We start from the raw sequence: 144,179 nt of genomic DNA, 5'->3' as shown, positions 1-144,179 counted from the left end.
TTCAAATGATTATTTTAAGAAGACAAGAAATAACAAGTGTTATGTGTAGAATATGGAGAAAAGATAACCATGGTGCACTGTTAGTGAGATTATAAACTGCTGCAGCCACTATGGAAAACAGTTTGGAGGTTCCCCCCAAAATTAAAAGTACAACCATATGATTCAGCAACTCCATTTCTGGGTATTTAAATAATCTATTGTAAAGCAATTGTGTAAATAAGTGAAGCATATAAACAGCCTAAGTATCCATCAACAGGTGAATGGATAAAGAAAATGCAAAGAAATATTATTTAACCATAATAAAGAAGGAAATTCTGCCATTTTTGATATAATAAATGGACCCTGAGGGCATTATGCTAAGTGAAATAAGTCAGACAAGAAAGCCAAATACTCTATGATCTCACTTACATGTGGATTTTAAAAATCAAACTGATAGATACAGAGAACAGGTTGGTGGTTGTCAGAGATTGGGGTTGAAGGGGTGAGGTGGTCAAAAGCTACAAATTTCCAATTACAAGAGAAATAAGTCCTGGGAATATAATATTTAAAAAATCAAGGGTGCCTGGGTGGCTTAGACTGTTAAGCATCCAACTCTTGATTTCAGCTCAGGTCATGATCTCAGGGATGTGAGATGGAGCCCCATGTTGGGATGTGAGATGGAGCCCCATATCAGGCTCTGTGCTCAGTGGGGAATCTGCTTGAGATTCTTTCCTTCTCCCTCTCCTTCTCCCCCTACCCCCATTCACGTGCTCTCTTTCTCTCTAAAATAAATAATAAATAAATAAATCTTTAAGAAAATTAAATAAAAAATGCAACAGAATATCCAAGGACTATGGGACAATTACAACAGATACAACATGCTTATAATGGGAATGCCAGAGAAGACAAAGAGAAAGGGGAATGGAGGAAATGCTTGAAGGAATAATGGTGGAGAATTTTCCAAAATTAATAACAGACATCAAACCACAGATCCAACTAGCTCAGAGAATACCAAACAAGTGAAATCTACAATCTAAGAATCTGCACATAGGATATTATATTCAAACTGCAGAAAATCAAAGAAAATAAAAGTCTTGAAAGAAAAATCTAGGATTCTATATCCAGCAAAACTATCCTTCAAAAATGATACAGGAAAAAAAAAAAAAAAAGACAAATAAAGATTGAGGAAATGTGTTGTCAGTAGACCTGTCCTGCAATAAATGTTAAAAGAAGCTTCAGAGAGAAAGTGATATAAGTCAGAAATAAGGATCTACATAATTAAAGAGATAACATTAAAGAAAGAATAAATAAAGGTTAAAATCCAATCTCTTATTTTTCTTAGGAATTGGTCTCACAGGGATGGAGGAGCAGGAAGATGAACAGGATGAGCACAGGGATTTTTAGGACAGTGACACTATTCTGTATGATACTGTAGTGGTGGATACATGACATGATGACAAAAACTGGAGAACTGTACAACACAAAAATGAACCCTAAATTAAACTATGGACTTTAGGTAATAATAATGTACCAATATTGGATCATTTATTGTAAAAAAATATGTAGCACACCAACGCAGTTTGTTAAGAATAGGGGAAACTGTGGTGAAGGGGAGAAGGAGTATATGGGAACTCTGCTTTTCAGTTCAGTTTTTCTGTAAACTACTTTTTAAAGGTTAACTAACCTACCAAAGTGTATCTAAGTAGTAAATAGCACAGCTGGAATGTAAACCTAGAAGATCTGACTCCCATGCTAATACTCTTAACTGCTATGGCATACTGTCTATCTATCTAAAGAGGGAGAAAGACATTGCAAAATAATGACAAGTGTGAGGAGTGCCATGAAAAATTGGGTGTTAATGAGAGTATGTAAGTGGGAAACCTAATTGAACCTGGGTTTCTCTAGCATATCAGAACCAGCTGAGAGACAGGTATGGCAGTCAGAGAAGTTTCAACATAACAGCTGTGTTGCCAGTTAAACTGGCTCAGAGAAAGTGGCTTAGACCCAATGACAAAATGGACTTCCAACTCCTACTGGTCACAAATTGCATTACCTCACTTAAGTCACAACAGAGATGCTAAATAATTAGTGCTGGGCTTGTTTTGCCTGAAGAAAATAGATAATGATAATAGGTATAGTCCATGAGTGGTCAGAAACATGAGATACAGCCAAAGAAATGGAGAGCTGCACCCTTTCCCTAAAGTTTCCAACCAGGTAAGTTACTCCTCCTGTGAAAGGAAGCAAGTAAGGAATATGGAAAACAATGTAAATGAAAAATATAATTCCCTCCTGGGAACGGAGAGCTCTACCCCACGTTAGAAATACAAGGCATGGAAACTAAGCATCCAGACGGAGGAGGCAACTTTTGTGAAGTGCTAGATGCCATCTCACCTCTTTAAAAAAAAGGTTGTCTATGAGTGAGCATGTCTGTCTTTAGAAAACCATTTCCACCCCCTGCTGTATGGTCATATGTGAATCAGTACACTCATACTTTAAACAAGCAAACAAAAGGGCCAAAAGAGTTTGACTAGCTGAGCTCTTGTCTACAGAGCACACTACAAACTGCAACTGGCTTTGTTCTTGATCGAATACTTTCCTGCTCTGAGTTGAGCATCATCTGTTTAGAAACCCAACGGGATGATTATTTTTGTTGTTATTTCTATTGCTTGTCCTGCTCCTGCTTACAACAGTCAACCCAATTTCTTAAACCTAATCTTTAGATGTTCATCTATTCAAAATATTCTTGGATTGTATGTCCCATGTGTATAAATTGAGGGAAAATGCATAAATATCAAGTGTGAAACTTTAGCCCCAATAAATACCTTATTGTTGAACTAATGAACTTGATCAGTGCTATTGAATCAATAGTATCAAGAGAAATTTGTCTCTCTCCCAAGATAATCTCTTTCTCTCTCATTAATAACAAAATAAACAGCATCCAGAAATTATAGAGGCTTTACCAAGACCCTGTTTGGTATCACTCTTTGAGTGATTTCTATGTCCAGAAATGACCTGTAAGAAGGCAAAAGAGAGAACATCTACTCAGGAGGATTTTAGGAATGTGAAAAATATTTGCTGCCTGTTGTAGCCAGCCTCCAAGATGACCCAGTGATCCCTGCCTTCTGATACCCAGACCCTTGAATAGCTTTCATCCACCTTATACTAGGGTTGATCAATGTGTCCAGTAGAATACTGTGAAGTAATGCTATGTCACTTCTGAAATTAAGTTATATATGACACCATGACTTCATCTAGATAGTGCTCTTTCTCTCTCATATCACTCACTATGGGAAAAATCAGAGAGCATGTCATGAGTAATCCTATGGAGATGCCCATGTGGAGGTTAACTAAGTTGTCCTGCCAACAGCCATGTGAGTTGAGCTTGGTAGTAGATGCTCCAGCCCTACCCAAACCCTCAGTTTACTGCAGCCCCAGCTGACATCTTGACTGCAAGTTCATGAGAGATGCTGAGCTAGACCCATCCAGCTAAGTCATTCCTGGATTCCTGACTCTCAGAAACTATAAGAGATAATAAATATCTGTTATTTTAAGCCTCTAAGTGTTGAGGTAATGAAGCAACAGATAATTAATACATACCTATGAATTAATTCATTTATTCAGTAGGTATCTGTAGACATCTACAGTCTTTCAGTTATTGTGATATACTTCAGAGACATAATAAAGCAAAGTATCTGCCCTCTAGGAGCTAATAGAACCATTTGAAATGTGGATATACAAATAGTTTTAGTTCAAGTTGATGAGTGCAATGAAAAAGTTACATGAAAGCACACACAAAAGGAGGGACATAATCTATCCAGGAGAGTTTGGCAAAGCTTCATAGAATTTTTATACTTAAATTATGTCTTAAGGAACGCATAGAAGTTAGCTAATAGGGAAAGAAAATACATTTTAAAGGAGCAGACATGAGCCAAAAGCAGAATTCATGAGAAAGAATGGTGTATTCAGGAATTTGGAATCTGTTTTATGCTGCTGGAATGAAACATTGGAAACAGAAAATGGCAAGACATGTATCCATGTATTTAAGTGAGGGAGGCTGACCCAAGATTTACAGAGGGTCCTGAATGCCATATTCAAAAATACAGAGTTTATTCTGTAGGTCTTGAGGGTCAATGAATATTTGTAAGCAAAAAAGGGTCATCATCAAATTAACATTGGTAATGGTATAGATGCAGAGGGTGGATTTGAGAGAAAAAGGACTGGGAGCAAATATACTACTTGGGAGGTTGATCTTGTAGTTGTCAGATAGGAGATGAGGGAGCCTGAATTTGGCATTGGTGGCAGGGATAGAGAGGAGGACGGGATAATTAGAGAAAAACAAAGGAGGAGACCTTCAAACTGGATGATGGGGTGAAATGTGATACCACTATGAGAGAAAGTGTTTGCAGGAGAAGGAGATTGTAGGGAACATTTGTGAATTCAGCTTGGGATATGCTAAGGCTGACACTGTTTCCCCTTTAACATAATCAGTATTAATACTTTTGTCTAAAATTAAAACCCCAGCATTCCTAATAGGGAAGCATGACATAACCAGTACACACCATGAGGCAGTGATGTGTAGAACACTGAAAATCAGGAAATATGCACACTTTTTAATTACAACCTTCCATTAATAAGAAGAAACTGGATGTCATGTAAATTTTGGTGGTCTTTTGGGTACTAGGCGGCAGGACAAGTGTTGAGGTGAGTTAGTGGGGAACTAGGGAATAAGGAGAAATGAGACCACATTCAGCAAGCCAAATCTCTGGTTTAAAATAAAACCTGCCTGAATCAAGTTTTTTTTTTTAAATGATATTATCAAGAGTAATTGGATTATTTCAAATGTTGTTTCTAGAGTTTCATTTTAAAATGAAATTATAGGGGCACCTGCGTGACTCAGTCGTTAAGCGTCTGCCTTCGACTCAGGGCATGATCCCAGAGTCCTGGGATCGAGCCCCACATCAGGCTCCCTGCTCTGCGGGAAGCCTGCTTCTCCCATTCCCACTCCCCCTGTTTGTTTTCCCTCCCTCACTGTCTCTCTCTCTCTGTCAAATAAATAAATAAAATCTTTAAAAAAAATGAAATTATATTGGCCAAAGCACAAATGGGATTGCCATTTGTTTCTTCCTCCAGTATTTTCTTGCCGTCTGGGTATTTGCCTTCTCTGAGAATGAAAGAGAAAGCAAATTGCTTGGGATTTGGGGAAGAACATGTGATGGGACTTATTAAAGATGACAGCATAACTCAGTTCTTCCTCTTCTCATTTGGGAAATCTGTTGCTGGAGGAGAAAGAAAATGTGAGAAAGAGAAAGAAGTTAGCATTTTTTAAGCGATTATCAGAGGCCAGGTTCTGCTAGGTGTTTTCTTTATATTGTCACTTAATCCTCACACACTTGTAAAGTGTGTGTTATTAATTCTCTTATAGAAATAAGGAAATAGAGTTTCAGAGAAGTTAATTTGCCCCAAACCTCAAAGAACACTGCTTTCAAAATCGTGTTTTTTCTTTAATGTGGTTCAACTGTTGACCCATAGCGTAATGTTAACTGCAAGGACAAAGTTATCCCTTCACTCAATAAAACACATTCTTGGATCATAATTGGAAGTAACTTTACTCCAACAAACCACATGGAAAGAGCCAAGAACACCTCACAAGGTAAATAAGAGGAAGGCTTTCTCCTACCCAGTCTCAATATATGAGTAACCCTTCCTTCTAGAATTGAAGTCATCACTATTCAACTTTTTAAAAATATTCTAAATGAAAATGTTCTCATTGCCCTTTGGAATTATAAGTGTAATAAGTGCTTATGTAGAGGAAGAGAAAGAGAAAGACAAAAAAGAGAAAGAAATGGATAAGGAGAAAGTATAGTACCTTAGAAGTATCATGCTGCTCAGAAATAATCACTGTTGAAAATTTGTACATATTTGTATGAACTTTTTTCTAGATAAGAGTGTGTATGTGTGTGTGTGTGTGTGTGTCTACATAGGTATATACACATACACACAAAATGTGAGATTTGTCTATAAGGACTTTGCCCAAAATCTGCTTTTCTCTTTCATTTAACAATATACCATGTAAATATACATGTTAGTATGCACATATCTTCACTGTCTTCTATTATTCAGAAATGGCTGCCAAATTTAAATAGCATTTCAAGAGCAAAAGGAAACTAATAAAAATTGCACTGTGCAAATCTGCAACTTCTTTCTAGCTAGTTGGCTCAAAAACAAGATACTTTCAGATGAAATTTTACTGTAGGAGAAAAAAATTAAAAACCTTAACTGGACTACAAATTACCAGAGTCAACTAGTACCTGAGGTGCTCCTCAACCTGGCTTTTGATGCTCCCTTTCATTGCAATGCCATCCTGATGGCCTGTGTATCTCATATTACCCTCCTCCTCAACTTCCCTTGTTGGGATGAAACCTTCCTAGACATGCCTACTAGCAAGGTCTTTCCCATTCCCATTGTCCCAGCTTCTCTGTCCTAGGGCTCATCCCCATGGTACTTAGTCCCCTTACACACTAGGAGCATCCTACAGAGAGATATCTACATAAGAAGCAACAGCCTGATTCTGATAAAAGTCTGGTTGGGGCTTATACTTGAAAAAAATGTTTATCTGTTCTCATTGTATAATACAGTCACTAGTTTAGAAAATGATCTCTTATTTTTCAACATGACTCTAAGCCACCAGAAAAGAATTTTTCACAAGTACAGAGCTGATTTTTACATCTGACCATTCTAAATAAATCTTCCACATTTGCTGAAAATTTCATCCAGCCATTTTCAAATTAAATGGTAATAAAAGCCGGGGATGGGGGGAGAGAAAAAAATAAAAATATATAGTTAAAATGGTGTTGTTCATATAGATCAGGAGTCTACCAACTAGGGACCATGGTTCAAATCCAGCCCACTGCCTGTGTATATAAATAAAGTTTTATTGGAACACAGCCACACACATTCACTGATGTATTATCTAGGACTGCCTTTCCTCTATGATAGCACAGGTGAATAGTTGTAGCTTAAAAGCCTAAAATATATTTACTATCTGGCCTCTACTACACAAAAAATTTGCCAATCCCTGATATACATCAAAATTCAATAACTTCTAATTATCTTATGTGTTGTCTCTCTTAGAATTCTAATATTTTTGGTAGAGACACAGTGCCTTAGTTTAATGAAATACTCCCAGTGGTAACAATTCTTAGGATAGCTGCTTAGTGAGACAGGTTTTTTCTCTTTGGGCACTGTGAAATATTTCCTTGTCCCCTCTAATGACATCACTCTGAGGGTTTCTCGAAGGCCTTACTACATTCATCCTTGGCACCACAGCTATGCTTGGAAAGAGCCATACCCTACTAGCAGCAAGTTTTCTCTCTGCTTACCAGAAAGGAAGAAAAAATATTAAAGAAGATGTGGGTGGAGGACAGATGACTTACTGGTATCCCCTCCACCCTTCCTGTCTCCTATCCCTACACTGATCACCAGTGAGAAGCCTGAGGTGTGGGAGGGGCCGAGGGCAAAAGCATGAGTGCCTGCAGATGTGGGTGTGTGCCTATGAGAGCAAGGCTGTTGGAGAAAGGCTGTGTGCTCAAAGGAAAGCAAACGTGTCTCCAGGGACAGAGAGCATCTGTAGGAAATTACAAACTTGAGATCATGTGTATTTAAGGGTGAGAAACTCAATGTGTAAGAGGCCTTGACAGAATGAGTGATCGGGATGTACATGTGCCCAGGACAGCGAGCGTGTGAGAGAGTGAATAAGGCAAGGATGAATATGTGTCACAGAAGCACCATATGTGTGACTAAGTGTCTGTGTGAAAGAACAGCGAAGGAAAATAAATGACAGAAATGAGAAGAGAGGAAAATACATGGATGAAACTGAGATTCTTTCCAGTAAGAGGGAATTTGTGTACATACCATGTCACTTTAGTATAGCTACATTGGATGTCAATTCAATGCCACTAACAAGAAATTCATTCTTAATCCAACATAACTCCTCTGGGCTGAAAAGGGTAATAGAACTGGATGACAAGAGAGTTAACTAAATCCCTGCATTTTAATAAGTTGATGTAATTTAAATAATGTAGACTGGGAAAGCATATTAATGACAGAAATAAGAACCACCTCACAAAGTATGTGGTCTTGCAATGTTTTGTTGAGATTTCTATTCCATTAATCATTGTACTGTATTGTAATTATCAGTTTCCCAGACCATAAGCTGGGTCTCCTATACAATGTCCTATACATAGTTATAATCATTAAGGCATATGCTGGATGAATTAATAAATAAGTGAAGTAGGTGAGTTCTAGACTGAAAATTGCAACTCTGGCCTCCAATCTGCAGATATAAAAAGATGGCTGCTCCTAGGTTCCTTTAGACTCTAGTACCTCCTCCAGTGATAAGGATACAATAGTAAGAATCATGGTTATTATCACAACAAATGAAAGATAATGACATATGCACAGTGTCTTCACTGCAATGGTTTTCAACATCACTCTCAGAATAGCAAAGTATTAGAACTGGCTTGCGGCTACCTGGATCCCAGGTTATAGGAATAAAACATTCTCTCTTGGGACCTGGCTATCAACCCATGTGGAAGAAGAATATGTCTGGAGTTGGGTTTTGCTTAGATAAGACATAAGAAAGCTGATTATTTCCCAGCAGCAGCCGTAGTCCAAGCATTTACATCTGCTGTATCTAAGTGACAGATGAACACTTCCATTAAGTTGAACTATTCTCCAAAGCAGAATGGACATATCCTGCCCAGAAGAAAGTTATAACATAAAGACCAGCCCAGCGATTAGATTTAGGTGCAGGCAGTGAACCTGAGAACCATATAGTTACAGAACTTCAAAACTCCTTAGAGAGGAATGAACATATCCTCTAGTTTCCCCAGGATAGCTCCAGTTCATTCCTAGGGCTGGTATAATTCACTGTAGAAAGTAAATTGTATGATCAACCTGCTCAGAAATTACCTAGTGTTCACTTTACAGATGAGAAACTTGCCTGGAGCAATGAAGTGACTAGCCCAAAGTCACAAAGCTAATATATTTAATGGCACTTTAACTGGAACTTCCTAAATGAGAAGAATGTTTTTCATTCCAAACTGTAGCCAAAAAGTTCCTTTCTGCAGGAAACTCAGGAGAAAGCTTTCACTTCTCTATTAGGCAATTCTTAAATTACTTAAGCAAAAACTGAAGGAAAACACTTCAAAAAGACTATTTTTTTCCCCAACGCTTGAGCTCTAGAAGCATTTCTTCATTCTAAAGGAAATGCATATATCTGGGAGGAAACACTGTGATTTGACCATGATATTGGCCTCATCTCAAGTAAAACTTGTAATCGTGGTCATCAAGAGGGTGATGAATTTCAGCTTGGTGTGCCAAGCAGGACTGAGACTGTTCCTGGCATGGGAGCCAGGATGGTATTCTGGCTACCAGGAATAACATTTACTGCATTTGTATTAGTGCACTGGATATTTATAGACATATTTTTTAAGGATTTGCTATAAAACATTATCCATTCCTTGCTACATAATACTTTGGACCCTAAACAACTTAGTACAGAGATCAAATTTTATTTTATTTTATTTTTTTTAAAGATTTTATTTATTTATTTGAGAGAGAGAGAGAATGAGAGACAGAGAGCATGAGAGGGAGGAGGGTCAGAGGGAGAAGCAGACTCCCTGCCAAGCAGGGAGCCCGATGCGGGACTCGATCCCGGGACTCCAGGATCATGACCTGAGCCAAAGGCAGTCGCTTAACCAACTGAGCCACCCAGGCGCCCCAGAGATCAAATTTTAGAGGTCAGGGAAAGTCTCCAGTAATCTTAAGCAATCCATTGAATCTTCACTGACAAAAAAAAAAAAAAGATTGGATCGTTTCATGAACCCAGAAAACATAGTGAAAATATGTGTGGCCCTTATGTCAGAGGACTAGTTTGTTATGCAGCGGACAAATTTTCTCAGTTCAAGCTTCTCACAAGAATATGGGCTAATCTTTCCAGTGGATGGTCCAGTTGACTACATTAATTCCCTAGTTTCAAACACAGAGAACTCATGGGCCTAAAGGAAATTTTAAAATATTAGTAGAATTTGATAAATTTAATAAAAAAGTGTCTTGCAAAGGCCCAAACACTGGGCCCCTTATTTCAAATGTCTTCACTCCTCTAATTTTGCTTGTAATGTTCACAACTCCAGAAATATCACTACTGTGATATTATACAGTAGTGTTCACAACTCCACAATTAGGTCTTTCCTTTCATTTAGTCTATTGCCTGAGCATACATAGCAGTCCCAAGATATTTTCTACCAACCTGAAAACTTGTCTTCTGAATCTCCCTAATGGCTCAGCTATAGAAGAATCTGCAGGGCAGACTGTTCCTATTCAGAGTTGATGAAAACTCATTGCCAAACCTGAAGGGTTCCAAACTCTCAATAACAGGATCTGTGTGCCCTTTTTCACAACTTCCAAAATCAAGATGTCGGCAGAGTTTATGCTTCCTCAGAAGCCTCTCAGGAAGGATCCTTCCTCATCTCTTCCAGAGTCTAGTGGTCCCAGGCAATCCTGGGCTTGAGGCACAAGAACTCCAATCTCTATCTTTACATAGCTGTATTCCCTGTGTCTATGTCTGTCTCCAAATTTCCTGTTTCTTATAAGGTTATCACTCATGTTGGATTAAGGGTCCATGCTCATGCCCTCATCTTAACTTGATTTCATCTGCAAAGGCCTCATTTCCAAATAAGATTAAATTCATAGGTCTCCAGTGTTAGGACTTCAAAATATCTTTTTTAGGGGGACACAATTCAATTCATAATAAGTATCATCATTGGTCAAAGATTTCTCCATCATGCCCCATCATCCTGTATTCTTTCTTGATTTATCTCTTTCTATATCCTTTCCCTTGGAATTTTGGTCCCCTCCCATAACTTCAAACTGAATCTTTATTCAGATGATCCCAGTGTGAATCCTCTGATCAACTTCCCTCCTGAGCACTTTGCAACTACCTGTAAGAGATATCACCTAGATGACTCACTGTTATTTCAAACCCATTGTTTCCAGAATATTATTATCCAATATTATTTTCTCATCTAATCTAATTTTCATTCTGATTTTCCAATTTCAATTAGTACTGCCTTAATAGACCCCCTTACTCTAGTCAGTAAACAGCCATTTTTGACTCCTGTGTTCCTCGTATTTTCAGTTGTAGTCTTCTTATCTCTTCCATGATGATCTACCTTTTAATTATCCAATTTGTCACTTCCTTTCTCTTCAGCCGCGTGATCCCACCCTTGTTCTGGCTTTATCACTTTTTGTATGATAATCATATAGTCCTCTCTTCTTCATTCCAGTCTGTCCTGGAGAGCACTACAGTCTATGCTTTGATTGGCTTATTAATTAGATAAAACACCTTTAATGATTCTCCATTGTCTATATGATGAAAATCAAAGAAATGAATACACGAATGGGTGAATTAATTCAAAAAGAATAAAACTCAGCCTGGTGCAATAAATTATGGCTGTTACTGTACTTGTTTGTCCAGAAAGTTTGCTTATTTCTCAAAGGATGACAGGGTGGGCTGTGACACAGTCCTGTTCAATCATAATGCTCATTCCCATTGTTATGTGATTGGACTAGGGAGATCATGTGACTGAAGCCAAGTAAATTAGAGCCCAGTCACTTGGTTTCCTGATTTAGAGGTGGAGAAGAGCAGCTTTGCATCTAATAGCATGATAATAGAGGAATGGGTAGTTGGGACTACAGGTGGCCATTGTTTTTAACTCTGTTCTGCAAAGCCTTGCATAACAGAAGAAAAAACAACTAAACAAAGGGAAGAAAATGAAACAAATGGATGGGGGATTTGGAGCTCTAGAGCTACTGCATGCCAGTTGTACTCCTTCTTCTGGTTCCTGTAATCTTCTCTTGATCCTTTGAAGTGCCGTAGGGTTTTTCCAACACCTTATTTTCCTGAAGCCTAGAGGTTTTTTGTTGTTGTCATTTGTTTGTTTTTTGTTTGTTTGTTTTCCTGAAGAGTTCTAAGTCATTAATTTATTCTGTCTTTAGTTACTTACAAACTAATGAATCCTGATACAACTGCCATTCTTGACCTTTCTAGTGATGACCCTTGTCCACTTTCCAAATATTCCTCCTATTCCTTCCCAATATAAAAGCTCTTCCCATAAACAGGTCTGCATGCGTCCCTGAGCCATCTCTGTAGTCTACCAGCTCTCTTTGTTCCTTGTTGATCTACCTTCTGGGAATTTTCTTCCACCATATTTCTTCTATTCCACTGACAAAAATCCTCCTCATACCTCAATTCTGAGTTCAAATTTCACCTCCTCTGAAGCCTTTTCAGCTCATTAGAGCCAGAAGTAATCACTCTGTTTAACTCCATAAGCTGTATCATCTCTGCTTTTGCTTACATTTTGGATAATTGTACACAACTGGACTCTTATTCATGCAGAGCTTTGTTGTATTGCTTTGCATTTCCCAGAATTCTTATCAGAGTCCTATTCACAGAGTATTCAATAAATGTTTGTTGAACAAATAGGCATAAGTGATTGGTTTTTCAGGAACCAAATGAATCTTTCCAACATGAACATATCTTATGAAAGATGACCATCTTCTAGAACTGAGAAAGGAAATCAATGAAATTTTTTGAATATTCAAGCATAAACACTACCTTTCTACCTCTCACGCACTCATGTGTGCATACACACATGTACATAAACACACAAACACACTTCTTTTCTGAAAATAATGATGTAGGTTGCTCACCTCATAAGGGGTACTTGTGGATTTAGGAAAACAGCATTATCTCCATGGAAAAATGTGGAAAGTTTTTAGATAGAAAATTGTACTTAAATATAGAGATGTATGTGATAGTACACATATAGTTTAGGGCATCTTACCAGACACCTAGAAACAACAAACCCATAAGTATGCAGCTGAGTTAGAGAAACTTTAACTTTGAAGGTGGACATACATGTTTGTAGGCTTTTCTTACTCCAGACACATCCATTTGGAAGTTTTTTAAATGTGCTTCCAAAAGTAATTCCTGGAATCCTTTGGGAATTGTTTTGGCTTTCCTGTTGTTCAAGTGCATCCACATGGTTCTAACACCTCAGGCAAAATATGAACTCTAACGCCATGCTGGCATGTCCACATGGCCATGAGTTTGGGAGCAGTTTTCTTGTTTTTATGGTGAAGATAAATTTAGGGAAACAGGCTGTGGGCAGAGAGAAGGAGAGTCTTTGGTAGGGGATTTGCCATGCTTGGTCAATTAAAAAGTACACGAGGATAAGACTGAAGATTAGCTGGCTCTCTGTCACTTAATGTGGTATATCTGGAAGGTGTGCCATCCAATTCTCTCTTTCCAAGTTAATGGGATGCTGACAATGTGTTGTCCCAGACCTGGTAAGGAAAAACCTCTGGCTTTACCCCAAACCCACTGCATACTTTGCATTTTTTAAAAAAGCAGCCAAACATTTTCCAGCAGGGACACTTCAAAGCAATTGCTGATTCATCAATCCATTCAGTCAGCAAGCATTTATTGAGCACCTATTATGTGCCAGACATCATGGTAGATGCTCAGGGAAATTAATAGAAATGAGATATGGCTTCTGCTCTCCAAACTTGCTCATAACCTGATAGGAGACAAACATAAATGAACAGTTAATCAGAGTACAAAAATAATATCAATAAGGTCAGTGGGTAACAATTATTAAAAATGTAAAACACGGGGCACCTGGGTGGCTCAGTCGGTTAAGCGGCTGCCTTCGGCTCAAATCATAATCCCAGGGGCCTGGGATTGAGCCCCGCATTGGACTCTCTGCTCAGCGGGAAGCCTGCCTCTCCCTTTCCCACTTCCCCTACTTGTGTTCCCTCTTTCACTGTCTCTCTCTGTCAAATAAATAAATAAATAAAATATTTTTAAAAAATGTATAACATATGCCAAGCATAATGCTAACCTTATTTATACATTATTTAATTCTTAGCACATGCTATGAGTTTGATTATTATTCCAAGTTTATGGATGTGGAAATTGAGGCTTGGAGAAGTTAAGTAACTTGCTGAAAATCACAGAGAATTTATTCTAGATCTAGGATTTGAACCCAAGTTGATCTGCATCTAGGGCTTATGAGCTTAACTATTAGGTCAAAAGAAAAGGGGCTATTGACCCTCCAGATCACAGAAATGAGAGGAAATTTGCTTGTAGAATCAGAAGAAGCGGGGGTGAGGAAAATGGTGTGAATCTCCTTCTGAGGAGTTGCCTGGGGTGGGCCTTGTGATAAACACCTGGTGTAGCTCAGGACACACCATCTCTCAGCAATGTAAATCCTTAGGCCAGAACAGGCAGGTCTCCACACTGTCAGTCTTCATTCTCTGTGAAAACATGGATCATGTTCTCAAAACCCCATGGGCCAGTGTATGAGCCACAGATCACTGCCTTCTAATCCTATTCTTCGGCCATGCTCAGATTTGGAGTATAAAATGGAGCAGGCAGCTTTTGAACTTAATACTTAGATAGGGGTCTGTAGAACACACACCAAGTCTTGGATTATCTCTACAACGAAAGTGACACAATAATTTTGGAAATACTCTCTTGGTATCTTGTACATAGACCCTTAATCCTCCCTATATCTTCTACTTTAGGTCCCCAAACTGGCTCCTTCTTTAGTTTTCAATCCCCTGTTAAAGCTCACTTCTTTTAAAAACTCTTTCATGGTACCAAACTAGGGAAACCCTTCCCAAAAGGATGGCTTTCACATCTGGAAAATTAAGGGAGAGATGAAGAAAGTAAAGAACAAATAATCTAGTTTTTTCCAGGTATTTTATTATAATACTTGTTAAACAAACAAACAAAAAACAAAAATACTTCCTGACAACCTGATTTCTATTTGTAGCTGCAAAGCCAGGGGACCTTAAACAAGTGATTTAATTTGTCTGAATGCCAATGGATATATCTGAAAATTTGCAATAAAACTCATCCTGTGTCTCTCTTACATTTCAAAATCAAGTCAAAAAATATATGTGAAGAGGGATGCCTGGGTGGCTCACTCAGTTAAGCCTCTGACTCTTGATTTTGGCTCCCAGGTCATGATATCAGGATTGTGAGATTGAGCCCCGTGTCAGGCTCTGTGCTCAGCGGGAAGTTTGCTTGAGATTCTCTCCCTCTCCCTCTGCCCCTCCTCCTGCTCACTTGTTCTTGTTCTCTCTCTCCAAATAAATAAATAATCTTTTAAAAAAATGTATGTGAAGTATTTTGAAAGCAAATGCATATAAATGCTAGGTGTATCCATTTTCTCCTGCTACATAAGTACCACAAACATAGAAGCTAAATACCCATAATATAAGCTCACCATTCTGTAGATCCAAAGTCTAGATGGGCTCATCTGGATATGATGTGCAGGACATCCCAAAGCCAAAATCAAGGTATTGGCTGGGTTGGGTTCTTATCTGGAGGGTCTAGGAAAAAAATCCATTACCAAACTCATACATACTTGGGCGGAATTCAGGTCCTTGCAACTTTCCCATCCTTAGTTCCTCTAAGCTGCGCACACTCCTCATCACATGGCCCTCCTCCATCTTCAAAGTCAGTCATGCAGTGTGGAGTCCTCACGCTTTGAATCTCTCTGATTCCTTCTTCTGCCTTCTTTTCCATTCTCCTCTTCTGCTGTCAGCCAGGGAAAGCTCTCCACTTGTAAAGGCTTATTTGCTTAGATCAGGCATTTCCATCTTAAGGTCAGCTGTGTTCTAGAGAACTGTATATATCATATTATAATCATGGGAATTGAAGTTACTCGTGTTCACAAGTTCCAGAGATTAGGGTGTGGAGTCTTGGGGGACCGTTTTTAGAATTCTGCCTAGCTCATTAAAGTATTAGACTTAGCCAAAGGAGAAAAAAGTATAGGATACCCAGTTAAACTGAATTTTAGGAAAACAACAAAATCTTTAATCTAAGTATATTTCATGCAATATTTGAGACATAATAAAACTTTTGTTGTTTATCTGAAATTCAAGTTTAACTGGGCATTCTGTATTCTACCTGGCAACATTAACAAATATAAACCACAATTATCATTCTTTCTTTGCCTTATTATACCAAAAAAGTAAGATTCCATATGTGTAGATAAATCATTTAATATATTATAACTCTTGGTTTGATGAGAAGTTATATTCTAATGAATCTACTCTCACACAGAAACTAGTTTATAGCTATTAACTCAAAATTATTATTATATTTAAATACAAAGGGAAAAAAAAACCGAACACTTTTGATGGGTATTATATACCAAGCACCAAACTAGGCATATAAATGGGGGAGAGAGAGAGAAGAACATAAAATTATAGAAATATATTCTGCTTTATGCCTCACAGCACAACTACTACAAAATAACTTTATTACTCAGATAGTCTATCCCCATTTCTCAATCTGTATTAATCATTAATCACATCTCTTTATCTTCTGTATTTTTGGTGCTTTGACATCTTGAGGGCTTGCCGCTGCCGGAGGGACTGACGTTCCCAGGATCAGCCAGTTCCTAGAGACGGCAAACGGTTCACCTTTGAGTATGTCTTTCACATGCAAATCAACAATCCAGAGCCCACATACCCAACCACTTCCTTCATGGGCTCTCACACTGTGGGCCACTATACACCTGCCCTAATCACCCCAGGGCCAGATACCAGACAACTAGGGACACCCCCTGGGCCCCAGGGCCCACTGAAATAATTCACGTAGCTAATTCTAAACTTACTTGGCTTATTTCACCCATTCCTTCCCATAGAATATCCAGTTAAGTTCTTCCCACCCTTTTTCTGCCTCCTGACTGAGCTTGGTGCTTCCCCATGTGGTCCTGCATGGCGTGCTGTGCTTCCTGCCTCTAGAAACTGTGAGTATAAAACACTTCTTTCTTCATGACCGCCATTTGTGGGTCTGCATGTCTGACCGTACCTGATCAGTATAATTCCCGGGTCCCCATAAAACACAAACATTTAGTGAAAAGCTGACTTCATGCATGTTACTTTGAGAGTCGCTGGGTCGTGGGAGGGATGGAGGACACAGGGAGGAGGAAGACTCCAGCTTGGCTCTCAGAGATGTTGGTGTTCAGGATGGAGGGTGCACTCCTGCCTACATAGAGTCCCAGAAAGTGAATGGTTTGCATGGGAAACAGAAGGGCTGAGGATGCACATTTCCTGCCTCAAGTTTCCAGATGGAAGCCTTGGTCTTGAAGCACTGCCTTGATATTGCCCTGTCGTCGCATTGCTAACTCCTCACCCAGATGCTGAGGACCGGACAGCAGCTCTGCTGCGACATGGTCAAGTCCTCCCTATCAGCCACTTTCAGGATGTTTTCAATAGAATTCATGGGAAGAAATATAGTTTTCTGAATCATATTTATAATACATAAACATAATTCACATAGCAACTGTGTATACATATATAAATACATAATCATATGCAAATCTGAAACAAAAGTTCACACAAGAAAATTTGTCCTTATTATGTGCACTTCGGAGTTTTCTCCTCATTTCTCTTTTCTTCTATTTCATCCCATCTCATTATTTTTAATCATATTGGTCACAAACCACTAACCTGATTTCATGATTCACTAATGAGTGAGGGCATAGAATTTAAAAATCACCGCTCTGAGTACAGTGGATGAGAAAAATATGGTGGCAGCAGTTTTCTCTGTAAGCGAACAAATAGGACAATGCTCACCAGGAAAACACAGTTTTCAGAGTCTGTGGCCCAGTTATAAATGTTTCTATCCTTCTTTCACTAAGTATCAAATAGAACTATAATTTGGGGGAAGACTTGCCCATTTTAAGGTGGAATAAAGGTAGCAGGATTTTAGATTGAAGGTCTAGAGGGAAAGAGAGGTTTAGGGGATTGTGTATAAAAACTTACAGTAGGCTGCAACAGTGCTTTGTAAGTTGTGAAGTCGTGTTGGGTTATAGGTACGTGCTTATTCACTTTATTATTCTCTATACTTTTTATATCACAGAATTGCTTTATAATAATAAAAAAATGGCAAAAATGGGAAATAAATATCAAACACATTCATATAATAAGAATGAGCTATGAAAGAGATGAGACCTCTGAAAAAGAATTTTAAATGTGACATAAACAGTTGGAAACTTAATACCCAAACAGCAGTTGCTTAATATAAGCTAAAAGCTTATTTCTCATCTATCTTCCCCGTGTGCATTTGCATCCTCCTCCAAGACTTATTAATATTAATCGTAACTGATTATATATTATATATAACTAATATTAATATTAATAATAGTTAATATTTATTGAGTACATATTATATATCATAGACTATACAACTGTGTTATCTGCATTTTCTTACTTAATCCTCACAAAAACCTTTAAGGGAAGACACTGCTACTAACACCTCTTCACCGGTAAGAAAAATAGATTAGGTAATCTGCACCAAGTTACAAAGCCATTAAAGAACAGACAGAGCTAGGATCAAATTCAAGTGTATTTCCTTAACCTCCAAAATCTACTGCCTCACAGGAGACAAGGACAAAGGAAGTGATGCGCTGTTTAACTTAATCCCTGATTAGCATAGATCACCTGTTCAGAGTGAGTACACTACCCTCTTAGAATGCCCAGACATTAAAGGGCAGAGCAGAGATGGCTGTGTTTATGGCTACTTGAGACGTGATGATGGAGAGTCCAGCCAGCAGAGTAGCTGGGGAAATCTGGCATCTTCTAGGCAACCGGCAAGGCAAAAAGAATTTATTAATAAGCCCCATGTGGCTACACTCACCACGTCCGTTAACCACACATGTAGCACAGGCTGCCGTAATAGGAACCATGGGGCCTGAGCTAGAGGATTCCAGCACCAGGTTTTACAAGGAGTTGGTGGAGACTTCATGCAACCACACAGTAGGAAGTTCTTTTCTTGGAACAGCCCCACCCTTTTGTGTTTTTGTCTTTTATTCAATCTCTATTGTGAAACAACCTAATTCTCTGCCTTTCCACCTGAATGAAATAAGAGCACTATTCAATCCAATATCCAAATACCAGAAACTATAAGAATTGTTCTTATCCATGAAGAAGCATTCAGACTTAGATGACATAAGGAAGAGGTGCTGAGGAACAGAGGAGGGTCAGATATATATGAACGTTGCGTTAGAATTTGGCAGAATTTGTTGTCACTTATCAGCTGTGAATTCAAGCAAACCAATTAATGACTGAGTTTTCCAGTTCTTTCTCTGATGAAAAATTTTGTCTAATTTAGTCCTTTAACATGCTTCCAAATTTTCCTCCCTGAAGGATAAAATACATATTTTTTTCAGCCAGATGCACCCAGTCTGGGCTGAATTGCATCCCTCCAAAATTCATATGTTCAAGTCCTAACCCCAAGTACCCCAGAATATAACAATATTTAATTTAGGATCTTTTAAGAGTTAAAGTTAAAATGAAGTCATTAGGGTGGGCCTGAATCCAGTCTTAACTGGCCTCCTTATATGAAGAGATTAGGACTCAGAGACACACAGAGAAAAAACCATTTGAAGACACAGGGAGAAGGCAGCCATTTCTAAGGCAAGGAGAAAGGCCTTATAGGGGAAACCAACCCTGCTGACACTTTCATCTTGGACTTCCAACCTCCAGAACTGTGAGAAAATCAAGTTCTGTTGGTTAGGCTACCCATTCTGTATACTTTGTTATAGTAACCTTAGCAACCTAATGTAACACTTAATACAAATTAGGAAGTTTGTGTTATAGTGGCCATGGGGACCTATTCAAAAGGGCATGGAGCCCAACTAAGAGTAGCAGAGCCCCTCTGTATGTTGCCATGTGCCCAGCACTGGTGTGAACACTTAGCAGGGATTAAATAATTTCACCCTCACAGTGAATCCTGCAGGTATTCCTATTACCCTTATTGTATAAAAGAGAAAGTGGGTAATTAAAGAGTTTGGGGCACTTGCTCAGAATTTTAAATAAATTCCAGTGGTATAGCTGGGATTTAAGTCCAGAGGCTATACTCCTAACCAATGAGAGGTTTTTTAGAACCTGCAAGAAAATAATGTAACCATTTCAAAAGGACAATCTGCTTCTACTGCCACTCTTCCTTCTTACTCCATTTCTTACCCATTCGACCTGCTTTTAGATCTTACTACTTTACTAAAACTGTTCTTCCAAGGCAGACCTTGGTAGAGGTAACCTCTTCATCCCAAAATGTTGGGTAAGTTAATTGGCATTTGGTATCCATTTCCACCCATCTACATTCCCCCGCTTAGCATCGAAAGGGAGGAAAGGATAAAACTACAATTTCCAGACTCCAGTACTGCTAGATTTCCAGGTACAATTAGGCTTAGCAATGAGAGGCATCCCTGTGAGGCTCAGAAGGCTGAGGTGGAGCAGATGTCCTCTTCCTGCTGACGTGGACAAGTGTGGTGCAAGCAGTTCTAGGGCCAGCTCCATGGATGGAGGGGTGTGGTGACAACAGCAGGAACAGGAGCGAAACTGTGCTGACCCCTGGATTTCCATGAGGATCATGTGAGGTTGAAACTAATCATCAGCCCCTGATTTTCACTATTCCTTACCTCTCAACAGCTTCATAAACACCTAATTCCATATAATAAACCCCTTCTGCTTGAAATAACCAATTTCTATTCCCTGCAATGAACTCTTACTCACATAGAATCCAGCAGATTCTTCTCTTTTTTTTCATTACACTTGATTTCTGTGGCATTTAAGACCATGACCCCCTCATCATCTTGGTTCTTATTCTTTACCAGTTTTGCAAGTATTTTATTTTGTTCCATTTTTTTCCTCACACAACATTCTCCCAGTCTCTTTCTCCACCTCTGATTTCTTTGTCTTTATCTCATTTGTCGGGTTCACTTCTTCCTTCCAACTGTTAAGTGTTATCACCCAGGACTCTGGCCTTGATTCTTTTCCTTTTCTCCACATATACTCTCCCTTGATCGCATCTTCTCCTATGGCTTTGTATACAGCTTTTAAGACAATAATTTTCAAGTGTCACCCAAACTCTAGAGTCAAATGTTTTGTAATTGCTGGAAACTCCTCATAGTATACCCGGTTGTCGCTTGAGACCCATTGAACTCAGCACCTAGATAGCTTTGTCTGCTATACCTCAACCTTTCTGCCAATCCTGCTCTTCCCACTTCCGGCCATGTCCAGTAATCCCATCACCGTTCATTTCAGTCATAGGGGCTCAAGGTGCTCTTTGGCCCCTTGTTTCTCTTATTTCTTCTATCCAAACCATGAGCTAGATCTCCTTTATTTCTCCTTTATTTCCACAATTCCATTCACATAGTTTGGGCCCTTATTAACTTATCCAGGAAACTAATGTGTTATCGTTTCCCTAGGATTTCTTTTTCATTCATTGCAAACTTTTATGGTGCACCCACCATAGGCAAAGCACTGGAAAGAGGCCAATTCATATTCAACTTGTGGTCAACCTCCTCTTTCACTTGGTGTTTTTCTTCTTTATTTGTGTTTAGCCTAATTATGTTGTTAGTCTTGTCAGTATTAATGACTATATAAGGTCATTGATTAAAAGAGTTCATAGTGCAGTATGGAAGACAGATACATACATCTATGTGTAATACCCTCATTTATGCGTATATACAACTGAAACATGAAGTAAATTAACATAATAGTGATGTGAGTACACTGCAATGGGACAGACCAACTCTATAGCAGTAACTAACTCAAACTTTGATGACAGAAAAGGATTAACAGAGGAAATGATACTTGAATGGGGCCTTGTTGAATGAGGAGGATTTAGGTGGAAAGTCTAGGAAGGAGAGAAAAAAATAAAAGACTAGGAAGGAGAGAATACTTAGGCTGAGGGAAGAGGCTGAGAAAAGGGCAAAAACTATGTGCATACCTGTTTGGGAGAAGGTCAAATTGTCTGGAAAAGCTGAAGGATAGGATGTGTGTGTGTGGTCAGGATATGTCAGGGAAAAGGACTGGAAAGTAAATTTGGTAATATTAAGAAGAACTGAGTATAATATTACAGAAATTCATACCTCAGCTTGTAGGCAATGAGAGATCCATTCAGTATTTTAAACCATAGCCATGACGTTTTCTTGAAATTTCCATCAGAGAGCACATTCTGGAGAATAGACTAGATCTATGGTTTTCTACCTGGATTCTACCAATCCTAAATAGGGTTATGGATGCCAACAATTAAATATGAATTTAAATTGTGTATGTGATTATATGCATTTTTCTAAAGAAAGTATCTATACTGAGACTGCCCAGTAAAATGTAATGTGAGCTACACATGCAATTTTAATTTTTTAGCTGTCACATAAAAAATAAAGGAACAGGTAAAATTAATTTTAAGAAAAAGTTTAATTTGCTTAACCAATATATCCAAAATATTATTGTTTCAACATATAATCAATAAATGTATTTTACATTCTTTTTTAATATAAAGCCTTTGAAATCAGGTATGTGTCTTACACTTACAGCACAACTCAATTTGGACCAGCCACTGTTCAAGTGCTCTATGGCCTCATGTGGCTAGTGGCTACGATATTGGACAGTGTAGGTCTGTACATTTTCATGGACTCTCAAAGGGATCCATGGCTTATCAGAAGATCAAGAACTAGTGAAATGGGGGAGAGGAGTGGCAGGAAAAAAAATGTCATTTCAAAAGTGCATGAAAGATATAAAGAGGATCTGAACTAGAGCAAGAAGATTCAAGATCACAGTAGGACTTAGTCATTAGCTATACAGGAAGCTTGGCTGAGGGAGAGGGAAAACAAAGATGACTGGAGGATTTCCAGTATTAGTAACTGGATGTTTGGAGATGCCATCTACATCTCTCCCTTTATACATCCTCTACAACTCTGTTAGAATTATCTTCCAAATATAGACTGTGATCTTGTCACACACATCCTTGCTCCATGGCCCTCAGCTCTCATTCACCCTTCCCTTGTCATTTCCTGAAACTAATTATTCCCTGCTTACTCCAGGTTTCTGTCCACACCAACATCTGCTCCTTCATCCTCCTGGTCCCCACTGAGGGGCTTTGCCAGGTTCCCTGGCTCTCCATGCACATGCTTCACTCTTTTGGCTGCTCCACATGCCACTCTGTTTGGTCAAGGTCCTATGAGCCTGCTTGAGCCACCTGTGCCTAAACTTACCCTAAGCCATATGAGCTTCACCCTGCATGATAAGAATAACTAGGACTTCACAGGTTCCTTCTGCCTTCATGGGATTTAGCCCTGGAAGGGAATTGGGATATCTCCTCAGAATCCCTTCCAAGGGACACTGAACAATTCCTAAGTCCATTGTACTTCCTCAGACTATTCTGTCTTTCACCAGCTCTGAGAATTTTTTCCTCCTCTTACATTTGCATGCATTATTCTAACTCTATCATCTGTGGTTGGAGTGACTGTGAGTCTCTCAATGTGTCTGGGAACAATCCAGACCTAACCTCTTGTCCCAGCATAATGAATGGTGTTTCCTTTCACAATCAAAATTGTCCTGGTTTGGAAGATGGGAGGTCTGTTTTGACACTCAAAAGCTGAGCATTGAATAAATTCTTTCTCTCTTCAACCTTATCCCAAAGCATGGATGAGCATAAGGAGTGCACACCAGCTACATTTTCAAAATATTCTCTTACTGCAGAAGAATGTTTCCCTATCACAATTAACAGGTATAAAATAACATATAATAACATGTAATATACATATAATAACAAATATAAGATTTATAAGAAATATTTACATGTGCCAATCGCCCACTTTACTTAATGGGGAAATAGTAGAACTTTCACTCAGGAGAAAAACAACCAAATCTGTTGATTAGTATCTATGTTACTGTGAAAATCCCCATAGCCAATAGGATCAGGCCATTATTTTATTAGTTAAGGGTTGACTGAAGCAGGGAAATGGGGAAATCATTTATATAAAATATAATCTATATATAAAACACATGTGATCTAACATACATACAAAAATCTAGTCTAATATAAATTAGAAGCGTTGGTTATTCACCAACAATGTCACCTCACACTAGGAATTGAAATACATTTCACCTAAATTAAGTTGAATTTACTTAATATTACTCAAAATTAACCTATATTAATAAATTACTCATTAAACTGTTAAGTTTTACAATTCAAATATAAATAAAAGAAAATATAGGCAAATTTGACTTCATCCTTGGATGAGAAATAGGTTTCAAATATTGCAAAATAATGAAAGAAATAACAAAGAAATATATTGATATATTAACATACACTTTAAAACTTGTATGCCATATTTCCACAGTAGCATGGATAAATTACAGGGAAACAATATACTGTGGAAATATTTATGATAAACCTGACAAAGGGTTAATACCATTACTATCTAAAGAGCTCCTGCATAGATTCAGAAAAATATATACTAAGATCTTAAAAGTTAAAGGTATAAAACACATACAAATAAACAGTTTACAGAATAGCAAATGCACATGGCTGCCATAAACACTGGATCCTACAATGCAGATGAAAAGATGAAAATAACACCTAACTTGGGCTGGCTTGCCCATGGTCTTCCCCTTGGTGAGGGTCTGCCAATGCATCTGACCCCAGGCTCACGCTTGGCCACCATGCTCTACCATCTCCTGGATGGCAAAATTTAATGGCAAGAGGCAACTGTGAGCAAATAAATTAGTTAACACACATTGATAATTTAAAACACACACACAAACATCTAATTGTCCTATCATTAAAAACAAGAAACAACAAACAACAAATCTCAACTTGGACAAATGAGAAAAAATGAATCACTGCTAATAAGAAACTAGAAATTCCATATATTATAGAATAGCAGATGTGGAAAGAAGTTATCAAGCAATTTTAGATATGTGTATGAGTAGCCTTTAATAGTATTATGTACTATAGAGATTCCTTGAATTTATCACGTTTCTAAAAACAGGGGAAAGAGGACCAGTGGAAAAATACGTTTTAAGGGCAGTTGTCTTCAAATTTTAACGTAGCTAAGATTATCCTGAGGACTTTATTAAAATTCCATTTCTACCCTTACTCCCGGTGGAAGCAGAGGAATTCACATTCTTGAAAAGTACCCCAGGTTATTCTGATGCAGACTATCCACAGGCCACATACTAATAAATCGTTCTAAGGGAAAGTTTCAATTATCAAATTGCTAAAATCATTCTAATATCCCTAATTTCACTTCACTTTTTAGGCACTATCTTTTAGAGGTATTTCCAACATTTCATATGTTTCTTAATTTTGTTTTCATTACTGAACACATAGCCAAATGACTAAAGGATGGTAAGGGTCAAATGAGAATAAAAATTTGCCACTTTGGCTATACATAATACCTTCCATTTTCTACCTCCTGTAATTTTATTAATTTTTATAAAATAAATAGGATAAATACTATAAAATATTAAAATGATTGACTAACACTTGGTGTCATAGAGACAAATGAAAGTTCACAGCGAAATGTACTGGAACCTGGAAAATATCTGGAATTTCTTTTCTGGGCAGAGAAGATGCAGGGTGGTGAACCATTCAGGATTAGAGGGGACCAGGTACTCAGAATTAGAATGTGATTTATATGAATTCTTTGAAGTTCACATTAATCTTGGCTCTGTCTCGAATCCTCTCTGAGGTATGTTGATCACCAAAAAATAAGTACACAAACAAATAAATATTACATTAAAGAAGATATTGCCAGAACTGAAGAGCTTGAAATATTTGTTAGCTGATGCACAGAATTCCAAATTTAGCATGTAATAGGTAGCTAAGGATGTCACCATGAGAAAAGTAGTGTTACTTAAAAGCTGAATGTACAAAATGTATGCCCAGAATGTACAGATACTTTTACATAATACATTTTTTTAAAGATTTTATTTATTTATTTGAGAGATAGAGAGAGAGAAAGAAAGAGAGCACAAGCAGGGGGAGGAGCAGAGGGAGAGGGAGAAGCAGACTCCCCACTGAGCAGGGACCCCCTACACGGAGCTCGATCTCAGGACCCCAGGATCATGACCTGAGCCAAAGGCAGCCACTTAACTGACTGAGTCACCCCAGGTGCCCTACATAATAAAATCTTTTTACAATTTATTTATAATAGTATATCTCTGAAAGTAATTTAAATGTCAATAAGAAGGGTTGGTTTAATGTATCTATAATCTAGAATATTATGTAATCACAAAATTATTTATAAATAATCTTGTTTCAGATTTGAAATGCCTAGATATAATATTAAATAGAAAAGCAATACGGAAGTTTAATATGTAGTATGATCTCAATTGGGCAAAAAATGAACAGTCGGAAAACAGAATACTAAAAAGTTTGTGGTAGAATTATGACTGATATGCTTTCCTTTAACTGTGCACTACTGTTCTATAAAGAGCTTTACAGTAAGAATGTATTACTTTTCTTCTGGGAAAATGTTTATTGCAAGACAGAAAGCATAAATTGTGGAGTATGGAGGATTCAAGTTTGTATTCTAGATCTTCAGTTTTCTAATTGAGGAAGCCTCTTGTTTCTTTACTTTTAAATGAGAAAAATGCTACCTAAATTAAAGTATTGTAGTTAAGTTTAAATGGTTAACCCGGGGCCCCTGGGTAGCTCAATAGGTTAAGTGCCCGACTCTCAGTTTTGGCTCAGTCATGATCTCAGGTCATGGGATCGAGCCCCGCATCCAGCTCCGCACTCAGTGAGGAGTCTGCTTGAGAGTCTCTCTCTCTCTCTCCCTCTCCCTCTGCCCCTCCCCCTGCTCTCTCTCTTTCTCTCTAAAATAAATAAATCTTAAAAAAACTAGTTAACCCATTGAAAGTGCATAAGGCTCAATAGACCCTTAAGAAATGTTAGTTCTTTCTCTTAATTTATCCCAATTCCAGTGAAGATGTGGTAAGGAGTTATTCAGTAGTGCAACCAACCATTCAAGAGGAAAGTAGAGGGCCGAAGTACTCAGGTTTGTAATGTGATATATATGAATCCCTTGGGGTCTCACACTAAGCTCAACCCTGTCTTGCATCCTGTCTATGGGTGACTGCCAATACACACATACATACATATGTGTATATACATACATACACACATACATAAATATTAAAGACTCTTCTTGATAATATGAAACCAAAGAATAGACTCTGACTTCAGACCTACTTGCAAGGACATGGGGTGTGTCTACTGGTTTTGATTTCTTTACCCACCCAAGGTCTAATTCTGTTGCCTGAGTCAGAGATCAATGTTACCAATCAATTTAGTTCACTTTATTAACTCCTAATATGCTGACACTTGGGTGCAGAAGTTTAATCGATATTTTCTTATGGTGACCACATGCATTTCTTCAATATTCATGAATTTCTGAATTGTCAAGACTAACAGAACATAATCCTATTGTTACCAAATCCCCATAGATCTGTGACTCCTCGACCCTGGCTCTGTAACCACTCTTGATGAGAAAGTCCCTACAAAGGCACCAGCTGGGGAGAAGCCTCTCACCCTTGCTTTTCTAACAGGACAGCCCAGCAGTCCTTATGGGGCCAAGCTCGTTCTGAGGCTGGCCAGCTGTCCCCCTGTCACTGATCCCACAGGGAGATATGTCACTTTCGGAAGTTCGTGCAGGGCAGCCTAAGATTCACATTAATATAAGACAGAGGTCAAATGCTGTTCCGTACTAACTTTTGTTCCCTTCCAAATATATCAGGAACGTTTGCTTCGGGTCCTTCCAGACAGCAGGAATGTGCGTGTGGGAGAACAGAAGAAGCAGTGAGGATTGTTTTATTTTAATTCTGGCTCTGGACTGGAGAGGGGAGACCTGATCAATCTACTTTGTAAATAACCCAGAGCAGAGGTTAAGAAATAATAGTATTGTATATTGCCACTCTTAACAGAAACAAATTAAAAATTAATACTTCCGACTATTATAAGCACAACTAGAGAAAATCCCTTCAGAGTATTTAAATTCTGCCTGTTCCTGCAGAAATTGCTCTGAGATGTAATCAATGGCTGTTATGCAGCAGTTAGGCAACATGTCTATTAAATAAAATACACTAGAAGATGGGGAGGAGTCGTATTTCTTACCACAGAGGCACAGGCAACCTTTTGTTCATTTAACAAAGGTTATTTGTATGTCTACTACCAAGAACTCTGCTGGATACATCCATGAGGAAGGGTTATTGATATCCCGCTTTCAAGATGAGGAAACTGAGTCAGAGAGAGGATGAGAGACACTGATGGAGCTAGGGCTTGAACCTGGGCTGTCTGAGGCCAGAATTCTTTCTCTTAATTGTGACATTAATCTGGGCGGTTTGCAGTAAAGTAGGGGACCCAAGGACCTTGCTGGTCTCCTGGAAGAAAACAAGAGCAGGTGGAGAATTGGGAGCCATGCATGGTGACTGTTGCTTTGTTTGGGAAGTACACATGTAACTTGTGACCAGAGTAAGCCAAATTGCCAAGCCTCAGTCAGAGGGGGAGCGGGCATATATAATCCTCTCTTAGGGATAAGTCCTGCAGGATGGAGAAAAAACTAATATTTTGAACAATAATACAACCAAACACTATTAACCACTTAATTCAAACAGTGTTTCTATTGGACAAAACAGATTGGAACCCCTTCTTTAGAATTACATTTCAAGCCAGTTTATAATCCATGTAAAGAAGTTATCTTTCCATTAACAAGCTAACTCATCAATCAGTTAATTTTCTCATAAAAGTATTTATAAAATAAGTCATTCAACTAACCTTTACTCAGTGCCAGTTATGTACCAGACACAGTGGTAGGTGCTGGATATAGAAAATCAAATGAGACATAGTCCCTACCCTTAAGGAGTGTAGAGAGACTCAAAATTACACTGCGTTAATCTGTTCTAAAATGGAAATAGGCAGCTTATTCTCTTCCCATAAGGCACAGCTCAGAATGACTTGGGATTATTTCTAAAAATCAGATCAGTAGACTATATTGTGGGTATTAAAGCCAATCCCAGAGAGGACACCGTCCCCCCAATTCATTTTGAATAGCATAGATTCTCCCCTCCACATTCAAACACTGATTAGTGAGTTTCAACAGCTCTTGCTAGCCACAGCATATGAAATGCCTGCTCTAGTGAGCTTGGATTCCTTATCTTATTAAGTATTTTCTCTGGACCAGGCACTATATAATCTTTCTGAAGCAAAATCTACTTTAATCTTCCTAGAATTCTACATTGTAGGTATTTTAACCTTATTTTATATATGCAAAAACCAAAACCCAAGAAGAAAAGCAGAAATCCCAAACAGCAAGTGATTCAGCATTCAAACCCTGTTTTGACATCAAAGTCCACACACCAAATGATAGTGCAAGAATTTCCATCATCTAAAACTAGCCCGAGGTTAATCTAACTTTTCACATTATGGGAGATGCCCCCATATTTCACTGGATTCTTTTCTTCTTGTAGTCTCCTTTCCAAGGAGGAGAAATTCACAAAATTTACCTCAAGCATCAAGAGATTTAGTATAAGAATGCACACAGAAACAAGGGAAATATAGGTAGAGCTCGTGGAAGCTAAGAAAGATTGAGCAACTGGACCTCCTCTTGTCTTGCATTCTTAGTGCTGCATTCCTAGTCAAAACTTCATAAAAGATCATTTTTAGCATAATCATACATGGTATATTCTCTTTTCTCTGATTTTCAGACTCTTTAAGATAATGTCATTGCTATCAACTGCCAACTATAGATGGATAGATTAGATAGATGATAGATGATAGATAGATAGATAGATAGATAGATAGATAGATGATAGATAGATAGACAGATAGATACGTAGATAGCCTTAGTTCAAGATCCTCAAAAGAGAAAATCTGATTGATAGCTAACCACCATTATCTCTGCATGGATGGCAGATTGCCCGCCTTTGAGCCTAGTCTAGTCTGATACCTGTAGCCAGAGGGACATGAATATGAGGCATCTGTACTCATGTATGAAACTATCTAGGAGTGCTTCCTTAGCTGGCTGTGAAGTTGGGGAAAGAGCTGTGAGGTGGCAGGCACCATAATTGAGACTGTCCTGGCCATTATCTCAACTACATTTGTCATTACTAAATCTTATTTTCGCTATCTCTTCTGTTTGCTATGTCATAAGCACATGGAGGTCAAAGGTGGTTCTATCTTCCCTTCACTCTAAGTCTGCCCTCTTCACCTCTTTCCATCCATATCTCAGAACTAAGAGTACAGTGCAGAGGCCTTGCTGACATCTAATAAGCATGAACTAATGAATCAAAAAAACCCACAGCCACCTGCTCCCTGGGTCTTAAGGGAAAATATAAGGCTTGAGCTGAATATGTGGTCATTCCCATTCCTGTTAATTTCCCAAGCTCCTCTGTGGGTTGTGTTCTCTGCTCCATTGGGGTGACACAAACATGACAGATGGCACTCTCATGCCCAAGGAGTTTATTCTGCAACCCAGGAAGGGCTATATTTTTTGCTATAAAACTCTTATAAATCTTATAAATCACTCATGCATTTAGGGCAGGAATATTGTGACACAAGAGAGATAAATGCTATTCCATACATGTAAACAGCAGAAATGTGTGGGTGGTTAAGAGATAGATGCATATATATCAGTGAATCCTAAATATTAATTCTTTTGGAGATTTTGATGTATGTATACAACATTAATAGAGTTTCTGCCTTTCTATAAAATGAAGATTTTAATCTGATGGAAGAATATATATTTAAATTGAAGAATTAAAAGTGTCATGTATTAAACTCATTTTAATTTTAAATTTAAACTGTCATGATAATCTAAGGAAGATGACTATAACTATAAAAGGACTAAACAAGCATTTGTAGATTTATCAATAAATTGACAGGTTAGAAGAAAGCTATCAAGATGAATATGAGATAACCAAGAAAAAAATAACAGCATTAAAAATGCATCTAACACAAGTTGGAAAGAAAATGATAAATAGGTATAGAAAACATCGAGAGTATGATGCTTATCTTATTAGAAATTCAGTCTTCAGTATACTAGCTATGTGTAAATCTCATATCTTTGAATAGTAGAGAAAAAATTGTAACCTCTTTTGTTCTCCTTTATGTTGTTTTTTAAAGTTTTTCCTATTACAAATGGTGCATATCCATCATATGTGTACAAGGTTAAAAGGCCATCTATAATCTTTAGTCCAGAAATATATTATAATCATAATCCTTTTAAACTTAATAACATGTCATGAAGATCATTCAGTGAAATTATAAGTTCTTTTACAATTTTTTAAAGGTCCATAACAAAACCAAAGATGTTGTCAAACTGAAATAAACCCTGGATCATCTAGGTTAGCCTTTTCAGCAATGCTTTAATAATCTCTTTAGATGACTGTGAGCCCTTTCTTGACCACTTCAGTCACTGGGAAATCATCAGTTTGCCAGGAAATCCTTACATTTGCTTGCGTGCTCTAATTATGAAAAGTCCTGCCCTATTCTGAATTTTGTTCACCTCCTTTAATTTCTCCCCAGAAGAGCACTGGGCTTGGAATACATTTCAGGTTTTCCCATCCTTTAGTGGCATACCCATAACTAAATCATGTTACTTTACTATACTTTCCTATACAGGCTTTATCTATAAAATCTGGCTAATATTTTTTGCCCCATATTCCTCATAGGGTTGTTAAAAGATTCAAGTAAGAAAATACTTGTGAAAATGACAATACATTTAAAGCAAATATGGATGATAAACATACTTCCTCTTTCACATATATTATTTGCAAATTATCATGTCTACCCCAAGTCCCTTCTCCAAGACAAACTGCCTAATTCTCTTCATCATCTCCTATAAATTATAATATCCAAAATCACTATCTTATGGACTCTTCTGGATACATGCTAATTTGCGAATGTCTCCTATAAAAGGTGCCACACTGAGCTAAACAGGATGATCCTGATGTGGCCGAATGAGTGGAAAATGAAATAGGCTTGTTCTGCCATTACTACATTTGGCAGTTTGCTGTGGTGCCTTCTGAGATGCAGAGTTTTTCTTATTACCACCACCTATGTCATTTATCAAGAGCTCATTTAATTGCAGCATTTGAGAAAATGTCTTTGAAAAAAATCTTTTAAAAGTCGCAAAATGATCAAAAGAGTAAAATGTAGAAAAACAAATAGTAATAATTTATTTTCTCTAAATCACATGACTGATTGGGTATAAGAGGTATATCTTTCCATTAATGAAAGAAAGAAGGCATTGAATTAGCACCTAAAATAAAGTTTAAGATTTATCTGTGACTTTAAGTTATCCATGATTTTATTTGTACTGTCTTTTCAGGAATAGAAAGAGCAATAATGGGCCCCCCAAATAACAAGCAGAAAATATAACAACCTGCTTGTTTTTATCAGTCACTTCTTTCTTTTTAGAAAGGCAACTCTAAGAAAGTACAAATTATTGGCAGCATATCAGAACATATCATGATCTGTCCCAGAATAATGTGTAAAGTAACTATTTACCAAGTTGGTCAGATGATTTCATGAATTGTTAGCTCGTCTAAGCAAAGGCACACAGGAATCCAAATCTGCTGTATTAACACTTCACTTTCCTTTGAGCTGAATACTTTGTATAGAATGGTAATCTCAAAAAGATAAGAAGGAAAGCAGTCATCCAATCTCCCAGCTCTGCTTGCTGTCTACCTTCATAACCGAAGCAAGTCACTTTATCATTCTCTGACTCTGTTTCTCCACCTGGAAAATCTGGAAAGTCTTACCTATGACTCCTTTCTTTCTATGACTGTTGAGAACTTTAGAGGAAATGCACTTCACACATTCAAAGATTTATGTCAGTGTTATTTTTTCTAACTGCTTACCTAAAGAAAGGGGATGGATTAGAGTTGAAAAAGTAATAAGGAGATGCCATTTGAAGTTGGATTGTTGTTGGCAGAAACCAATGTGGCCAAATGTGGTTTTCTTTTGTATTTCTTTTGCCAATTTCAGCTGGTTTGGGGTTGGCCCATTCTGAAAAATAAGGCTTCTTGGAACATGTCCAAGTAAGAAAAGCAAGCAGGTAGTTTAGTGATAATAAATTTCAAAAACTAATTTTTGTTTCCTGTGACTTTGCAACAAAATGTGTTTTGAGCTGGTCTGAAACCAGAACATCAAAAACCAAATAGTATACAAAAGGCATAACATTGGGGGAAAAATTTCAAGTCAAAAATCAAAATACAGCTCAGTGATTTCAGAAGCAAGATTTCTTGTCAAGAATAACTGCCATTAAAATGTTATTAGGCATAAGTGAAAATGATTTTAGGGGGGATGGAACCTAAGGGAGGGTCTGTTTTAGGAAACATAGTGAAATTTTATTTTATTCTCAATTTTCCTAGTCAGGTTTGTCAGATCTCAGAAAAAAATTAGGGGGCTCATTCTCTGCTGAGGGTTTATCACTATTGACATACAAAGATTGAAATTTTTAACTCAGAAAACTTTATCAGCAGAGTCTCTCCAGTTTTCTTTGGCCAGTGAATCACACTAAGAGTCTCTTGAGACCATCAGTGGAGACAAGACCAAAAAATTAAAAAAAAAAAAAAAAAAAAAAAGGAAACATGCAAGAGCATGCAGCCGTCACTGGAGCCTTCTGATATAACACACGGAGCCCACGCAGCACGAGAATTGGTCTGGCGTCATTGTTCCATGTTCACTGGATGCTGTAAAGTCTGATTTGCATTAGAAACCTCTGCATTCAATAAACAAAAATAGGGATAATGACCAAAGCGCTATTTGGAACAGAAAGCAAACTCAAGCAATGAGTGTTTTCCACTGAATTCATTCAAGATTTTATTAGTTGAGCTCTCACTTAGGTTATTAGGCTCAGCTTGCCTTTAATTTCATTGGCCTCAATTATTCAAAACAAAAGGAGCCCGGTGTGTGTGCGTGCGTGTGTGTGTGTGTGCGCGCGCGCACACACACACACACACACGGGGACGCATCACACACAGGCTTTGTACATTCTTCACATTGCAAACCCATCAACAAAAGGAGGAAGAAGATCTGAGGGGAATGAGTGGTTTTTGCGGGTTTAGGGATGGAGAATTTCTCTACATAAACAAGAAGGTTTGGATTGGAAGTCTGCTAAAAAAAATGTTACAGCTGACCACAGGGTTGTAAATCCAGACTGGAAGGAGAAGAAGAGAAACATTGCAAGCGAGTGAAGTGTGTGTGGCTGCAATGTTTGTGGGTTAGATGAGAAACAAGCGCTGAGTGAAACCGAGAAGGGGGGTGGCTGGTGTGATTTGTTTGGTGTGCGGAGCCAATAGAAATCCCAGACTGCGATAATATCCCGGTGCAGCGCCGCGCGGAGTCAGAGCCGAGTCTGGGGCCGGTGCACGCCTGCGAGCCGCGGCCCAGGGCGCACCGCGGAGCCGGCTCGCCGCCGCCCCCAGCCCGCGCGCCTCCGCATGGCCGCGGGCCCCCGAAGGCGGCCGAGGGAGAGCCGGCGCACAGTCCGCCGTGGACTCTATAGCTCAGAGGAGAGGGACCCGAGGAGGAGGCTTCCATCACGTCATTGCAGGTACGCAGCTTGTCACGACTAATGTGGCACAGACACGGTTTCTGATTTCTGCCTTCACAAGGCACTGAAAAGTAATTGACGTCGTTGGTTCCACTGTGGGTCGGAGTAGAAAGCACGGTCTATCTTGATTCACCCTCGATTATTAAAGCTGTTAACGTGTGTTTGGAGGCCACGGGGTTTATTCACCTATTGAATTCTCCGTGGGTGTAAAGCAAAGACCTTCAAACTTGACCGTCGTCTCTTTCTTTAAAATAACATCACTATCTGCCTGTTGTCACGCTGCCCACTTACAGATCTTGGTGACCTCCGTTATAGTGGTGACCTAATAGCAAGTCAAACACCATCTGATTATTAGAAAGCAGGCTTTGAGCATTCCCACCTACCTATCAGGTTAAGATCCTCCTCTAAGGAATAGGAACCAGAGCGGACTTGAGCATGGTTTTGATCTTTAAAGCGTATGGCCAACGTGGACTAAGCTCATGAGTGAAACAGCACTGGATCGCTTCGCTGTGGTTGAAGAAAGGGAGAGAAGGGAGAGCGAGACTTCTCAATGTGATGGTCAGTGACTCCTCTTCTGTACCTGATTTGTTTTTACATTGTCTTATGAGTTGAAAATGCATTTGTATTCTGCACCCGCAGGCAGGATGAGTTCCAAGACTTCATGTGTTACTACATTGAAAAGTCATGAATTGGAACTGTGTCATAAATGTGACACTTGTGAGGAAATGCCCATTTTTGGTTTGATTTTATTTGATACTAAAATCGGTAGACATGTGGCCACTTCTTTTCCTGTCTATTCATTTTATTTTGAGAAATGAATTTTGTAAAAAAAAAAAAAAATCTATTTCCGGGGATTTTACCATGTTTGCTTTCAAATTTTGAAGATGGTTATGTAACTTTTTTCTTCCTGTTGATTACTTGTGATTAAATTAACATTGCTTAATGAGTTCAGTCTTTGCCTTGGAAAAGCCAGTGGGGATCGAATGAAGGCTGAGTTAAAAGATTAGTCTTGCTTTGGGCGATCCTCAAATAACTGGGGTATAGCTGCTCTGAATCCCTGGATAAAGAGCTTTGCCTGCAGTGAAGAACATATACAGATTGGGACTCTAGTTCCACAAGAGAATGGCAGGTGCAGGACCAATGGAGGATGTTATCTTAATAGCACTCTTCTCAGTGGGTTCTTGGTAGAACATATTCAAACCCTCCGTTGCTAATTCACAATCAATTCCCCATTCTGTCATGCCTGCTTTTTAGGGCACGCCTTATCCAAGACATGTGCCTGCCCAAGGTAGATAAGGAAGATATAAGAAAGGTATTTGTTTTACATATCACAATGGAGAATTTACATTGACCTGTGGGGTTTTTTTTTAATCAAATTAATCTTTTGTCATTAAGGAAAGTGCATGCTTAGCTCTACCACGGAGTCTTGAAAACTGTTCATATTTTTGCCCAATGCCAAGTTTGAATGATTTCACGGGTATTTTTGAAATCATGTCAAAGAATAGACATGGCAAGTGAATATTTAGGAGAGAGCATTTTGATTTTAGAGATGAATATTTTTCTCTTTCTTATATCACAAAGGAAACTGATTGTCAAGAATTTACCTATTTAAATAAATACTAATTAATTGACCCAACTAAATTCTATTTGCAGCTAAAAGTGTAGTTTTGCATCACCATAAACATTTTTCAATCTATAAATATAATATCTGAAATAAATTGAGACCCATTTCCCTCTTGCCATTCAAACTTTAAAGCGATTTTGGGCATGTCGGTAGTGACAAAGTAAATGTGAGGCTGAACATATATATATATACACACTTTGTCTGGACTAAGAGACGCTGATGGCTTTTCAAAGATAAATGTCAACAATGCTTTGATTACTCGTTGTTTTGTGCTATCATTCTTCACTGAGAGAAGTAATCAAAAGTTCATTCCCTGTGCATTTTAGTATGGCCAGCTAGAGCTTTAGATACCCGCAAGTTATAAGTTTGGTAAAGTTTAAACAAGGCACATGCCTTTAACTCTCTTTAAAGTAAACACCTCTTCCTTAGTCCTCTTCTAAAGCAAAGGAATGGAATTAAGCTCCCAGTCTGGGCGCCGGTTCTTATTGATATGGAGAGGACTGGCCGGCCTAGGTCAAGGACAAGCACCGGGAGGCTGCAGAGGCGCAGGTTAGACCAGCCTCATTTGCACCTCAGCATTGCTAGAGCAGTCAGGCCGGGTTGCAAGCATTTTCTCAGTATCAGGACCCTTTAACTATTTAGGAGAAAGTGATGAATTATTGCAACCAAATGTGCCAAGTATTGGGCTTAAAACCAGTCACACAAAGAGCCAGCAAATAAGACAAATTGTTTTGAAGGGGAAAGTATACAGTTATAAACCTGGCCTCTGGTGCCATCTACGCCTGTGTTTGCTTGCCTAGCTGTTTCTCTTCCTACCACAGAGTTCTCTTTTATATAAATTGGACACACTGACCTAATAATGTATAGGATTAATTTTGATCCCAAGTCAGGCTAAAGTATGGTCCTCAAACCACTAATCTAAATAACAGATATTGCCTACGGCCACCACTTCTAGTTGGGAGTATGTCTTTGATTGGCCAGCTCATCCATAGGACCCAGCTCATGTGGATCACTGATTTGCAGAGCGGAGTCCCAGAGCCACATGGCAGTAAGAGAATGAATAGGGAGAGGGTCAAAGTACCACGGGTGTGAGGGGAGATGTTATAAAGATGGGCATCCTTAAATACGAATCCAAGAGTCAAAGGAATAATGAGTTTATTTCCTCAAATACGCTTCCAGTATAAACTTTCAGTGAGATTTCCTGAATATTTTAAACAAACTCTCATGTGTACACATGTACCTTGCACACAGGTATGGGATGAAAATAAAGACATTTGATGCGCTGTTAACACTCCCCTACACACAGGCCAGGAGAGGGCAGCACGCAAACTGTAAAAAGTGACGTCTCCTCTTGACCAAGGGGAGACTCCAATCTCCAAAATAGCTAAACCTGTCTCCCTAACTGTATGTGCCTTCTTCCCTTTGAAAAACTGAGTCTAGAGCCTTACTTGCTAAGGGATACACCATTCAGAAAGATTTGTTTCTACTTTTGCCTCCAGAGTTGGTGCCGCCCAGCAAAATAAAGAAAGCAACCTATTTAAGAGAGAACTCAACTTCTCTTTCTTTGAATTAGCTTCATTCTTTGAAGCTATCCAAGTGCTCTTTATCTTTACTCTGCCAGGAGATGGGTAGGAGAAAGGGAAATAGAATACAGAGAAAAAAGAAGAAGAGAGAGAATAGGGTTTCTTGAGTTTGTCCTCCAGGGGAAATGTTTATGAACTGCTTTTCTCCATACACCTAGCCTTTGTTTTAAGCATGTCTCAAAGGCAGGTTCAGGGCCACAAGAATACATTTTGTACACTGACAGTCAATAGTGTCTCTAGAATCCTAGTGAATTTGGTTTCAAAACAGAAGAGCTAGAATAGCTTTTTTTTTTTTTTTTTTTTTTTACTGGTTTCCAGAGTCTAAGACGTGCTAAAAAATAAGAATTATGCATCTACCTCTTAAAATGTCAGAGATTGGTCAAACCTAATCCCTACTACACCTAGTCCAGCCTTTTAGAAACTCATGGCTAATAAGCCTACACTGTTCTTACTTTCACGGATCAGCCATATTCTAGAGACAAACTGTAAATGTGCATAGAAGAGAGAAATAATCACTCTTAAAGTGGGCAACCTGTAGCTGGCAGTGATAATTCCTGCATGCTTCATCCTAATTTAGCTAGATTGGTGACTTTAGCTTCAGGAACACCCTTGTCACCTTGCCATCTTTGGTTCAAATGCCACACAACTTGCTGCTAAATATGAAGGCTGTAGAATGCAGCTTGGGGGGGGTGCTTTAAAACAAAGTCTGGGAGGCCCAGAAAAAAGCAGTCTTGGCAAAAAGCTGAGGTTTCTCCTGAGAGAAGAGGAGGCAGAAGGGACACTGGGCTGGGGATGGGCACACGAGGTGATCGAGAAGCCATGAAAGGGTAGTGCTGAGGCTTCTGGAGAGTGTGACTCCTGGGACCCTCAGGGTCTGCCCAGCAGGGCTCAGCCTTAGAAGCGCTTCTCTCTGGTGCCACTGTACTCTGCTAGGAGGTGTGGTGTCCTTGAATCAAAGCAAAAGGTTTTTTTCAAGGACGAAGTAAAGATTTCTTGGTGTCTGGGAAGAAAGGGAGGTCACTGTGTGTCTCCCCCATTCTCAGCCAGATTAGCCTCTGCAGCACTCCCATGTACTGTCTGGAATGACGCAGTTGCCCCAGGGCTTCTGTGGATGCTTGGGTGAAGGGGGTACATTCGTCCAGGGTCACTGTAGAACCAGGCACAATGCTGTAATCGTGGGGTGCCTGCAACAAGGGAGGGAGAGGTAAATCCTAGGAGCTGAGAAGCTCCACTGCTGTTTCTCAGTTTTTAATATAGTCCTTCCGAGCTCCTTGCAGTCAGAGAAACTCTGGGTTCCATCTCTTTTTTCTAGATTACTTTGCAATAAAGGAATCCCATGACTGAAGGGGAAATCTCTTTGAAGGCACTTCCCTGTTTGAGAGGCAAAGCAGGGTAAGTAAGATTACAGAATGCTGGCAGATACAGTAACCCTCAGGAGAAGACATACCCGATAGTTAGTTCTTAGTCACACTAAGAAAACCCTTCTGAATTGTGAATGCAAGGGAACTAGAGACAAAGGAACTACATGACTTAAGGAAAAAATTCTCCCAAAAGAGTTTTTGAAGGATATGATGCCACGAGCACAAATATTCACAAACATGACTTTCATGTTATGGATTAGTAGTCATTTCAAACTAAAATTCTCCACTCCTATAATTTATTTAAACAGCGAGAGAGGGGGAAAAAGAGAACACACAGAGCAGGGGAACACTTGACTAGCTCATGTGAAATGCTAAGCTGAGTTGACTTTGTCTAGTACAAATACCATCTGCATTAAAAATTATTCTGTTTCTACAGCTGTGACTCTAAAAGCTGGAGGAAGCTAATCTTATCACCTATGGGAAACTCGCCACCTCACTCTGCTTTTATGCAATTACAACACACACCCTGGATAATGCATTAAATTCTCTAATTGTAGTAGGAGTGTTGCAGGAAAGTTGATAGATGTGTGATATTGTACTTACAGTTAATAAAAACCCAGCAGCTCTATGAGATTTCATTGCCGACTGCTTTTTCTAATTTTTCAAATTTTCAAGCTATCTTTAATTTTCCCTTTTTGATCATTTTACAAATTAAGATTCATCTAACATTTGTTGAATGCATAACACATGCCAGGTTATACTAGACACATTCCTGCATAGTATGTAATTTAATCTTTACCACAACTCTGAGGATTTATCTTATGCAAGTTTTATTGATTGAGGCAATTGGTTATAACCAAGAATATAACCATTTATGCAAGCATTCATTCAACAGATAGCTATTGAGCTTCTTCTTTGTATAGCAGTAACAGCAACAGTAATAAAATAGTATGGTTATTGTCGCTAGCATGATCCTTTATATTATGTTTCCACATACATGGTTGCACTTAATTCCTGGATAAGCCAGTTACTCACACATGTAAAAACAACAAGCAAACATCTTTCTATACACCAACTCGTCACTAAGTGATTAAAATTATGTATATGGAAATAATCTTGATTGTTGCTTGATTTACGTCTATAGTCATAGGAGTGTCATTTGATAGAGTATAAACAGATGAAAAATATTCATCCTCAAGCCTACTACTGGAGAGAAAAAATAGATGTGTCCATTTTAACCCCTTGCTGAGGATGTGTTCATGTCTTGGGGCCACTTCCTGTAGCCTGCAGAGAGCACCCCTCATTGTTCCTCATTAAATCTTTGGAGCAATACCTAGACTTCATCTTGACAAATAATATGGAAAAAGTACTTAAGATATCTCACTTCTGTGAATTCAGAGAATGTAAACTTCGGAGAAGACAGACCATAGCATCACTGTGTTTCAGAGGGCCAAATGGCATTAAGACTCCTTTGACCTACTGGAGGGTTATCTGGTTATTATTGAAACTTATTAAGCTAGGAAACTCAGGAGACCGGGTCTGCGCCTGTTCCTGTTATTCACACTGGAAGTGTGGCCTTAGGGAGAACCTGCAATCTCTTGAGTTCACTCTTTAAAAAGAGAAAGCGGAAGTGGATCATCGTATTTCATGCCAGCCCTAAACATCAGTTCTACAAGCTTCCTTCTGTGACGATAGCTGACATTCCTTGAAGGATGACTATTTGTTAAGTATTTTATAGGTATCATCTAATCTTTATCAAAAGCCTAGTATTCTTTTTTTTTTTTCTAAAGCCTGGTATTCTTATTATCCCCACTTTACAGGTGAGATAACTAAGGCTTAGAGAGATTAAGAGCTTTCAAAAATTAACACAGACAAGCAAACTGCAGAACTGGGTTTCACACCCCCCTCCTCCACCTTTTGCATAGCATGTTGCACCTTCATTCACTTATTTATAGTATGTGTAGGGAAGATACTATGTGCAAGGTGCTGTGCAAGGTTATAGGGGATAATCGTGAAGAGCTCAAATAAGTGGGAAAGACAGAGAATACCCTAGTAATTATAATGGTGTTTCCTGAGTATGATAATACAGGATGTTTTGCAAATCTATGGTATTATTTTACCTTATTAACAAAACCATTGGACAATTTAAGTCTGCTGATTATAATAGCTCAACTCTTTTCTTTATATCATTTTGGATATTTCTCCCTCTCCAATATAGTGTGGCGTTAGTCTTCCTTGTGTAATTATTTTGGTCATATGTTTACATCTTTTACTAAATTTTAAATTTCCCTTGAGGACAGAAGCCATATCTTATTCAACTTTTGGTTTCTCAGCACAGAATCGATGCTTAATTAGTTGTACCTCCATTGAGCTCCAGCTACATCTAATTTACAGCTAGGATCAGAGACTCCTGCTTATCTGCTGAAAGGCGCAGTCTTCAAAAAGCTTTAAATACACACATTTAGCATAGGCTAAACAAATGACAAACTCAGTAATTCATCTTGGGGAAAAAACATTTTTTTTTCTTTTTGCTTTGTGTTACTGATCCCTTGTGTTACACATTTTTGTTTAATATGGTCATTTCAGTAAGAAAATCAAACTGTCATTAAAAGTCAATCCTCTTTTTAAACAACTTACTGCTTTGACTTTAAAATACTTTATCAACCATTTTGACACATTTTTCTCCCCAAGTGGGAGACAACTTCATCATTAAAGGGTGCCAAGGTGTTCCTGCAAGTTTATCCTTCATTCCTCTGGGGTTATGTGGGCTGGTCATAACATACTGGAATGCTTGCTAGCTTTCTGGGCTCTGTGCTTTAATTTGGAAATTAACAAAGTCTAGCTCATGCAGAGAAAGTGATAAGGTTACCAAAGATTCTGGAAACAGTGTCGGGTTTTGAATTGGAAGGCTTAATTTGGGAGAAGCAGGAGAGTTCAAGAGGACTGATTTGCCCTATGTGGTTGCAAAGAGCAGATTTTTAAAAATCTCTGTGAAAGAATTCTTTACCGTCGGGTAGTCTATGACAATTCAGGAGGGTCTATGAATTTGGGTGGTAAAGAAATTACATCTATGTTTCTACTGCCCTGAAACTGAAATATCCCACCCCCTTTAGTTATGAATGTGAGCAACATACCACACTAGCATTAGCAGAACTGTCGCCTTATCACCAAATAGAAATCAGAGCTATTTTCATATCACCTCACAGTTGATACAGATGTTTCAAAATATCACTTACACGTATCACTACTTCAAAATTATGGTAGTTATTATACCTATTTCTAGATCTTATTATTAACATGTAAAGAAGACCACATAAATCTATATCACACTTTTGTTTTTAAAATATGTTGGTATATATACATATTTGTGTATTTATACACATATATATGTGTATATATGTATATATGTGTGTGTGTGTGTATACACACATACATAGTTTCCTATTTAGAGTATGCATTTCTGGGAGCGCCTGGGTGGCTCAGTTGGTTAAGCATCTGACTCTTGATTTCAGCTCAGGTGATGATCTCAGGGTCATGAGAGCCAGCCCCGTGTTGGACTCTGAGCTGAGCGTGGAGCCTGCTTAAGATTCTCTTTCTCCTTCTCTCTCTGCCCCTCCCTATTCTCTCTCTCTTAAAAAAAAAAAAAGAGTATACATTTCTGAACTTAGAAACATTATCCTAAAAAGGAGCTTCAGTAGACCCAAAGGAGGTCCCTGGGGAAAAAATGTAAAACACCTCACTCTATAGGCTGGTAAATTTGGCTTATTAGGTGGCAAACTTTCTATCAACTGAAGTTGCCCCAGATGGAATAGGCCATCCTGTGAGCCAAAGAAGCTTGTGCTGGCAAGGGGCAGTGCGGAGGTGGGGTACTGGATGGATTTCAGTTGAGGGAAGTTATACATCAGACATGGAGTTGGGCATGATGCTGCCACCTAACACTGAGGCTACATGGTCAAGACCAAGAGACAAAGAAAAGTCCATTGCTTTCCTCAATTTCGATTTGCGAGGGTTTGAGCCAACCGGCTTCTGTAAGGAGAGAAGAGTCCTTCGGCGGTGTACATCACACCACCTATCCTTCTGTTTGTTTCTAGGCTAGTCTCAGACATCAGTAAGTACTTGTGAATTGGATGGCTGAGGGCCACAGTTACTGATCAGGTCTGGCTAGTGTCCTAAAGAGTCAGAGACCCACTGCATGGGGTTCCTAGGCATAGATAGCTCTAGGCTGCATTGTAATCGTCTTTTCATTTCTTCTCTCCCCTGCTGTACTGTGAGATACCTAAGGGGCCATGCATTTGCCTCTTGATGTCTCTAGTCCAAGATCCTTCATGTTTGGCAAACAAATTGATGAATGCCCCCTGTAGAGGTCACTGTTGTTGCAGAACCAGTGGCCCCATTTTTTAAAAATAAGGAAGAAAATGCGAGAAAGAATATTTCTGATTTTACTAAATGTAAGTATCATTGTGGGATGGGCTCATGGAGAACAGTTATGGGCCACTGAGTACCCAAATAAAAACCTCAGAGAAGAATCCTGTTCATGGTAAAATGAGCAACCTCTATTCAACTCAGTGGAAGTGTTGATAGCAAATACCTTTCAGGATGGCTGGGCCATGTGGGGTCTGATAACTTTTAGGGAGGTAAAAAAATTTTATTTGGGACTTAATTAAGCTGAGGAGGAGAGAAGTTCGCCTTCACAGAGGATGCCAAGGTGTCCCTGCAAATGTATAGCTCACTCTTCCATTGTTATGGACTCTGGGAAGGTAGTGCTTATGCTGGAAGGCAGAGTTGGGAGGGGACAAGAAAGGACTTATCGAGCACATACTATGCATTTTAGGTATTTGAACATACAAGATGTCATTGATTTTTATAAAAACTTCTTGCGGTAGGTGCTATTGTCCACATTTTACCAACAAAGAACTGAAGTATATTGAGCTTCAGTAAATTTCTTAACTTCACACGGCCACTAAGTGGCTAAGTAATCATTAATCTAAGAGCTTAAGAACCCCAAATAAAATTCGCTGCCTTTTCACTACAACAAAGCTCTAAAACACTGCCTTTTTCTTCCATAATTTTGGCTCTGTTGCCTCTCAGTGATGCAGGGTTCATCCTAGAGACTCACAGAGATAAGAGTCTAGGTGCGTTGTGTTGGGGGACACTACTACCTGAGGGACACTATTACTTAGAAGCAGTAATCTTCATCTAAAATTGCATAGTATTGTTTTAAGAATTATATAAAATAATGCTTTCATCCCAGGCACAAAAATGAAGTTCTTGTTATTATTTGTTTATTTATTTAGCAGGCTTTTGATATTGGTGGATTGGGGCAAAAAAGCAAAGGTCTTCAGAATGAGTATCTGTGAATGTTTTATAAAAGAACAGCGCATTACTATGAATACTTTAGAATTGGGAGTTCAAATCCAATTTTATGAACTGAGATAAATAAAGCATTTGAGTCTTAAGTTTATCTTTTAAATGTAATAATTATTTAGAAGAGTTAATTAAACACTCTCCCTAGAACCATTGATTCTTTTGACAAATATGTATGGATCCAGAGCTAGAAATGGCAGAATATCAAAAGACAGATCATATTTTCAAAGAACTTATAGCTAATGGGGAAGACAAGATGTACAGATCAATAATGAGGACACCAGGTAAAAACTGGATAAAACTGGTAAAGATGTGGACAAATAAGGTGACAAGGGCATTGGAGGACTGAGAAGTTACTTCCAATAAAGAATTTTTGATGCTCCAGTAAAGCCTGGGCAAATCACACCATGTGTTACTTTGCATTATTTCCTTTCTGTTTTCTCCATCCTATGACCTGTGTTATGTATTAATGTCTTCTAACTCATTGAGTTTTAGAGATACAAAGAAATGATTTACTTAATCTTCTAATTTTATATATAAGGAACTGATAGCCCGGAAAATTATGTGCCTTGTAAGACTGCTAAGTAGTTATTTTGTAGAACCAGAAATAGAACCCAGGTTCCCTGTCTCCCTGTCTGTTCCTCTTTCTACTACACCATATACCCCAGTGGACCTCCACCATTAAGCTAAGCCTAAATCAACAGTACATGAAGTGCTGTAGGAGATTTCACAAAGGTCCAAGGTGCAGCCTACGGGATGTGTGCCAAAGTGGGGGAGAAATCATTTTGCTTTGGGGACAGTAGAAAGATTTTGTATAAATGCAGTGTAGTCTGTTGTTGTTTAATTTGGATGAACTTTTCTCCTGCTCTCTGCAATACTAGATAATCCTAGAGCTTGAAATCCCCAAGGCTGAGGTCCATTGAGATAGTCCCAATCATTTTTAGAAGTCCAACAATGCCTTCAAATCAAGTGATGAACAAACAGAAAATGGAATGAAGTAGGCGGAGGAGTAAAGTAGCCTTGCATTCTCCTTCCTGGGTCGACAAGTGTCATAGTGCATTTTGGCTTATTAAAGTAATAGGAATGACTTTCCCTTCCCTCTGTTTGGACCGAGGATGGATCTTTGTGTGTGTGTGTGTGTGTGTGTGTGTGATATATGTAGTCAGGTTTTTCCACATGCCCAATCACTGGTGTCTTCTCTAGTTCAAATGCCCTAGTTAGACAGGTTTACTTGGTCATACTTAGAATTACTTTTACCAACAAATGCAGCCTCTGGACAGGATTTGCGAAAAGAAAAGAGTTGGTGTCACAGTCTAACCAGAATTTTCCTCCTCCTATTTGTCAGAGGAAGGTCACTCTCTGGAGGAAAACATTCTGCTCTTCCTCAGCCAGGTCATGTTGGCACAGTGCTTCTTATCCCTCCTTGTTCCTCTTATTCCTGGAACCAGACATGCACAAAACCAGACATGCACAGAACCAGACATCCACCTGGGACAGGCCGCCCAGTAAATAGTGGGCACTTCCCTCCTTTACTCTCCATTGAATGAATGACTGAGGTGCAGCGGTCCCTACCCGTGATGCCCCCAGATGACTCTGAGGGTCAGCAAGAGATAGATTTCTCTCTGTGGGAGAAGTACTATCCCTTATACAGTTAGGAAGATGTTTTACTCCAGGAGAGAAAGCAGCAGGAAGCAGGACATCGATCAAGCAGGGTATATTCAAGGCAGGAAAGCTGTACTCCATGGCTACTTGATTCCTGATTGCTACCTTACTCCAGTCGAGTTTATATGCCATTGACCTCAAGTAATTGGGCAGTGGAGGATGAAACAACTAACTGTTCATAAAACTTCTTTTTATCCAAATTTGGAGCAAAACTTGTGAACTCTATTCTTGGGGTTGAATGAGACAGCATTGCTGATGACTGATGTCTGAATAAGCACCATATGGATTTGTACAAAAGGAAGAAAATAATCCTCAGTTGTAAAAATATCTTTGGTCTTCATAAGGGTGATATGCACCCACATGTTTCTGTCAGGTAGTTTTGCTATAAACAATTATTCTTGGGCTAATAGGAAAATTTCCTTTTATAGTGATTGTACATTTTCCCAGATTATCAGTGTAGCATGCAAAATCCCACAACTTCAGAAACTCAAAAGATCAAAGGCAGAGGGACCAGTGGAGTCTTTAGACTCACCACACACCAGAACAATAGTTTGGCTACCAGAAAGCCCCTTTAATGACAACAAGAAAGTGCACTCTCATAATTACCAAACTGCGCTGTGAAAATTGATATGCATTCCTAATTCCTGCATTAGATATTCCTGTTGTTTCTTGATGGCGGTAAAATTCAGATTGTCTCCATATGATTAAAACATTGGCCAATGGAGGTTTGGAGCATTTAGTCAACATTAACTGCCGTGGTGTTGAATTGATTTTCTGTTTCAAGTGACAGCCAAGGCTATCAAATAAACCCAAGAATATCTGTTAGGGCGACTTCTGAATATATAGGCAGACTCAATATTGACACAGACTCAATAATCTCATTAAAGGAGGGGAAGAGATTTTCTCCATCTGTGTAGTAGCTGGCCTATGGGGTAGGTACATTGAAAATGTCTTTGGGGTGCATGAAAAAACAAATAACTTAGAGCATGTGGAATTTGAAAGTAAGGAACTGTAGTTGTTTAAATATAAAATAAGTCACAGATAATGTTAACAGATTGACCATCAGTTTAGAACGTTAGCCCTGTTTTGTCAGGGTTCTGATGGATACACAATCAGCAGACATTCCTGAGTGTTTACAGTGTGAGAGGCACTAGGAATATAAAAAGGACGAAGATAGGGTCCTGCCCTCCAGCAGCTCCCAGTCCATCAGGGGAGACAAGCACTAGACAGATAACAGCAACATTCAATAGGAGGGGCTACCTCTGAGCCAAGTGAAGTGGGAACAGGGCAAAAACGGCAATGTGGATCGCTAGTTTTGCTCTGTAGAGACTGTAAAGCCCACGTCCTACTGGAGGAAAACCATCTGCCTATGATGCTAAGGAGTTTACAGCTCCCATACATCATCTGTTCTGCACTTTCATTTTTTGGTTTTTTGGTTTTGTTGTTTTTTGTTTTTGTTTTTGTTTTTGTCCTTGTGACAGGACAATAGACCTGCTGTGCAACTTTCTCCTGGTCCCTTGGACTACTAGTGGAATGCAAATGGTTCGTGGCCTCTAAAGTGTCCTGCTGGTTCGCCTGCTTGTGGCTCAGGAGACTCTTTCGGCATCGCACTCTGAACATTCTGGCCTCTGGGTTTTGCTGCACACCAGGGACAGTGGTCTCATTCCTGGCTTTTTCCGAAAGGATCGTAACCACGATCATAAAAAAGGATTATTGGAATCCCAGCAAGTCACATTCAGGTGTAGCTCTTTGGAAAAAACATGATCTGAAGAAGGCGATGTGCCTCAGTAGAGTAGTAGTGCTCCTTGTTTCTGGTTTCATATCTGGCGTTGGCTGAATTTTAGTTCATGACGAAGAATGGCACAGTGGGCTTATAGTTTCCACCCTTTATTTACTTGTGCACTGGCCCGACACAGGATGGAGAAAGTGAATAGCAAAAGGTCAGATCCTTTTCTTTTTTCTTTTTCCCTCTCCCCCAAGTACGCACAAGGAGATAACCAAATGTTTGTTTTTCTGTCAGAACATAAGTTTGGGTACATCTACGTGACTAGAAGCAGCTGAACTAGAATCCTGTTTCATAACAGAGGCTTACCTGGAGTGCTCTAAACAGCTCTCCACAAGCCCAAATGGCATTAAACATAAATTCAGTCGCCTTGTTATATCGGGTGGCTGCACACAAATGACTGTGGTCAGTAGTAATGGGGGACAAAAAAGGTCAAGTGATTTCTCTGTAGTTTTGCATTTCCTTAGCTTCCCCCTGGAAAAATATAATGGATTTCAAACATTGACTAAGTTTCCCTTACGTAAGAAATATTATATAAAATGATTGATTAGATTTAAGATTCTACCTCATGTTTAAACAAGGAAGATATCCATCTCACAAAGGAATTCGGAAATGCCAATGATTCACTAATAATGACAAGAAAAATAATCTTTGTCATTCATTGAGCCCATCCACAGTAGAATAATCTAATTGTAACTGTGATTAGAGGAGGCCACACCTCATTTAGAACTTACTATATTCCAAAGACGGGAGTCAGTCTTTTCACATGCATTTAAGCCTTAATAACAGAGCTGAGAAAAGCACTGCTATCTCTGTTCGCCAGAAGTCTGAGAGTCAAGTTATTCCCCTTTGAGCAAAAGTTAGGCCCTCTGTCTATCTACCTCCAAAGCTCTAACTCATAACCCTCATGCAAGATTATGACCTACACACATTATTAGGTGTTTTACAAAGATAATCATATTAATTTTCAAAGCAACCTTAGAGTCAAGTCTTACTATTATTCCTTTCGTACACATGAAGACCCAAAGCCACACTGCCAATAGCAAGGAGCCAGAATTCAGACCCAACTCGGCCTGACTCCAAAGCCCTTGCTTTCCATCTACTCAATATGCTGCCTCCAGACATGTTCCAGGACGCTATCCTCATCCTCAGATTGCCTTTCTTCCCAGTGGGTTTTCTGGTGCCTGAAATTCCCTTAATAGGAAATAACACCTTCCATTCCATAATTTGGAAAATGGCTTGGAAAGAAAAACACTGCTGGGGTATTTGAAGATTGACCAAAGACTTCTGGGTTGCCAAGGCCAGCATACAGGTGCACAGGGGGAGGGGGACAACGGAGAGAGAGTACACAGGGAGGGTCTGAGGGCACAACACCGAGAGAACAAAATAAATTAAGGAAAGGAGCCTGAGGATTAATGAAGAAAGCAACTACTTCACCATTTTTCTAAGGGCTAGGTCAGTGAACCACACTGCCTAGTATTAAACAAACAAATAAACAGAAAACTCTGAACTAGGTTTTTTTTTATTTCACTGTCGCATTCCCTGAAAATATTATTCACAAGTAGATATGAGGCCAAAGAGCATATATACCCTTAATGTGGGTTTTTCTTGGGTCTTGCCTTTATATCTTGTTTTTATTATTAAATTCTCTAAAGTTCTACCCACATAGGGTTATCCCACCTCTAATCCTAAATGGCAGAAAGAATTTCTTGGGCCAATATTCCTATCTTCCTAGACTCATATCCAATATTCTACCCTGTTTTATTTCCTCCCAAAAAGGAAAATAATGACCCGATTTTCATCCCTTTATTCTTTTATCAGCTCTTTATTGAACATTTTCTCTGTATGAAGGAATTCAACCCCATACAACAACTGATTGACTGCTCCCCATAATGTCAAAAGTCGCATGTGGGGGCTCCTGGATGGCTCAGTCATTAAGTGTCTGCCTTTGGCTCAGGTCATGATCCCGGGGTCCTGGGATCGAGCTCCACATTGGGATCCCTGCGCAGCGGGAAGCCTGCTTCTCCCTCTTCCTCTCCCTCTGCCCCTGCTCCTGTACTCTCTCACTCTCTCTCTCACAAATAAATAAATAAAATCTTTTTTAAATAAAGTAGCATGTCACAGACATGTACCTCTGAAACAAATCATACATTATATGTTAAAAAAAGAGGAAGAAGAAGATAGTAGGAAGGGAAAAATGAAGGGGGGGAATCGGAGGGGGAGATGAACCATGAGAGACTATGGGCTCTGAGAAACAAACTGAGGGTTCTAGAGGGGAGGAGGTGGGGGGATGGGTTAGCCTGGTGATGGGTATTACAGAGGGCACGTACTGAATGGAGTACTGGGTGTTATATGCAAACAATGAATCATGGAACACTACATCAAAAACTAATGATGTAATGTATGGTGATTAACACAACATAATAAAATTTTAAAAAATGTAAAATAAAAAAAGTAGCATGTGTTTTGCACAGCAAGGAACTTAATTTCTGGGAATAAAACTGATGAGGCACCTCTCAAAACTAGGGTGACCATAAAATTTATTGTCTAAACCAGACACTTCTCAGGGGGTGCTATTAATAATTATGCTGGGACAAGAGGCAGAAGGCAGGCCACTGCAGGGCAAACAAGGGCAAGGAAGAAGAGTGGTCTGGCCGCTAGGGTAGTGTAAGCCCTTCACAGTCCTGGAAAATCACATATGACACTGAAAGCAATCACATATATTCATTGACAAGCACTAAGAACCTCGTGTGTACCAGGGCAGGGCTTGTCACTATTAAGGAGTCGCTGACGATGCTCACAATCTAGTGAAAAAAGACACATACTTGACTTAAGTTCGTAATAGTAACAGGGCTAACCGACACTCACTGAGAACTGTCCATGTGACATGTGGTTGATTTTTTGTTCGTTATCTCATGTAATCCTCACTCAATCCTATGAACTAAGTAGTGTATCTATGCTGGGTTTTCAAATCGGGATACTGAGACTCAGCAAGGAGGACATGTCCAAGGTCTGTCAACATACAACTAGTGGAAACAGGGCTCAGGCCTCTATGTGTGCAGGTTCCAGACCTGAGCTCATGGCCACCACGCTTTGCTGCTTCCCTGTGGAGGACACTAAGACACATGTCACAGTGGAGGTAGGAGCCGAGTGATGGTGGGGTGCAAAGAAACCTCCCACCATGTCCTGTGGTGCATGTGGAGCACTCGAGGAGGAGAAGGGTCACAGAGGAGGTAGCATTTGAGATGGGTCTTGATGAAAACCTAGAATTCCATCAGGAATCCAAGGAGTGGGATGGAGATATTCTAGGCGAAGGGCCAGGGGGAACAGATTTCTCCCCTATAGCACCAGGGTATAAAGGGGCAGGGAGAGGACCTGTGCCTTCAAAGTACTTGTCTCTGCAGTGGAAAGCAGGAGAGGGCCTAAAGGTGACAACAGTTTGAAGGCACATAAGCCTATGATGGTAGGCAGAGTTGTGCTTTAGGATCAAGCTCCCTGTTAGGGCCAGAACCTCGGTCCCCATTCTGCCCTGAGCTCTTCCTTTCATGTGACAAATTGACTCCAACTCTAATGCTGTTGCTAGAAAGTAGTTTCTGTGACATTTCAGAATTTTGATAGACTCCTTGTTAAGCATTGAATCAAGGAATAAATCAAGAATAGAAAGACTTCAAGAAACCCTATTTGTCAGATGGCGTCCAATGTTGGAGTTCCACCTATGGGAGTTTTGAAAATAATTAAAATGTACCATTTTAACTGCTATTTTTTTTTTTAGTTTAAATTTTTTTTTCTGATGGAAATATTTTTAAAAAATGGTGTTTATTTTCCTGCACTATTAAACATGATGTACTAAAGGTGATGAAACATCCTAGAGAACATCAGTTGTCCTCTAGGCCCTCATTTTTTTATTAAGATACACATTTATTTATATTAATTTAATAAGCAGCTATAGAGTGCTTGCTCTGTGCCATGTACTGTTCCAAATGCTTTATAATTAAGTCATGTCATCTTTATGAGGCTGAGATTTCTCATCTGCATGCTGTGTGCTGAATCACATAAGAACACTATGCTTTTTCCTCACTAAAGTGCTGTGGCTTCTTTTTTTTTTTAAGATTTATTTATTTATTTTAGAGAGAGAGTGCACAAGTGGGGAGAGGGGCAGAGGGAGAGAGAGAGGGGAAGCAGACTCCCCACTGGGCACAGAGCCCCACACAGGGCTCGATCCTAGGACGCTGAGATCATGACCCGAGCTGAAACCAAGAGTCAGACACTTAACCAACTGAGTCACCCAGACACCCCAATGCTGTGGTTTCTTATTCCTTACACTTAACCATGGTGAATTTGCCTTATTAGCAACAGTGAACCAAATAACAGAGCTTCTTAAAGTTAAATATGAAATAAAAGTACACAAGCTGGTGGGGAAGATGGTAGAGGTGGAGGTCAGTCTTCTAAAAATTATGGAAGATTTTGTGCATGAATTTTGTGCCATGTGTTTTTGTTATCCAGAGATCATTTTGACTTGGTTTCCAGCTCTTGACTGTGTTCAAAGATGTCAGATAAATGATATTTAGCTAGAGGAGAAGCCACTTTAATAGCACAGCTCTAGGAAATGCGAACTTTTAACTTCCATTTAGAACCATGGATGCTGACCTTCTGCATAACTCTGGACAATTCATATAGATATGTTCTTTGGCTTGTTCTAACATTGAAGTGGTGAGGATGAATTGTATTATGTTCGTGGAACTATGGCAAGAAATCATATGTTTGAAGAGAAAGAAGTTCCACATGATGAACAATGGTAGAGCTTCTTTCCAAATATCCAAAAGGCCACTATTATGGTGGTATCTCATTGTGTCCATTAGCACAGTCAAAATAATTTTAAAACTAATAATCTCTTTCCACATGAACTCAGTTTAAGAACAAACTGTGTCTTACAGTTCTGATTGCATTTCACTCTAGAAATCATAGAATTTGTTAATTAGTATTCTTTTACTCACCATCCAGGTGAAACTTAATTTTAGAAGTAGTCTCAAATCAGTCCTATCTACCTTTATACATTGATTCTTTAGTTCGATGCATCTTTTATTCCAAAGCCAGGAAGGAGTGTCTCTCAGCTGTAACCTCAGCCTTTATAATTCTTCCAGTTGTAGCCTGGAGTAGAGGCTCCAATCACAGATTTTTATATCCTTGAAACAAGACTGTAAAATTTTATAGCCAATTGTAGAACCATGGTCTGAAAAACCTATTCAGACATTTCAAATATGAACTTCATCTTGCGGTAGAATTAAGAGTCATTTATTTTCTATCAAAAGCATCATAAACAGCTCCATACCTCATAGTAAATCAGGAAACCAGATTGCCAGGGAAGGTACTGGACCTACTAGTTTGGCTGCTGGAGCTGTTTCAAAAGCTGCTGGATGACCTCCAAAGGCCCCTTCCACTTCAAAAAACTCCCTTTCTTTTCAGCAAGTCATGACTTATGACCAGGTCTTGGGCAACTCAATCCATGGCCATCTGCAAAAGAACAATCCATTTCCAGATCATTAGGAAAATTACCAAGCCTAGCACTTAGTTGAAATAATGGCCAGAAAATGTTGGAGGTGGGAAATGTGGGGAAGAAGGAACAAATGTATTGAAAGGAAATTCCACCTAGAAATGACGTATTGGCTAACATGAGTAAGGAGGGCCAAAGTTGTAAGATATTCTACACACTTGAACCAGAATGTTCCGGAGTCCTCGATACAAACCTCCATAATCTGAGGCTGAATATCTTATTTAGGTATATCTCTAAGCAATGTAATGTCTTTCCAGTTTTCTAACAATATTAATCCTACTTCGTTCAATTTATTCATTCAGCAATTTTTTTTTTAGCTTCTTGCATGTTTTAGTCACTCTGCCGAGCTCTAGGGGTACCCCGAAGACCATGACTGGATGATCCATGCCCTCATGAGCCACTTACAGTGGCAGAGAGTGAAAAATTAAACAAATAAATCATAAATAATTTTGTTAGCTTCTATGTAGAAAATCGCATGAATGTTGTTTTAGATTGGGTGGACAGGAGATTTTCTTTGAGAAATCTTCTTTCTTTTCTTTCTCTTTTTATTGTATCTACATGAGGTGATGGATGCTCACTAAAGTTATTGGGGTATCCACTTCACAATATACATAAGTCAAACCATTATCCTGGATGCCTTACATTTATACAATGATGTATGTCAGTTATGTCTCAATAAAGGTGGGGAGGGGGAGGAAGCCAGTTATGTGGAAGCTGGAAAATGAAGCAATGCAGAATCCCTGGGCCAGGGACAAACAGAAGCAGGTGTTTTCTAGGAACTTCTAGAAGCAAATGTGCTCAGAGCTTAGTGTGCAAATGTCAGTGGAACAATTTGAGGTGGAAAAGCAGGCAAAGGCCAGATACTATACAGTGTCAGAATCATGGTAAAGGACTCTGATATTATTCTATGTGAATTTTATTCTATAGTAAAAGAAGACTGAGTACAACACAATTAATCACGTCTAATAAAAAACTGTGTCTTCAGACAAATATCCTTGAAATATAGATTTAATTATGACACTTCCCTGCTCACAGATCTGTTGCTCACCAAATAAAACGGTAACTCCCAGGCATTGAAGGGAGAGGTCTTCGCCACATAATGTTAAACACATCTCTTCCATCTCTAACATTACCCCGTTACCCCACTCCACTCGACATTCTCTGAACCCGTATTGCATTTTTCTTTGCTCATGCTGCTCCTTTCCCCTCCCTACCCTGACATCCGCCTGTTGAAATCCTACCCATCCTTCCAGATCCAGCTTAAAGGCCACCTGTTCCATCAAGCCTTCCCCCCCCCCACTTCTGCCAGAATTTATCTTTCCTTCCTCTGTCCTCCCAGAGGACTTTCCACCTCTCTTAGAGTGCTTACCACACACTGCCTTGAACTATAACTATTTATGTACATCAGTCTCCCCCGTGAGTCCAACCTACTAAGGTTCAGCTAAATGGCACTTGTGAGTTTATGACCCCGTACAGTGCCTGGTAGAGACAGTTCACCCTCAGGTGACAAAGGAAGTGAAACCGGTACTATAGAAGTGACAGAAAGAGGATGAAAAATAGAGATTAGAGCCAGGAATGAAACATACTTAGTAAGCAAATAACTATGCTTTTAAAATACTCTGAATAGACCGTATTTCAAGGGTTAGGCTTCCTAAAAGTAATTCATATTTGTCCCAAGTCAACCTCACTTTTGACACATAACTGCTACTTAGTAAAGATACAATTTTCTAGAAAACAAACAAACAGATCTGGTACTGGCTCTTCTTCCAACTAGCTGCATGACCTTGTACAATATTTGCTTAACCTCAGAGCCTACAGTTTTTCCATATGACAAATAAATATGGTGTTAAGTGCTCTGCTTTTCTGTGAATGCACCAAATGTTATATTGATGTGAAGTAAGAAGAGTGTTCCTGTTTTCTGACTTGAAGAATTCCCATATTACCTCTGCAGCAACACAGAGGCCATGCTTTCAGAATTTCTGCTGGTGAAGAGACTGTAACAGGTGTCTCAGTTTGGGCAATCCCAGAAGCAGACACTGAGCCAAGGATTCAAGTGTAAGCAGTGTATTGGAAAGTGCAAGGAACACAGGAGAGTGATTGAAGTGACCAGGGAAGGCAAGGCAGTCAATAAAGCATGCATTTTAAACCAGCAACCACAGTGAGCAAATGGTTCTAAATCCAGTGGGACAACACCAAGAAAAACCAAAAACCAAAAAACAAACAGTACAAAACACAACCTCAGAATCATTGCCTTGAAGTGAAAGAGCTGAGATATTAATACCCCTACACCTGTCAATCATTGGTTGATACACAGTGCAACATAATGCAGTGAATAAGAATAATATATTAAAGCTTATTTACATGGAAAGATGCTCATGAAAGTGAAAATACAAGTTAAAAAATTTTTGAACATAAGCGTGTGTATATATAAGTATGCATAAAAGTCTGGAAGGAAATATTTATATAAAAAGTGTTCATTTTGGCAGAGGCTATCTTTGGGTGGGAGGTTTCTCAGTGATTTTATTTTCCACTTACCTCTACTTTCTCATTTTTCTTTAATTGACACGTATAGCTTAGAACAACTTAACTTCAGAATAGAAAAATATAATCAGACCCAAAAGTAGGATCAAATAATCAGACTAGAGAGTAAAATCAATGTAATCCAGAAATATCTATAATATATGTCACATATATTTCCAGAATTCTCCACTGATTGCTTTGGTAACGGATGTGTATTAAACCCTTCCCTCACTTTTCTGCAGTCTCTGATTTTTCCAGTTTAAATTCACTTTCAGTAGAAGAGTGGGCTGACTGGAACCTGGAAAGCATTTTCAAACATGTAGTTTCTTTGCCTGAGGCATCTTTAGAGGTTGAATAAAGCACTGAAATCAACCCTTTTGAACTTCCTTCTTTAAGAGCCATCTTATTTATTGTGAGATAAATGCTTTTTCAGCTCTCTTTGAAGGAAGCAACATATGAAGGTTGAAGGCTGATGGGCCCCAGTTCTATATTCTCTGGAAAATCACCATGAATGTGTGGGGTTTACTTTTTGTTTTCATTTGGGGTTGGGAGTCTGGTTCATAGGTCTCTCCTCAGCCCTTTCCCCCAGGCCCACCTCCTTTCTTACATTACAGCCATCAGGTACTGGGTATCTTTTCTGCTAATAATCATAGTCCTGGACAAGTTTCTGCACTTGGAGAACTCAGAACACAGAGAGTGTATGATAGAGGGAGAGAACTATGCTTTAAGATCTACTTGTTCTAAAGATCTGCTTGTTCTTTACAGAGAAGGGAGTCAGCATCCATTTCTGCTAAGCAGCAATCAGGAGAAAGTCAAATTAGATTAATTACCTAGAATAAAAATGGACTTGTACTTTTGCTAGTAATGGATTTCTAGTCCAGAGAACTTTGCAAGTATTAATAGCATGCTAGTTCTTGGCAGATGATAATCATTAGTGAGCAAGGAACTCTATCCTCCTGCAATGATTTAGCTTTGTCACTATGTAGTAATCTTTGTCTTAATGTTATGTTGAGGCAGGGAGAAATTTTCCTTCAATCTGCGTGAAGCATAACAGTTTCTAGTATAAGGCAGAAAGAGGGCTTCCTGCTCTAATTATGTGTGGGTTTTGCTTGTTTGTTTTTAATGTGGGTTCTGAATTAAATATAGTAAAATTCTTCTAAATTCTTTTCTTTGAGGACCCAAGTGGAAAGATTGTTCTGAGAAGGAGCTCAGTCGATGCAAATTCTTTTTAAATGAACAAGCTTCCTCCCTGCTGATACTCTTAAGTCAGTGTCCTTGAAACCCAGGACCAGCCTCATTCCTGGGTAGAGTAGGTCGCCATAAATCTATTGCAAAATTTTGAGGGGTCTTTCACCAGCTAGGAACTTTATTTCTTTTCCTTTAATCCCTAAACTTCTGTCTCTGTTAAAGTGCATCTCCCCTGGGAGAAAGAATAGTATTGAATCTACTTAATGTCAGTCATTCACTCTGATTTTAACCCTTTGGTCACAGCTGAGTTGCCTGTGACAACAGTTAAGGGTAGAAAATTGAAGGCAGCCTTCACACCCTGCGTTGGCACAACCCTGAGAGTGAGCGCCTCCTTAAACTTTGCATCTGGGCAACTCACTTGCTTCACCCTAGTCCTGGCCCTGACATGTAGGTTATGCTTAAAGAGCCTTTACCTAGATAGTCTAATTTGATTCTCACTACCATCTTATGAAATCATCAAATATAATGACCCCCAAATTGATAAGGAACCTAAATTTGCAGATAAAGGTCTTGCAGGTAATAGGTGGACTGGAGCCTACAGATTCATTTTAATGCCATGCTCTCTGTACTAAACCATGCTCTTTTTTCCAAATGGAGATGAGACTACAAAAATGGGAGGGTATGGAGAGACAGGATGGCAGTAATGAGAGACCTTGCAGGACTCATTGCTCACTCTTGTTCAGGCACCAGGAGGGGAAGGGAATAGTCATGTCTCTAGAGGATTCAGCTTCAGAACTAGATGTGATGCAGAATCAAATGGACATGAACAGGATGAAGGAAGAAAGCAGGAAGAGGGGGATGGAAGAAGGTGATTTAGAAATTTGAACTGATGTAGAGCATATTTGGCCATCAGAGCAAAATTATGGAAGGCAATTCAAGCCCTGCTATTTGAATGGAGTACTTGCCTCAAAACAAAAGGCATTGATCTCAGGTATATTTGGTGTCAACATAAGTGGGGAAAGCTCCTGGTAGCAATGTTCGCTGAAACAGGAAAATTGGCAATTTCTCATTACCTATTTGCCACATCTTTTTATTTTTCCTAAATAATGTCTGCGTTTTTTTGTGTGTGTGTTTGGATACTTCTGATGTTTACTCAGACTGCACATATTTTCATTCTCTTTTGCCCTTTTTTCTCCATGAGATTAATGCATACTATGCTGGATAAGCAATATTTTCTGCAATTAAGGATTATTTCCAAAGTGTCACATTCCAGAAATTGCTCTTTTAAATGGTGATTCAATGTAATTATAGATTACAAGACAATGTGCAGGTAGATACAAGGAAATATTTTTTTTAGGACTTACCCAGGCAAAACAAAATCCTAAAATCACATAATGGAAGATTGTCATCATCATTAAAATAAAGTATGGTGAGGAGGAGAAATAAAATACAAGAGGTCTTAATAGAACATATCTAAAGTGGGGGGAAAAAAAAGTCAGTCATGGGATCCAGGAATAGTTTTCTGAGAAATAGACTTTCCTGGATTTTATTTGCCTTTTGGAATTCAAGAACATAATATATAGAGAAGTTGAATCACTATGTTGTACACCTAAAACTAATGTAACATTGTGTGTCAACTATATTCAGAGAAAAAAATCTAAAAGGAAAAAAAAAGAAAGACAAAAGAAAAAACACACAAATATTTGATCCATGATTTGAAGAAGAGAGAAATATATAACAGATTTCTTAATAAATTTTATTCATATTAGACAAAAAGAATCAACATTTTAAATTCTCATAATGAATTATAGCAGTGATTTTCAAAGTGTGGCTCTTTGACGAGCATCATCAGCATCACCAGAAAACCTGTTAGAAAGACAAATTCTCACCCCATACCCAGACCTTCTGAATCAGAGATCTGGGGATGAAGCCCAGCAGTCTGTGCTTTAATGAGCCTTCTGGTGATTCTGAAGTGTGAGGACTTCTATGTTACAGAATCTCCTTGCAGGTTCCAAATAGATATCTATTGAAGAGTTTACATAAATTATTAATATAAATGCTTTACTTTGGAGAACCATCAAAATGAATTATATGTTCATATATTTTGTAATTACTATCTCTTTAAGACTTAAAGGCAGAAATCTTTGTGTTGAAAATTCAAAGTCAAAACCCTTATTCAGTAAACAGCTATTTATATATGTAAATTGACAGGCATGGGAAAGCTCAATTCCAAGTTTAATTCTTTATCTAAAGAATATTTCATGCCAAAAAATGCTTCCTGAATTCTAAAGAATACAATTGAGAAAAATAATTTATTTTAATAAGTTATAAATTATATTACATATTATTTTTATAATACTATTAATGTAATTATATAACTAATGTAATATTGGCATATATTTATATTGTTTATTTTTATGTTGTATTTATTATATATTTATTATAATATCACTATATCTATTCATACTATCTATATTGTATAATATAATTATATAAATTGTATATATTATATATGTTTTATTATGCTATTTATTATAAAATATATTACTTTTATTTTGTAAATAATAAAAATATAAATTAAGTCAAATTATTAGTTTTTATAACTTAATTTAAAAAGTTATTTGATTTAATATATTTTTATTAACATTGTTATGAGGCTATAAAACCCTCTTTAAACCTTTAGATAAGAGTCAATTTGATTTAAAATATTTGGACTTAATAATATTAGCCACAATCTATTCAGAATTTTCTACATATCAGGCCTTGCTAGTCTTTACAGCAGCTGTATAAGATGGGTACTATTAGCTGTACTTTGCATATGGTGACTGACACAGAGAGGTTGATAACTGGCTTGAGATCAGAAGACTACTGAATATCAGAGCTGGTTTACAAACTCAGGCTGTTTGACTCCAGAGTTCATTCTCTTAACTAGCAGGTTATTTCAGGTTTTTAAATGCAACTGTTTATATAATATAAACAATATCTTGAATATTTTACAACAATATTTTGCATAGAAGATGATGTATGTAGTAGTAATTAACAAGTTAAGATGAATGTCTCCATAAACCTTTTGTCAAAGGAGTTATTAATTATTTAGACAAGAACTTATATCTTGATTAAGCATGCCAACAAGTGAAAATATTAGTTGATCATTGGTATGAAGAGAAAGCTTGTGAAAATTTGAACAATTTTTATTTTAATAGGCTAAGAAGAGAAATTTAACAAAAGCCTACTGTATCTATTCATGCTCCATCCCTGTATACATATTACTATGAAATATTTTAGCATTGGCATGAACTTTTTTATATTGTTCTAAAGTTGCCCTGATAGCAGCATCTTGGAGAGAAATCTCCACTTTTAGAGGCACATGGGCTTTAGATTTCTTTGAGTCTCAAGAAGGGCAACAAGTATGTCTGGTTGACTCTAGCTACTCTACTTTTATAGCTGCTTACCGTGCTGCCACATGTAAGGGTATGGTCCCAAGATAGAGATGGACTTGGGGGCAAAGTGTATCATTTCCCAAGCACATCTTCCATTCTTTAAGGTCTACATTATTCTTCATGTCCTTCCCTTTCCCAGAAATGCCCGTCTACTTTGTCATTTGATATCTTAACCACACTTTGAAGCTCAAATGATATGCTATCATGCACTGCAACAAAACTTTCCTGATGATCCCAGACAAAATCCTTCGCAACTTCTTTAGCATTTCATCCACTCACATGACATTCACACTATAGCTGCTCATGTAGATGTCAACACCCTATGACACTGCAATTATTCGGAGGGGAAAAAAGCATGTCTTCAACATCCTTGCATTCTTATAACCTCTATAGCAGAGTCTTGCATATGGAAATAAGAATGCTTGTTCAGGTATTAGAATTTACAAAATGCTTCACCCCAAATATCATTTCATCCTTACATCTACCCTGTAAAGTAGACATAATCATGATTCTCTTAAAATACCTGAAGAATCTGAGAGTGAGACTTAGAAAGTGCTTTGCTTAGTATCACTCTGAGTATTCTCACTCTGAGTGTGTGCTCTTTCAATGCATATCTGTTCTCAAATATTTGTTGAATGAATTGACAAATTTAAAAATAAATTAATCAACTCTGGGGTAGTTGAGATCCTACTGCAAAGTTGATTTAAAGTCTTCCATTGCTTTCCCACAACCTTCTAGACTTCTCTGCAGATCTCTAAGTTTCTCCACAGATAGTAGTGCAGAGAGAATGGGGTATGGATGTAATTGCCATGAGGAATCTGGCAGCTATGGTCTAGAAAATTCATCTCCCCTCCCAAAGGTTTTCAAGAAATGCCCTGACAATGAGTGTCTGAACAGGAGGGAGAAGAATCTTCTAGTCTCAAAAATGCCAAATACCAGATGAATTCCTACCTGAGTGTGAAAATTTTTCCCTTTCAATCCCAATCCTTTTTATGGGACTCAATATATGTTATTTGTTATATTCTGGATAGCATCACCCCAATAATCAATTGCCTACCATCCCTTACAAAGGATTTTAGTTGGGTATCTCAATGAGAAGTATAAACTAGCTGTCTAACTAGGGGAAGGAAGAAGCTGAGAATAGTAACAGTGAATGACTGCAGCCACCCTGATTTCAGCTCTGACATATGGCTCAAGCTTGCTCTCCATGCCCCATTGTATAAAGAAAGTCTGAGATATAAAATTTTTAAATAAGATTCACCTCCCCCCACCAATCGAGATTGTTTAAGAATGCAGATTCCCAATCTCTGCCCTAGGACTTCTGGTTTATTAGTATGTACCAGAAAGTCTTATAATCTGCATTTTAAGTAAACTCACAGGTAATTCTAGTGCCTCTTGTGAGTCCAGCATGTGGATTACTTGTGTGACCATTTTAACCTGCTGTCTCCTCCCAAGATCCTTTCATAGATCTTATTAACCCTCATAAGCAGCCATAAAGCTTGCAATACATTTGGCTGAAGCCCATAAGAATTTATGGTGTAGCATCTGTTAAGAGTTCCAGTTTCTTTATTTTATCATCAGTGAAATTGAGGTCTCAGAACCTGGGTAGAGGCAGACTGGAAACACATAAAAACAAAATAATTGACTGCAAAATAAGACCTACTCATCAGAAGTATTGTTTGGGAAGCCTCTATAAAGCTAAACAGTGGAGTAGCAAGTGCTTTTATACCCATTGTTAGATGAGCAAACTAAGCATGGAGTGAAGAAGCCATAAAGAAAAAAATAAGCCAACACTCTACAGTCTTCAGACCACACACCTTCAGCTTCCTGCTCTTTGAATTTAATGCCGCATATATACAAAGGTTCATGACTTGCTCTCAAGAAATGATGACCTTGAATTCTTGGATATTTTGTCTTTAGAAAATAAGTTGTTTACTTGGCTCAGTTATTCGAAAAACGTAGATTTGCTCACATAGATTTAGTCTGTGCCTGACTCATTTTCATTGTGAATTTCCATAAATCTAATAGCTAAAATCACAAGATATTTTATACAGAATATACACATAGGTAGCCATAAGTTTATTATTTAGGAATTGCTAATATTGTTAACTAGGTAATTTAATAGTTTGTGAATTGATCAAAATATCTACAAACTTGGCATTAAGGCTAACATCCCAAACTGTAATTTCTCAAAGAAATATGTTTCATGATGCTCTGGTTTTCAAGTTAGGACCAAAACCCTATTCGAGAAACATCCAGGTAAATAGTAGACTCAACTCTCATCATCACTCATATATATAAACTTTACTTTTTAATGCAGTGTCCAAATGGTGGGAATCAAAATTGAAAAAGAAATGCCTTCAATACTCAAGAATAGCACAACATATTTGTGTGTCATTGTTGGAGAAAGTTATGTTTATAGTAAAGAAGAGGAATCTAAATTAGGAACACACTAAGATTTCCCTTATTTCCATTTTTTTCTTGTATGACACATGACAGAAGAAACATGTTTTTAATTTTCGAACTTCTCTTTGTTGAAATAAGTTGCGACAACATCACTTTTATAGCTGACTCAATTCCATGTTAGTTTTAAGGAATGGAACTTCTATTTATTTTGATATTGACAGTGCCAGGAATGTTTTTAAAGTTCAGTTAAAGAAGAGATCCTGGCTTTGCATGACTCTGAAAGGAAAATAAGAAAGATCCATTACAAACCAAAGACTAATTTTGGTGCCTACTTTAAATAGAGACAGAATAATTCATTTGGAAATTATGTGTAAATCTTTCAACTATGAATCTATTGATTTGCTTATTAGGTAAGTACTGAAACTTAGCAAGGAAAACCGTGTAGCATGTTACTAAGAAATATACATCAGAAACAGAATAAAATGGGGCACCTGGGTGGCTCAGTTGTTAAGCATCTGCCTTCAGCTCAGGTCACGATCCCAGGGTCCTGGGATCGAGTCCCACATCAGGCTCCTTGCTCAGCGGGAAGCCTGCTTCTCCCTCTCCCACTCCCCCTGCTTGTGTTCCCTCTCTCGCTGTCTCTCCCTCTGTCAAAAAATAAATAAAATCTTTAAAAAAAAAAAAAAAACAATAAAAAATCTTACCAAATAATTCTTATGTATTGTTTCCTGAAATATTGATTACATGGTTGTTTTAAAAATAAAATACTACAAACAAATGTAAAAAGAACTAGCAGAGCTTAATAAAACTCAATTCATTGAGTTTAATTTAGTTCCAATTGGGATATCTGAAATTTAAAGAAAAAATTGTTATAATTTCTGACATATTCTCTATCACATCCAAGTATTTAGTTGTTTTCACTCCAAAGAGTTCAGTTTAAAATGTTTGAAAGTCTTCTGAATATTTTAATTAGAGTTGTGTTCTTTAACTTTCACCCCTCCCCCATTTCCACTACAGTACTAACTAGGTCAACCAGGGATACTTGGCAGCCTTTGGGACTATGGACTCGTTGTGTGGTTTCACAGTTTCTTAAAAAAAAAGAAAAAGAAGTTTTGTAACCAAACCAAACCAAACCAAAGCTATGATTCTCCAGAGTTTGTGGTTTCCCTGAAATCTGAACAGGAAATATGGAGGGGTGATGCTAGTAACGTGACCAGCTGTCACAAAGGCCACATTACATTCCCTAGATGAAAGCAGGAAGCTCAGTCAAAAAAGGGAAGGCAGATCCATTTACAAGATTTGTAAAAGACTACATTTGGGAGGAAGGGAATGGAGAAGTTAAACCAAGGTGCAGAGAGAACATAGCCAATTCTGTTGTGGGCCCCAGTAAATCAAAGTGGGTTATCTATGAATTCAAATTTCTAGTTAAGCTTTCATGCTACCTTGGTGAATTAGCTAGTGTACATCACTGAGCTCATAGGTTTTCTTTCTTTCTTTCCTGCCTGTTTTCTCCAGAGAATTCATTTCTACAAGGTTTGTGGCTGTTTGCCTTGAGAAGAAGTTGGAAGAAATGTTTTTAAAAATAACTTCCATAGGACACATAGCAATTTGATTAATTTTTCTCCTTACTTTGGGCAGACAGCCTTTCTTTCTTGGGGTTTGCCATTGATAAATCTCTGTGATTTTACAGAAGTGATTTTGTTCTTTCCTCTTTTTTTCCCCAGCATAGCATGTATCGCCCATATTCTGATGTTGTTTTTACTCTCCTTCTGTGTAAGCTTTTTTAAAAAATGAACAATCTTGCTATGATGGTATTTGGAATGAACAACATATTAATAATATAAATGTAACAGCATACTTAATGTAAGAGAAGAGTCACCCTTTAGGAAATATCCAATAAAAGTTATTGAAAACTAAGTTTCAATTAAGTAAATCTCAGGTTCATATTCTTTTCCACCATGTAATCTCAGTTTTGTTCCCACTGAAGTATAATCTTGTGGTCTTATTTTTTGTGAAAAAATTAGAATAACACTTACCACACTTACCACAAAGAGTCTTCCAAAATTGTCCACTTGTCTTTGTCCTCTTCTACATTCTTCCCGCCCCCACCTGCCACTAGTAGTTCCAGCGTCCTACTTCACCGACTTCTAAGCCGGCAGTCAGGAGCAGCTTTGAATTTACTAGTTCTACCTGCAAATACCTGATATTCCTCTTATCTTCTGCAAGTAAACATGTTTCCCTTATTTTTATCCATTGACACCTTCTATCCTATCTCAGAGGAAAAGCACCCCTTCCTCCTCCAAGGGCTTACCTCTGTGTCCCAGAGCTCTTGACTGCATCACATAAATACACAGGTGAGGAAATGTAGGAAAAGCACTAGTACTATGTTAGAGAGGTTATTGTTCCATCATTAGGCTATACAGAGCTAGGTTCTTCTCTGAGAACTTACTCTTTAGATGATACCTTTTTGCATTACCAGTTCCCTTTTTTGACTTTTTAGGACTGAATCCTGTCCAACAATAACAAAAATTTTAAATATTCCTCCCATTTGAGATAAGTAGCCCTTAATTCATTCCTGGATCCTTATCAAACTTTAACCTCATCTCTGAGATTGTTAGCTCTGAATTACCATTCTAATCTGGAAAGAAACAAAGTTGGTTCCTCCAGAGTTGTTAGACTGCACAGCAGCTTTGGGAAGTATAAAAGCACAGTTCTCAACAGAAGGCCTGATGAGGCCTGATGTTGAATCCAGACTTTACCACTTATTGGCTATGTGACTTTGGAATTTCAATCTTTCATCTTGGGCATCGAAGTAGAAAGCCAGGGCAGGGACAAGGGCAACATGAGAACACCTCTGGTACAACATTTAAGAGGGTGCCAAAAACCTAAGTTAATCAAGATAAATAATACTTTAATGCAATATTTTAAAGAATAAAAATCAGTGCAAAAAATCCATGATGAACAAAATATCAAAATTTTAATTATAGATGTTGTCAGCAATGATACTGTGTGGAGTTATTATTTACTAAGCTCAAACCAAAGGGAAAAAATCCAAATAATATTGATCCTATCTTTATTAAAATTTTGATGTTTTTATTCATCATGGATTTTTTTAATGGATTTGGTGTTTGGTTTTGTTTTTTCAAGCATTTTCTTAACGTGTTACTTATCTTAATTACTGAGGTTTTTGGTCCTACTTCAATTTTTATTTCAGGGAAGGGCCTTACTTGCCTCATCCTGGTCCCTACTCTGCCCACACATTAGCACTATTTTGATAGATTTGCTTCCAAAGGTCAGTGACTAATTTTAATATAAGATTAAAGACTCTGATTCAAATAAAAGAAACATCATTTTATGTTGCCAGTAAGACAAGTTGAGAATTAGTGTCAGCCATGTTATCACAACAAAAGTCCCTTTTCAGAGCATTTCCCTCCATATATCCCACTGTGTGCTGCCAATCTAGACACTTGGGTAAAACAAACGCTTAGTTCAGTGATTATCCAACGAGTCAACTTATGTGACTGCTTGCCTGAAATATTTAGGTTATTCAGTGAACATTTTTGAACTGATGATTTCCCATACAGCCCATCCACCAAAAAAAGCAAGAAGTATGGGAGACTACCTCAGAACTGTAAGAAAATTGACTTTTAACTCTCCATAATCATGAGTCAAAGGTAAAGTCCAGCAGGGGATAAAATAAACTAGATGTTGGCAATGTCTCTCCTTTGTTGACAAAGGGACATCAATTGTCAGCTGCTAGAGAAGACTTTACTCTTTAAGGTAATTTGAGTTACCGGTGGTGTGTCTGATTACATAGAATGCAGAAAAATAAGGCTTAGACAAGTCAATCTAAGTCTTCTCTGTCAGGTAGTGCCAACTACTTCCATTATTGTTCTAGTGCTAAAGATTCACACTATTCACTTTATAGACAGCCAAAGTGATGGGAGGAACACACCAGTGAGACAAACGCAATTTCCTCATTAGCTACTGCTTGAAATTCTTCTACAAAGTATGTGCAATGTAAAAGATTTGTCTGAATACCCCAGAACACAAATACATCTCTTTTTTTTAAATGTAAAATTTAAAAAATTCCTAATAAATCCATTGGAATATTCCAGCTATAATTAAAAGTAGAGAAGACAAGAGAAGGGGAAGAATAAGCTTATTTATCAGTAGTTCGGCATCAATTACATCTTGGATCAAAAGGTGCCAAAATTCTCATGGGGCCTTGTGGGTGTAATTAAACTCCCTTCTGGAATCAGCCAGTTCTGAGTGGTGATGCTGATGTAGGTGCCTGGTCCTGGCAGTCAGAATGTCTCGGGGACTAGGGAATTGATGATGAACCCAACAGTTGCATTTGGCTTCATTATCTCCTCAGTGCTCAAACAAAATCAATAATTCAAATTCCTCAGTTTGAAAACTGAGAAGTAATTGGTAGTGGAACTTGAGGGCCCATGTGGCACCCCTGAAGAGTTCATTGCAGGGCAGGGACTACCATACATGCCGGATAAGAAACTGACCTGAATTCTTCTCTAAAGATCTGTCCTAATCAGGTATTTAACAGTGGGTGGGGTCTTAGAAATCAGATGATTCAAACAGCTCTCATTCTACAGGTGATGAAACTTCTGCAAGGCCACACATCTTTTAGAATAGAATCCAGATTTATGGAATTCCTTTTCCAGTGTTCCTTCCACTAGTTAATTCTGCTCACTCATAAGGAATGCCATTTGTTAAGTTGAATATAGTTAGAATATCATCAGTTAGAATCAGGAATTTTCTTTCATACAAAGTAGAAAAATATATACACATGAATGTTTCTTATAGACATACTGGTTCTGTATCAAAATCAGTAAAATTTTAGTGTTCCAAATGTTGAAATATTATATGCTTGAAATTGCTAATATGCAGATATTTAACCTGGATAGGCCAGCTCTTTTCTGCATGCACTGTTTCCTGCCTAAGTCATGAGTCAGCCTTCATTAATTGCATGCCCATAGGGTATGGAGCACTAAGCTCAGAACAGTGATGATTAATAGCAAAAGAGAGCAAGGGATTTAATATTGTATTGCATGCAGATGATTACATCTATGTACATTTTACTAATATAGTCACTCAAAAAGAATGTAGGAAAAAAATGTGGGACATGACCTACAAAAACATGATTGCTTAGGTTACCTGGCACTGTCATTTTTGGAATGATTCCATTGGTGTTTAAGGGAAACTACAAAACAGAACTGTCAGTACAGTATTAACTTCTCCCAGAAGACACTCAGAAGACCCCAGGACAGAGCACAATTCCAACCCCAATGGTGGAGTGTTGCTGTTTGTGGACAGTAAGGGTCTCAGGCCTTCTGAGGCATATTTGTCCTTTACTGGAGTTCTCAACTTTCTGAAATGTATTCACAAAACCTTCATATCCTAATTAATTTAGTTTCAAAAAGATAGTATCAGAGACCTGACAACACCAAGCTTTCCAGTGAAAACATTTCAATGCCTATGAAAATCCAATAAGTACCTCCATCTGTACATCTACAACTTGAAGCATCAAAGAATGCAAGAGATTTCCAACCAAATTGTAAGAACATAAGGGATGGGAAGTCCACGTGACCACCAGGAAACCAGTGGGAAGCAAAGGACAGCCAATACAGTATTGACATACATTTTTAATTGCATTTTTTAAAAAGCTTTAGTAAGAGGGCGCCTGGGTGGCTCAGTCGGTTGAGCGTCTGCCTTCGGCTCAGGTCATGATCCCAGGGTCCTGGGATTGAGGTCCTGGGATCGAGCCCCGCATTAGGCTCCCTGCTCAGTGGGTGTCTGCTTCTCCCTCTCCCTCTGCCCCTACCCCACCCCTGCTGTCTCTCTTTCTCAAATAAATAAAATCTTAAAAAAAAAAAGCCTTAGGAAGATATGATTGTCATACAATAAACTATGCTTAGTTAAAGTGTACGATTTTGACCTATATCAAGACTGTGAGCATATCCAACACCCTCAGAAGTTTCCTCCAGTCCCTTCAGAATCCCTCTACCACCCAGGGCATTTTCTAGAGTTTTGTATGAGTGGAGTCAGTATGTCTGGCTTCTTTACCTCAGGTGATTATTTCGATATTGACCCATGTTGTTGTGTGTATCAATAGTTCAGTCCTTCTTTTTTTATGTGGTATCCCTTCGTATGGCTCTTCCACAATTTGTTCATCCATTTACTTGTTGATGGGCATTTGAGTTGTTACAAATACAGCTACTACAGACATTTCTGTGGAAGTCTAGATATAGGAATACTTTCTTTTCACTTGGTTAAAGCCTCGAAATGGAGTGACTATATCAAATGGTAGGTACGGGTTTAACTTTTTTATTTTAACTGCCAAACTGTTTTCTAAAGTGGCTGTACCATTTTACATTTGCACCAACAGTGAAATAGTTACAGTTGCTAACACCTGACATAGTCACCCTTTTTAGCATTTTAATAGGTATGCAGTAGTATCATTGTGATCTTAATTTGCATTTCCTTAATGATCGCTGATGTTAAGCATCTTTACATGTGCTCTGATGAAGTGGTGATTCAACTCTCTTGCTCATGTATTGGGTTATTTTCTTATTAATGAATTTTGAGACTTCAGGATATAATCAGTCTGGATACAAGTCCCTTATCTGATATCTGTTCTACAAATATGGTTTCCAAGCCTGTGGCTTATCTTTTCATTCTTTAAATAACCTCTTTCACAGTTTATTTTAAAGAACAGACATTTTAAATTTTGATGATAAAATTCAATTTATCATTTTCTTTTTAATACATTGTACTTTGGGTGTCATATCTAAGAAATCTTTGCCTGGCCTAAGGTCACAAGGATTTTCTTCTATGTTTTCTTAAAGGGGTTTATATTTTAAGTTTTACATTTATATCTACCACAAGTAACTTCTTTCATACAATGCAAAGTATAGATCAAGGTTCATTTTTTCATATGTGAATATTCAGTTGTCCCAGCACCATTTGCTGAATAGTCTACCCTTTCTCTACTGAATTGCTTGTACATGTTTGTCAGAAGTCATGCATTGATCTATTTCTGGACAATCTATTCTTTTTCTTTGATTAATTTGTCTATCTTGATGCTAAGGACGCACTATCTCAATTACAGTAAATTCATAAGAAGTTTTTAAATCAGAAAGTGTTCACGTAAACCTTGTTCTTTTTCAAAATTGTTTTGGCTCTCCTAGGTTCTTTTCATTTTCATATGAACTTTAGACTCGGCTTGATAGTATCTACAAAAAATAAATAAATAAGTAACCTGCTTGGGTTTTTATTGAAATTGAATTAAATCAGTAGATCCACTTAAGAATAGTTGCCATCTTAACAATATTGAGTATTTCAACTCATAAACAAGATGTCTCTCCATTTATTTAAGTCTTCTTTATGTCAGCAATGTTCTGTAGTTTTCAGTGTACATATTTGTGCACTTTTAGTTTTATTCCTAAATATTTCATATCTTTGTTATTGTGATATCACTTTTTAATTTCAATTTCGAAATGTTTGATCCTAGCATATAAAAGTACAGTTGAAGGGATCAGCACCTGTAATCTCTGTGTCATTCAAATGTCAACTATAGTTTCTACTACTATGTCCTCAAATTCATTAATCTTTTATTTTGCCATATATAATCTTTCATTAATCCTTACCCAGTGTATTTTTTTCTAGTGTATTTTTAATCTCAGATATTGTAGTCTCCATTTCTAGAAGTTGATTTGGGTCTTTATTTATATTTTTCATGTCTCAACTTTCTGAACATAATGGAATATAGCTATAATAACTTCTTAATGTACTTCTCTGCTAATCTTATCATTTGTGTCACTTCTTAGTTGGTTTCAATTGATTGCTTTTTCTCTTCATTGTGATTTATATTTTTCTAATTCTTTGCGTTCCTGGTAATCTTGGATTGGATGCCAGACATTGTGAATTTTACCGGTTGGGCACTGGATAATTCTATAGTGCTTTAAATATTCTTGGGTTTTGTTCTGGGCAACAATTAAGTTACATGGAAGCAGGTTGATCCTTTGGGATCTCTAATACATTTGGATAATTCTTTTCCTGGCCCTGGGTAATTTCTTTTCATGAATTCTCTGATCTGTACTCGGCTGAACACTAGAAGAGGACCCACTGAAGATACCTGAAGTTCTCTCCCTGTGCCGCTCTCTACTCTCATAGATTCTGTTATAAGAACTCTAGCTGCCTCGATCTCCCCAGATTTTCAGCTTTATTTCTTCAACCCGGGAAATTCACTGGGCTCTACCTGTGTCCCCTCTCCCTGAAGCGCCACCCAGAAGCTCTCTCAAAGCAGTAAGCTGGGGCAATCATAAGGTCCACCTTGCTTGTTTTCCATCTCTCAAGGATCAGTGTCTTTTGTTTTCTTGGGTTCACTGTGTTGAAAACCACAGTTTCAAGTATTTTATCTGTTTTGTTTTGGTTTGGTTTTGCTTTTGGGGTTTGGTTGTTTCAGGCAGGAGCATAAATTCAGTCCCCTCTTTTCTAACTTGGCCAGAAACAGAGGTCCTCAATTTAATTTGTAACCTGTTATAAAACTAATCTGCATTTCCTTTTGAAAGATGTGTATTTATATTTCTCAGAATCTTTAATAATTTAAAGTTTGATGCTGAAATATCAAAGGAAAAAATTGTTCCCTGGTTTCAAAGAAAAACACTAAAGCTCAAAGATTAAATGATTTAGTGTCCATCTGCGGCCTTGGTGCAAACTACTGCAAATAAAAAAATCTTACTTGAGCATTCGGAGTTAAGGATGACTATTCCCTACAATGTAAAATAATTTAGTGACATCGAGTTTATGGAGGAAACAATAAATAGGAATAACTTCTTAGTATACTTATTTGAAGTGACTGAACCCAACATGTAAATAATAGGAATGTACTCCCTAAAACATTGCTTTAATTGATGACACTCATTGCAACTGGTAAAAACATAGCCCACAGAACCATCTGTAAAATGTTATTCACATCTCAAGCTTTCTCACGTAAATTTATAAAATAGAATGAAAAAATAGTGTAGTCAATTTAGGTAACAGAAGGTGCATTCAATTCTGGTGATCTATATTATAATTTGACACTGTCATTTCACACGTAAATACAGTCTGGCATTAGAAGATATAGAGGCTATGCATAACTTCTGAATAGAACTTTGTCCTGAACTAAATTTTAAAAAGTGTTAATTAGGATCCCACAGTCATACATTTAACAACAGAGAATCCTCTATCCATGTAGAACAAAATATTAACATAAGGCAAACACCAAGAGACATATGAAATAAAGTCAGGGTAAGACCCAAGTTTGATGGGGCTTAAAACTTAATTTGGGGAGGGCGCCTGGGTATCTCAGTTGGTTAAGCGACTGCCTTCGGCTCAGGTCATGATCCTGGAGTCCTGGGATCGAGTCCCGCATCAGGCTCCCTGCTCGGCAGGGAGTCTGCTTCTCCCTCTGACCCTCCCCCCTCTCATGTGCTCACTCTCTCTCATTCTCTCTCTCTCAAATAAATAAATAAATAAATAAATAAAATCTTTAAAAAAAAAACTTAATTTGGGGAATTTCTTCAAGGAACAAAATCCAAAATTATAAATATATAACTCTGACAAAAAGGAAGTCAATGCATTATTTCTAAAAGTCATCCATTACTAGAAGTTCATTCACCCACATACAGGAGTGACTGTGAACCACATAAATACATCCTACCAAACCCAAAATGAATGTGTGTCCAGCTCTGCTTCTCCCAGAGATGAAAAGTGCACGATATGCCCATGGCCATGCCCGTGTTACCTGACACAAGAGAAAGTATGCAGGAGGGCAGGTTGAAATGGAAAGATATTCAATTTTCAACAACTGCAGCTAATATACCTTACCTTTGCTAATGTTACAAAACCATATGATCATGTGAAAATATTGCTAGCCTCCAAGGGATCCTGAGGTTACTCTTTCATTAGCTTTATCCCAGATCCAACTCAGAAAGAAGGGTGTGGGATATGGAGGAAGTACAGACCAGTAATAGGGTTTAAAATTGTCACACCTCTACCTCTCTCCACAGTAATTTTAGAAATCTTGCCTTTAATATATCCCTAAACCCTGAAAGTTCAAAGGCCATTGAGAACAAGTTTGCCTTTATCTTTTATTTAACCAGGCACATAAAGTAGAAGGAAGGTTAAAGGAAGCAAGTGTGTAAGGGATGGGAAGGTGGACCAGGCAAGGCCATCTAGATATGTGGTCCTGCCAACACAGACATTTGCAAAATGATGTGGGATTCCAGGTTGACCTGGTCATACTAGCAGTTGCTATGGAGACTGCCTAAGCTTCACATGCGTCCCCTTGACTAACATCCTGGGAGACTCAGACAAAAGGTAGCAATCCTATCCCATACTTGGATTAATAGCTGGGCCCAGAACATTTTTTCCATCCTCAGCTATTTTGTTCTTGTCTAAATCAATTTGTTCTGCCATTATATTACAGAATGTATTCATACAGCGATTTTTGCTAACTTGCTTCTTTCCCTTGAATGTGCAGCAACAAGCAGACAGAAGTCCATCCTCCCTGAATTTAGCCCAAGGAGCATTGTGTTCTCCAGTCACAAGACTTCATATTTTTTGGCATATGCAGTGGGTGTGTAAAGAGATGTTAAATTCAAAACAAATATGTTTCTGCACATGCACGCAAAATACACACCACAGACTCTGTAGTTCTACAAATGTCTGTATAGGAAATTCTACAGGGAAAGCCCTATATCAGATATAAATAATTTCCTCTAGAGATACTGGAAATCCCGGGACATTCTCCAGGATCCTGTCTCTTGGTGTCTTTCCCACAGAGAAATACTAAACTAACGGCATGGATTACACCTACAGTGAAAGGCGAAACTGAACACCAAGGCAGCCCCTGGAGGATTAGGTTCTGCTTTCTGACACCACCTGTTAGCGTAGGAATCGTAATCCCTCCGAGCACAAAACGGCTGTGTCTCAGAAGCAGGGCTGCTTCTAAAGGTTACAGCAGCTCTGTCATTTTTCAGTTTCAGTCATTTCATTAGACTGACAAGGTAAAATGACTATACTATAAGGGCATCCAATGCCACAACTGTAGATTTGGTGAGCTGGGGTCATAGAGTTCACAAAAGGAATGGGGCCTTGGGACCATCTGTTTATGTTTACCATTGCTCTGCACTTCTGAGTCAGCAACAAGCAGGGGATTGCATCACCTCTCTCTAAACAACCACCAGCACCCCAAACGCGCACCTCATCCAAAAAAGTCTTTTTTTTTTTTTCTTTCTGTAGGGAATCTTTCAATTAGCAAGAAGAAGCCTAGGGTTGCATTTAATATTCACAGAGTGGCTTGCAATAAATTTGGTCAATTTTTCGTTAGGCTATTTGACGTCTTATTAAAACAAGAGATCCTTTTATTGGGTAGAGAAGAAAACATGACTTTGGGGTTCAGACAACAGTTCCCAACACTGACATTCTGTGACTTTGGCCAAGTTTCTTATTCTTTCTAGGCATTAGTGACTTTTTCTCTAAATAAGGATAATAATACCTATTTTGAAGACTTGGTGGGAGGACTAAATAAGTGATATCCAAGTATCTGACATATCATAAATATACAATAAATATTTCCATTTCACAGTTCCTACAGCAGTTTTTCTTCTTTTTTTTTAAGTGCAGCATTATTTTGTGTAATTGATGACAAAAGTCTCAGTTTTCAGCAAGTGTCTCAAGGAATTTTTTCAGTAAAAACCTTGTATCAGGACATAAAAATGATTGATTCTGAGAAAATTTTATTATTATTATTGAGAGAGCTATTTAATGTGAAATTATTTATTTATGGAACCAAAAGGCCTTATTCTTTTTAACTGCATTTCCCATGTCCACTCTTGCCTGGGCCCATTATGGTAGACAAATAAAATGTAATGAAAATCAACTGGAAAGCTAGAATCTACAAACTTTACTTGGCTTTGCTCTATTCAAACTTACCACATACAATCCAAGTCTTTTAACTCCCTTGTGGGTAATCTTTCTTCTAAATAGCAGCCCTTACTTTCTGCATTCAATTAATCTACAAGTGTTTACTAAAGACCTACAGTAAGCCTGTACCATATTAAACACTATGGAGCCTGCAAGAAAAATAAATGATGACAGATTATGTAGTAATTATTGGTTCACAAGCCACTCATGGAACTTGTCTCCTTCCTTCTTGGTCTCATCTTGAAAGAGATGATTTCCATACTCCAGGAGCTTGATACCTAGGGAGAGACAATTCATACACATGAATCAATTAGCAAGCAGTTGACTGTCTACTTACAACACTAAGTCATGTGACCTAAACCTAACCTAAATCATTGGCCAGGGATGGCGTATGTCACTAGGGTCAGGTCACCAGGATATACATCATAAAAATGTTTTGATTTTAGCCAGACAAGAAAGACAAGGGAAAACATAGAGAAGCTGGAAAATAGTGAAAGGATATTACCTAGAGGGGGACTGGACCATCACCTAGTTGAAAGAGGCTAAGTGATTAATTAGGGATCAGCGAGAAGAAACTATAGAAAAAGACATCGGTTTTCACTGGATGGGGAAGTCTTGAATGCAAGGCTTGGCGGTAGACTGGTTTGTTCTATAGGCCAATATAGTGCCAGTTGAGAAGCAGTAGGGGGGTGGAGGAGGAGTGGAGGCCAAGTTTTAAGGAGAATAGTAAATATAGTAATATCATTCAGAAGTTTTAATTTGTTATTTGAGGGTCCACCTCTTGGCATGTTGTCCCATTAACTTACCCACTGTTTTTCCACATAAATGTCTCATTTAACTATCTTCATTCAAGTCAATATACTTTTTGACCACCTATTATAGAAACAAAGAAGAGTAAGTAAGAATTAATCACCACTTTCCAGGAGCTTCTGATTTAGCCCGGAGGGAGTCCCTGAGACAGTTTCTGTCCAGAAGGTCACAGTAATACTGAGACATTACTGGTCTTTTTAACTGTGTTGACACTGGTACTGATGGTAAGAAGCAGTGGGGGCTACAACGTCTACTCTCTCAGCACCAGTCACGGCAGTGTCTCCAAACTGTACTGTAGTTGTACTTGACCATGCAGTCACCGCGGGAGAGAAATTGCCAGTTTCACCCAAGGACATTCTCAACACAGTGGTAAAACTTCCTGATTTTATTAAATCTCAACCCTTGAATAGATGTCTTTTTAATACTGTATGAGGCAAATGAGAAGCACACACACAAAAAAACATGCCTGTTGCATGCTGAAAGCCCAGGACTGTTTCAAGGTAAAGCACTTGTGTGACTGTGTGAGTTGAACACCATTGAGTACCATCAAACACCAATATCAGGAAAACCAGGATTACTCCAACATGGATAGCTGGGAAAATTTAACAAAATGAGTCTGTCACTTCAAAGAAAGCAAGTTACAGTATTTATTGCCAATGAAAAAATCTGAGCTTTCATGCAAATATTAGAATTTTGGGAAATTTTACCTGCCACCAGTAGCTTGACAACTTGTCAAAGACTTTTGATGAGATTGGTGGTGACATAATGGCTGATTTCTTTCATATTGTACAATAGGTGTGTCAACAGTTTCAGGATCTTTGCATTTCAGTAAGCCAGTGTATGATGTTGATAAAATCATGTTTGAGTAAAAGATCCATTTGAAGTGAATGGTAGACCAATGAGTTCTAATGTAACAGAGTTCAAGAAATTCATTCATATCATTTTAAATTCCACATTTCAACTAACCCTTAAGAAATAATTTCATGTCAGGTTTTGGTGTACTACCAAAGAACCTTCACAATAATTATCTAGAAAGGCTACATAATTTCATATCTTTGTAAGGCCAGATTTTCTTCATATACTTCAACTAAAACAACACAACAGCTTGAATGCCAAAGAAGATATGAAAATCCATCTGTTTTCTGTTAAGCCAGATATTAAAGAGATTTGCAAAAGATGTAAAAGAACGCCATTCTTCTATTTGAAAAATACAGTTACTTTTCATAAATCATATAGTACATTTATTATCACTATTTGTAAATGAATTAATAATTAAAATTTCTAAGTTTTAATTTCTAATATGATAGAGATAACCCACAGAAACAAAAGCTCTTCATGATTCTCAATAATTTTTTAAGAGTAAAAAAGATTCAGAGACCAAGTTCAAGAATTGCTGGTCTAGCCAATTGTGGAGTGTCCAGGGAAGACTTTTTCTACTTTTCAATTGCCCCTTATCCTATCAATTAACAGAAATCAGTGTAGAAAAAAGAAATCATTGTGGTTCACTAATTATCAGTTGCAATTATAATTCAGAGCTTGCTGAACTTCCTCAGTCTGTTTTATATGTTATGTATTTCCTTTCCATAGTTAGTGTCTTATTTATTTAATTTGAATGCTATAAATGCTTTTCGGGCTTTTTTCTTTTTGAGTTTATTTTTTATTTCATCAAAGTCACATTTTCATAGTTTGGAGGCAAATTTTTCTACAAAGCTTAATAAAGAAATCAGAAATCCCTCAGCTGCTTAGCCTGTCCCCAAATTTTCAGCTTCCAAAGGCGGTTATTTCCAATGTTTCCAGCTAATCCTCTTGGTGTTTACTTCTCTTTCTCTATATAACATGCTTATATTTTGAGATCTTAAGTTTTTAGCTGTTAGCAGTAGGTACTGACTCCCCACTGTGGAGAGGGAGCTCTCTGTCACCTTATGCCACCAAACCCACCTCCCAAACACACACGCACACACACATACACACTCCTCAAGCCCCATCCTCCTAATAAAGTTTGAATTAGATGAAATTTTAAATTCTTATACCATTATAACTGTGCACACACAATTCACAGTGGAACTACGTAGCGCACTATTACTAATTCCCCTTCCCTGCATATTTTTTTATTTTTTTATTTTCCCTAGGTTAATAATTGTTTTTTACTTTCATATTCTTTCTATTTATGGCTTCTCCAGCCACAAACATTCCATAGTTGCATAATCTCCTGTTGATATTTTAATCACATTAGATGTTCTCTGATACTCATCTTCCTGAGGTCGTGTCTGAGAGTGCCGCCTGACCTGGTCTAGTCCAGAGGCTCTTTGGGATCTCTCACCAGCACAGCTCACCAAATACTGCCTCTGTTTCTGATCCCATGTCTTTCTCTTTCTTATTTTTCTCCTTAGTTTGGTGCAGACACACTGGTACTTCATCAAAAAAGGTACATGGAAGATTAAATTTCTTAGAATGTGCATGTCTGAAAATACATGTATTAATAAATTAATAATGGGGCGCCTGGGTGGCTCAGTTGGTTAAGCGACTGCCTTTGGCTCAGGTCATGATCCTGGAGTCCCGGGATCGAGTCCCACATCGGGCTCCCTGCTCGGCAGGGGGTCTGCTTCTCCCTCTGACCCTCCCCCCTCTCATGTACTCGCTCTCTCTCTCATTCTCTCTCTCTCAAATAAATAAAATCTTTTTAAAAAAATAATTAATTAATTAATAATGAATAAATAAAATAGATTTATCAATTTGGAAGAGAACTGCAGCTTGAAAAATCATTTTGCCTCAGAATTTTAAAACACTTGTTCCATTATCCTCTACTTTTAGTATAGCTATTGAGAAGTCCAGTGCAATTTTCATCCTTGGTTATTTGTATAAAAACTATTCTTGTTTTTTGTTTGTTTGTTTTACTTTTGGAAGAACTTGGGATTTTCACCTTGTCCCATTTTTGAAAATTCTTAATGCACTTTGGGGATGTAGGCTTCATTCATTATGCTAGATACTGGTGGATTCCTCTGCGTCTGAACATTTTCTTCAATTATTTTCTTGATAATTTCCTCCTTTCTACTCCTTCTGAAATTCCTTTTACTCAGATAAGTCTTCTTGGACTGGTCCTTTAATTTTTTTTTTATCATCTCTCTCCTGTTTTCCGTCTTTTGTTGTTTTGTTTGTCATTTGTAAAGATTTCCTCAACTCCCCATTTTTATTGTCTTTTTTCATTTTTTGCTACAGTATATTTATTATTATTAATTAATTGTTTTGCTTTAGAATTCCTTAGCTTCCAAGAGTTCTCTTTTATTCTCTGGAGTCCTTTCTTGGTGGTGTCTTCTTTTTTTCCAAAGGTGAAAGAGCTGTCTTACTTGAGGATTTTGAGATTTCTTCTCCCTGAATAGTTCTTTCTTTCCTCTGGTTGTTTCTGCTCATTGGTTGGCTTATTTGGGACTTTCTTTGATGCTAGAGTCTTTCCGCAGATGCCTGACAGATATCTTGGCAGTTTTTGATACAAATTTAAAGTTAAAGAACTAAAAAAACTGATTGGCACTGCAGTACTGCTGAATAGACTTGCTAATAGTAAAATGTACTGCAAGTGGTCTTCTTTAGTTCTTTATTTGGGACGACCCCAAAGGCAGTATCATTAAGCCTTTTTTTTTTTTTTTTAATCCCACCTTGGGTTAACAGATGTCCCAGGGAAGGCTCTTCCTGTCCTGGCTGGGAGGTATAAACCTGGCTGCCAGAGTTCTGGTTGCTGAGTTGGGAAGATGTCTGGAGACTTCCTATCCCAACATTCACTCAGTCAACCTCCTTTTAGCAAGTGTTTGTTGCTGTTGTCTGTTCTCCTCTTTGGGTTTATATCCATTTTGATATATATCTCTTTTTTTTAACCTAATACCTTCCTCCCTTTCTTAATATCCTAACTGTCATTTAAGCAGCTATTTTGGGAGTCAGTGGCAGTTTTTGCATATGTTCAACTTGCTATCTTTAAATAAAGGCCCACTTTGATTTTTATTGCTTATTGTTTGGCAAAATTTCCAGAAATTGTCAGAGATTTCATATTCCAGCATTTGCAAAGAAAAATTTTAAAGATTTTATTAAAATTTGATCTAATTTATAAACTTAACTGAAGATTTATTCAATTTTCAAACATCAAACATGACTTAAATGAATATATTATATAAAGCCTCTTATAGATATTAGAATCCAATGACAGAGAAAAATGGAGCTTGTTAATAAATGATGACTACAGTCAATCCCTCGGGCTCCTGGGTGGCTCAGTCGGTTAAGTGTCTGCCTTTGGCTCAGGTCATGATCCTGGAGTCCTGGGATCGGGTCCTGCTCAGTGGGCTCCCTGCTCAGCGGTGAGTCTGCTTCTCCCTCTGCCTCTCCCTTCGCTCCTGCTCTCTCTCTCTCTCTCAAGTAAATAAAATCTTTAAAAAAGTAAAGTCAATCCCTCATCATTTGCAACAAGTATTTATTGAAAAAACATTTTTAGGATATGCTCTACTAGAAACTCATAAACTTTAAGGAGGTGTCACAAAGCTAATTTTTGTCCCACCTTACAAAAATAAATTTGACAGAGAAAAGAAAAACCAAGGGCTATTAAATCAAAGGTGACTAAAATATCCTGGCAATTAAAATCTATCCACTCTGTGGGAATTATGAATTAACTGCAGTTTTTGCATCTGTTTCAAATCATACTATTCTCCAAGGATAGCTGGGGTGAATACTTAATGAAGAACATACTTTGAATATCTTCCCAGTACAAGTATCTTAAACTCAAATTATTGAAGGTCCATTTTACACTTATCTCTTGATCTGCTGATAAGTTTCTCCTAAATACATCATCTACACCCAAAATATGGGTGACAACATTCCCTAGTGTATGTCGTCAATTCTAGTGTACATACAGCTTTCTTTTCCATCCTCAGAGACACTAAGAGGGCATATCAAACATTGTTATAGTTTCATCTTACATCATCCATTTCTGATTTATCTTGGTCGTAATCATTTTTATTTTTTAAAAATATTTAAATTATTTACAACACTTTAGAAACCAACATGTATTCATTTTCACATTTCCAGTAATTATAGCTATTTCTAATGCTTGCACTTTGTGGCAGGCCCTGTGTGGTATGCTTTGTACATATTAACTGTACTCAGCCCTTATAACAACCCATTATTATAGATGTAGAACCAAAGCAGTGAAGCCAGGACTTGAATACAGTTCCATCTGCCCCAAATTCTGCATTATTCAAAATGACAAAATATGGCCTCCCGATTATGTGGTCATAATTCTTAAATTATGGTTGATGCTTAACATTAGCATAACTAATGGTGAGAAGTGAGAGAAAGGGGGGATAAGATATGCCAACGCAAATTCCAAAATGGAAAATATGCTGTAATTATGGGAATGAGATAAAACTGTGAATAATACATGAATTCCAGTATGCAAACTGTGAAACTTAGATACCAGTTCTGTTTTCTGTGACAATGTAAAATGGCAATTTTTATAGCAATTTAATAATCACTGGTGCTCTGCCTATGCAAATGTGTCTGTCTTTGTCAACATTTACTCGTGGAAATTAGTGCTTACTTGGATAGTTGAGCTGTGGTTAGAAGCTGTCACTACTGCAACCAAATAATGTAGGCTCTATGAAAAAAAAATCTATCACACTGTAGCCTGTGTCCCTGGAGGTACCATTCTGGAATAAATTTCGGTATTCTAAACTATGCATCATTTGTGTATTTACCGGTTTTTCTGTCTAGCAATCATGGCTGAAGTCTAAAAATTCTTAGGATTATACCAAAAAGACTGTCATATTTAAATAAGTACAACTCAGGAATTATGTAATTTCTGAAAATTATAGAGCATGAAAACATTCAGTTTATTCAGTGATTATCTACAGCCCTAACTTTTCTTTTGAAATTAACTAGGGATTTGTAAAATATGAACTTTAAGTTTAGCTGCTGAAAGCTTCCAAATTAAAAATATACTTTTTCTAGAAATTTATAAGCTAATATCCCTGATGAACATAGATGCAAAAATCCTCAACAAAACTTTAGCAAACCAAATGTAACCATACATTAAAAGGATCATACACCATGAGCAAGTGGGTTTTACTCCTGGGATGCAAGGATGGTTCACTATACACAAATCAATATATGTGATATACCACATTAACAAAATGAAGGATAAAAATCACATGATCATCCCAGCCTAAGTGTTGGTCAACAGATGAATGGATAAAGAAAATATGGTGTATGTATACACAGTGGAATATTATTCAACCTTTAAAAAGAAGGAAATGCTGCTATTTGCAACAACTGGATGAACCTGGAGGGTATTATGCTAAGTGAAATAAGCCAGGCAAAGACAAATAATGCATAATATTAAAAAAAAAAAAAAAGCTGAACCCATAGAAAGAGTAGAATGGTGGTTGCCAGGGGCTGGAGAGTGGGGGAAATGGAAAGAGGTTGGTAAAAGGGTACAAGGTTTTTGTGATAAGATAAATAAGGTCTGAAGATTGAATACATAACATGGTGATTATAGTTGCTAGCACTGTATTGTATAATTGACATTTGCTGATAGAGTAGAACTTAAGTATTCTCATTTTAAAAAAAAGAAAAAATAAAGAAGATAAAAAAAAAATCTGCCTTCTACTTGTTCTTGATCACTCTTCTGACCCAGAAGAAAACCCATTCAATTTTTAAGAACATCCTATGGAGTTATTTGTAATATACTTTGATAGTTACTGTAAGAGATACAAAGACAAATAAGATCCAGTTTCTGCTATAAAAAAAACCCTAAAATCAAGTGAAAGAAAAATCAAGTGGAGAAGGGCTGAAACATGTTTATAAATCATTATAACAAGAGACACGAGATGATCTGCTCCAGATGAGATACACAGTGCACGAGAATTGTTTATGTGACTGGAGAAGGAGGCAGTTATCTTGAATCTCCATGGGCTGGTCAGGGCAGAGAAGTACTTTGCCTATCCTGGCATTATTGGTCCTCTACAGACTGTGTGCCATGAATCCACAAGCCATATATGCTTTGCTCTTTTCAGTAGTTCCAGTGCCTAGGATATAGAAGATGATCAATAAATATGTTTTGAATATGTTCATTCATTATTTTACTAATTCATTCAATCTTTTGTATTGTCCCCATTGCTCTTCCAGAGTCACTAAATTCTCATGTTTGTTTTGTTTTGTTTTGAATTGCCAAGGAATTATTTTTAAAAATCAATGTGTTACCAAGACACAACGCTCTTAGCAGAAGGGAATGATCTAACCCAAAGGGACCTGTGTATGTTCATTTTTATTTGGAAAAGGAAGAGAAGATGATAGCAGAATCAGATAGGGATTCATGAGTTGATTTGTTTTTTGTTTGTTTATCAGAAGTTTAAGATCCAGGAAGGATTTCTGCAGAGTACAACTCTAGATGTACAACAAGTTCTACTTTTTGGAAAGGAGGATTTCAGATAGTGACTTCAAAGAGAAAAACAGTAAAACACCTAAAAGACAGCTTCCCTAATGTATAATTTTTCTTTAAATTGTTCCCATATTTATGCATTTACTTCTAACTCTGTAACTCATGTGTCAAGTGTCTTTGAAGACTCAGGTTAGAGGAAATTTGTTAAAAATTCTCTACCTTCCTCATTTGCAAAGTAAAACTCAAGTGAACACATTTCTTTTTCTCCCTTTAATTTGAATTGGAATAAATGAATTTTTAAACTTCCAACTCACAACTCCATTTTATTGTATTATGTGGCTTTCCTGAATTTGTAGGCAGGTGGCATGAGGTTAGCAATCCCATTTCTGCAAGGCAGTGATAGTCCTCTGTTCTAGAAGCTATTCCTAGCTAGTTGCAAAGAACATCTGCTTCTGGGGCCATAAGTGGTATTTGAGGAAGAGGTGCTGACTCTAGAGACTGGTCCAAAAAACCTAGAAAGTGATAGATCATAGGTCACTGCTTCCTTCCAGGATCAAGAAGAAAGAAATGATGCAAAAAAGAAGACAAGACATTAATGCATTTAGCATCCAAGTCTGGAGTTGATGATTCAATCAACTCCAGAGACTGGGGACTTTCTAGACTCACGGGACACTGGCAAGCCCTTCAACCAGGGCTGATTATTCACTCTGGGATAAGAGAGTTCATCCACCCATACCTAAAATTGTTTTTCTTGTTCACTTTTTTCTTCTAGGTCAGTGTATTCTAAAGCAGATTCACATTCTCTATAAATCTGTGAAGTATTTTCCATGGAAATTTAGGAGGGGAATTAAGAAAACCAAACTCTGTAAAGATTAAGAATTCAGATGTTATCCATTGAGGAATATGAATTCTGCTTTAGATTATTTATAGACACATGTACAGCATTTTTTTATACTTCTCCATATACATTTTCATTTCAATTGGTCTCAAAAGAGTTCATTGTGTAAATAAACGGTGGCAAGCCTGAGATCTCATAACATTAAACACAAAGTGTTAAGGGTTTAAAGTGTGTGAGCTCGTTTATGATTGCTAATTGGGAACTTGTGCCTAATTAAATGTGGAGTACTATCAGATTATGTCAATGTCCATATTTCATGTTGAATTTAAGAGATTTTTACACATCTGACAGGTTAGCAGGTATGTCAAGAGCCCTAGCAAAGACATCAAAAGAAAATCATGTAATTTAACTCCTAGAGAATAGGGAAATGACAATAAAAACTGGATGTGTCATTTGCCCTGTGGTCCTGAAAGCTGCATACATCCCAACTGCAAGAGAACTAAAAAATAGTTCAGCCTTCCACACTCTGGCTAGATTCTCCTCTCAAGCCATATCATGGTCAAGATGGAAAGTACCTTTACTTTTACATTGTATAAGGTTAAGGTGTACAACATAATGATTTTATATGTGTGTATTGTAAAATAATTGCCATAAGTTTAGTTAACATTCATCACCTCATCTAGTTACACTTTTTTCCCCTGTGATGAGCTTTTTAAAAAAAGATGTTATTTATTTTTTTGAGAGAGAATGAAGGAGGTGGGGAGAGGGAGAGGGAGAAGCAGGCTCCCTGGGACCCTGGGAACCCTGGGATCATGACCTGAGCCTAAGGCAGACGAGTAACCAACTGAGCCACCCAGGCGCCCCCTTGTGATGAGAACTTTTAAGATCTGCTCTCTTAGAAAATTTCAAATATACATTATTAATTATAGTCATCATATTGCACATTTCCTCCCCAGAACTTAACTATCTTATAACTAGAAATTTGTGCCTTTTGCCACCTTACCAAATTCCTCCACCCTTATACACCTCCACCCCTTTGTATCATTTAGCATAATTCCCTCAAGGTCCATCCACATTGTCACAAATGACAAGATTTTGATTCGGGGGTCTCTTTGGCTCAGTGGTCAGGATACAGACACTTCAAAGCGTCTGTGATTTCCCATAGACTTCTAATATTCCTTGGCATCTCAGAATGCTGAAATCAGGTTGCCATATACAATGCCCCATACAGAGTCTCTTGCAGAAATACTACTGAATTTCTTTCTTATAAGGTATTTTCCAGGTACTTAGGCAAGAAATGCAAATGATAGAGGAAAAATGTTTAAAATGAGCTTAAGAATCTTCAATATATAGAATGCAGTCACCAACTACTCTTAATATCCATGGAACACTACATAAGAGAAGAGCTTAATAATTAGGAAAGGATATTTTAGTTAATGTTATATCAGTTTACATATGCATCTTTCAAGAACTTTCAAATATAACATCTTATAAGATTCATCCCTACATCAAAGTAGGATGGAAGATCTTTATCATTCTGTATTTACAGCCAATGACTATGGTGTTCAGGAAGACTGGATCTTGCATCACACAGCTTGTACACAGCAGATCCATGACAAGACCAAACTACTGATGCTTGTCCTGGGGCTCTTTATGCTCCACCAAAAACTGCCTTTCCACATTGGGAAATACATTTTTTTATTATTATGTTAATCACCATACATTACATCATTACTTTTTGATGTAGTGTTCCATGATTCATTGTTTTCATATAACACCCAGTGCTCCATGCAGAACGTGCCCTTGTTAATACCCATCACCAGGCTAACCCATCCCCCCACCTCCCTCCCCTCTGAACCCTCAGTTTGTTTTTCAGAGTCCATAGTCTCTCATGGTTCATCTCCCCCTCCGATTTGGGAAATACATTTTTTAAAAATAAAGGCTACTGTGAAGAAGATATACAAATGACAAGCACATGAAAAGATGCTCCACACCATATGTCATCGAGGAAATGCAAATGAAAACAATAATGAGATACCACCCAACATCAGAATGGCCAAAATCCAGAACATTGATGATACCAAGTGCTAGCAAGGATGTAGAGCAATAGGAACTCTCCTTTACTGCTGGTGGGAATGCAAAATGGCACAGCTTCGCAGTTTCTTACAAAACTTAACATACCTTATGATCCAGCAGTCACACTCCTTGGTATTTATCCAAAGGAATTAAAAAGTTATATCCACACAAGACCTGCACAAGGATGTTTATACTAGCTTGATTCATAATTGCCAAAACTTGGAAGCAATCAAGATGTCCTTCAGTAGTTGAGTGGATAAATAAACTGTGGTACATCTAGTCAGCAGATGTATTATTATGTATTAGGTATTATTCAGCACTGACAAGAAATGAGCTATCAGGCCATTAAAAGGCATGGAGGAGCCTTAATGCACATTATGAAGTGAAAGAAGCCAAACTAAAAAGGCTACGTACTATATGGTTCCATCTATATGACATTCTGAAAAACACAAAACCATGAAGATAATAAAAAAGATCAGTGGTTGCCAATGAGGGGTGGGGATGGTGGCATTAAGAGGCAAAGCACAGAGGATTTTTAGGGCACTGAAAATACTCTGTATGATATTATAATGATAGAGACACATCATTATACATTTGTCCAAACCCATATAATTTACAACACCAAGAGTGAACCTTATGGTAAACTATGGACTTTGGGTGATTATGATATGTCGATGTAGGTTCATCCTTGGTTGAAAAAAAATGTGCCATTCTGATGAGTAATGTTGATAATGAGAGAGGCTATGCATATGTGGGGACAGGTAGTATATGGGGAATCTCTCTACCTTCCTCGCAATTTTTTTTTTGTAAACCTAATACTCTAAAAAGCTAAAGTCTTTTTTTTTTAAATGAAGGCTACTAAAAACTGAAATCACTTCCAAAGATAACTATTAGAAATTCCTTTAGTAGAGTACTTTAAATGCAGCTGATTGCTGAAGGCAGAGAACTAAATTAGATATCACATAGTATTAATACCCTAGAATCCTAATGCTATCGCTACAAGAAAAATCTATGTTCTCTATGGAAAGTCATCCAGTTAATTAATTAGTTGGGTTAAGAGAAACATAAAAGACCACATGGTGCAATGGAAAGTGCTAACTAAACCAAAAGTTCTGGCATATAGTCCTGGATTACTCACTAAATAGGTGTGTAAACCTAAACACATCATGTTATTTTTGTAGTCACAGTTTTCCTGAGCTACAAAATTCATAAGAAATGGTGGCATAATCTGTAGGATCCCTTCTGGCTCTAAGAAGCTATGATTCTTCCTCCTGTTTCTATTAATTCAACAAATATTTGCCTTCAGTAGCCTCAACTAATCTGAACTCTGCATTCAAGAAGGAAAAAAGAAAGAAAAGAAGCAGATCTTAATTCTATGTGGTTTTTTTCATTCTTATTTGTGCTTATACTTTGCACCTCATTCAATTGATCATTTAAAAAAAAATTAATGACAATCAGACCCCAGTAACTCAAAATATGTATTCTTCACTGAACTCAGGTCTCAACAGAAATCAACCAGATTTTTTTTCAGATGTCAGGGAATTAAGATCCATGGTCATTTCATTCCCAAGAACCAATGTTTCATCTAACTTCGAATCCTTGTGGATGAGGTCCAAATGCAAAGTCTCTTCCAATGTTAAAGAAGACTCTGTGCTTGGATCAGCTCCATTGAAAGCATGGGGATGATGAGAAACCAGCCCAATTTCAGAATACAACAGAATAAATCAAATTAAGGAACATTCTGTAATATTTAGCCCATTATAGAACACTTTTAATAGGTTCTTTTGGCCATGGAAGAATTTTTTTTCAAAGTCAGTATTCCTTTTAAATTCTAAGTTTCCATTCTAATTGATCTTCATGGTCTTGCCATAGTAATTGCAATATGTCCAAATATATGAAAGACCTAATTTAAAGAATATAGTCTGGGAATGTTTGAAAAACATTTATTGCATATATCAGCACAATATTTGCTTTCAATCATTCAAAATATTCAAAATATTGCAATATGCAATGAAAACCATTTTAATCAGCATATAACAAAAGTATCATTAAAATCTTTTCAGAGTAACCCAACAGATCAGTCTACAATGTAAATATGGAAAAGGAAATGACATTATAAAGCAGGAAAATTAAAGATTAGAAACTGGTGTTGACACTATTTAATAGAGTTCTATTTCCATCTTTCATTTTTAACAGAAAGCGATCCTTTCTAGCTTTTGAGTTAATGCTATGCTTGGCCTTATTCCATTTCCTCTTACTCCCCAACCTCCCACACCACATTTCATTGTGGTCTTTGGTTATGTTGCCCCCCATCCTGAGTCACACCCACATTCACTCAATCTTCTGAGCATTGCTAGAGAAAGCTGGAAATTGTGCCATGTGTTTATTAATTTGTAAGCTCACAGGGTCCTCATGGTTTAAGTTTGCCCCATAATCATGTAGTCTCTTGCTCCCACAGGCTGTTCTCAGAATTCTACCCCTCTAATGTCCTCACTTCTTTCCATAAATGGAACTCTACCTTCCTTTTTTTCCTTGCTACCTCTGTATGACTCAGAGCCACATCTTTTACACAGTCTCAAAGCACATATTCATAGCTTGCTGGACCTCTTGTTCTTCCATCTTATCTCAGAGAAAAAGCTGTACCTCCTCCTTCACAAGGCTAGTCCCCGTTGTAGTCATCTCTGTCCTATAAATCCCGGTATCCTCCTGAACTTTCTGATGCTCTAATGCACATTATTTCCTGTTGCATCTTTAATCTTTTACTCCCTACTGATTTCTTACCTTGTAAATCTGCTCAAATGTCCTAATGGGCTGCTGCACACACACACACCCTTCTTTTTTAACCCTCTTTTTAGTTTGACTCAGTAATTAACGTGTTATCTTCACGCTCTCTTATCTTCTTAAGTCTGATGTGATTTTGGTTGCTACCTTGACTGGATCTTTTTTCTTTCTTTTTTTTTTTTTTTTAAGATTTACTTATTTATTTTGAAAGAGAGAGAGAGAGAGGAGGGGCAGAGGGAGAGAATCTTTCAAGCAGACTCCCTGCTGAGTGAGGAGACCGACACAGGGCTCCATCCCACAACGCATGAGATCAAGACCTGAGCCAAAACCAAGAGTCAGATGCTTAACCAACTGAGCCACCCAGGTGCCCCTGGATCTTTTTCTCAATGGTTACCAGTGACCTTTTAAATACCAAATCCAAAGGTCTTTCTTTCAGTCCTTATTTTCCTAGATTACTTTTATCTTCTTCTAAAATAACTTTCCTCACTTAGTTTCTGTGATTCCACATGGACCTAGTTCTTATTTTACCTTTAAAGTTTTCTTTTAGGGGCACCTGGGTGGCTCAGTCATTAAGTGTCTGCCTTCGGCTCAGGTCGTGATCCCAGGGTCCTGGGATCGAGCCCTGCATCAGGCTCCCTGCTCCACAGGAAGCCTGCTTCTCCCTCTCCCACTCCCCCTGCTTGTGTTCCCTCTCTCACTGTGTCTCTCTCTGTCAAATAAATAAATAAAATCTTTAAAAAAAAATAACGTTTTCTTTTGAATGAAAGTCAGTGGTTTCTCTACTTCTCTTTATTCCCTCCTTGAACATGGACATTCATTTTGTATAACCTTTTTGCTTTTCTCTCAGGAATCTCATCCATTCTCATGACTTAATAGGACACCTCTGCCAAATCTTCAGTCTTAAATTCACTCTTTATCTTTGTTTATCAATTAGATACTTCTTACTGAAAGTCTACAATTACTTCAAACTCTCAATATCTTAAACTAGATCTATATATTTTTTTTGGCAAAACCAGTTTATTCTTTATATATATGTTATTGGAAACATTATTTTCCTATCAACCTAAGGCCAAAGCTTTTGAAGATTTTTTTAAAAGATTTTATTTATTTGAGACACAGAGAGAGAGCATGAGCAGGGGGAGGGGCAGAGAGAGAGGGAGAAGTAGACTACCCACTGAGCAGGGAGCCTGATGTGGGACTCGATCCCAGAACCTAGAGATCATGACCTGAGCCAAAGGCAGATGCTTAATTGACTGAGCCACCCAGGTGCCCCCAAAAGCTTTTGAATCTCGTTCAAAAAAATAATACAATATAGACCAGACTATAAGAGCTTTAAGAGAACTAGATGCAAAGTTCTAAGGATTATGACTGAGAAATTAAATCTGAGCAATTGGGGAAGATTTGGAAGTTTCAAAAGAAAATCTTAGATATTTTATAAGATTGAAGAGCCTAAATCTTATTTCTATGTTTTTTACATAAACAAACAAAAATCCATATAATCTTCTTCCCTGTTTAAAAAAAGCAAGAATTTATTGCTAAATCCTATTAGCTTCCTTTACAATGATTTAGCATTCCCTTCTCTTTCTCTATCAGATAACATATTTGTGATTCTCACATCTGTTTACTCATTTATTCAATAACTTGTCAGTCAGCATTTACTGTGCTGGAGCTTGACTTCTTCTTGGTGCTTTTTAAATATAATAAGTAGATAATTATAATTTTCTCCCAAAGACTTCTATTCCCAGAATTTTCCTTTAAGTGCCATATTAATCCTCCGGAAACATCTCTTCATGCATTCACTACTCTGTTAAAGAGCCTTTTAGTTGGGGCGCCTGGGTGGCTCAGTCATTAAGCATCTGCCTTCAGCTCAGGTCATGGTCCCAGGGTCCTGGGATCGAGCCCCACATCGGGCTCTCTGCTCGGCGAGAAGCCTGCTTCTCCCTCTCCCTCTCCCACTCCCCCTGCTTATGTTCCCTCTCTCGCTGTGTCTCTCTCTGTCAAATAAATAAAATCTTTAAAAAAAAAAAAGGCTTTTTAGTTATCAAGACCAGTCTAACTTCCTTTGTTTCACATCTGACATTCTTAATTTGAATGCTCCACTCTGTCTGCTCAGAGGCCCCTTCCCAACCTTTTTTTTTTCCTTCTGAATTTTTATTTAAATTCTAGTTAGTTAACATATAGTATAATATTGGTTTGGGTGCTCATCATAACAAGTACTTGCCTTAACACCTGTCATCCGTTTAGCCCATCCCCCATCCACCTCCCTCCATCAAGCCTTAGTTTGTTCTCCATTGTTAAGAGTCTTATAGTTTGCTTCTCTTTTTGCCCCTTACCATCTGTTTTGTTTCCTAAATTCCACATGTGAGTGAAATCATATGGTATTTGTCTTTGTCTGATTGACTTATTTCATTTAGCATAATACATTCTAGCTCCATCCATGTCACTGCAAATGTCAAGATTTCATTCTTTTTGATGGCTGAGTAATATTCCAGTGTGTGTGTGTGTGTGTGTGTGTGTGTGTGTGTGTGTGTGTGTATACACATACAACATCTTCTTTATCCATTCTCCAGTTAATAGACATTTGGGCTCTTTCCATAGTTTGGTTATTGTTGATAATGCTGCTGTAAACATCGAGGTGCCTACACCCCTTTGAATCTGTATTGTTGTATCCTTTGGGGTAAATACCTACTAGTGCAATTGCTGGATTGGGGGGGTAGTTCTATATTTAACTTTTTGAGGAACCTCCATACTGTTTTCCAGAGTGGCTGCACCAGTTAGCATTCCCACCAACAGTGTAAGACGGTTCCCCTTTCTCCACATCCTCGCCAACATCTGTCATTTCCTGTGTTGTTAATTTTAGCCATTCTGATCAGTGAGGTGGTATCTCATTGAGGTTTTGATTTGGATTTCCCTGATGATGAGTGATGTGGAGCATCTTTTTATGTGTCTGCTAGCCCTCTGGAATTCTTCTTTGGAAAAATGTTTATTCATGTCTTCTGCCCACTTCTTAACTGAATTACTTATTTTTGGGGTGTTGAGTTTGATAAGTACGCTATAGATTTTGGATACTAGTCCTTTATCAGATATGTCATTTGCAAATATCTTTTCCCATTCCGTAGGCTGCCTTTTAGTTTTGTTGATTGTTTCCTTCACTGCACAGAAACGTTTTATCGTGATGAAGTCCCAATAGTTCATTTTTGCTTTTGTTTCCCTTGTCTCCAGCAATGTGCCTAACCTTCTTTCACATCAAAATACTCCTCTCCCATTTCTCTGTTGTAACCATGCCATATACATTCCAGCCTCTAAGGCATTTCTTCACACTTTTTGCCAAGAATACCCTTCATCATCTCCTCCCCTTTAAATCCCTCTCTTCTTTTTAAGGTCAGGCCAATTTCCACCTCCCCCATTAGGCCATCAACAGGCACCTACCTCAGTCTTCAGTGTCTTCTTTCTCATCTGAACTCTGGTGGCACTATTTTCTTCCTTCCATCAGCAATTTCTACATGATATCCTATATCACTATGTATTTTTTTCACATGTATGAATGCAGTCTACCTTCCTAATTATATTATAAGGCCACAAAGGACAAGTTACTTTTTTGTGTTCCTGACATCTAAAATGGTACTTAAAAACATCAAGCGAACAAAGCAGGGATTAATACTTATAAGTTGACAACCACTTTTTCAATGAAATAAAAATTTTATTTTCTCTCTCTCTCTTTTTTTTTAAGATTTTATTTATTTATTTAATTGACGAGAGAGAGCGAGAGAGGGAACACAAACAGGGGGAGTGGGAGAGGGAGAAGCAGGCATCCCTCCGAACAGGAAGCCTGATGCAGGGCTCGATCCTAGGACCCTGGGACCATGACCTGAGCCAAAAGCTGTCTCTTAACCAACTGAGCCACCCAGGCATCCCTTTATTTTCTCTTATTCCCAAAAGATACCATGGACAGGGGCAACACATTGCAGTATATTTTACAAATCTCTGAAAAGAAAGCATACCTTTGAAGCACAAATGTTGTGCAAGGAGGATTATTTGTAAGCTTCTCTGTAGTGCATACCTCCACTGAATTTAGTGAGTTATGTGCAAAACTCTGTGGTAGGTACTGTGGGAAGGCAAGATAAATGTGATAACCTTCCCCTTAAGGAGCTACAATCTTATAAAGACATGTGCATATGTCCCTATCTTTTAGATCTGGCAGTGACTGGTCTTGTGAGACATACATAGAGTGGCCAAATGATGAAAGTGAAAAAGTCTTCCTAGAGGAATTGGAGACACCTGTGAAGAAATTGGATAGAAGTTGGGAGTTAATTAATTAGTTTTGTTTTAAACATTATTTATTTTGGCTTAAATAAAGCCAAATTAGATAACTAATTAATAAGTTACTTGGTTAATTAAATAACTACCAAAGGTTTTTTGTTTAGTTTTATGCAAAACATTCATGCTCTGGATGTTTTATATTTTAGTAACATATAATATTTAGTCTAATCTTTATGAAATGAATTGGTGTGGGTAATGTTAAGTTTTGAACTTTGAGAATTGTGTAACTTTTCATGGGCTGGAGGAGTGAGAAAATCCAGAAAGATCTGATAGTTTAGCTCCTTACAACATGTACACAAACCACAGATAAAACAACACTGGCAGTTGAGGTAGGAAAAGGGAATAGAGTATAGCATTCAGGATACCAAAAACACATATTTCAAACTACAAAAATCATAAAATGAAGTAAAAGGGATCTTTGAAGGGGAATAGATGAACTTGAAAGCGCTTTAAAAAATAGGAGTGGAATCATTTTTCTTATAATAATAGAAAACACATAGCCATAATTGATATAATGAGTTCTTTGAGTCACAGTTGGAATATTTTGAATATATAAGCCACCTTAGTTCTACTCTTGTTTCCATAAGAAAGCATATAATATGCTTTTTGAATTATAATAGTCTCATATTATATATGGTATTTCTCTTAACATATCAAATTTCAGAAATAGTGCTAGGCTTATGTATCAACCCCTTTTGAAATGTAATTACTTAGTTATTCCTGTGAAAGATCAATGTCAAGGTATGTTTAGTTTTATAGCAAGTTACCTTTGATGACATATTTTGTATTTATATCAAATATTTTTTAAAGGTGTACTTTGTTTCTAAAACAGACATGAAATATTTGTGATAATTTCTGGACTCATTATCTGACACATTTTACAGAGCACTTTCTCTGCTTACTCTGCTGGGCTGTAGAGTCATCCTAACATGAAGCAAGCTTGGCCCCAACCTTAGGTAATTCACAATCTGATGGGGGAGATAAAATTGCAGACAAATAATCAAAATATAGTGATCTAAAAAATTCAGCCTAGGGCATTTAGGGATGCTTCACAGAGGAATTAATATTTTAATAAGATCTTGAGAATATGTAAGAAGGAAAGTGGAAGGCTTCAAAAAGAAGGTGAATTTTGGGTGGGATTTCATAGAATTTGTGTAAGTGGAAGGAGCTTTTATTCCCTCAGAGATGGTGAATAATTTTGCAAGAACTTCAATTTACTAGAAAAAAAAATCTAGATACAAATCTACTAAGCACAAAAAATTATGACATATTTGTCCCAAATCAGAAGCATAAGCAAAGTTTTATGTCAGATTTGCCCGGCTTTAATCTTCTTATGCCACAGCTTCATAGATTCCAATTCTTTAAAACTGAGTGGAAAAATCCAAAGAGTTATCCAGCATTATAAGAAAAATGTATCAGCTCCTAAGAAAGTAAAATGCTGAATCAGTTTCCATAGAGTGAATAGAGATAGCTCTGAATCCCATCACATCTGTAGAGATGTGATAGAGCAGCAAATTGTCAATCTAATTCATGATTTCTCAGTCTTGATGTGATTGACATCAAGGACAAGATAATTCTTTCTTGCGGAAGACTTGTCCTGAGCATTGCAGCATGTTTAGCATTATCCCTGGCCTCTACCCTCTAGATTCCAGTAACACTCCACTCCCCAGTAGTGACAACCAAATATGACTCCAGACATTGACAGATATCCCTTGGGGAACAAAGTCATGTCTGGCTGAAAATCACTGATCTAATCAATATATAATTATGTCTCCCAGAAATGGGGCTCAGAGTAATGACATGGATAAATGAGTGATGAAGATAGCAACAGCACTGCTCACTTCCAAGTGTGTACCTGCCCAGTCCAAATTATTTACACCCATCCTGGGGCCAGTGACACAAGACACACTTTGGGACCTTCACAATCTTTGCCTCAATGGTTCCCTCGGATTTAGAAACAGAAACCCAGTATTTAATCCAGGAAAATATCTTTATAATGCACAATTTATGAAAAGGCCAAAAAAAAAAAAGTCCTGAATTTTTGGCCCACTGAGAATTAATTTAACCAAACTCAAAAGTAGATCAATCAAGGGGAACACTTGAAATACAAGATAGCAGTAAAATGAAACCCATCATCATATCCTAGGAAACCAATAAGTCTTTGAATATGGCAAATGGAAATAAATGTAATGTTCCCAACAGAAGAGAGGTGGGAAGTGAGTTAACCAGCAGGGGCTTGAGAATTTGGCTAAAGAGAATGTCCCACAGGAAAGGAGCTTCTAGGGCTCCCAGCCAGGACCAGTGTTCCCATGGCCTTGGCCGGCTGGCAACCAAAGGGACAGCTGCAGCCCAGGAGGAGCCAGCCTTGCCCTTTGGTCGTTCAATCCACCGTGACAATCTATGAGCACCTTTGGTGCTCCTCTCCCTAGCCTTAAAGCCATACAGTCTGTAAATATCAACATTTTTTAAAAGCTAGAGATGCTAGCTTTTAAGAAGAGTGAAAATGCAGCCTGCTATTATGTGAACTGATCCAACCGCTTTATCCAAGGAGAAAGTTTTCAAAATGGCTTATAGCTGAGATATTACCTTTTTCTTAGTGTTCACCACAAGCAGGAGCCACAGAAGCCAGGTTATTCCAAACAAACCCATTTTTTTTTTTTTCAATCTGAAAAGACAAACTAGAAAAATGTCATGAAAGCAGAAGAACAAAACAGAAGAGTTTTCATTACTGCTGGTGATGTAGGGAATACACTGATGAGTGTTATTTCCCTGCTTAGTGATGGTCTTCTCTTATGAAACACCTTTCTTCTTTGGGTTTATATATTGCTTAATGTGTTTTCTGCTGTTAAGGGTAGAGATTCTAGTCTTACTAGATCACAACCTCCCAGATCAATTTTAAACCAGCATGTGCTCTAGGAAACAGCCCACTCAAGGGCTAATCTCATTCTGTTTTATTTGTTTTCTTGGTTCTACTCATGTTTTTCTCTCCTCTTTACTTGGCAGGAATTGGAGGACTAACGATGTCCCTTTTACCCCCACCCCCACCCCTTTAGAAAAGGAGCTCTTCAATGCAATAAGTCAGTCTAGACAAAGAAAATTAAGGTAATTAGTAGAAAGCTTGCAAATGTGCTGTGTAGGAGGCCCTGTCATTACAGACCCTCACCCAGGCTCCTGTGGTTTGGTGTGTGTACACAATAATAGTTCTGGGTTTCCTCTCTGTAGAGAGGAATAAAATAATTTTGGCTTTCAATTAGAGACATAACTGCAGTTTAGTCAGGGGCATGGAACAGGGTAGCTGACAGCTATGCCAAGCTAATGTCATAAGACATGAAATCCCAGCACATAGCAAGGGATCCTGAGGCATCTGAGTTACCACAGGCCTCATACACAATAAGACACCAAGACTAGCAATTAGGATGCAGACAGAACAAATATTTACATTTTGAGAAAACAAAAGAGGAGGCATCAACAACAGAATGAATCAAAAGCCACAAGACCTCTGATGTGGGCAAGCAAAGTGTCGCTGTCAGTGTGAAGCAGGAAGGCAGAACTGGTTTCCAGTATTTGCAATTCAGAAATCTAGATTACTGGAAAATTTACAATAACATTGCAGTTTAAGATCTCCTCTTCAATCCGTGTTACACGGAGTTTAACATGACGAGTCAATTGCCCTTTTCCTCCTTCTACCTTCTAAAGCCTCCTGTTAGCTCCAAGTCATTTCTTCACCATGTGTGTATGGATTATGTGTTACAGGGAGTCTGAATACATTATTTCAAGAGGTCTTTCAAAGTCCTGGAAGTGCTCAAATACGTTTTAAAGCCATGTATCAATTCATAGATTTATTTTGTCAAAGAGACTGGTGTTCTAAGTGACCGGAGAATGTGGTAAGATCTAATAGAAGAAAATCAGGGCTTTGGGTGGGGGTCCAGGAAAGGAGAGAGATGTTTGGATCCTCCCTTCTCTAGAATTAGGAGACAGATTTTTTTTTCTAAGTACTTTTAGATGGTTCACTCTTGCACACTCATCTGGAGAGGGGGAAAAATTCTGGCTTGCCAGGCAAATACAGAGACTTGTCACCAACAGGAAGACCCTAAGTCAGCCTTTGTTGTAACTGGAGTGAGGCATTTAGTTTTGACTAATTCTGCATGCATCGGCTATTATAAGAAATCCAGAGGGGGTGGTAAATAAGGATGGAATGACTGGGGCCTGGCTAGTGAGGAGAAGCAGCTCAGTGCACATGGCTTGGCTTTGACATGGCAAATGATGCTAACTTTTCCCTTCCAAATGTCTCTAATTCTGAAATTCTATAAGCATGAGATGGTGTCTCAGCCCCTTTTGATCTACATCAACCCATAATGGATGTCTGCCATGTGCTTGGCATCAGTACTTGGGAAAATGACTTTGCTGCCAATTATCTGATACTGTTATTTCATTTCTAAAATGTAATATCTAAAAATTGTTCATTTGAGAGATGTTTCAAAGCACTTTTCGCCAGTGTGCCAAGTTTCAGATTCATTTTGGGAGAGACACACATACACATAGTATTTCAGTGAATTTAATATTTTATAAATGGGTAATATTAATTGAGTATATGCTAGCTACCAAACTCTGTTCTAAAAAGTCTTTATGTGTCCTTAATACAGATGTAGATGGAAGAATAATTCAATGATTCCATACTCTTATAAACTTTTTCCCAGGCTACTGAAGCTAAGGAAGTTACTTTATGTTAGTTCTAATTTAATGGATTGACATTGTTAGGGGAATAATAAATCAAGAAAGAGCTAAGAAAAAGCATTCTCAAGAGGATAAAAAATCTCTTTTTATCAAGAGAGTCAGGACAGAGCCACAGACCTTGCCATCTGGGGACACATGAAGCCTGAACCCCCGGAACATTTTATGTTAGTTTATAGGTAGTAAGAGTAACTAAATTTAAGGTCAGTGCAGCCAAGAAATTTTACTTTCTAGACAATCCTACTTCAACTTTTTCCTCTATTTATTGAGTTTTATTAGTTTTAAGTTCTATTGTTTCAAATAAATGAAATCTATTGAGGTTTAATGTTTCTTTAGTTTTAATAAGACAGATTTCAGTCTTTTTATTGGAGAAGGTACAGTCTGTCCATCATTTCAGGACTTAATGTCTGACACAAAGTTCTATAGAACATTATGGAAGTTACTGCATGAAGCATGGGTATTTTGCAGAACTTATATTGTTGATGCTTTTCCATTTTTATAATAGATTAATACACCCTCACTTTTTCTAGAGGTTACTGAACTCTTTCTGTTGTTTCCTTGGACATTAGCTCCCTTCTTCCTGTCCTGCAGTGCTGTTTCCTGCATTTACCATGCTTCTTAAGCTTTCATCTCATGTCCACAGCCATGTTCACTTAGTAGACAGCTTCAGAGAATGGAGAGGCCACCAGACATGAATCTCCTCATCTTTAGAACTTACCTCCCTCCACAACTCACCATTCTTTTCTCCTTACTTCCCATCTTAGAGAATGCATCTAATCTTGTCCAGTATTCTCTTTCTTTCCTCTATTTTCCCACTCCATTTTTTGTTCTCAATTTAAAATATTCAAATAGCTTTCATTTAAAATTTAACTCTAAAAAAGAGCAAAGAAGGGGCGCCTGGGTGGCTCAGTTGGTTAAGCGACTGCCGTCGGCTCAGGTCATGATCCTGGAGTCCCTGGATCGAGTCCCGCATCGGACTCTCTGCTCGGCAGGGAGCCTGCTTCTCCCTCTGACCCTCCCCCCTCTCATGTGCTCTCTCTCTCTCTCTCATTCTCTCTGTCTCAAATAAATAAATAAAATCTTTAAAAAAAAAAGAGCAAAGAAGGAAAGGAGAAAGGAAGGATGGAGGAAGGCTATAATTTCTAAGGTCTGTTCTAGTTTCTAGAAGAAAAAAATCTATATTTATTTTCTCTCCCACAGCATAACCAAAACTGCTTTAACTAAGGTATCTACTTTGTTAGGAATTAACTGGTCATTTCCATCGTATTTTCTCTAACATGCTGTGGCAGTACATTTTGCTCAGCACTCAGCTGTTTGGTACTCTTGTCTTTCTTGGATTCTGAGCCCTCCTCCTTCCAAACTGCTCCATCGCCCCCTTGAAGGAATGGTACCCTCTGCACATCCCAAATATTTTTCTCCAAGGTTCAACATTTATCTCTTTTAAACCTAACATTACTCCTGGAAGATCTTATCCTCATGCACATAACTACAGATGGCTTCCGGATCTACAACCCCAGCTGGAATTTTCTCTTCTACTTGAAACCCATATTTTCAATTTCATACTAGGAAAAATTACCATAATCCCCTCCTGGATTGAGAAAATTAAATTGCTCAAGCACAAGCATCAACTTCTCACCCTTCTTCATACCAATGTACCAATTTACTCTTCCATCTAATATTTTCTCTGGTGTCAAAGGCAAATTACCCATTGATCAATTGAAGGTCAGCACATCTACTGTGCACTTGGCTGAATGCCCCTTTCTTCTCATTTCATTACAGACCTTGCTCCAGGATTCATTATAGTCTCTAACTAGATGATCTATGACTATTATGATTTAAACCTCATGCTCCCTGCTACTTTTTACCTTTCAGCTTTAAAAATATATGTACTTCTAATCTAGCCAAATAAATAAATGGATAAATAATAAATTACCTCTCTGGAGCTGCCTTTCTTTTAACCACTCTAATTGAGATTTGGTCTTTTGTTTTCTCTTCTTTTTGTTTTTGTTTTAAAATCAATAAATTTTCATTTGAGGAATTTCACATGTGATTCCTTCTATCACCTTATTTCTTTAAAAGTCTAAGTCATAATCTTCAAGATAGCCCTTTTAAAAAGAACTTTTACTCAATCCCCAGTTGTCATTGTAAGTCAGCCCACGGTTCTTTTGGTAGTTGGGCTTCTTTGATCTCTACTTGAATATGGATATACTTCAAAAATTCTCCATCTGTAGTCTTTAAGATCCAATTTCTTCAAGCAATTTACTTTAGTGCCCCAGAAGTCAAATTATAGGAAGTATATTGTTTGCTATTTTGGCAAATAATCTAAAATATATTATTCCTTAAATGTTTCTAATATTGAAAAGTCTTGTCACATCCACTCTTTACTCATGAGCCTAGCAAAAAATGTTACAGGTCTCATTGTCACCACTGCAATAAACTTACTGTGATGGAAGCATAACCTGTGTCTCAGTGTAGCCACTTTTGCCTTCCCTTCTTGATCATTTTTCTTGAAAGACTAGTATGTACTGGCAGCCAGGCTAGGCAGCAGCCCCACCCACCCTTGCACCATGGATGTGACCCCAAGATAGCAAATACATGTGTGCAGCCCACACAGGGATGACCCTTGAGAACTAGCTCTATTAGTCAGAGGGAATTGTGTTTTGAGCTCCACATGACATCTCCTACAAAAGACCACTCCTTCAAAACTGGGAGAGGTAGTTGATTTGCTTAATACAGAGAGTCAGGCAAAGTGAGGAGATGAGGAATACATTCCAAACAAAAGAGCAAAGCAAAACATCAGAATAAAAGACATTAATGAAATTGGAATAAGCAATCTATGATAAAGTTCAAAGCAATGGTCATAAAGATACTCATCAAACTCAGGAGAGAGTTGGATGGATGGATGGATAGATGAATACAATGAGACAGAAAATATAAGAAAGATCCAAACAGAAGTTACAGAGCTGAAGAATCATCAACGGAACTGAAAAATACAGTAAAGGGTTCAACAGCAGACTGGATAAAGCTGAAGATCAGATTAGTGACCTGGAAAACAAAGTAATAGAACTCACCCAACAGAACTCACAGCAACAAAAGGAAAAAAAAAATTAAAGAATGAAGATAAGTTAAAGGAGTCTCTGGGACAACATCAAGTGGAATAGCATTTGCATTAGGGTCCCAGAAAGAGAACAGAAAGAGAAAAACTAGAAAACTTATTTGAAGAAATAATGACTAAAAAATTCCCTAATCTTGGGGAGGAAACAGATATAGAGATCCAGGAAGCACAGAGGGTCCAAAATAAAATGAACCCAAAGAGAGCCACACCAAGACACATTGTAATTAAGAAGGTAAAAGGTAAAGATAAAGAGAGAATCTTAAAAGCAGTAAGATAAAAACAACATAATACATACAAGAAAAACCCCACCAGGCTATCAGCAGATTTCTCAGCAGAAATCTTTCTTTGCAAGCCAAAAAAGAGTGACACAATATATGTAAAGTGCTGAAAGAAAAAAACTTCCAACCAAGAATTTTCTACCGACTAAGATTATCATTCATAATTGAAGGTGAGATTAAGAGTTTTTTAGATAAGCAAAAGCTAAAGCAGTTCATGAACACTAAATCTCCTTATAAGAAATATTAAAGGGACCTCTCTAAACTGAAAAGAAATGACACTAATTAATAACAGAAAACATACAGAAGTAAAAATCTCACCGGAAAAGGTAAATATATAATAAAGGTAGTGGATCAATCACTTTTTTTTTAGATGCACATGTATTGATTCTCCCTATTGATTCTTTTTTTTTATTATGTTATGTTAATCACCATACATTACATCATTACTTTTTGATGTAGTGTTCCATGATTCATTGTTTGCGTATAACACCCAGTGCTCTATTCAGTATGTGCCCTCTTTAATACCCATCACCAGGCTAACTCATCCCCGCACCCCTCTCCCCTCTAGAACCCTCAGTTTGTTTCTCAGAGTCCATAGTCTCTCATGGTTCGTCTCCCCCTCTGATAAACATTGGGGAGGGTATGTGCTATGGTGAGTGCTGTGAATTGTGTAAGACTGCTGAATCACAGACCTGTACCTCTGAAAAAATAATACATTATATGTTAAAAAGAAAAGAAGAATATAGCAGGAAAGGAAAAGTGGATCAATCACTTTTTTTAAATTTATTTTTATTTTTTATTTATTTATTTGAGAGAGAGAGAGAGAAACAGCATGAGAGGGGATAGGGTCAGAGGGAGAAGCAGGCTCCCCGCTGAGCCAGGAGCCCGATGTGGGACTCGATCCCAGGACTCCGGGATCATGACCTGAGCCGAAGGCAGTCGCTTAACCAACTGAGCCACCCAGGTGCCCAAGGATCAATCACTTTTAAAGCAACTATTTTAATCTTCATAGTAAAATAGTAAGAATAGTAAAATTAACTAAAACTACAATAATTAATTGAAAGATGAATAAAAGAAGAAAATGTAAAGTGTGACATTGAAAATGCAAAACATGCATTCATTTATCTGGACACTTGCTTCCACATCTTGGCTATTATAAATAATGCTGCAATAAACATAAGGGTGCTTATATCTTTTTTAATTAGTGTTTTTATTTTCTTTGAGTAAATACCCACTAGTAGAATTATTGGATCAGATGGTAATTCTATTTTTAATTTTTTGAGGAAACTCCATATTTTTTTCCACAGTGGTTGCACAAATTTGCATTCCCACCAACAGTGCAGGAGGGTTCCTGGTGAAATTTAAGAAACAAAGAAAAAAAGAGACAAACAACAACACAAAAACCTAGACTGAGGTTTGGGTTTTTAATACAGAGAACAAACATAGTTGCCAGAGCAGAGGTAGGTAGGGGGATGGGTGAAATAGATAAAGGCGGGTAAGAGTACATTTACCTTAATGAGTACTGACAAGTGTACAGAATTGTTGAATCATTATATTGTACTCTTGAAACTTATGAAACATTGTACATTAATTACACTTGAATTAAAAAATATAAAAAATTTTAAAAGGAAAAAATTCTGAGGGGGGTGAAAAAATGTAAATTTTGGAATATGTTCAAATGTAAGTTACTATCAACTTAGTCATATATGTAGGAAGTTATATGCAGACCTCATGGTAATCACAAAGCAAAAACTTACACTAAATACACAAAAGAAAATGAGAAAGGAATCTAAACCTCTCACTAAAGAAAGCCAGCAAACCACAAGGAAAGAGAGAAAGAGAAGAAAAGAACAGAGAGGAAGTATGAAAACACCACAAAGGAATTAACAAAATGGCAGTAAGTACATACATATCAATAGTTACTTAAGGAAGGAAGTAATGAAAATAAGAGTGGAAATAAATGAAATAGAGATTAAAAAAATAGAAAAGATCAATGAAACTAAGAGCTAATTTTTTGTAAAAATAAACAAAATGAGCCTGGTGATGGGTATTAAGGAGGGCATGTATAGCGTGGAGCACTGGATGTTATACACAAACAATGAATCATGGAACATTACATCAAAAACTAATGATGTACTGTATAGTGACTAACATTACATAATAAAATAATAATAATAAAAGAAAAAGAAAAACCTTTAGCTAGACTAACCAAGAAAAAAGAGGGCTCTAATGAAAAAAAATCTTGGGAATAGAAATTACAACTGACACCACAGAAATACAACGATCATAAGAGACTGCTATGAACAATTATACACCCAACAAATTGGACAAACTAGAAGAAATAGATAAATTCCTAGAAACATAAAATATTCCTAGATTGAATCATGAATAAATAGAAAATCTAAATAGACCAATTGCTAGTAAGGATATTAAATCAGTAATCTGAAACCTCTCAACAAACAAAAAGTCAGGGGCAGACGGCTTCACTGGTGAATTCCACAAAACATACAAAGATTTAATACCTATCCTCAAACTCGTCCCAAAAATTGAAGATGATGGGATACTTCCAAACTCATTTTATGAGACCAGCATTACCCTGATACCAAAACAGGACAAAGAAAAGAAAATTTCAGCCAATATCACTGATGAACATTGATGCAAAAATCCTCAGTAAAATATTAGCAAACTGAATTCCACAATACATTAAAAGGATGTCTCTCAAAAAAAATAAAATAAAATAAAATAAAAATAACAGGATCATATACCATGATCAAGTGTGATTTATTCTAGGGATGCAAGGATGGTTCAACATCCATGAATCATTCAACATGATACACATTAACAAAATCAAAGATAAAAATCACATTAGTGATCATCTCAATAGATGCAGAAAAAACATTTAAAAAAATTCAACATCCATTTATGATAAAAGCTCTGAACAAAGTGGTTATAGAGGGAAAGTTCCTAAACATAATAAAAGCCATATGTAACAAACACACAGGTAACATCATACTCAATGGTAAAAAGGTGGAAAGTTTCTCTCTAAGATCAGGAACAAGATAAACATGTCCACTTTCACCACTTTTATTCAACATAATATTGGAAGTCCTAGCTGCAGCATTTAGGCAAGAAAAAGAAATAAAGTGCATCTCCATCAGAAACGAAGAAAAGAAACTGTCACTATTTGCAGATGACTTGATACCATATATAGGAAACCCAAAGCCTCCACCAAAAAACTGTTAGAACTAATTAATGAATTCAGCAAAGTAGCCGCATGCAAAATTAACATACAGAAACCTGTGGCATTTCTAAACACTAATGAGTTATCAGAAAGACAAATTAAGGAAACAGTCTCATTTAAAATTGCATCAAAAGAATAAAATACCTAGGAATAAATTTAATCAAGGAAGGAAAGATCTGTACACTGAAAACTATGACATTGATGAAGGGAATTGAAGAAAACACAAATAAATGGAAAGATATTCCATGCTCAGGGATTGGAAGAATTAATATTATTAAAATGTCCATACTACCCAAAGAAATGTACAGATTTAATGAAATCCCTATTTACATTACTCAATTCCTGCACATAGTAATTTAAATTATACTTTTATAGTTTTATTAATATTATTGCTATTATAATTATGTTTAAATAATACCTATGTCCAATACACATTTGACACTGTTATTTGTTTACAAATCTGTCCTTCTCTCAAATATGTATTATCCAAGGGTAGCACCATGTCTCTTCTGACTTGTGATAGGAACATTTATCTACCTGAATGAAACTTCACAGGCAACTCAAGATTGTCATTCTGTAGACTGAACTTTTTTCTCTTCGAGTCTTTCCTCCTTCTATTGACTAGTTTCCCAAGAACAGAGCCAGCTACCATCCATTTTGTTAGCCCAACCAGAAACTGTGGAGACACAGCCAATAGTATCTCTTCTAACTCCAATATCTGTTCCACCACCAAAATCCCTGCTCACCCACCTCCAAACATCACTCAAATTCAGCTGCTTCTCTATATTTCAATAGTTGATTCCTTTGTTGGATTTTGGGAGGGGGCTGCACATCCTGCAGGAGATTCCAATCTCTTCTTCGTGCCTCTAAACAGGGCCACCAACACACTCCATCCCACTCGTGCCTCTTCACTGCTTCCAAAGGGACTTCTCTATTACATAAATATATCATGTTTAAAATTCTAGAGGGACTCCCTAATGTCTTCAGGATAGAGTTCCATACCTTTAGCATGAGATACCAAGGTCTTCTCAGTCGTAGTTTTTCAGACTCATCTCCCAGGTATTTATCATGCACACTGTACCTCATTAATGGAGACCTACTCTCAGTTCTCAGAAAATGTGATGCCCTCACAAACTTCTGAACTCATCTGCTCTCTTTGCTGGAATGCCTTTCAGCTAGCACATTTCTACTGGTTCTTGAAGTGCCTTCCACTTCTTATTCTCTGAGGAACTGATTTTTATTTCCCCGATCTCTACTCCCAGGTCCTCTTTCTCCATGTGCCATGCACACATATCTCATATACCTCATAGTACCTATGACATTATATTGTAAGTGCCACCTGTCTTGCCCAACTCCTTAATAAAACTGTGAGTTCTTCCTAGATAGGTTTAATGTCATAGTCACCTCCATATCATAATATCAATCACAGTACCTATGGTACTATGCTGCTGGTTGAATGAATGAATGGACCAATACAAATAAAGTTCAGAAAAGTTAAACAACTTGAAAAGTATGAGGGACACAGTGTACACTTCAAAGCAGAATGCTAGGGGCAGCAAACTACATTGGTTCTGAATGAGCATGACTTTGGAGGATAAAGAAACTGGGTTTGAATCCCACCTTGGCTAACCACTAGCTATTCCTATTTAGGTAGGCACTAACCTCTCAAAGAATTATTCCTTATCTGTAAAATGGTCATGATGAGGTTCTGGCAAGGATCAATTCATAGAATTTCTATGATATGGTTATTATACTACCTGACATAGATTGGCCCTTAGTAAATGTCACTTACCATTTTTACTACCTTGTATCTAGCAGGTTGCTTTAAATTGCACTGTTTAATTTATTAGTCTTTTAATTAAAATTTGTTATAAGAATGAAAATGAACTGTATAACTGTTGGTTAATTTTGGAAAACTGCCATGAAGTTCAAGATTTAAATGTTTGGAGGAATGGAAGGGATGATAAAGATCATCTAGTTCAAAACCCTCACTTTCTATAACAGGAAATAGGGGCTAAGAAGATTAAGATCTAATAGATCATATAGCTTATTAGAGGCTAGTTAGTGAAGATCCAGGACTAGAACCAAAGCATATATCAATGCCTATTATTCCCAGTTGCTTGGATTGATGAAATTCTTGTGACTGTTAGATTTGAAGAACAAGTCTACGGCCATACCACCCTGAACGCGCCTGATCTTGTCTGATCTCGGAAGCTAAGCAGGGTCGGGCCTGGTTAGTACTTGGATGGGAGATTTGAAGAACAATGAGAGCACCTTGAGACTCTTGAGTCCATGTCAGGGAAGAGGAAGATGCCAAATGGGTGGAGAACTGACTGACCTTGCCACATAACCACATACCAGCTATACTATTCTGTTGCTTTATTTCCTTTGGGAGGTTTTTCTTTTCTGAAGAAAGGATAAAGAGCTCTGTGGAAAATTATGAAATACTATTACATACAAATCTGATTAAAAGTCTAGTGACTGTAAACCGTGAGTTGAGATGGACACATTCCCCAGGGCCGGCATGCAGATCTGATAGGTTTAATCTCACCACTTCTGTCTAGCTTTAACTATGTTGCCTTCCCCTATGAAGTTATCTCCCAGAAAAATCAAATTTTTATTCATATTGTCAATTTGTTTGAGGCACTCCAGAAGGGTAAAGAAAGAGAATCTCTATAAATGGAGATTGAGAGAACATGCAAGAAAAATATCATTTTGTGCCAGAAAGAGAAAAAAAATGCTAAATAGCTAGGAATATTTCTTCCTCTTGCAGAAATCTAAATGGGAGCTTCTAAATGAGTCGTCCTTGGTTAAGGAAGTTTCCTAATCCCACGAACTTCTTGATAATAAAATCAGTCATCCCAATTATTTGTCAACAAATCTGATTGAAAACTTAATAGAATAAAATAAAGCCCTTAATATTAAGCATAGGCTTCTAGATATCTGTCTGCATTTCAAAGTTTGTAGGATAGTCTATTTTTGCTCTGAAATTTCTTTAAAACAGCAAAAGTTAGCTCTAGAAAGCATTGTGTTTTTCCATTCAGTTTATTGGTTCACTTTGTACTATTGTTCACAAGCATTTGGTTGCTAGACAAAATGAATGATTCAAAGTGTGAGGCCCAATTTTTGTAATTTATATTCAAGGAAAAATATGACAGAAAGAACAGCATTCAACTTGGAGTTTTTTATACATGTCCACTGCAGAAAGACTCTGGGCTTTTTGGTAGTAGCTGCTCTCCATAGAGCTTATCATTGCATTGCCTGGTATACATTGATCTTTTCATTTTTTAAAAGCGTGATTTCATTTGGGATTGTTCCATGTCAGAATGGTTAGTGATAACATTATTTAAAACTGTGTGTAAAGTTCCCCTTGAATTGTATATTTTTTATGCACTACAATTTCAAAATACCTTTCTTTTCACGGAAGCCACATGTGATCCTTTTGATCCTTGCAATCGTAAAGGAGTCATATATTTTAGAAAGGAATGTTGAGAGCTAGGTGTATAGGAAATATCTGGAGAATAGCTTGGCTTTTAGTGTGAACCAAAGATTATCAGAGAATTTAGAGCAGGAAAAACTCTTAGAAATCATCTTGTCTGGAACGTCCCAAAGTATATCCCTAGCTTGTAACACTAGTCCAGTGAGATACTTCTCCAGTTTCCATTGTCTGACAAGTCAGGAAATCCTGCACACTATAACTCTCTTTTAGAGACTCACATATCACATTAGTCACATTTAAGTCTTTCAGAAAAGGAGGCTCTATAGGCACGTTAACCCTAGTCATCATAATTTATTTGGTCACAGAACTCTCTTATTCCATGGAACTATCATTCTGAGATTTGTGTTTTAGGAAACATTGAGCTACTCCCTTTTCTTGAGAAATTTGGGGCCCAACAAGGTTGTCAAGTGGTCCGTTAGTATCTAAAACCAGTATCTTGGAATTGAAACATTAACTAGCATTTAGGGATAACCTGTGTCCTAAGATTACCTTGTGAAAGTCCTTGGGTAGTAAATGTCAGGGCTGGCTCTTTGCTTATTAAATACATTGTTTTTATCTAAGCAGCAACAGTATTATGTCTTATAGGTTGTGCAAATGAACCCCAGAAAGCCCAACATAAGAGAGATTAATAGTTCACTGACATCACTTGGGGGTATATCCCAAAGCATCTACCCTTTAGACGCTTAGGGAAATTCATACAACTAGTGTACTCCACTACCACTTTTCTAAGTCATTAAATATATTTGTAGGACTTTTTGATAATCCTGGAATTTAGTGAATAAAACAGAGTTGTGAGCAGATTTAAGTTGTTTCTGGTTTTTTGTTTTATTTTGTTCTCTATTCATCTGATACATTCATTACTAATCATTTTGTATAATAGAGGTGTCAGGTAGATATTTACACTAGCTTGCTGTAGGGTTGAAGCCCACATGGGTTAGTCTGCTGGGAAGTCATTTCAAGATGAGACAGTTCTTTAGCCCTGGGCCATGAGATCAGCATTATGAGAGGATCTGCTATTTTGCTAAACGAGCTGCCATTTTTCTATGTTCATTCTGGTTCTGACTTTCCATGCCTTGTTTGTAATTTCCTAAATTCTTTGATGTAAATATGCAATCACTAGCTTAAACTTTGTAAGAAAAACCATAGTCATGGACAATTTTTAAATCGAGCAGTCTATCCAATGGTTCACATGAGTCAATCAAAAAGGCACAATATAGATTACCATGCCATCCCTGTCTGGGACACAACTTGGTAAGAACCCATCCATTTGACTCCCCTCACCTCACCAGAAAGTCCTGTAGAAAAAAAAAACAAAAAAACAAAAAAACATTTTCCCCAACACCCTCACATACCTACTGAATTAAGGCTAAAAGTTTCACGTCATCGTAAGTGATCAGATACTAAAGGAAACTGAATTCAAACAGTTTGATCCTGTTTCACCTTAGGGCAACTCTGGCTGCTGATACAGGGATTCATCAAAGGCTCCCTTTAAGAAAGCCCCTGGAGCCCATTCACTAGGATGCAGGAGTCAGAGATGGAAAACAATTCAAGTTAAATGATTCTCCTTGATGTGCCTTTGGCAACACTTGACGCTAAATCTAAAGCTCTACTTGGATATAAAGGTCTGTTCTAAGGCTAGAAAGTCATAAAATCCCAGCAGGCAGGCTGTTTATCATTTCCCTGGCAAGGCCCTGGGTAATGTTGGAACTGAGGAGCCAGAACACTTGGACATGCACAGAGTGGGGCCGGTGAGACGTGTTTTCAAGTCAGACTTATCTAAGGAAATTCACGGAACATACTGAGAATGGGCTTGGTACTGATTAATTAATTTATTTAATTGTCTTGATGTAGTTGTTTTGTGGCTCTTAGGTTTATTCAAAGAAAACTATTCTTACCATTCCTAAAATATTCCCTTTTCAATCCGGGTACATCTTTCTCCTTGTGGCCAGTGATGTTTCTGAAATTTTAGGGATTGGAGACAGGTGAATAAAGCGTGAGCGGCCAGTGAGAAGCATGATCATTTGGGACTTAGAATTACTAATGTAACAAATATTATTGAGCATCTACCTCTCTAGATTCACATAGTAGGTCTAATCTCAGAAATTTCAAAATCCCATAGGAAATCTCATTATTTAAAAGGCAATTCTGCAAGACTAATGAATCACAGAACTGTACCCCTGAAAAAAATAATACATTATGTTAATTTAAAAATTTTAAAAAATAAAATAAAAATAAAAGGCAATTGTATCCCTCTGAGCAAAATTTGATATTCAAATGAATATTTAAATACAGTTCAAACTTCTAGGCACCTCTGTTTCCTCAAATATAACAGAGGGGTAAGGAGTGACCTTACTGTACTTCTAAAGGTCCCTGTAAGGACCAAACGAGATGTGTGTTCAGTACCTAGCACATAGCATCAAGGATTAGCTATAATAAGTGCATTTTTGTATACCTAAATTTTGGGTATCTGTCTGAAAATTATTTTGGGGCATTTCCGCATTAACCCATTTTTCTTTCTATAATTTCATATTCCTCTGCTAAGAAAGCAGAACAAGTCCATGGGTGATTTCAGTAATTTTACATATTGCATGATGGGATAAGCAAAGACTTAGAATTCAGACACTTTGGGATCTGACGTTTGTCTCCACATCTTAGTGGCTGTGTGATCTTGGACAAGTAATTAAAGCCTTAGTTTGTGTATCTGTGAGGTTGGGAAAACAGTATCACACATGGTTGTCTGTGGTGAGGATGAGAGATTATGAACATTTATTCCCACTTACAGTAAGCACTAAATAAATGACAGTTTAGAGACTCCTTTCTCTCTTTACTCGTCCCTTCTGAATGGCTCGTGCAAACCCACCAACATACATATTCAAAACACTTTCTGCTGTCAACAGCAGAAATGGCATTTTAAAATATTTTTGTTTTCTCTCTAGTTCTAGTGGGTTGTCCTAAAGAAGTAGTTTCTGCAAAATCTGAGAATACCCTAAGAAGTTGGCCCAAAAGCAAAGACACTAAAATTAATTCTAATCTTCTTTAATGATATAAAATTGCTGTGATTACCTTTAGGTAGGATTATTTTAAAGACTCTCGGTGAGAACTATAAATGGTTTCAAGTAACAAATAGTGAATGATACATGAAGATAAACAACTGTGCATTTTATTAAACCTATCAAGATTAAATTTCACTTTTTTTAATAAAAATTAATGTCATAAAAAAAATTAATGTCATTTCATATCTGGGCTCCTGAACAAGTAGAAGAAAATGACAACAAATTTAGAACAAAATTAATCAACCGGCCATGGATGCAAATGAGTGACATCGAAGAGGTACCCTCTCCCCGAAGTAGACTTAATTCCTGTTTCCTGCTCACCAGCTCCCTGTCTTGTTTCCCTTCCTTGAATTCTCAAACCATCTCACCGTCTCACTAGTCTGAGCTTTGAAGATCACTCTTCATAAGTACTGCTTAGCTAGTGGAACATCAGCTAACAGGGTTAAAAGGTAACAAGATAACTGACCCCATCCTCGGAGCTCAAGTTTCTCTCCGGCCAGTGCATTTATGCCATCTCTTCATTTGCCCAGAAAAGCAGTTTAGACATGCAGTTTTTAACCTGGCAACATTCACTTTTTCTGCTGTGTGTCAGTATTGAGAGACTTGCATGAGAGCCTGGATTTTTTTTGAAGCAGTGGAAGAACAGTGTGCATCTGTCCAGTAGATTCTCTTAAAGACACGTTCACATAAGCATGGAGATTTGGAATTGCCTCAAAGATGGACGGGGGTCAGAGAATGCCTGGTAGATCAGTAATAGAATATTTAAATCAAAGTACTTCTTGGGAGAGAGCCAAGTTAGAGAAGAGGGCCAAAGTAACCTGATCCAGGCCATGGCACTGACGATAGCTAGAGCAGCTGTACCCAGGGCCCTTTTGGACTGCTTGCCTGGATGGCCAAGCAAGCCAGGGAGAACACGGGTTTAAATGCTTGCTGGATTAGTGATAAAGGCAAAGAAGAGATTGAGTTGCTTTGATTTCTACAGAAACCAGCATGTTAAACTCACATACTGGTTCTAAAAAGGGCCTTAATTCTGATAAAATTATCACCCCAAACCACCCAGCCAATGTATTTATCATGATGACACAATTGTAAAATATGACCCCTAATGTCTCAGGGATGATTTGCCCACTACCCAGATCCTGGAATCATGTTATAAAAGTGTAGTAAACCAAATAATGTCCTCCTAAGGATGTCTACATCCTAATCTCCGGAGCCTGTGAATATGTTACCTCACATGGAAAAAGGGGCTTTGCAGTGGTAATTAAGTTAATGATCTCGAGATGGGGAGATTACGCTGGATAATCTAGGTGGACCTAATATAAACACAAAGGTCCTTAGAGGAGAACCTTTTCCGGTTGTGGTCAGAGGGAGGAGATGTGAGCACAAAACAACGGTCAAAGAGATGCAACCTTGCTGTCTTTCAAGATGGAGAAAGGGAACCATGAGCCAATGAATGTGGGCAGCCTCTGGAACCTGGAAAGAGCAAGAATCCTCCAAGAGTCTCCAGAAAGGAACACAGCCCTGTAGACACCTTTGTTTCAGTCCACTGAGGCCCATGTCAGATTTCTACCGAAGTGTAGGGTCATAAATCTGTGTTGATTTAAGCCACTCAATGTGTGGTGATTTGCTATGAGAACAATAGAAAATGAATACAGGAAGACTACAGGTTTCAGAGGCAGCATCCTTATCCTGGCCCTTCACTCTCAAAAAGTCCCTCTTAGCCCCAGGCTGAGAGCCAGGGAAGCCTTAAGTAACACATTGGGGCTTGCTGCTCATCTCTTCAAAGGAGGGATTTCAGAGAGAAGACAAGGAAACATAGTCCTACATGTAACGTTGTCCCAAAATGGAGACTCGGCAACAGGGTACAACTAAGCAATCTTGAGCTAAGAAATCATGACATTACCTGCCCAATAAGTGTGCAGTTGGAGATGATGTGGGAAATGGAGGAAGCTTATGTAGAATCTGATGTTACAGGGAGAAGGGAGAGGAGGGGAGTGGGCACCAGTCATTTAGTACCTACAACCTCTCAGTGCTTCACATGCCTTTATCACATTTACTTCAGCTGAGGTTATGAGAAAGTGAAGAAAACTAAGACTCAGAGCACCTGTGTGAACTGCCCAAGGCTATACAGAGTCTCAGTAGCTGAAATACAAGGTGAAAACCAGGTGTGCCTGGTCCGAAAGCCCACGGGCTTTCCGCAACTCTGAGCTGCTCCCGGTGTGACTTCAACATCATTATCAGGAGGTCACTTTCGGCTTGTGCTAAAGGGGCTGAGGCCCTGCTGATATGTCTGTTTTGGTCTTGGAACCAGTTCAGAAAATTATGGTAGGAAAAAAGGGTACAGAAGAAAGGTCATCAAAAAGTAAACGTATTTCACCTAGCATGTTTTTTTTTTTCTTTTTATTTTGTGATATTTGGGAACACCTTCTCTATACCCAGATTATTAAAAAATACTTCTATGGCTTCTTCTGATACTTTACCCTTTTAGTTAAATCTTTGATCCATGGGAATTTATACTAGTGTAATGTGAGCTATTGACTCAACTATATATTTCACAGATGACTTTTCAGTTGTCCCAACACTATTTATTGTGTAACCTATAATTCCTCATTTATTCAAAATACCAGCATAGTCACTTTCTAAATATCCATGTGTATCTGAGTCTCTTTTCAAAACCAATATTTTGTCCCATAAGCCAATCAAAGAACCATGAACTGGATAAAAAAAATAAATGCAACACACATCATAGATGAAGGGCATCATATATGAAGAACTTCTAAAAATCATCAAAATGAGCAAAGGATATGAACAGATATTTCTTAAAAGGGGATATATAAATAATAGATCTTACATAAATGAAAAGTGGCTTTACCTCTCTCAGTGTGGTAATGACAACTAAAAGAACAGTGAAACACCATTTTTAACTATGTGATTGGCAACAATCTAAATGTTAATAACATACTATATTGGCAAAAATATCTTGTTACCAAGAATATAAATTGATATGGCCTCTAAAAGGGGCTGTTTAGAAATACCAATCAAAATTACAAACACACATAACCTTTGACCCAGCAATTTACTTCTAAGAATTTATATTAAAGGTGAAAGTACATATATTGAAAAAACCCATGTGTGAGATTTTTTTCATTGCCACCATGCATATAACTGCAAATACAAAAAAAAAAAACTAAAGGATTATCGGTAAGTTACTAATTAAATAAGGTCTCATAATGTATTTAATGAATTTTGATGTGGCTTCCCCAAATAGTGAGAACTCTCTTTACGGAGAGTTACTGTTATGGAGATTTTTTTCTAGATGTATTGTTAAATGTCTCCCCAAAGAACATTTGGGGCTATTTGGGGGACATTTTCGGTGTCATGTCTGAGAGGCAGAGAAGGGCTGCTACTGGTATCCAATGGGTAAGAGCCAGGGATGCTACTAAATATCTTACAATATGTTGGATAGCCTCCCCCAGCATAGAATTATCCAGTATAAAATATCAATAGTGCCAAGAAAGAGAAACCCTGCTCTAGAATAATGATCAGAAACTGATTATATGACATGACTATTAGGCTAAGGGACAGGGATGGACAGAAACTTTCCATTGTATTCCATTTTGTAATTGTTGAATCATGTACCTGCATGTACATGTACTATTTATTCAAAAATAAATAAATAGTACTGCTTTAAAAAAAAATTCATTGTTGAATCTTTAAAAAAAAATCTGTAGGGGTTCTGAAGAAAAATCTTTGATTTTACTCATTTTATGTTTTTCCCTGTGGCCTCTTGTCCTTTTGAAAAATTCAAGGACATATATGTTGATCGTTTCGACATAGATGGAGTGTTCTCTCCTGGAAAGGTACTTCCAAAAATAGAGTAAAATAGGAGAATGAAGTTACAGTGTATTGTATCTGACCAAACAGGCTTTGGTCTTAGCAAACACCAGAGAAAACTGTAACCTAAATTACTAGAAGTTACCAATGTGTAAGTTTTCTCAGGGGCAGGACAAACACTCCTATACAAGGGAACTGATAGGGCAGAGGTGCCTTTTGATTAGAACTCCTGACAACATGCCTTTCGAGGTCAAAGGACCTCTAAAAATTTCTCTGGAATCATTTCATAAATCTACTGTAAATTTTCATTATTAGTCATTCCTGCTCCATGTCGCCACTAGATGTTGACAGAAAGGTGGTAAGATTGTATTTACCATTAAATCTCTACCCTCCCGCTTAATTACCACTGTTCTGAAGCTGCTTTATCAAGGTAAAGCATTCAACAGAGGCCTTGAATGTGTCAGAAGCCAAATTCATTGTGATCAAGGGAGGACCCTGCCCAGAGTATATTCATGGCTTTCCTTGACAAAGATGTTCTATATATCTATATATCTATATAGAATATAGATATATAGATATATATATATATATATCTCCTTAAGGGTAGAAAGAGTAGGCCATCTTGAGCACAATATGAGAGAACTGAAGAAAGCTCTCCACTATGAATAACTATTATGCTAACAGATGTCATTAATATCCTGCTGTTTGTGCTTCCTTTGGGATACTTACTGTCTTTTCCTGTTTCATATTTAAAATATATAAAAATAAGAAACCATAAGCAAGAGCATACTAATGACATTTATAAGCTGTTACATCACTCACAAGACAGAATCAGGAAAATATGAAGCCTTTGTAACTCAGAGCAGAGAAACCAGAAGGGAGTAAGGGACCCAACAACAGAATTTAATGGGATCAAAAAAACAAAGTTTACCCAAACTCTAGTTATATTGGGAGTTTATTTTGGTACTTTAGTCTACTTTTTCTGCTTTCCAAAAATATGAAAGACAGGATGCTCAACCAGATTGTTGGTTCAAATTGGCCAAAAAAAAAAAAAAAAGATTTTTCTTTTTTTGTCCACTAATACAAAATATTATACAAAAAAACTTTAAAAATATAAATATATGTGAAAAAAATTCCTGCTGTCAATGAATTTATAATCTAGATGGAAAAAAACCACTCTATGAAACATCCCTTGAAGAGGCCTATCTGCAAGCAGAGTCTACATTCCACTCTGTCCCAGAGGCTCATCCAGCAGCCACCGTTTTGTGAAAACAGAGTCAAGAGCATAGTGTGTATTCCGCAACTTGGGCTCCTGTGTTTGAAGAATGAACAAGAAGACCACTAGGGCCCATTCCAATTTAAGACATGATGCCTACACTCAAAGGCATTAAGAACAAATTAGAAAAATTGAGCATCAGGAAAATGCAAAAATAGTGATAAATTGCCCCCCTACTCCCCCCGCCAAAAAAAAGGAGAGAGGAAGAACCACGAGCTTGGGATATACACAAAAAATGTTTTCTGAAGTAGGTGAGTTTGAGCTGGGTTTTATAAGTGAGAAAGCAACTTCTGACTACCTGTTGACCTTTCCATATAGCATTTTTAAATCTTTTTCATTTTGCTTTAAACTTATTTCCATATATTGATTATATTATTGAGAACAAGAAGTGTGTCTTTCTGTTCCCAAAACATACTAGACAAATACTAAAGATTAATTTTAGGAGATCAAGAGAAATAAAAAGGTAAAGGAAGAAAGAACACTTCATCTCTATCGGTACAAATATGGCTTCAGATATTTTAAAAAATAAGTCTTATATGAATACCATATATGCTAATATTCAGCTTTTCTTGACCTAGAGTCTAAAAATAAATATAGAAATTTAGTATGATTGGTTGGTTTACCAATGAGAATAAAGCAATTTTATTTTTGGAAATGGTGGTCATAAAAGCTAGGTCCTGTTACCAGGAAAAATAAGATAGTGAGAAAATTATGATGATAACTAAGAAAGAAAAGAAAGGAAAAGAAAAAAATGAAAAAGCTAGAAGAGAGTCATGATAGAAGAATCAGTCCAAACAGCGACACTAGCAAAAAGCTATTATGGGCAGGGAGAGAAAAAAATACCAATTACAATTATATCCCCATTCTAAGAGCATTGAGTGTATGAGCAAATGACCTCATACACATCATTAACCTCTGTTTTTCATGTAAACTAATATGTGAAATGTACATTTGGAAAACTTAAGGGGTGATCCTTCAATTTCCAAAAATACTTGCTTTTTAAAAGAATACATTGCAAGAATCTTTCCTGTAGTTACAAGCTTTTAGCTTAATACATTTAAAATGGATCAATTTCTAAAATTTGGTTTCCACCGAGAGTATTACCCCTTGAAGCTGACAGTCAGCTCTTTTCCTCCCCAAAACTCAGGAAACTTGAAAAAGTTGAACACCATCAACAACAACAGCAATTTAATGCACTCTGAAAACTCTCAAGAACACTGACTGGTCTTTAGAATTAACTGACATTCTTTCAAGAAATAAATTAATCAAGAAATAAAAACGTGCTGTCCTTACGTAAAGACAATATGTGCTTTAAGAGGTTTTGTTTTCCAATTAGTGCCCAGTAATGCCAAGCCATCCATGCAGCTTTTTAATCCAAAGCCTCTTTTGACCAAAAACACAAACTTGGGGGCAGGATCAGAGTGAAACATCTTGCTACACAGAAGGATGTTTCTTTTTGTGAGGTGGATGTTTCTGAATGAGATGTACTTCTTTGATCAAAACATAATTTTCAAATGGAGTTAGCTTTTCTTATGAATTCATCTAGCAGCAAATCCAGAAACTTTTAGCCTTCAATAGTCCACTTTGACCTTCAGACATGAAGAATTAACAGTTAAAAAGTAGAAAAAAGGCGAGGACACATTCCTCTCCACATAATATAGACTAACAAGGGCATATTTTCTGTTCAGAATTGTTGCCCATCCTTTAGAGAAAAAGCAAGTACATTTAGCAAGGGAATTATTGATTTTTTTTTACCATGAGTTAATTAGCCCTGCCCTTCTGACGGCAGAATTGGATAGATAACATTTCAGAACTGCAATTTTCACTTCTGCACCAGAATCTCACTACTCCCTTGTCTTCCAAGAATATATATTCCTTTGAAAAGCACATGCAGGTCATTTAAAGCCTGGATTAATTGGGAAAAACTGACATCTTTAGATACGTGATGACCAACTCTTTGGCTTACATGAAAGGAGTTTATCAGGCATGATTTGCAGGAACGATGATATTTTGTTCTTAAGACTGTGAAAGTTGGGGCACCTGGTTGGCTCAGTCAGTTAAGCAGCTGCCTTCGGCTCAGGTCATGATCCCAGAGTCCTGGGATAGAGTCCCACATCGGGCTCCCTGCTCTGCGGGAAGTCTGCTTCTCCCTCTTCCTCTGCGGTCGGTGTCTTTCTCTCAAATAAATAAATAAAATCTTTAAAAAATATTTGAAAAAAAAGCAAAAAGACTGTGAAAGTGAACAGAAATAACATTGGTAACAGTGAATAGAAACAACAAAATCTGCTGCTTCATAAGGTACCACCTTCACTATCTTGACATCTCTAAAATGTCTTTGAGTGATGCTACATAGGATTTGGGTTTTTGAAAGGTAAGGGTTTCCATAGTGGGTCTATGTCACAGAACTCCTATTTTCTGCTGGCACAATGGATTTCCTTAGCTATAATGTGGTATTTCCAATTTAAAAAAATTTTTCAACAAATTCATAATTAAAGAGAAATCAAAGAACTTATCTTGAAGAAGAATTGTTATCCAGTGTTAACCAGGGGCACAAGAATGGGCACAAGCAGATGATAAATGTGCTGGAATAATCAATCCCCTCAGAAATACAGGATGGCCAGAAGAGGCCTGAAGCAGATGGTCCCTGAATTCTGTGCCTCTAAGTGATATAATTAGAAAGGCTATTAAATTATAAAAAGGTAAGGGGGGTGTCAATTTTTGAATAATTGGGATATATATGGAAAAGCAAGGAACTTTTTGTCAGACATAAATTTGAATCCTGGCTCTTAATAATGATGAAGCTTCAGTTTTCTTATCTGGTTATAGATGAGGAAACCACAGTACAAGGAGAGTTCAAAACTTGCTCCAGTTTTTGCCAGTAGAAAGTGTTGGACATGGGGTTACAACCCAGGCAATCTGGTTCAAGGACCACTCCAATCACTGCTTAACCATCACCTTCCCATATATGCATCACTGGATCATACTGGACACTAATCATTATTAAGAACAAAAATAAAACCCACAATTCAAGCACAAATTTGAGGCTCAGTCACTATATGATGACTCTTCTGTTCCTATAGTTTTCTAGCTCTCTGACATTAAAACCTTGAAACTTTTGCATAATTGGAAAGTTATATAAACCAGGAGATAGTCAATTGTTTTTATTGCTATTGTTTAAATCTAGACATAAGATTACAAGAAACAAATCAAACAATAAGCAAAACAAAGCGATTGATCAATCAATAAATCAAACAAATAAGTCAACAATAAATCTTTTGGAGACACAGTGTATGGTACTGTATTTAATGGAAATCCCTATGAAAAGTATTTCTTCCCAGATGACCTCAAATGTATTTTTTCAGTTTCCTCATAAATGCTCTTCTGATATTACCATTTAAAAATATATAAATAAAAATAGAGTCTAATGAAATCCCTAAGGAAGATAAGTAAATTTAGGGAACAGAATAAAAGTAAAACCACCACTGTCCATTTAATGCCTCATTTTGACAAAGAGAAAACAGATTGGATTTTCGTTATCAAACATATTGACTGATTATACAATTGCTGATAATTGTGAATTTGCAGATTTGACCTGGAAATACTTCGCAGCTTCCAGAGAGTTGCTATTAAGAGTCAGGGTTGGAGAGAACTCAATGACCTTGATTCTAAACCAAACTTCTCAGAAGTCCATGGAACACACTGGGGCAGGAGTGGGGAGACTGCATGGGAGGTCTACCATAAAGGCTTGGATCTTTTCATTAGAAGAAAGATCCATGATTTCAGTCACTGAGATCTAGAAACCTATAGGAGCCAGAAGAGTCATCACCTAGTAATTTAGCATCAACTCTGTGGTTTAGTGGTGGTCCTTTTCATGTTTAAGAGGGGGAATTGTTCAAACAATATAGTTGGTTTGAAACACATCCAGGACCAATGCAAACACCAAGTGGGCTGCCCAGAAACCACACATTGTTTCCTTCAGACAAAAGATAATGATGCACTAATGAGTTTTACCCTTTACTGCCCTCTCTGGAACACAGCCTCAGGAAGAAAACCCACAAAACAAAATTGTTAGTCCCAAAATTTACAATATTATGCAATGACCCCTATCCCTTTTTCTTTAAGTGCTAGTACTTGTGTTGTTAAGTATTTGTGTTGTTTAACTCATAAATCCCAACCTCGTATAATCTCAAAAGTGCCCTCCCAGAGAGAGAAAGGAAATGAGTAAATGAGGAAAAATAATAAAAGCCTTACTGATATAGAGTACCTCCAAGAGGCTTAAAGTACTTCTGAGATATTATCTTATTCTAATGTCTTTTGACTTCATCAAAGGGGTGGGGAGTAACAAATTAATATTTTAAATTATGGAGAGGGAAAGTGAGGCAAAAAGACATTGGACTATTAAGTCCCCTTAATAAAAAGCTTTAATAAATAAAACTGTGAGTGGAGAAAAAGTTAAACATCAATCGATTGGACCTGTAAGAGTATGATATATGTTGAGGATTTATAGGATTTATTGTTGTTTCGGTGAAGAACAAGCTTAATGGCACCACTGCACATCACATACACTGAAATAATCCACAACCTTTCTGTAACCTCACAATCTGCCCCCTCCCCATTCCAGCCACCATCTCCTGCCTGTGTGCTCACGCACAGCAAAATTCCGTTTCTACTTCCTTATCTCTCATTCTCACCTCATCCCTACTGAATGTGGCTTCCTTTGAAAGCATCTCCATTGAAATTGCTCTCGTTCAGTAGACAGTGGCCTCCATATTGCCAAATCCATGGGCCAGGGTTTTTTTTTTTTTTTTCTTTTTCTGAAATTTTTCCTGCTTGATCTCAGTAGCATTCCAAAGACTTAACCACTCCTTCTTGAAACATCTTCTCTTGGCTTGTGTGACATTTACTCCTCATTTACTTTATTCACCTCTGGCTGCTCCATTTCAATCTTCTTTGCTGGTTCCTCCTTCTTCTGCATAACGTTTTAAGACAGGAAGGCCCAGAGCTGTTCTGGGCACTCACTCTTCTCTAGTGTCTGCCTAAATATGCTCATCTGTGTCCCTGGCTTTAAACACCATCTTTCCCCCACTGTCACCTCTTACCTCTCACTGTCACCTTTAGACTCATATTAACAACTTAACTGATCCTTTCCACTTGGATAGCTAATTAGACATCTCACTTCACATGGCCAAAATCAAATCCTTGATTTCCGTCCTAAAACTGCTCTTCCCTTAGTCTTTCTGATTTCAAAAAATCTGCTTCACTCTCAAATCTAACCAAATATATGTTATGTTGTTTTTATCCTTGAAACATGTCTTAAAGCCATTTCCTTCTCTTTTTCTCCACCACCATTATTTTTTATCTAGATTATCCCAATAGCCTCCTATATGGTCTTCCACTTGCTTTCTCACCAATGTATTCCCCTTTCTTTATAGAGTGGTAAGAGTGCTAAGGTTTTTAAGACGTGAAATTAGATCATACCACTTTGCTACACTAAAACCTGTGCTGCCTTCTCATTCGACATATAATAAAGTCCAAATATTCTAGTCCACAAGACCATATATGATCTGGTCCCCGCCTGCCTCCCCCCCATGCCTTGAGACTGTCCCCCAGCTCACTAATCACTAGCCACCCTGGCCTTTCTCTTGCAAGAACATGACAACTTGTCCTCACCACCGGTCATTCCTGTGCTAGGCTCTTGCCTCTTCCCAGAAAGAAGACCATCACCCCTTCTTGGTATTGAGGTCTTAGGTTGTATGTCCTCCTCAGAAAGGCCTTCCCTAACTAACCACTCAACCTAATGACACCCCAGCCAAATCTTTTTTTCTCCCATCCTGGATTTTTTTTCTTCATAGCACCTCCTGCTATTGGAAAATATCTTAGTTTTATAACACTTCCTGGTTTATTACCTGTGCACCCTCACTAAAATGTAACTTCCAGGAAAAGTGGGACTATGAAACAACAAATGAACTATGAATTTTAGATGAATATCTTAGTACTTTCACTAAGTATTTTAGATGAAAACTTTATAAGGAATGATTAAGTTACTTTTTATATACAGAGCTTATGTTGCTTTTTAAATCAATATGTCAGGGAAGTAAGAAATGTACTGTAATTAGCATGGAGCAAAGTAATTACATCAATTGTTAAAAATTCTTACCATTAAAGCCTTCTACCTGTAAGTTTTGTAACAGAAAGCCCATGTACAAAAAACAAGAATCATCAGGAAGCCTTGTTAAAATGCAGATTGTTGGGGCCCCAAAACATCCCACCTCCTCTTCAGAGTTTCTGATTCAGTAGATCTGGGGGTTGGGAGTGAGGGGCAATTTCTAAAACATTCCCAGGTGATACAGACATTACTAATCAGGGAACCTCACTTTAAGATCAAAATTTATCTGTAATTAATTGTGAAAAGAGGAAAAGGGCCTTAATAGGAAAAAAATAGGAGGAAATTTTATCCATAACTTCCAGAATTATCCTACTAACCTATTACTGAGCTATCCAGAGAAATCATTTTTTAAATACTTTATACTTATTTTAATATAGGATATTGTCTCATTTGATGTCAAGACTCCTTTTCTTACCTGATATTTATTAAACATGCATATAGATGTTTCATACTGATGCTCTACTCACATGTTTCCTTTTTTCTTCACTAGCAAATTCTTCTCCTGTATTTATTTAAAGACAATCCACCCCAAATAATGTTTGTCTCTCACCATTCCCTTGTATTGGAACTTCAAAATTTTCTATTATATTTAAAATCACTTGACATGGTAAACTGAGGAGATAGACAACCAATCAAAGATCATTCTCTGCTTCTAGTAGGCCCTTATCTCTTCTGGGTTCTTCGGCTTGTCAGGAGTTCTGAACTCTCAGTTTCCATGCTCATTCTTTTTTTTTTTTTTTTAATTAATGTATACTGTATTATTTGTATCTGGGGTACATGTCTGTGATTCATCAGTCTTACAAAATTCACGGTCCATGCTCATTCTTATTAGGGCCTGCAGCAGCTACCTCATCCATCTGTCCCTGGACCAAAGACACTTGATTTCCTAAACAAATATTCGAACCCATTAAATCTTAGAATCCAGAGGTCTCTTTGTGATAAAGTAATGGTATTTCTAGAGAGCTATGTTAATGTGATACTCCAAAATTCACATACACAGGTGTTTATTATTGTATTACTTGTAAAGTTGAAAATTGGGACACCAGCTAAATGGAAGAATAATTAAGTACATTGAACACTCATATGTCTTAGAAGATTATAGTCATTGAAACTTATTTATACATCTCTTTAATGTTTTCTGAATTCTCCAAATTTTCTACAAATAGCAAACAGAATTTTTGCAACCAAATGAAATTATTTTAAAGACAAAAAGATTAAGCTTTTAAACAGAAAAGCAAGTTAACTTGGATCATACATATTGCCACTGTTCACCCAACAACGTCCTTGAAGGACAATCACAGAACTTTCATTACATATGTTCTCAGAGGTAAAGCATTTAATGTGCTATGAATCGATCTGTGTACTTTTTGTTTTTGTTTTTGAGAGCAATGGTTGATTTTTACTAATTTAGATTTTAACCATAAACAGAATTTTGTTCAAAAAATACTTTTATATTAATTTCTCTGCTTTTTTAAATTAAGACAAAATTCACATACCATAAAATTAACCATTTTAAAGTGCACAATTCAATGACATTTTAGTACATTCACAAAGTTGTACAAACACAAATTCAATCTAGTTTCAAAACATTTTCATTACCCCAAAAGGAAATCTCGTGCCCATTTCCCACTCCACTCCAGCCTCTGGAAACCACCAATCTGTGCTCTGTCTCTATGGATTTATGTATTCTTGACACCAGTCACTTTCTTTTTAGTAATTTTTATTTTTTTAAAAGATTTTATTTATTCATTTGAGAGAGAGAGAGACAGAGCGAGCACAAGCAGAGGGAGGGGCCGAGGGAGAGGGAGAAGCAGACTCCCAGCTGAGCAAGGAGCCCAATGTGGGACTCCATCCCAGAACCCTGGGATCACGACCTGAGCTTAAGGCAGACACTTAACTGACTGAGCCACCCAGGGACCCCGACACCAGTCATTTTTTAAAGAGCTATGGTTATCCTTTAAAAAATGTACACATTCGGTAAGAATACTTGGCCCTGGCCTGCCTGCTTATTGTTCCTTGCCTGCTCTGGAGTAGCCGGGTGAGGCCTGGTGTCTTCCACATGACAGCCCCTCAAATACTGACTACAGCTCCGAGGGATCTCTCTCCCTCATCACCCAACACTACCATCGCCGGTGCCTCTACCAAATCCCTATGATTTTCTTCATCTTAAACATACAGATTTCTTTATGTGGCCCCTTTCCCCATAATTGATACCTGCTATGGATTCTCTTTAGCTCTTCAAGCTCCCACTCCATGTGTGTTGCCTGAAAGAGCCCCAAACTCCACGGAAAAGTCAGAGGAGAGATGGGGACGCAGGTCATGAGAATCAGACAAGTTGGTCCCTGGGCTGCAGGCTCCTGCGTGTTCTGTGACTGCCACCCTCCACTACACCCGAGTCGCAGTGCCCAGGTCCCTGGTGCAGCCCCTCTCCCCCGGGCCCCGTGCAGGGATCTCTCCCAACCTTGAGATCCACGGAGCTGCAGAAGCCACAGCAGCTCACAGGCTTGAGAAGAAAGGCATCCTAAGTGGAAACATACATCACAATTACTTGCAAATCATCTCCCTCACATCTTCCTGTCACAAACCATGAAAGAAGTCCTCTACTCTAAACATGGGGAAATTGCTCACAGAAAGAAGAGATGTTAGATCTAAATTTCAATTAACTTTAACACTGATTGCTACGTATCACTGGATTAGTCTCTGGTCCTTATTAATGAGGATATAATTAATGAAGTTTGCCCTGGGCAGTGGACCAGAGCCCAGATAATTTTATTTTAGACAAATAATTTAGGCTGTGTTTTTCAGAATATGGAATGCTTATTATAAATGCCATTTCTCAGGTTCCAGCCCAAATCTTGGGAATCAGAACTCCTGTAGTATGTGGTCCTGGGATCTGCATTTTTAACAAGTTCCCATATGTGTCATAAGGAAGTTTGAGGACCACTTACTAAAGAAAAAAAGTGTCCTATATTGAATTTGTATTGAATGCAAACAGTAGATATTGTTAATAGAACTTGCTCTGTAGAAAAATGTGCCAATCCGTGTGTTTGGAAACGATACGCTCGAAAATATTCGATAAGGTTCGCTTAAGGTATAACTGGCTCTATTTGATGTTAACAAGAAACATTCCTTAGAATTACTTCAAAAGTTCAGTAAGGGTCCTTTTTATTTACATTATTTATAATTAGGCTGATCCAAGGAAAGATCTAAACAGAGAGTTATAAAAAGCAGAATGGACACCAAACATATCATGAGCACATGTGCATTCAGTAAATATTTGCTGCATGAATGGTACACTTATAGTTACTTCATTTCCCAAATAAAAGGCAAGGATTGATTCTTAATCTCTCAGGTTTTTCCTTTTTCTCAAATATCAGTTGTATTCTGGCTATTTGAATACTAGCAATTATGACATCTGTAATTTCTCTAAAATATTAGATATTTGTTCATTTATTCAATAAATATTTATTGGTCATTTTCTATATGCTGGGACCTGGGCTAAGTTCCAGGGATATGATAGTGATTAAAACAGACTTGATCTCTACTCTGATGGAGTTTTCCATTGAAGAGGACTAGTAGCTTAGGTGTTTGGGGGAGAAGATTAATTATTTGAAAATCAAGGTAAATCTCAGAAAGAGTATCAGGAACTTCAAACCCAGGTATTAGGTTGGCCCTTGCTTCATTTTGCTCAGCTTTTCAGGGTGATATTGCTTGGGTTACTGATGTGGTTCAGAAAGTACTTCCTGTCCTTTCCAGTTGGCCTTTTGACTTCACTCAGAAAATTGTTAAATATTTGGAAGGCTAGATAATTACAGCTTACCAACATTTTAAAGTATGAAAATCAGAATCCATTACATATTATCTTCACTTTCTTCCCTCTGCAATCTTGCTCTCACCCCACTATGTCTCTAAAACTCCTCCGCCCAAGACTGGTGGACCATCAATCCAGGGAACACGTGTCAGTCTTCCCTCATCTGACTTCTTAGAGCCCGAATATCTCTGCCCTCCTTCGGCCTCCTTTGTAGGTTTCCTTTTCCTCAGTTCCTGGAAGAGCTTATGCCCCCAGAGTTCCACCCACAGCCCACTTCTCCTCTCGCTCTACCCCTGACTGATCTTATTACGCCCACATAATGACATCCCTTCAGATCAACCCTGTGAGGCCCATCTTGTACCAGACAGCTTTCCTGTGTGTGGAGACTGCCCTGTCTCCTCCAGCCAGCTCTCCTGTTCTCTATCATGGGAAAGCTAGCCTGGTCCCCGGTTTCCTGTTGCCTGAAGCAGATACTGGGTTTCCCAGTAGGAGACTAGTCAGCTGTTGGGAGTAATCCATGAAAGAAACAATGCCGGTTGTAACTAAAGGGCAATGGGAATAGAAGAGAAGGAAACATTTTAGGTACTTGAGCTTTACCATGTTGAAGTGATTGAATGGAGTCAGGCACTTACGGGCCATGCCACCCAGGCACCCCATCCCTTCTTATACTCTTAATTAAAGTTTTGAAGTTCTCGTCGATTTAAATTTTTTGAGATTCTCTCCCTCTCCTTATCCCTCCCCCTCTGCCCCTCCATCCACATGTGCACTCGCAGGCGCGCTCTCTCTCTCTCTAGAATAAATAAATAAATAAAATCTTTAAAAAGAAAAAAGACTTTCAAACCCAAAACCTGTCAAGTTAAGATCAAGAGGAGAAGAGGCTCCTGGGTGGCTCAGTCAGTTGTGTGCCGGACTCTTGGTTTCAGCTCAGGTCCTGATCTCAGGGTTGTGAGACTGAGCCCCACCTTGGGCTCCCAGCTCAGCCTGGAGTCTGCTTGAGATTCTTCCCCTCTCCTTCCCCCTCCCCCTCTTCCCCTCCCTCATTACCCCCACCCCCCCACACACACTAACACTCATGCATGCATGCTCTCACGCTCTCTCTCTGTCCCTAAAATAAATAAATAAATAAATAAACAATAAATAAAATCTTTAAAAAGAAAAAAGCCTTTCAAACCCAAAACCTGTCATAATAGGATAAATTCTATGGGGGAGAATTAGAGAGAAATATGAAATCAAGGAAAAATATAATGTACCATTTCCTTTCAGGAAGTGTTTCTACATGTATTTTTTTTAAATGTATAATAGTGGGTATAAAATATAGCTATGGTGTTTAGCTGATATGGTATTTAGATTCCTATGGAGACATTAAAAAGAGTTGGACGCTTAACCGATTGAGTCACACAGGTGCCCCTGAAAGCCTTTTTTTTTAACCTCGTCACTCTTTCCTGTGACCAAAAGTCTATATGCAAATTTTAATTCTGTTGCTATAAGCTTTAAATATTTAATGTTTCTTGCTGATGAGTAATCATACTCATTAGAGATCAGAATAGTATTTGATCAAAATAGCATTAATAAGTCGCAAATTTAGTAAGTAATTATTAAACACAAAAAGGTAAATTTTAATTATTTACCTCTCTTGAAAAGCTGCCCCACACATGGAGATTTACCGTTGTTTATATTTTCATGAATAAATGCTAGTTATTGCCAGGAGGAAACAAGACTCAGCAGAAAATTTCTACCATGTAATATATGTGTGTATATGTGTATGATTATATTTTGTATATAATACACACTAAGTAAATCTGTTCACAAAAATAGGTTGTAATAGAAATGTGTTTTCTTTTTTTTTAATTTTTTTATTGTTATGTTAATCCCCATACATTCCATCATTAGTTTTAGATGTAGTGTTCCATGATTCATTGTTTGTGCGTAACACCCAGTGCTCCATGCAGAACATACCCTCCTCAATACCCATCACCAGGCTAACCCATCCTCCCACCCTCCTCCCCTCCAGAACCCTTAGTTTGTTTTTCAGAGTCCATCGTCTCTCATGGTTCATCTACCCCTCCGATTTTCCCCCCTTCATTCTTCCCCTCCTGCTACATTCTTCTTCTTCTTCTTTTTTTTTTTTCTTTCTTAACATATATTGCATTATTTGCTAAAGAGGTACAGATCTGAGATTCAACAGTCTTGCACAATTCACAGCGCTTACCAGAGCACATACCCTCCCCAGTGTCCATCACCCAGTCACCCCATCCCTCCCCCCCACCACCCACTCCAGCAACCCTCAGTTTGTAGAAATGTGTTTTCTAATAACAATGTCTCAATTTCTTAAAACTTTTCAGACTTACTTGCATGTCAATAATCACATAATACTCACCAAAAAATTATTTTTGGTGATAGATCACCGGACCATTTAGATCTTCTTTCAGTGTTGATTAAAAGCAAATTATTGGAAACAATCTGACATGAAAAAGAATTTATTAAAATTTACTTTTGTTCCAATATTTAGAATTGTTCTTTCACTTGGTGCCCTGGAACCTTCCTTATACCCCAGGCAAGGCAGCACAGTAGAAGTAGGGTGGATGAGAGCTGTCCCTTCTTTTTGTCAAGTGGGGGAAGGGATACCGACAGAGGCAGGAAGGGAGGACTTGCCTGGCCTATTGCAGACACCTGCAGTGTAAGGATAACTTCTTGGGCAGGTCTCTTCGAAGAGAAGGAACAAGTGGAGGTTGAGTATTTGAATATTGCTTCATCGAAAACTACCCTTGAGCAGTACCCCTTGGAAAGCCTTTCAGTCACCCCCAGGACTGTACCTATGCCAGCTGGAAGATGAGAGATTGACCAAGAACTTCAGGTCAGTGGCAGAAAGAGCAAAGAGAGGTGGACAACAGTTTGAAATAAAAGGAGGATAAGGACCTGCAAAAATATTACTAGTGCATCACAGGCAAGTCTATTAGACTGTAAAAAAAGTTATTCCACTTTGAATAGTTATGTTGATTTCTGATTTTGATAGCTTGATATGTATTCAATCATTATGATGAAAGGCTTACATAAAAAGCATCATTGCTACTGAAAAGTTAACCCAGTTTCAAGTTCTTCTTTATAGTTTTTAAAAATAAAAACATTCTCATCTATACTAGTGTAGCTAAAACCTATGTAATCATTCAATCTTTCATTCATGCATGCACAAATAAGCATTTATTAGAACTATTCTGTAGACCAACCACAAGTCCATATGGAAACAAAGATTAAATATCACGTCTTCCAACAACATACACTCCGGTGGGGAGAATGCGCAGCCCATAGCCGCACAGTGGCCTGTTAGTTGTGATGAGGCAGGTATGATAATGGCAGAAATGAAGAACATGGGAAGCACAGATTCTGTCACAAAGGAAGTGAAATTTGAGTGAAACTTAAATACCCACCAGTGGTCGAAGGAACAGTATTTCAGGCAAAAGAAACAACTGTGCAAATGATTGCAGGTAGAAAACAACCTTGCATGCGGTAGGACACACAGTTTTGTGTCTTTCAAGCATAACGTGGTATTGTGAGGGGATAACATCATGAGACTAGAGGGGACAAAGATCACAGAAGGCTTGTACACTGTGCCAAAGACTTTGAACTTGTTCATGATGGGAAATCTGAAAAGGGAAAACTGAAAGGGATAACAGAGACAGATCTGCATGTTAGGATGTTCACTCTGATAGGAGCCTGGAAAGTGGATGTGAGTGTGAGTGTGGAGGCAGGGAGGCCAGTGAGGAGACTGGTGTAATGTTCAGGTGATGAAGACCCAAACCAAAGTAGTAACAGTGGGGTTTAGAAGTGAGGCAAGAAAGACAATAAGGTCTTGTTAACGGATTTAATATGTGAGAAGATTAAGTTTGGATATTCTCCATACCCAAATAAAAACGATTTACATACTGAAGAGTTTTTTAACTGACAACATTGAAGCCCAGAGATAAGCAGTTGTAGGGATGGTTAATTCACTGGTTTACCAATGTAATCAAGAATCCAGTGGCTTTCCATTTTGTGCTTTATATTGCAAAGGTTTGACTTTCATCCCATGCTGTACCCTCCTGGTGGCTGCTGTGACCTCAGTCACCAGATCCTTGCACAAACACAACCCAGACCAGAACAATAACTTCTTCTGGCATGTCCCTTTCTATCAGGGAGTAAAAGTCTTTCCCAGGAGGCTATTTCTTACATCTTGTTAGTCACTGACTGGGACCTATCAACTCTGTACTCCATGGTATGTAGAAGTGCCCATGAAGGATCTGGACTCCAGTACCTGAACAACATTGTGCTTCTATTAGCAAGAAGAATGAGGACATTAGCTCTCAGGTAGTAAATCAACTAGGGCCTGCCCAGACTCTCAGCTTTTTAGCCTGGGGGAAATGGATAAATGTCATGCTCTTTATGGAGATAGTAACTTTCAGAAGAGGAGCTGAGTGAAAAAATAGGATGAGATTTGGAACATATAAAATTTGGGGTACCTATAGGGCATCCAGGGAATGTTTGGTAGTCAGTTGGGTATAGCATCTGGGAGTCATGAGCAGATAGCAACTGGTGGCTTAAATCTTGGCATGGATGAAATTCTTAGTAGGAATGTGAGGCAGGAGAAAACAGGGTTATGGAAAAATCCTTGAGGAACACAATCCTCTAAGAGGAAGCCAGAGAAAGAAAAATCCGTAAAAGACATCAAAAGACTAAAGAAAAAGAATAAAAATACTTTTGTCATGAATTCCAGAGGAAGTGAAATGGGGGTACACAGTTTTGTCAGGCTTTCCTACATGCCTTGTCCCATTGATATCCACTGTCACACAAGTGAAACAGAGTAGCTTGAAGTAGAGAGTGTTGATGGGGTGCATGGGCAGGATGCTTTTGATTTTGCTCACGCATTTCAGACAGGCCCCTCTGATTCTTATGTGTACACAGACAGAAAATCTATACCCTGCTGTCAGAGAAGTGGAAGCCTTTTGTCTTAGAAGCTCGCTGTGAACACACAAGGCTGTCCTAGGAAGACTTGAAGAAAGAGGTTGAGAAGCACAGAATCATTGAAGTATGACTAGTCCCTTGAGCCACAGCCTAAAATCTTCATCTGAAAATCATCATCATCATCATAATAACAATAATAAAGATTCTGCCTAATGGTGACAGAGAACAATGTCACTGCCTATAAAATCCTTAATGGATTGGTCGTAATTTCTTCCTTCCTTTCAAATAAAACTCATGTTCTTTTCACTCAGAGAGTACTTGGATGATGACTGGATCTCAGTGCCACACTCCTCATAACAGCAACATGGAATGGGGATGGCAAGTGCCATTAACACCATTTTACAGAGGGGAATCCAGGGAAGCTTAGGAGTGAGTCACACAGGGTCACGAGATGGGCAGCTCCAGGCCCAGAAACCATGTTCTCACTCTCATTCCCAAGTGGCTCTGCTCTTGAGAAAAGCAACCACGTGTGTATAAGCTTACAGCGTTCAAAGAGCTTTCCCATCCATTTTCTCATTTAACTTAATGCTTTGCTGCCATCTTGCCTCAGCGTTACATTTCCCAGACTGGGTTTACCCCAACAATTGTTTCAAAGATTAAGAACTCTGATTACAAATTCCTAAATGATACACTTGCTATCCAGAAGTCGAAGTAAATAATGACAGTATCATTTCTTCTTTGGTTGAAAACCTTTTTTTAAAAACACAATATAATTTTTCCAGATGAAATTAAACTTCTCCTGGAAAAAAATGATAGTCAGTGTTCCACTCAGGCAATGTCACTTGGAAAAGTAAATGAATCCATTTGGATTTCAAACTTCTGAGTCATGTGGGATGTCCTGATCATTCTACTTTGAAATTGCAAGCCACTTCCTATTCTTCTCATGACAGTTCAGAAGATTGATAGTTAGTACTTCTTATTTTTCCTTTCCTAATGTTTTAATTTCTCTCCTTTACTTATAATAAGTTGCAATCACTCCCTTTCAAGGTACAACTACAGTATTTGAGCTTGGTGATCAACTCCCTTGTAATCAGAAGATGCAAATTAAAATAATAATAATATGATGCCATTTCAAATTTTTCAGATAGGCAAAACATAACAAATCTGGTAACACCAAGGGCTAGCAAGTATGTGCATCTGCAGGGACTCACATATTACTCTGGGGGTGGGGGGAAGTACTTGGAAAGTAACTTAGCAAAACTTTGCCAAGCTCAAGTTGTACATATCCTGTGATGTAGCATCTCCACTTCTCAGTGTCTCCTCTAGTAAACCTATAACAGATAGGTATCAATAAACACACACAAAACTGTTCAGTACTGTTGGTAACAGTGACGAAGTAGAAGCAACTTCGCTGTCCCCCAGTAGGGTGAATGTATAAACTGTGCTTTAAGATTCAGCAGTGGAGTTGAATAGACATCCACATGTATAAAATCTCAAACACCTATTGTTGAATTTAAAAGTTGCTCAAAAAATAAAATAAAATAAAATAAAAGTAGCTCAACAAGGGTGTAGTACTACATACATGTGACGGTCAAATGCGTGCACACAAACATGCCCTCATATGCAAAACACACCAGTAAACATGGAAAAGCACCAGCAGGAATGATATAATCAACTTCAGGATGCTGGTCATCTCAGTGACAGTAGAAGGATAAGAGAACAAAACTGTGGCTTTACCTATATTATTTTACTTCTTTCAAAATTGAAATAGATTACAAAATAAAGATAGGAACTATTAGTATCGTTTTAATCTTCGTGGTGGGCAGACAGGGTTTATTATATGTTCTATTTTGCTCTATGTTTGAAGTGTCTCATAGTTGGAAATTTAAAAATTCAAAGCTCCCTTTCTAGCGAAAGAGCACAAAGGGAAAGGGAAAGCAATGACTGAATGGGAGAGGAAAAGTTAGGAATAGGATTTGGCAAACTTTTTCTGGGAAAGGCCAGATAGTAAATATTTTTGACTTCGTGGGCTGTGTCTCTGTCCCCCTTACTCACTCGGTCTTTGTAACACAAAAGCAGCCATAAAGAAAATGTAGCTAAACAGGCATGGCTGTGTTCAATATAAGCTTGCTTACAGAAACAGCGTGCGGGTTGGGATCTGCCCATGGGCTATGGTGTGCGGCAGATTACAGTTGCTGAAAGTAAGTGGCTTCAGCAGACAAGTGATTTTAGGCTAAGAGGCTGATCCCAGAGCCAAGGAATACCCACCTCAGTTGGAGACCTCAGCCACAGCCTCCCAAACTAAGAATCTATGTCACGGATGAAGTACCTTTGGCTGTTGAGGTTCTAGTAGTAAAACTCATAAAAATAATCGTTGAATTCTAACACCGTTGGGGGTTTTGTTTGGAGTTTGCTGTTTGATTTGGATTCCGTTTTCACTTGGGCCGTGGGAGCAAGTTTATCCCAGATGTGCCTGCCCATATTCAGCCCTGGGTGCTTCTCTTCAACCTGCCAAGGATGTCTAGAATTCTTACTTAGGTCACAGAAAATGTTTGAGCCTCATCCCATTCACCACGCATGCACAGCCCTGTACTGCTTTGACCTGACCTCTAAAACTCAACAAGGTCACTCTGGGAGTGAGTTAATCAGCTTAGCTGAACCCTTGGCCTTTGGTCACTTACACCTTTTGGCAGGGAGGATTCAGCACTGCAGCAGGCTTTCCTAGAAATCAGGAAGCATTACTGCTCAAGCTCCTATTGCAGAACCCCTTGAGACTTCTAGAAAAGGCTGATAGAAGGGGCCAGTTATTTCTTAGCTGCCTAGATACTATCCTGGCCTGTGCAGCCGTTGTTCTGATACCAAGAAAGGCCAGGCCCCAGGGCATTACTTAAGAAGAAAGTGCTTTTGCCGTCTCTCTCTGTACACAACCCACGTTGACGGACCCAGACTGCTTAGCATATCAGCATTGATGGTCCTGGCACCCCTTGCAAACTGAGAACATTGTCAGGCCACAAGGATGGTTAATAAAACCGAAAGGATTTATTTACGAGTTTCTTCTGAGACAAGCCAAACACAAGGTGTGAGGGTAAAATGAAGGATGTTGGTGCGGTGGGACCAGCGATTATGGCAACATTCCTGAGAGGTTAATTGTATGCAAACCATTTCTCTGAGTAGCAAAGTGATTCAAGGCCAAGCAGGACTCTGAGTGCTAACTTCAGGTGTGTGTGTGTGCGTGATAGTTAGTGAACTGAACAAAGAGGCATACATGTTCTCTCCCCTAAGGACCCCACAAACTAAAGGGCTAGTGGAGAATGTGCCCTGAGCAAAAACTGACTCAGTTGCTTTAGTGTCCTTGATTGAAGTGAAAAGCCTAACAGTCACTGAAGCAAAATACCTCTTGCCTACTTACCTGTCCTGACATCGAGATTCCAGACGCTTGGCAATGTTCCTGTTGCTACATGTGAAGGAATAAAGAAACGAGATGGAGGGAAGGAAAGAGAAGAGCCTGGGTTGGCCCCAGTCCCCTAGCTGTATCATCAGCCTCTTTTCCTGGTCTTGTAAAATGAGAGGTTTGCTTTCCTTCTTAGGTTCTTGTGTGACGCGTAACTTCGAAGGGTGATTGCCAGATGTTGTGAAAAATATTTCAAAGAGTTCAAAGAATGCATGTTGTTAATCATCACATCTAATACTGCAAATCTAAGAGTTTTTACCCCAAGATGATCAGAATATGTTTTAGTTCTGTTCTCCCTGACAACAGCTAGGACCTATTGAGTGAAAGCATGCAACTTTGAGCCTATCAAAGATGCATGTGAAGCTGTTCCTGGAACTCGGGGTTGAGGACCAGGCTGACTCTGTAAATCTTTCCATGGCTGGGACTTAAAACTTTTGGTTGTGTTTATTCAGAATGTTAATAATTTTGGAAATTATTAAAATGGAACCAACATACTTTCTTTTTAAGAGACTATTGAGATCACAAATCATTCTGCAAATATAATAAGCTGTGTAAGTTGAATGAGTCCAATACTCAGTGCTTGCCATGAATCTGCTGGAAGCGTGGCCATTTTCATGTGACAATTCATGTGTGGAACTAAGGAGGCATGAGGAAAGTTCTTTAAAAATTCGGCCTCAAAATTTCAGTACTTGTATTGCACAAAAATGCTTTTCTAAAAAAAGAAAATCTTTCCTCTCCCCCCCGCCCCCCGCCTCTGTTCTCAACATTTGTACTTCCCTTGTCTCTTGTCATTACATTTACCTAACTCTGCACTCTTGGCAGTGTCCCTGCCTGCAAGAATCCTATTTGAAGTTTAAGACACTCATTAGCTGTTACTTCCTGGGCCTCCCCTGTTCCCTGTCCAGGACGAACTGATGCTTTTTCCTTGTGTCCCCCCCTTATCCCCTGGGGCACTGGCCCATGGAAATCACTGGAAGCAGTTCTTTAAAATACAGATCTCAAGCTCCACCTCAACTCTACTGATTCAGATACAGATTCAGGGGTGGAGCTGAGGAATCTACATCTAAAAGCATCCCAGTGATTCAGATGTTCTTGGCTGTGCAAACCTACACCATTCATTGTGCCTCCCAAAACTACAGCACTGTCATCTGCATGCCAAAATGCAGGGTATTCGTATTTCCTTCAACACATATTTATTGAGTACCTACTATGTACCAGACACTGTTTGGAGTGCAGGATAAACAGGTGGTCCTTCTTTCTTGGACCTTACATTCCAGTTGGGGAAGTCAGACAATGCAAAATTTAATAAGATCCTTCGGTACTATCTTCTAAGATGCTAAGTGCCAGGGACAAAAACAAAGCAGGGATGAAGGAGACAGTGAATGGCAGGCTTGTGATGAAGTTACCCACGAAGGCCTCACGAAGGTGGCGATAATTGAGCAGAGACCTGAAGACTGTGGTAGAAGGCCATGTCGATATCTGGGGGAAAGGCAAACATAAGGCCCTAGAGCAGAAAAACGCCACATACATTCTGGAAACAGAAAGGTGGTCAGTGTTGCTGGAGCAGAGCAAGTAGGAGAGTGTAGATGAGGAGGTCCATGAGATGAGAACAGGGAGAGCAGATCTTGTTAGGGCTCATCTGACACTGGAAGAACTTGCTCTTTGTCTCTGAGGGAGGTACTGGAATTCACAAGGCTTATTACAGTTTGTTCCAGAATAAATACTCAACAAAACTTGATAAATGAAGGAATTCTCTGCTATGTGGTTTCCAAAAGCCTCTTGTGGTTTACACTTAGACTAATAATGACATATAGAAATATTTTAGCCTAGATATTTTAACACAAATTTTTAAAAAAATTTTATTTATTTGTTTGAGAGTGAGTGAGTGAGTGAGATCACAAGCAGGCACAGAGGGTGAGGGAGAAGCAGACTCCACATTGAGCAGGGAGCCCAACGTAGGGCTCAATCCCAGGACCCTGGGATCATGACCTGAGCGGAGGGCAGGTGCTTAACTAACTGAGCCACCCAGGTGCCCCTTAACACAAATATTTTTAGCAACAAGATAGCTATACTCACCTGCAGCCAGGATGCATGGAGCCAGGATTCAAATATTTCACATACTGGCCATATGATCTTGATAAGTTGTAAAGGCTCTCCATGCCTCAGTTTCCTAATCCATAAAATGGGAGAAATAATATTACCTATTTCATAGAATTTTGATATGTTTACATATGAAACCGTAAGAGGGATGAGTTTTGAACACCAATAAATGTAAACTATTATTATTAGCAGAAATATATTGATAAGACATTGATAGTTGAGGGAGTTAATATATTTAATATTAAATTTTAAGTGTGCATTAAAGAACCATATAATGTTTATATATATATATGTATATATATATATATATATAATTTCTACCTGCCATTTTGGTGTGTACATGTTAAAGGAATGAGAGTCTCATGCAGTTCTAGAGGTGGTAAAATACGCAGGGAGGCAATGAATAAACATGAATATGATGGTGAGGATGACAAGGATAATGAAGGAGCTACAGTCATCAGGAGATAAGAATCATCTCTACTGAGGGGTATTGCTGTCCCTCGAGGGTATTAATGGAAATATAACAATGGAAACTATGAATTAAACTTCAAAGAAGTCCATCTTTCAGTCAGACTTGGTTTTCTTCCTACAGGACATGATTCAAAGTAAGTTTCTCTCTAGCTCTAGCTCCCTGCACACTTGGGTCACGAGGCCCTATAACACAGAAGAAATATTCTATTCATGTGGGTTACCATTGCATTGTCTAAGGCAGTTTTAATACAACCTTGGCAATACCTTGGCAATTCCTTCCACGACTGGAACGTGGTTTCCACTACAAGAATCTAATTCATGACTCACTTGAATTAACTTGAATATCTTTGTGCAGATGTTAAATGTAATTTTTTATTCCTAACAATTACCAGAGGTGGTAAATATTACTTTCCCTGATCTGTGTCCATTCCTAAGTTTAGTACTCATTTGGAAGAAACTTGTGAACCATGCCCACCTTTCCTTTACTTTTTGCTAATATTCCTGATCAGATCCACCTCTTGTGGTTATTTTCGGTGGCTCCGGAGGGAGATGGCTGGCTCCTGGACATTTCTCAGTTATTGTGCAACCTTGGGCCAATTACGTCTGTGGGCCTCAGTTTCCTTCACTGTAATGTAGGTATGATAACCTCCAACTTAAAACTGTTTTGAGGATCAAATGAGGTACACGCGTTATGTGCATAGGACAGTACTGCTCACGTCCTACATGAAAATGCAGTACACTTGTTAACTATGAGTGGCACTGCGGCAAACCGGCTTGGGCTATTTTTGGCGACCTTTGCTTTGTGATTCTTCCGTAGCGGTTCAACATGTGTACGTGTTCTGTCTTCGTTTTTACTTACCCTTGCGTCCCTCGCCTTGCCTTCGGGGAAGCCTTTCGGAGAGCATCCTTGCTGTCCGCAGGTGGCCTCTAAGCCCTCTCACTTCCCAGCTGCCCCACCGGACTGCAGCTCCTCCTAATGAAACCAGGAAACCCAGCACCCGCCCCAGCCAAATGCTCTCGCTCTTCTCTCGTTGCAGGATGTTCTGGAAGCTCTCCCTGTCCTTGTGCCTGGTGGCCGTGCTGGTGAAGGTGGCGGAGGCCCGCAAGAACCGGCCTGCGGGCGCCATCCCCTCGCCCTACAAGGACGGCAGCAGCAACCACTCGGAGCGATGGCAGCACCAGATCAAGGAGGTGCTGGCCTCCAGCCAGGAGGCCCTGGTGGTCACCGAGCGCAAGTACCTCAAGAGTGACTGGTGCAAGACGCAGCCGCTGCGGCAGACGGTGAGCGAGGAGGGCTGCCGCAGCCGCACCATCCTCAACCGCTTCTGCTATGGCCAGTGCAACTCCTTCTACATCCCGCGCCACGTCCGCAAGGAGGAGGAGTCCTTCCAGTCGTGCGCCTTCTGCAAGCCCCAGCGCGTCACCTCCGTCCTCGTGGAGCTCGAATGCCCTGGGATGGACCCTCCCTTCCGACTCAAGAAGATCCAGAAGGTGAAGCAGTGCCGGTGCATGTCCGTGAACCTGAGCGACTCGGACAAGCAGTGAAGCCCCCGCGGCGGGACGCAACTCGCTCTGCGCGCCGCCGCCGCCGCCGCCGCCGCCCCCGTCCTCTGAGCCCACGCACGCGCTGCCCGGTGGCCCCCTCCGTCGCAAGCACGTTTCCCGGGGCCGACGGCGCCCTTGTCTCACGCGCGCGCCGCAGGGGGAGCTTCGCTGCTGTGTTCCCGGCCGACCGCGGGCCCCTCCTGGGCGTCCCCAACAGGCTGCGTTTCAGGCCTGCGGGCCGCGGCTGGAAACCCACTACCCCCCAGCCAGCGGTCGGAGAGGGGGCCTTTCTGGGGCTGCGCTGCCGATGGGGCATTGATGTTTCCACCGTGTGGAAAAGCGAGTCTTTCCCGGGCCTCACCCTACACTCCAGCTCCCCTTTTCCCAGGAAGTGAAGGATGCGGCCCTCACCCCTCTCCCGCTGGGCCCGGGGCCCTCCGGCTGCGAGGTTCCCCGGTGAAGGGAGGGCTGCCCTCGCGCTGCTGTGATGCGGATCCGGACAATGTCCGTGCACAGGGAGGTTCTCCTAACAAACCCGATAGCCGAGAAGACGACTTGAGCCACTGGGATCATGAAATGGGCTTCCCTGGGGACCTTGCTCACAGCAGGCCACACTCTCCCCCACCCCCAGCCACCACCACCTTTTCTTGCCCACGTCCCCCACCTCCCTCCCCCGCCCACATCCGTGGACTCAGATGAACTCTGGTGTGCATGCTATTATCGCTGCAATTAGAATATTATTACACACAAAGGTCTCCATATTAACGCTGGTTTTGTAATTGACCTGTATTGTAAAGAGCTGTTCAAAAGCACTATAGACCTATCCATGTATTGTTTCACGAGTTTGGACTCTGGCTTTGCAGCACCATTCTGAGTAAGGCTCACAGCGGGGTTCACTCAGTAATAATGCCTGATCAGCAGTTCACTGTCATGCACCTATTCTTAGATTGGGCAGGGAGAAGGCAGGTGATTTTACATTGTGATTTTACAATGAATAATACTTCACTGAAGGTACTGAAGCACTGCAGCACAAGGTAGGAAGTGGGTTGGGATGGATGGGTGTAGGGAGGGGACTCACTAGGAAGTCGTCAACAGGGAACTCAAAAGCCCTGTGATGTTTAATATGCATATGTGGTGTGAGAAGGTCTACTATTTTACTACCATGACACTAAACAAAACAAAACAAAAAATTCCTGGTAAAAGAGAGAAATATTTAAATATATAAGGAGTCAGGTCACTTTGTGGTGTAGGAGAAAGTAAAAGATAAAATATATAGAATAGAAATCTAGTTAGCTACAGAAGCTTCCTTTTCAAAGAATGGACTTTTTTTTTTAAAGGGTGATCAAACATCAGCTCACCTTTTATTTTTATAAGGAATCAATAAGGTTTTCATGTTGCGGTCTCTTGGCAGAACAAAGCTGACATAATTTATTTTCTTGCAAAATTATACTTAGTTTCAGTCCCTTTGCTAAATTGCCCCACAGAGGCTTCCCTGTGAGTAATGTTTATGGAATCTGATAAATGTGAATGAGATGTTGGTGGGAATCAGCATACTTTGAAAACCTTTCATTGGTAATTTCTGAGCACCGAGTCTCAAGTACTGCTGCAAGGGCACTCAGAAAGGCCCATTTCCAGGTTTGTGGGACCCTCTACAAACTGCCTGGGGGACTGAGGCTTCCTGAAGTTAGACAGTGATGGGGGCGGGTCTAGGTGCATTCACCTGGAGATCAAGGCGTGGTGTGTCCCTGACTCCATTTCCTGCTTCTACACTGCAGGTTTCATGTCTGTCTCTTCTGTAACTCCATGAGCCCTGAGCAGAATGTGCTGTTGTAAAAAGGGGTATTCGTTTTAGAAATGGGTATATACAGCCCTGAATCAGGAGCAGAACTCAACAGAAATCCTTGAAGGCTGGAACCTTGGGATGGAAAGAAAGAGTGGAGAGTGTGTCCAAGTTCAGAAATTATTTTTGCATTGAATAGAAAACCTCAAGTCAGACTCAGTGCAGAACACACAGCGAAAAGCTGTGAAGGAAGGAGGTTCACATGACCCTAACAGAGGCCAATGGAGTAGAGTAGGGTGGGAGCGGATGGGAGTCTCTGGCTGACTGCAAAGCCAACCCTGTCATTTTATTAACACATAACCCACACAGATAGAGGAAGGATTAAGCTATGAACTCACAGAATACAAACATGAGCGCACTCTCTTTGAACCCAATTGTGGGTGTAGCAATAGAAGCAATATGATATGCTGCAGTGTGAAGCTCCTTCTGGGGGTTCTTATATGTACAAAGTTTACCTTATAATGGCTCAAATTGTATTTAATTGTTTTTTTTTGTCTGTTTATAAATGAAGAAAAGCTATAAGTATAATGTAATTATTTTATAGGTGTACTATTAAATTATAGAACAAATAAAGATACTCTAGGATTATATGTGATCCTGGTGTGATGTGCCATAAAAATGGAATTCAGAATTTGTTTCAGTGGGCAATGAAGGAAGCACTGTTCAGAGTGCTTTTGTCCCGTCTTGGTGAGTTCAACCCTTAGCCTACGTCCTGCAACCTCCTTTGGGACCTGGCATCTTCAAAGAGAATCAGAATCAGGCATTCAAGGAGCAGAGGTGATGGGGATGGCTGTCAATCCTGGTCTTGGGGAGTTTCCAAGCCTCTTACAGATTGCTCAGCAGCTGAAGACAGAATTCTTAGGCTCTTCTCATTGTGTTCTTTGAATAAGAAATTCTGAATGAGGAAGTGTTGAGAAACTGCTGCAAATAGCTCATCTTACTTGTAATGCCCAGGGCACCACACTTACCTCTTCAACAAGCCAGAACTTGTCTTGAGTTTTGTCCATTTTCACATTCACTTTTCATGTGTTTCAACATTTCTTAATTTAAATACTTCTTAGTTTCACAGTGTCTCTATTTTTCAACTAATTGACTTATATTCCATTCAAATAGTTCAATTACCAATAAAACAATAAACACTATAATAAACTTGCATATGATTGATTTACTGTATGGACTTCAAAGGAATTAAATTTAACTTAATAATAATTTTTTGTATTCTTATGTTAATCTCCATACATTACATCATTAGTTTTAGATGGTGTTCCATGATTCATTGTTTGTGCATAACACCCTGTGCTCCATGCAGAATGTGCCCTCCTCAATACCCACCACCAGGCTAACCCATCCTCCCACCCCCCAACTTAATAATAATTTATCTTAGTTTATTAAATGGGACAGAATATTCCACTTAAATGAGGCTAAGATATTTCAGTTCACTTGTTTCTGAAGTTGGCCAATAGATTTTTAATTTATAAAGTCAATGAAAATGAATTTGTGCTATTGAGTGAACAACTTAGAATGTATGTATTCCTAGAAAGCTCATGTGATGATTGACATCACCACTGATGATTAGCTCTACATACATGATAACCAATATGACCAAATCATAAAATACAGTTAAAATTTGTTGATCAGCAGGTTATCATTTGAATCCTTCTTAACCTCCACCCACCCTTGCTACCCTCTTCACCCAATTCCACTGCCATTACTTCTCAAACACAGCAGGCCATTTACCAAAAGGGAAAAATGGGAAACCAAGTAGTTTTTGTGGTGGGGGTGATGACTGGATCTTTTGGCATTTCTGGGTTGCTGTATCCCACTCAGTCTGGGATACATAAGGGGAGTTGGGGGTAGGGGAAGCCCGGGAAATCGCTTTAATGTCACTCCTTGGATCCCAAAGTTCCTACCTGATCTACCTCTTTTCCCCCAACTTTTAGAGCCTTATTATGTTTGAGATATATATATATATATATTCCAAAGTCTTTAGTGGGAGGCGTAGGCAGAATGTGTCTACTCCATCTTGTCTGGAATCAGAAGTCTTATGAATCTTTGTAAGATTTACTGCCTATTCTCTAAGGTTTATAGTTTATAAACCTTAGAGTTTGGTGTATATGTTATGTATAAACCAAGGCCTCCAATATACTTTCCCTGTATCTCTCATCTGGTCCTACTACATGATGCCAATCATATGGTGAATCAATATGACATTTTACAGAATGTCCATAAAATCCAGGTTATTTCAGATTGCATCTTGATAAAGGGTGTAAGAAACTTGCAAAGACTTGAGGGCAAGACCATAAACCATCGTTTATCCCAAGGGAATGCCAATGGCATCCACTTCGTGTTCCTGATAGGTGTGGCTAGAAACACATTTGCTATATCAAGTGCTGGAGGCTATTTTAACCTGTTCTAGCAAAACAAAACCAAAAACAAACAAACAAAAAATACATTGAGCACAGTAGCTGCAACTGGGGCTACTGTCTTATCACCTGCCATGTTCTAGTTGATTTTTGCAAGAACTTGCCTGGGGTATGGTAGGAGTTATCATAATATTCAACTCTTTGAAAGTTTCATTAGTTTACTCCATCCCCTTTGGAATTCAGCATTGTTTTTCATTTACTCTTTTTTCTGGAGTAGGAAGTTTCAGAAACTTCTACTTGCCCCTCCCCACTACAATAGTTCTTATTCCAGAAATCAAGGAATCACTGTGAGGGTTCTTCAAACTACCAAGGGTGTCCCTTTCAATTATGCGTTTGGAGATTAGGAGAAGGACCACCAGATTGGTCAATAGAGTAGTGGGCCCTCTGAGAACCAGACTGGCTAGGACTCTGATAGCCTTTATATACCCCTCATTTTAATATGCAGTGGTGTTGGTTTATTGGGTCTCCGGATATTTGTGTAAATTCAGAACCAGTGTTCAATAATCTTCAAAAGTTCTGAGTATTCCTCTTTTTTCCGCATAGCACATTTACCTGAGTAACTAGTCTTAACTCCCCTGGTTAAGTACCAGAGGAATAACAAATAAATATATCTGCCCTGGTATTAAAGGGTCCTGACTTCTAAAGAATCAGCCCCTCCTTCAGTCAATGGGTTCCAATCTGATCTGGAAACTGAGCAAGGAATTGTGATTTTTTACTGAGTTACTGCCCTCTGTCTCTGATAATCCATCATTGATTTCTTTTGACTATATAAATTAAGCAATACCCTTGTTGACAGGCCATCTATCTCATATCCAGGAACAACACCATATTCTATTAATCAACTCCCAGTTGGGACTCTCTGGATGCCACTCCAATCCCATAACTCCTTGCAACAGTTGTGCCCACAATACTCCTGAAAGTTAAGCACTGGCACCTGGCTTATATTATCTTGAGAGCTCGCTATCCTCAGGTTCATCAGGGAGCCTAGTTTTTTAACAGCATCTCTTCCTACTGTTAGCCCTGGGCTACAGACAACTGAACTTCTCAGTACCATGCTGCTCCTAAAATAAGCACAGGCAACATTGCTTTACTGAACACAGGCTTTCCTGGGACTGTCATTGGCTGGTGGGTTTTTTAGCTTTACATGGCAGATACACCTTAGCATGCCCACTTCTCTGAGCCTGAGGATCCTTTCCTCCACCATCCATCATAGAAGCTCTTGC

The 144,179-nt window shown here is 38.3% G+C and overlaps 1 protein-coding gene and 1 pseudogene across 6 annotated transcripts; one reads left to right on the top strand and one right to left on the bottom strand.

The window, feature by feature from the left end:
- Positions 1-34,364: 34,364 nt before the first annotated feature.
- GREM2 (gremlin 2, DAN family BMP antagonist) lies at positions 34,365-141,123 on the top strand. Of its 6 annotated transcripts, XM_035010929.1 has the most exons (4): positions 34,371-34,475; positions 34,930-35,033; positions 38,995-39,074; positions 138,186-141,123. In XM_035010929.1, exons 3-4 carry the CDS (start codon positions 39,019-39,021, stop codon positions 138,691-138,693), a joined length of 564 nt encoding a protein of 187 aa, XP_034866820.1. In that variant the 5' UTR covers positions 34,371-34,475; positions 34,930-35,033; positions 38,995-39,018; the 3' UTR covers positions 138,694-141,123. The 6 variants fall into 6 exon arrangements, 4 of the variants coding, with proteins under 4 accessions (XP_034866820.1, XP_034866819.1, XP_034866821.1 ...); XR_004680300.1 differs by lacking the exons at positions 34,930-35,033; positions 138,186-141,123 and adding an exon at positions 39,480-41,296 and having other exon boundaries at positions 34,365-34,475; XR_004680299.1 differs by lacking the exon at positions 138,186-141,123 and adding an exon at positions 39,480-41,296 and having other exon boundaries at positions 34,371-35,033.
- Positions 100,320-100,435, bottom strand: LOC118014613 (annotated as a pseudogene).
- Positions 141,124-144,179: the final 3,056 nt, after the last annotated feature.

The sequence above is a fragment of the Mirounga leonina genome, unplaced genomic scaffold (genome assembly GCF_011800145.1).
Source record: "Mirounga leonina isolate KUSES-001 unplaced genomic scaffold, KU_Mleo_1.0 Mir_154, whole genome shotgun sequence".
Taxonomy (NCBI): Eukaryota; Metazoa; Chordata; class Mammalia; order Carnivora; family Phocidae; genus Mirounga; species Mirounga leonina.
The sequence above is the reverse complement of the archived record's forward strand: the minus strand, read 5'-3'. Positions and strand labels throughout refer to the sequence as shown.

Bases quoted from the DNA above. Each gene is read 5' to 3' on its own strand.
- GREM2 (XM_035010928.1), top strand. From the start codon at position 39,019: ATGACTGAAGGGGAAATCTCTTTGAAGGCACTTCCCTGTTTGAGAGGC. The intron at 39,075-138,185 runs GTAAGTAAGATT...CTCTCGTTGCAG, and splicing joins TGTTTGAGAGGCAAAGCAGG to GATGTTCTGGAAGCTCTCCC.